Source organism: Hydractinia symbiolongicarpus, chromosome 4 (assembly GCF_029227915.1).
Source record: "Hydractinia symbiolongicarpus strain clone_291-10 chromosome 4, HSymV2.1, whole genome shotgun sequence".
Classification (NCBI taxonomy): Eukaryota; Metazoa; Cnidaria; class Hydrozoa; order Anthoathecata; family Hydractiniidae; genus Hydractinia; species Hydractinia symbiolongicarpus.
In genome coordinates this window covers 26,268,681-26,384,813 of record NC_079878.1, presented here as the reverse complement: position 1 = coordinate 26,384,813, position 116,133 = coordinate 26,268,681, and the positions used below count along the sequence as shown (strand labels likewise).

General features: G+C 33.6%; 11 protein-coding genes across 17 annotated transcripts; 6 read left to right on the top strand and 5 right to left on the bottom strand.

The window, feature by feature from the left end:
• Positions 1-1,800: 1,800 nt before the first annotated feature.
• LOC130642100 (F-actin-capping protein subunit beta-like) lies at positions 1,801-10,298 on the top strand. The gene is made up of 9 exons (XM_057449179.1): positions 1,801-1,996; positions 6,919-7,008; positions 7,443-7,678; positions 7,860-7,939; positions 8,095-8,219; positions 8,292-8,345; positions 8,843-8,908; positions 8,990-9,066; positions 9,669-10,298. Exons 1-9 carry the CDS (start codon positions 1,994-1,996, stop codon positions 9,754-9,756), a joined length of 819 nt encoding a protein of 272 aa, XP_057305162.1. The 5' UTR covers positions 1,801-1,993; the 3' UTR covers positions 9,757-10,298.
• Positions 10,299-12,402: 2,104 nt separating this feature from the next.
• On the bottom strand, positions 12,403-26,095 carry LOC130642097 (uncharacterized). Of its 4 annotated transcripts, XM_057449173.1 has the most exons (12): positions 26,028-26,081; positions 23,791-23,884; positions 21,957-22,898; positions 21,534-21,631; positions 21,186-21,248; positions 20,923-20,985; positions 19,911-20,174; positions 19,753-19,827; positions 19,579-19,650; positions 19,316-19,423; positions 18,959-19,123; positions 17,935-18,523 (listed from the first exon to the last, which is right to left on the bottom strand). In XM_057449173.1, the coding sequence occupies exons 3-11, from the start codon at positions 22,801-22,803 to the stop codon at positions 18,962-18,964; spliced, it is 1,752 nt and encodes a 583-aa protein (XP_057305156.1). In that variant the 5' UTR covers positions 22,804-22,898; positions 23,791-23,884; positions 26,028-26,081; the 3' UTR covers positions 17,935-18,523; positions 18,959-18,961. The 4 variants fall into 4 exon arrangements, with proteins under 4 accessions (XP_057305158.1, XP_057305159.1, XP_057305156.1 ...); XM_057449174.1 differs by lacking the exon at positions 23,791-23,884 and having other exon boundaries at positions 26,028-26,095; XM_057449175.1 differs by lacking the exons at positions 17,935-18,523; positions 18,959-19,123; positions 19,316-19,423; ... (3 more) ...; positions 23,791-23,884; positions 26,028-26,081 and adding exons at positions 12,403-12,942; positions 13,925-14,137 and having other exon boundaries at positions 21,957-23,172.
• A 2,444-nt stretch (positions 26,096-28,539) lies between these two features.
• On the bottom strand, positions 28,540-35,608 carry LOC130642090 (peroxisome assembly protein 10-A-like). The gene is made up of 9 exons (XM_057449165.1): positions 35,445-35,608; positions 34,735-34,815; positions 34,428-34,504; positions 33,646-33,739; positions 33,311-33,376; positions 32,476-32,558; positions 32,264-32,383; positions 30,810-30,980; positions 28,540-29,264 (listed from the first exon to the last, which is right to left on the bottom strand). The coding sequence occupies exons 1-9, from the start codon at positions 35,554-35,556 to the stop codon at positions 29,190-29,192; spliced, it is 879 nt and encodes a 292-aa protein (XP_057305148.1). The 5' UTR covers positions 35,557-35,608; the 3' UTR covers positions 28,540-29,189.
• Positions 35,609-36,026: 418 nt separating this feature from the next.
• LOC130642089 (integrin-linked kinase-associated serine/threonine phosphatase 2C-like) lies at positions 36,027-43,161 on the bottom strand. The gene is made up of 11 exons (XM_057449164.1): positions 43,003-43,161; positions 42,347-42,457; positions 42,139-42,268; positions 41,677-41,783; positions 41,504-41,597; positions 40,827-40,914; positions 38,665-38,736; positions 37,351-37,394; positions 37,039-37,155; positions 36,491-36,572; positions 36,027-36,201 (listed from the first exon to the last, which is right to left on the bottom strand). Exons 1-11 carry the CDS (start codon positions 43,037-43,039, stop codon positions 36,082-36,084), a joined length of 1,002 nt encoding a protein of 333 aa, XP_057305147.1. The 5' UTR covers positions 43,040-43,161; the 3' UTR covers positions 36,027-36,081.
• Positions 43,162-47,016: 3,855 nt separating this feature from the next.
• On the bottom strand, positions 47,017-78,139 carry LOC130642086 (uncharacterized). Of its 2 annotated transcripts, none has more exons than XM_057449162.1 (2): positions 77,743-78,139; positions 47,017-49,714 (listed from the first exon to the last, which is right to left on the bottom strand). In XM_057449162.1, exon 2 carries the CDS (start codon positions 48,866-48,868, stop codon positions 47,546-47,548), a length of 1,323 nt encoding a protein of 440 aa, XP_057305145.1. In that variant the 5' UTR covers positions 48,869-49,714; positions 77,743-78,139; the 3' UTR covers positions 47,017-47,545. The 2 variants fall into 2 exon arrangements, with proteins under 2 accessions (XP_057305145.1, XP_057305144.1); XM_057449161.1 differs by lacking the exon at positions 77,743-78,139 and adding an exon at positions 58,407-58,566.
• Positions 60,028-72,413, top strand: LOC130642095 (mitochondrial coenzyme A diphosphatase NUDT8-like). Its single transcript, XM_057449171.1, has 5 exons — positions 60,028-61,506; positions 65,380-65,655; positions 71,479-71,611; positions 71,677-71,757; positions 72,148-72,413. The coding sequence occupies exons 2-5, from the start codon at positions 65,381-65,383 to the stop codon at positions 72,373-72,375; spliced, it is 717 nt and encodes a 238-aa protein (XP_057305154.1). The 5' UTR covers positions 60,028-61,506; position 65,380; the 3' UTR covers positions 72,376-72,413.
• LOC130642093 (mitochondrial coenzyme A diphosphatase NUDT8-like) lies at positions 72,929-76,557 on the top strand. Of its 2 annotated transcripts, XR_008982539.1 has the most exons (5): positions 72,929-73,335; positions 74,394-74,530; positions 74,715-74,759; positions 75,317-75,397; positions 76,168-76,306. XR_008982539.1 is itself a non-coding variant. In XM_057449169.1 (4 exons), exons 1-4 carry the CDS (start codon positions 73,004-73,006, stop codon positions 76,411-76,413), a joined length of 792 nt encoding a protein of 263 aa, XP_057305152.1. In that variant the 5' UTR covers positions 72,932-73,003; the 3' UTR covers positions 76,414-76,557. The 2 variants fall into 2 exon arrangements, 1 of the variants encoding a protein (XP_057305152.1); XM_057449169.1 differs by lacking the exon at positions 74,715-74,759 and having other exon boundaries at positions 72,932-73,335; positions 74,394-74,526; positions 76,168-76,557.
• LOC130642094 (mitochondrial coenzyme A diphosphatase NUDT8-like) lies at positions 76,644-79,968 on the top strand. The gene is made up of 4 exons (XM_057449170.1): positions 76,644-77,084; positions 77,786-77,918; positions 78,755-78,835; positions 79,702-79,968. The coding sequence occupies exons 1-4, from the start codon at positions 76,753-76,755 to the stop codon at positions 79,930-79,932; spliced, it is 777 nt and encodes a 258-aa protein (XP_057305153.1). The 5' UTR covers positions 76,644-76,752; the 3' UTR covers positions 79,933-79,968.
• A 1,347-nt stretch (positions 79,969-81,315) lies between these two features.
• Positions 81,316-86,492, top strand: LOC130642092 (protein SCO1 homolog, mitochondrial-like). Of its 2 annotated transcripts, none has more exons than XM_057449168.1 (6): positions 81,316-81,467; positions 83,696-83,909; positions 84,826-85,023; positions 85,292-85,384; positions 85,477-85,592; positions 86,304-86,492. In XM_057449168.1, exons 1-6 carry the CDS (start codon positions 81,378-81,380, stop codon positions 86,436-86,438), a joined length of 846 nt encoding a protein of 281 aa, XP_057305151.1. In that variant the 5' UTR covers positions 81,316-81,377; the 3' UTR covers positions 86,439-86,492. The 2 variants fall into 2 exon arrangements, with proteins under 2 accessions (XP_057305151.1, XP_057305150.1); XM_057449167.1 differs by having other exon boundaries at positions 81,346-81,479.
• Positions 86,493-93,775: 7,283 nt separating this feature from the next.
• Positions 93,776-96,728, top strand: LOC130642088 (uncharacterized). Its single transcript, XM_057449163.1, has 5 exons — positions 93,776-94,349; positions 94,696-94,926; positions 95,499-95,772; positions 95,849-95,969; positions 96,380-96,728. Exons 1-5 carry the CDS (start codon positions 93,842-93,844, stop codon positions 96,431-96,433), a joined length of 1,188 nt encoding a protein of 395 aa, XP_057305146.1. The 5' UTR covers positions 93,776-93,841; the 3' UTR covers positions 96,434-96,728.
• A 2,655-nt stretch (positions 96,729-99,383) lies between these two features.
• On the bottom strand, positions 99,384-102,205 carry LOC130642096 (uncharacterized). The gene is made up of 2 exons (XM_057449172.1): positions 102,054-102,205; positions 99,384-101,876 (listed from the first exon to the last, which is right to left on the bottom strand). Exon 2 carries the CDS (start codon positions 100,110-100,112, stop codon positions 99,705-99,707), a length of 408 nt encoding a protein of 135 aa, XP_057305155.1. The 5' UTR covers positions 100,113-101,876; positions 102,054-102,205; the 3' UTR covers positions 99,384-99,704.
• Positions 102,206-116,133: the final 13,928 nt, after the last annotated feature.

Sequence of the window (116,133 nt, the reverse complement as noted above, 5' to 3'; positions counted from 1 at the left end):
TATCGATATTCGGTGGTTGCGTTAATTAGTTTTCCGTTGATTTCCAAGTTCAAGGTTGATCCGTTTTTATTCAAATTTTTGTGAGTATCGAATATCATCGATTCGGTTTTTCCAGCCTTCAGATTTAATACAAGTTCGTTTTCAATGAAGTACCTGTCTACGCTTTTCAATTCAGCGTTGAAGGCGATCTCAAGTTGCTGGCTTCTTTTTCGTCCAATGTATAACACGGTATCGTCCGCAAAGTTTACTCTGGAATGTTTCAAACAATTTTCGAAATCATTGAAGTAGATTAAAAAGAGACAGGATCCAAGAATGGACCCCTGTGGTACACCACAAACAATGGGGTTTGGCTTAGACCATTAACCATTTACTTCACAAATCTGGGCGCAGTTAAACAAGTAGTCTGCAAACCAGTTTAGTGACAAACCTTTGACTCCATAACTTCTTAGTTTTGACAGGAGAATGGAGTGGCCTAAAGTATCGAAAGCCTTTGACAGGTCAACGTAAAGCGCACCTTTTAAATTCCCTTTGTCCATCTCCTTCCTGATTTCCTCTGTCAGATAGAGTGTGGCTAATTCGGTAGATCGTTTTTTCCTGTATCCGTGTTTAACATTTCGTCCATTTTCTCACCCTTGTGGAGTGTGATGACTTTCGCCAACTTCCATTCAGTTGGTATGGCTGTTTTTAGCGACAAGTTGATGATGAACGATAAGGGACTTGATAACGCTGTGGCTCCGCTTTCAAAAGTCCTGATGGTATTTGGTCATAGCTTTCTTGCGCTGCAACTTCTTCAGCTGACTTTCAACAAGTACATTTGAAACGTAAGTGAACGCAAAAACAGAATTCATTCACTTCACTTGGCTTACCCCGTATAAATTCCTTTATTGGCAGTGCAACAGATTTAAGTTTATTTGCACTTGTGAAAAAATATGAACAAACACAAAAGCAGTGTGTAGCAATTTTGAAGATTTCTTCGAAATAAGATCGCACAGTAGAAATACCCGAAACAACAATTACTTACTAACAATACCTAAAGTGAGACTTGAAGTAAATAGATCTGGTTTTAAATTTATGGGATCAAAGATTTATAATGACTTGCCAATCGAAATTCGAAAATCGGATACTTTACCAGTTTCGTCAGAAACACTAAAAGCTATTTTTAACCTGTAATAAATTATTTTATGCCTTATTGTAAAGCTACTATTTTTAACTCGTGTTTTTAACTGTTATATAATAATAATATTTTATAATTTTATTTTTCACAGGACATATATTAAGAGCAGTTTTTTAAAAACTGAATTATATCCATCCTGTATAAACATTCATAATAATAATAATAATAATGGAGCCGACTTGTCAGCATAACATAGCAGGCCTAGGACAGTCCTTGAAAGGAGAGAAGAAAATATAGTTCTCTCAATTTTTTGATTTGTTAATATTATCGATAATTTCCTGAAAAAAAAAACGATTTGTCCACGAATTAACAATTTAATATTCTGACAAATTATACTGCCGCAAGAAGGAAGATGTATTAAAAAGTAGCAGGACAACAACATGAAAAAGAAAGTGCTGGCTAGAGCTTTTCAGGTAAACCTCGAATTTAATAATTATTTAGTAAATGAAGTTAAATCGCAGGAGAAATGGGAATTTACATTGAATCCTGAAAACTTACAGAGCTCTCAGGGAACAAAGGGAAGCGTTGTTGAGAAGTAAAAACTAAACGATAAACGCGCGCATCGTCGGCAGCGCGGCGCCGATTGACACAGAAATCAAATCAATAAATTAGAAGCTTGGGAACCATTGGGCGGCAGCCATTTTGATTCACTCGGAAAAGGAGGAATAACACAAATAGACATTTACATTGCTCAAGACAACAAAACATAAAGTTTCTAATGGAATAAGTCATATTTATTGTGAGATAAGTATAGCTAAGATCTCCAATATAGTACGTGACATTTTTACGTCTCATTTTTAGTCCATTCAAATACTCAAAATGGTAAATATATCTTTTTTTTTTTGTATTTACAAGTATAGTTGTGGGGTTAGATAGCTAACTATAAATAGTTATATTTTGTGGTTTGCCTCGCTAATTTTGAGACACATACCATGTTGATTGTTCAGGAGGGACTCCGAAGGTGGTTTTAGATTGTTTAAAGCTCCCAATTATATGCAGAAATCTCTGAAATACAACCTTCCTCAACCTGATCAGGGCGAAACCTGTTTATGTATGGCAGCTTGGCCCAGTTAAAAAAAAGCAAAAAATACTTAATCAGAGCTTATTATGTACAACAGTTAAAAGATATCATTTGGTGCAATCAGGGACAATCAGGGCAGGCCAGTTTATGTATGACAGCCTAATTATCATTTGTTGCTCTAAAAACAAACACGGTCAGGGCAGGCAGACTTGTGTACAACAGTCTAGTATTATTTAAGACTTGAACGAACATAATCAGGGCGGGCCAGCTTATGTCAACATTTTTATATTATTTCTCACTTATTATAGAATGACTGGCTTTTACATCATTCGTGACAAGCAAATAGCCCTGGTGGCAAAGTTGTTGTTATTCTTAAGTGAAACTAAATTTTGTGGAAACTAAATTTTGGGATTCGCAAGTTTAATAACTTTTCACCAAACTCAATTTCTGCAAAACGAATAATTTAGGTCATCCCCAGAATTCACTTTCTGCGGGAAAAGTAAAAATGAACACACCCATCCGCAAAATCTAGTTAGTTTTAAATGGTGTATGCAGAGAAAAATGACATGTGATAATAATTCATCAATGGTTTTAAGTTTGAAGAAAATGCCAATCACAGCCTGCCTGGCCGGGCATTATATATTAGCATTCATAATCCGATCACCACAACATAATCAGGGCAAAAAAAACATAACCAGGCTATGTGTACATAATCCAGTCATCCTGTTTATAAACAGACTGTTTTTGCAATCCGTGCAGAACAAAACCTCCCCTGCTAATTAGTGAAAAACCATTTCTTTGTAGTAGTTATTTATATTTTATGCAGTTTTCAGGAGGCAACACAAAGGTGGTTTCTTTGAGTGTTCTAGCTACAAAACTCAATATTGACCCATAATCAGAAAGAAATTAAGAAAAAAAATACAATTGCTTATCACTTTTTAATGACGATATGAGCACCCAATAGCCCTTGGTAAAAGAATCTGCCGAGTTCAACTTGTTGAGCTAAGTGAAATAACTAAATCACCAGGACGGCGTCAGGTAAATAACCAGGAGAGTGAGTTTACAAGCCTAATCAGGTGACACTTGCCTGGAATGAAGTTAATTATTTTTTTAAAAAGGAAACTGCTGGACAGTCCAATTATTGTCATGCAGTAATTTTCCTATGTATTATCAGCGTAATGTAACTTGCAAAATTTAAGAAATAAATTTCAAGCTGTTGTCATTTTTTGCTTTGTCTTTATATAATCGCATATTATCTTAAGCTTGATGCATTCAGGCGAAGTCTTGTGAATCTTTTTGATGGTTGTTTTTCTTAATTATTTTAATTACACAGTCTTGTGTTTTTTGCATTAGTGTGTATGGGTCGTTTCCAAGAATTTTGCCCAAATTTTTCAAAAAAAATAAAATAAAAAAAAAATGTTTTTTTTAAATCATTTCTATGGTGAAACCTTCTACAGATATACAGTTTTCAATATTTAAATGATCTATTCCAGAAATCAATATATTTTACTCTAGTCCTGCCAGGTAGTAATATTTTGTCCCATATGTAACAGCTTTTACTTTAAAAGTTTATCACTTTAAACATATGTTTTCATTCAAAAAATTAATTGAAAACACTTTCAGGGATCTTAGGACACATTTGGTAAAATAAATTTTGTTTACAAGAAAACCCAAGATAAAGAAAAATACAGTTTTCGACATTGTATGGGACAATTTTACTGCAAGGTGCTCCTGCTGATGCACCTAAAAACCAAAACAGATGGCCTACAGAAAATATAAACTTTCTAACTGAATATCACACATCTGAGATACTTTATGACTGAAAGACTTACATATTTGTCAAGGCAAGGTTTTGTTATCTCAGTTAAGAATAACTGAATTTATTAAACCAAAATTGTCCCATACGTAACATTTTTAATTTATTTTGCTTTCAAGGGCTTTTTTCAAAGCTATATTCAAAGAAAATCTAACTAGACATAATAAAAAGTAAATGTGCTGAACAAAGTACTGCATGTTGAAGGCTAAATCAAATTAATAGAATTAAAATTAAATTTAATCTTTGAAAAAGTTGAAGAATTGTTAAGGTTCGAATCATTTGTCAGACAAATAGCATTCTTTATTAATTTAGATAAAGCAATTTTAACAGTCAGGTTGTCACTGTGAAAAAGGGTGAAAAAGAACTCACTTTTTGTCTTTTTTTCAAAAAAAGCGTTACGTATGGGACATTTTGTTATGTATGGGACCTCAGTCTTTAGGGAAGGGTGATAAAGTACAGACAAAAGTATTTTTGACAGTAATAGGTTTTCCTTGTTTAATACCATGGGGCCAATAAATAACACATGGAATGTTACTCTTTCTGGCTTTCACATTTGAAAAGAAAATGCAAATATAGGTGTTACGTATGGGACAATTATGGTGGTTAAACTCCAATTCTCTTATTACTCTAATATTTCTTACAGAGTGTAAGTAAAATAGTTAAAAAAACCAAGAAATCTTCCCTAACAACTAATACAACTGGAAACATTAACTTTTCATTTATTCAAATTACCTGAAAAGAAAAAATAAGAAATGTTTGAATGCGATTCTCAATGGGACACGCTTTGTATGGAAAATTTTGGGGTATTTAGCTATATATATTTCCACCAATAATTGTTGTTTTTTTTTGTCAAAACTGCGATGGAACAGACTAGTATTTCAACAAAAACCACATTTAATGAGAATTGAAGCTGTTTGCTAAAATATAGAGGGATGGGACACTTTTTTTAAAGATTTGTGCAAAATTCTTGAAAACGACCTGTATCCAAATCTGATTTCCGATTTCACTTGCATTTTAAAAAAAAAATGTATTCTAACACAAAATGTGGAAGATGGAGCAGGGAAAAAATATGTTCATCATTTCTATCAGTATGAAACTATCAGCTTATTTAAGAATTGTAAGTCATCTTAATTTTCTAATTATGAAGTATATAAGATAAAAAATTTATGAAAAAAAATATCTAAATTTATACCATATTTCACAGGCTTTTATGTAGAAGAAGACTGCTAAAGTTGAAGTTTTTTATATGAGTAGTTCTAGGCAAATCATAAGATAGAAATTACTGTAATAGTTTTTAAAAATCGCAAAAATATTTTATGTCAGCATGATTTAACCCTATTCGGTCCGGGGTTTTTCGAACATACTATGACCGGGGGGCGGATTCCGCCCCCCCTCAATAACTTTTCATAGGGTTGTTCAAATTGAATCAAACTTGGCACACTTATAGTACGTCATAAAAGGAACAAAATGGCGCCAAAAAATTTTTGCTTGCGTCAGCACATTTTCTGTGACGTCATCAAAAGCTTGAAAATTGTTAAAAATGCCACTATGTGCTTAAAATATAATTACTTTTGTTCTAGAGCGAATTTTTACATTCTGTTTGAAGTTTCTGAAAGCTAAATAAAAGTTATTTAACATATCTTCCGGTTTTTACATGGATCGTATGAAAAATTGCCAAAAATTGCCCGAAAATCCGTTTTTTTCCGATTTTCGGGTAAAATCCGACAAAATCGAGAAATCGGATTAGTCACGTGTTCAAATTATTCCAAATGATTCTTCTTGATGAAACAAAGTTGTGTTGCAAGTTTCAAGTTCTAAGGATAATCCTAACAGGAGTTATTATATTTTCCCCATTATAAGGATTTCATAGAGATTTTTAGGGGTAGTTTCGAGTAATGGCCAATATCAAAGCCTCTGAAAGGTATGGGATCTAAAAAATTAGCATGCAGATGTCTAATAGATAAATGTTGAAACTCAGTAAGTATCATAGCCATATAACAAAGCAATCAGGAGTTATTAAAAAAAAAACATCAGGGGTGGCGGAGTCCGCCCCCCCCGGACCGAATAGGGTTAAGGCTCTCAGTTTTGCTTTGCAGTAAAATTTTATAAATTATATCAGTCCTCAATGAACAGTAGCAAATAGTTAAGATTACATAAAATTTTGTATCATTTTCGGAGATGGTTTCAGGTTCGAGTCCCCACTCCGGCGCACTTTAAATGCAGTGTTGTCAGCCCATTTGGTGCCATCTACTAACCGCTAACTGGCTTGTGTGACAGGCAAGCAAGTTAGAGCAATGCTGTACGTATCTCTGGCGGTAATGTAACATAGCTACAGTCGGAGGGGAGGAGAAGCCAACTGTTACAATGGAATCCCTAAGGATGTACTTACATACTTATTTTATGCGTTAACGTGATTAACTTGATCTGCTAATTGAATGAATCACATGTTGTTCTCAAAGACTAACATAAAACTGACTACAATAAAAATTTATTTCAATACCATGCTGTCTATCAAGATTATGTTGCCATCAATTGCACAGGATCAGTGTCAAAGTGGTGCAAGGTAGAAGTTCTTCTGGGAAGATTTACTGCCTATTTGGCACCAAAATACCCAGGATATTGCATTATAAGTTAGATTTGGCATGTTTGTGAAGTTTATTGTAATGCTAGGAAAGTGAGACTCTAAATCGGAGAATGACCTTGTAATAGAACTGTACCTGCTATCTCCGGGAACTCCCTCATATGGCTTTGGTTAACCAAGAGCTATGGTATTTCCACTTGCCCATTTTGGATCACTGCAAAGGAGTATCAAACCCCAGTCTGTCTGTCAGCAATATTACCATGCTTGTCTCAGCAATATCACCATGTTTAGATCTAAGTGACTGATATGTGTTCTTTTGTTATTAGACTGAAAGACAGCTTGATTGTGCATTGGATTTGATGCGAAGATTGCCTCCACAACAGATTGAGAAAAACTTGAGCGACCTGATAGATTTAGTAAGTTTATGTTAAACAACTTTTTGCTGAAATTTGTACTTTTTTCAGTATAAAATTCCTTCTCAATCTAAGCATTTTACAAGCTACATTACTTGTTTTTTATATTGTGTAGGGAAAAGGATGATATTAAGATATGCGAAATCCAGAAATGTTTGTAGGGGGCAAATTAGCTGTCTCAGTTTCATTAAACTTTCGAAAGTCGTAGTAAACATTTTCTTTTACATAGTAGTATATTATTAGTTATGTTTTGTATAAATGTTTCCTTTTTATACATATATAATCACAGTACCAAATGATATTTAGGATGTGGTATTAGGCCTAATAATCACGGGAAGAATTTTTTGTAGTTACAAAAATGAAAAAAAAAAATTGAAAAATAACTTTTTGACATTTTTTACAAAATATTTTATTAAAAAAAAAAAAAAACATTTTAGGTCCCAGAATTATGCGAAGATCTTCTCTCGTCCGTTGATCAGCCATTAAAAATTGCGAGAGACAAAGAGACTGGGAAAGATTATTTACTTTGTGATTACAACCGAGATGGCGACTCCTATCGTTCACCATGGAGCAATACATATGATCCGCCATTAGATGACGGCGCTCTTCCATCAGATAAATTACGTAAATTAGAAGTCGATGCCAATGGAGCTTTTGACCAATATAGAGAAATGTAAATTTGCATTTGTTTGCATCTTGTTTTGGTTTACACTCATCTATGCATCATTTATCATCATTTATGCAGTCATATATAAAGTATTTGGGAAGAAATTTACACAGTCACATTGTTGTGGCACTTTGTTGTTTCTTTGTCTAAATTTCAATTTGCAGAAGTTATATTTCCATGATTTTAGGTACTTTGAAGGCGGAGTATCTTCAGTGTATTTGTGGGATCTCGATCACGGTTTTGCAGGTGTTATTCTTATCAAGAAAGGTAATTTCATATATGCAGTTTAAATTGTAAAGTTTCCAGATTTTTCAGGGCTGCACCTGTAAGTCTTATTCACCTGCCACAATAGGTTTAATATTGTGTCTGTGTTATGAGATTGATAAAGTACGAAATTAATTTTACTGTGTCTATTGTTATAGCTGGTGACGGTTCCAAGAAAATTCGAGGTTGTTGGGATTCCATCCATGTAGTGGAAGTTAAAGAAAAGAGTGGAGGACGTAATGCGACGTATAAATTAACTTCAACTGCAATGTTGTGGCTTCAGGTAGGTGTTCTGCTACGTTTATACTGCGCTGACGACGTCAACAGCTTTTTACAAAAAGGTTTTTACTTTTAGACAAACAAAGAAAGTTCTGGTATGATGAATCTAGGGGGAAGTTTGACCAGACAGGTAGAATTTGTTTGTTGTTTGTCTGGGCACAGTACCACGCCTCCTTAAAACTCCTCAAAAATCCTCATATCTCCTCAATTTCCCTTTTTGCAAAGCGATATGGTTGTCACCAGATGTTTTTTTTATTTTCAAAATGCATAGAAATGCTACATGGGTCCAGAAATACTTTAAAACTTTCAAAATATACTCAAATTTTAAAAAATTATGAAGATGTTATCCAAGAAAAGACCGTCTTCTCTGAAAATTCTCACCAATAGTCTTATACTCCTCAAATTTAAGTATCAGCCCTGTTGAAAAAATATTGAAAGGCTATGAACGTTACCATTGAAGTATGTTGTTAAAGTTTGGCCATCTTTTCGGTCAGTTTTTATGTGGAAATAAAAAGAGCCGATCGCAGACATAAAACGAAACATATAATACATTCTACTGTTCGTTTGTTTGTTCAGCTGAATGTTGTTTGTTGTTTCATTTAAGCTCCTTTCTTGATTTTATTTTAGAAAGAAATGGATATTGCATTGAGCGATGCAAGCTCTCACATAGTTAACATAGGAAAAATGGTGGAAGTATGTCTTCTTAAAAAATTATGTCTTCTTCTTAGCTTGTTTTATTTTTGGGATTAATATTTTTATCTGTTTTTTTCTTAGGAAATGGAGAATAAAATTAGAAACACATTGGATGAGATTTACTTTGGAAAAACGAAACATATTGTTAATGACCTTAGGTAGCGAATATACGCTGATATTGCTGATGCTGCAACTTCAAATGTTTTAAACTGTTACTTTTCTGAAATTTAAAAACGTAAAGTTTTGCAAGTTAAACCTCTTTTCGAACCGGAATCAAGAATATCATGAATAAGAATAATTAAGGCTTTTCATGGCCGAAGCTGACAGCGTCTAGTATCTACACATGCACATTAGATATCTTTCTGACCGCAGGGTTTGTATTTTTGCCAGCTTTTGAAGTTAAATCAAATTCCAAAAGACTCAATCACAAGCGCTTGCAAACAAAAAATCTTTTTAGCAACCAATATAAATTTAGAAAACGCTACCATCTTTAATATAATAGAAATTTATCATATTGATCTCCAACATTAAAACGCTTTTTGTTGCAGCCATGGAGGCCGTAATGGAAAGCGATCTTTAGTGAGATAATAAGTTGCTATGGCAAAGAAAGAAGGGGTTAACCTAGATTTAAACTAGCTGCGTAAAATGAACTAGCATCACTGCGACGTTCTACTTGGGAATAGGTCTGTCGGGGGCCGCAAGCCATACTGATGGCTTGCTATGGACAGTGTATGATTTTTCATTTTATTATTTTTTTTAGGAGTGTGAATGATTTGGGTGATGAACGAAAACAAAAAAGCGTACAAGCTGAACTCTTCAAGAACTTGAAAGCAAGACAAGAAAAATAAGCGCAGTTTTTTTGCAATCACAAGTTTCAAAACACTCGCAGAGATATTTTTTATACATATTACGAACGTTTATTCACGGTTTAATTTATAAAGAATATAATAAGGGGAGCGCGCATGCGTATAGCTGATTATTTTTGTTTTGTTTTTTACGTGTGTAGAAACTGTGAAGTGGAGTATCGCCATCATATAGTTGATTAATTTTATAGTACGAAAGCCTTTCAAAATTTTATCTATTTTAAGTTAATATGTTTTTGCGTGTCGAAATTTTTGTAATGTGCACCAGGTATAACGTTCGATCTGCATTTTGTAATCCTTCACTTCCCTGTTTCATTTTGATGCGACAGATACTACATCTGTGGATTTTGTAAGAATATTTTAAACTAGTGGCACTTACTCGATAGAAGTACAAGTTGGTCGTTGCTGTAGTTTTTTCAAAAAATGAGTTTTGATTTTCTTAATGTTATAATTCTTTTCTGCTTATAATTTTCGTGGACCATCTATCTACCAAAATGTCGAATAAACAGATTAAAAAAAACATCCTATATTTTGTGTTTTATTTTTTCGTTACGAAAAAACCGTTTCTAAATTTCATGCCACTCCCGCCTTATGTTTTTTGTCTACACAATAGTGCAACACGTGACGGGTTTTAGTTCTTTTGACTAACAAAAAAGAATTTGTTGGCCCAAGCAGGTGAAAAGAAAGTCGATGTGAAGTTTGCAGACATCTTAATGTCACGTATGGTAGCTGCAATGTCTCCTTAACGAACCATTTTCCTTAACAACTTTTCTTCTTTGATTCCATTTGGGTTTTTTTTTTTATCAATTAAAGAACGCAAATGCTGACATCAGCTATTCAAATTTAGGATATTATCTTAGCACTTATGCCTCTCTTTGCCTAGACTTTTAATGCGAAAAAGTTTCAAAATTAAATTTTCGCCAAAGCAAAGCCATTTTCTCGTGTCCTGCTATAATAAGTACATACAGTGGACTCTCCATAACTTGAAACCCTTTAACTCAAACCGCTCCTTCTCGAACGAATTCGTAGACTTGAATCTCCATTACTCGAAAATCTCCTTAAGTTGAACATTTTTTTTGTCCCTTTGAAGCATATTAGGTTTTTTTCGCTCTTCATAACTCGAAAAATTTAAAAAATTGAAGAATTTCAGAGTTTTTTCTGATTCGAATATTTTCTACGTGTGTTCGGCCCCTTAGATCATTCGAACGAAGTCATTCGAACGCGCCGTTCTAATGTCAAGTGGTGTGTTTACAAATATTCTTGTTTTGAAGTTCTCATGAATAAAATGGCGTCTGTGGTAGCAGGGAAAAAATGTCCAATAGATAACAAGTCGTGTATAATAAAGTACAATGCTCTTAAAGAACTGAAATAAACTGTTTACGACATACTTCTCATCCGTAAGGTAGATAATTACTCAAATACATCGTTTTCTTTCAAGGGGCTTATGTACAAAGGATAAACTTAGCAAAATTTCCAAACTCTCCATTACTCGAACCGCTCCATAACTCGAACGATTTCTGATTCCTCGTGAGACTTCGAGTTATGGAGAGTCCGCTGTAGCTTATAATCATATTCAGCCTCTGATATAAGCATATGCTTCTTCTTTTTGCTTTTACACAAGATTTAATTAATACAACTTTACTGGCTGAGACTTCCTTGTGTAATTATACCTTTAATTTCTGAATTCGTGTTTATCACTTGCTTATCCAAAAAATAATTTAGGATTATTTGGTTCTCTGGACCATAAATTATATTTCTTGGAAGACGTTATATCAACCTTGTCCCCAGGGTCTTGTGGCCCCTGAGCCGTTATAACGGAGTGGCCAACTTCATAAATAAGGCATAATGCCCTGAAAACGAGGTTGGACGTAATATGACATCGGTAAACAGAATATTTTTTTTTATTCTGCGGTAGCGTACTATAAAAAAAATTTAGCAAAAACCATTAGTGAGAAACCTTTTACCTCTGTATACCTCTAATCACGGGAGACAAATGTTATCGGTGTAAAAAAAATATGACAGTGATCAAAAACATACTACTTAGTAGTGAGTGGTATTCGGCATTCAAAAGAGAATGGTCACACGGATGTGCCATGATTAATCTACATATACCTGGCATCTTTATGGCATCTTTATAAACTATCCGTGTGTCGATAACATACTGTCGCCCTGCGTTTGAGGCTCCCTGTTCCCACTAACCTATCAGAAATTAACCTACTTAAGGCGGACACGACAAGTATGTTTTCTGCTGAGAGAGGTGCGCTAGGTTCAACCTATATTGCATAGCAACGAAACGTAAACAAGATGTATTGCCCAGGAGAGAAAGCAAATATGCCGGCGGGGCACGCTAGGTAAATGAAATGTCAGTACGGTGCGAATAATCGGAAGTCCGAATTCTTAAATGACTTTTTTTTCTTTGAAATGTTGCCATGTAACAACCACGGGGTTTTGTGTACGACAACGTCGCCTGTTGTGCACACATGTGGGAGAAGCTCAGTGGTGTTTGCATTAAGTAAAAAAGGAGTAAAGAAGGCTTCCAACGACTTCTTTTGTCTGCAAATGTTGATGTAGATTTAAGATTTAAAAAATGCGTTTTTTTAATGCTGCTGGAAAGTTAAAAATAGAGCAATGTTCCTCAAGGTAAAAGAGTATAAAATATATATTTGACAACTTAATATATACAAAATGAATAAATTAAAAATGAATTCGGAGAAAAAAATGTCCAACTTTGCTTTCAATACCTCTATACAGGAAATTCTTACATGAGTGCTACTTTCGCGCTATTTTTCGCCTGTGCGATTTTATTAATAAGAACATCTTTAAAAACAGATACGCGTCTTTATCCACTCGTCGAAATTGAGTTTAAGCAACATATAATTCGAGTAAAAAATCCACATCTAACTTCAGAAATTACCCTTGGTACAAATAAGGCTTGTTTCGTACAGCATAACAATATTTCCGCATTGCTCTTACACAGAAAAAAACCAAACGCAAAAGATTTCATGAGTTCTACGGTACATTGCACATGAACACGTGGGTGGTACAGTCTAAGAACTTCACTGATGACGATCTCACTCCGCTGCAAGTACATCTATAAGTAACTGTATCGAAGTTCAATTGGCGATGTAAGCCCACGTTAGATGAACAGTACGCTCCAATGGCGATCTCTGTCTAAACCCAAATCAAAGCACAAAGTTAAGGCTTGATAGTAATAACAGAGCAAACGTTGAAACGATAAAAAGCGTTTGATATAAACTTGGTGAATAATTTACATTAGGCAGCGATTGTCAATTATTTTTTTGTTCTGGTGAGAACTGAAATAGGTATCTGAAATTTTAAGCAACTGATTACGCAACATCTTTGATATGAATGCAGAGCACCCCGCAGTACTTTCTTTAAAACATTTCTGATATACTCCTAAAACTTTTTGACTAAAATTTCTGAGGTTTCCCTAATTTCTATATTTATTGTTCCAGATATTTATCGAGAAAAAGCAAAGCTTACTTACTAGAAACTACGCAAAAAGAGACATGTTTCATACAGGTATATTACCAAAACGGACTGTAAAAAAGAATGATTCCAATTCTTTAGAACTCAAATTTAAACCTTGCCAATATTTTACAAACATATGATTAATCACATTAATCTAAAATTCCTGGAATATTCCTGCCATATCAAAGAAATTGTCGCTATTCCCAATTTTTCTCGAAATTTTGATAAAATTTCGATAATTTTTGTCATTTTATGACATTCATAGCAAAGTGGATACTCTCACATCATAACCTAACCACTGTATTCTTTTAACTTTATGCTACTTGAAAGCTCTGTTAATATTATTTATTATGTGAATTTACACAAATCCCAAAGAACACCAAAATCTGAAATTAGAAAAGGTTTTTTAAGCAACAGTAAGATTGTGTAGGTAGTGTTGTGTAGCTTTTACATCTAAGTGACCCACAAGTCGAAATGTGTACAAATTGGAAGTCAAAATTAAGAAATGCATATATTTAATATCGTTAATCCCAGATTCAAAGCAGTCACAATTACCCTCCTGCTGAGCGCGCAGATCAGGATTTAGCCCGGCCTCCCCTTCCTCTGTAACGTTGGATAGATATTTAGCATTTCAATTTGTGAGTCGCGCCCGAAAACATACCTTCTGTACTGTGACAGAGCTAATAGTTGTCGCTTTGTCGATATTGATTCCAGTGACATTATTCTGTTCCGGAAAGGGTCTGTAAAAACAGTCTTTAAATTCGCCTCCTAATGCGGCTGGTCCACGACGTCCTTGCGGTCCTTCTGCTCCAGGTGGGCCTTGGAAACCTTGCCTGCCGCGTAGAGATTCTTTAATAACTGTAAAGTTGTTTATCTAAACAAGTGATTCAAGAAAGAACATGCAAAGCTAAAGTACCTTGTTTTCACAATATTGTGCAACCTCTCACAATTAACTTGTCATGCAAATGACAGGTATAGCTAAAAATCTTATCTAGGAAGTTCAATTCAAACGCAGAACGGTGTATAACCTATATTATACACGCTTTTTTATAAGAATATTAAAATTCTAACCATAGGCTTTTCATTATTCTTATCTCTGTATTGTTCTAAACAACAGACCCATTGTTTGTAATCTTAAATCCCAGCCTTGTGTTCTTACAAAGCATATTCTTATCAAAAAGACAGCGTGTACAATACGAAAACTTTGATTGTGGTTTCAAGATCATCTGATTATTCTAAACACTTTTAAAGCCACATTGTAAATAAAATAAAGGGAATGAAAAAAAAAACAAGAAAACTGATTAAACAATTTTATTATAAATATAAAAATATATACATCTCCTGTTACTACTCTTAGATATGCTGACGTGTGCAAAATATCTTGTCCTTGCAAACTTCGGTATACTCTTAACAACAAAGCTATGTTCAACAAGCTTCATGCAGTTAAATTACTTTTTTAATTTAACGGACACTCCCACCAGTGCACAAAGCAAATCACAGAAGTTTTTTGCTCTACTAGTAGGCCTTTGCATTTACACTTGTAACCGTCATCAATGTTTTGTAGAGATGTAAACAGAGCATTCTTAGTCGTACAAACAGCGCTAACGATAACGTAATCCTAGAAAAAAATAGATATGAAAAATTCATACTGTTTTGAACATTTTATCATACATTTTTGTTTAATTTTGCATAATTAGTTTTAGGGGATCTGGCTCGGTTTACTAGGCTGAAATCAGCCCGCTTATGATGTTGGGACTCGGAACCAATTTTTATAAAAATCAACAACTTATACAATAACCACTTCTGTAAATTAATAACAAAAATATTAACACTTAAAGAAATTAATTTTACTTTTTGCTTAAAATTATTAAGTTTTTTATATAAAATAATTTATGCCTTAGAAACAATAATATACAGTTATCTCCGGGTAAACACCAAATAACTCGAACTGTCACTATCTCGAAGCATTTTCTTGGGTTTCTTGAGCTTTCGTTAATATTTTCTTATAAAAAAACTCCGGTAAACTCGAACCTCGGATAACTCAACCCCTTTTTTTGGCAGAATTTTTCTGAAATGTATATCCTGTAAAAATATTAATGCCCTTTTTATCGCCAAGATTGCACCTTTTTTCGGTAACTATTGCTTCTCCTCTTGGAAAAATCGCTTTAACTCGAACTATAATCTCATTTTTGACTAAATTCGAATTAACAGCGCTTCGTTTAACTCGAACTTTCGTGAAGTCGAACTATTTTCTTCTGTTCTTTGGAGGTTCGAGTTAATAGGAGTTAACCGTATATAGAAAAGCTTAATTGAGAAATGCATACTTTTCATGTAACTATTTTTAGCTCGGGCCGAGAGAACTCAGCCTGGCGCCAACTGAGCCAGCCTTACCTGTTTCTTGCTGCGTGCGATCACATCCAAAACATCGGCAGATGAGGCAGGGGTACCCGAGGCGCTAGCCATTTCGTAAGAACACAGACTAAAGTTACTGCCAGCCGATCCTGGTGGTCCTTCCGGTCCTTGTGCACCAATAACGCCCATTGTGCCGTTATACCCTGGTGGGCCTTCAATGAATGTGATATTTGCCACCTAAAAGTTATGTCGTTATTTCAAAGTACAGCCTTTTTATGTCCACACATGCAACGTGGTAACACGACCAGAAATTTTCACAATATTTTGTTCTATGCGTGTAACCCGCTATTTTTCTCAACATTGCGCCAGCGTGATAAAAACTTCTGCACGCATCACGCTCCTATCAAGTTTTTATCACGTGTTTATCACGTTTTTATCACGCATTTATCGCATCTGCGCAGATCCTGTAAAGTTATCAGGAACGCGTAAAAAAATGGAAAAAATAATAACGGTAGGACGACAAATATGTTAAGAAGTCATTACGGCAGCCTTGTGGTTTTTAGTAAATTTGTGTGGGACATTACAAAATCTCAACGAGAGCGATTTTAAACCAGAGATCCAACGAGAACGGTAATGATTAGACAGCAGCATTGTAATAGAATTATTGGATTAAAGAAGAAGATAAAAACAAAGTTCTAGTTGAGTTTTTAGGTCAGAAAACAAAAAAAGAACGAGAACGATATTAAATAAACGTATAGAATCTCAGAAGAATGTTTCCCAGAAAAGTACGTCTGATAGTTTTTAACGCCATTTGCGATAATTTTTGTGTCTATAAGTACAGAGGTACAAGGAAAGTCCGTGCATATACAATTGAAGTGTGTGGGAAAAATATTTGGAAATATTTATCTTTAGGTGTCTCAAGGTCTTTTTCTAGAGAATATTCAATGTTTATAATTCACCTTGTCTGATTTTAAAGCTTCTAAGGTTTTTGAGGTCCAGTATCCACCCTACTTATTGCACTGTTGAAACTGAATGAAAAGCGCGGTAAATTAAAATTAACGAAAGTTCCTAGTGGGTCAGGGTAAAACGAGGCAACAACAAATTGTCTCGTTTATTTTGTACGTTAGTATGAAGAGCTGTAGTGTACACGTTATGATTGCGGCTTGATACATAAACAATCCTCTTGAGGTGATAAGGACCAGCACGCCTTTGACCAACTAGCGATATTTGTAAACAGTAAGCTATAGAAAGGGCGTGATTTGGAAATTTATCGATCGTGATTAGCTACAGTTTTCAATAATGAATCTAGCAGGATGTTTGGGTTCAAGTTCCTTGGCCTTTTTATCTTTTTTTAAATAAAATCAAAATGTTGATGAGAAAAGCAATCAATTTAGGCTTAATGTGATAAAAATATCAAGTTACTGCTTTTTACTTTATTTTGAAACAAAATTGATAATTTTTTCTGTTTCTAGGAGCTTCTCTAATTTTGGTTGGTCTGCAGTTTCTAAGATAGTTAGAAGAAAAAACATCCTCCGAGTGAAACATCTTTGTTTTGTTAATTGTCACAAAAAACAGACTAGCTTGGACTTTGACCACAGACTGGAATTTGAACTTTACAACTATGTCACATGAGCAACAAATGTGTCAACATCAGAAGACTATTAACAGACATTTTGTCTTGCTTGACGCAAATTAAAAAGAAAAACGTTTGCGTTTTTACTTGCACGAAACAATAACATATGGATTGTAGGCTCTTCTACTCTTAAGGCCGGTAAAACAAGCTAAAAAGACGAATAACGAATCATCGTAGGTCATTGAGTAGGAACTGCCTGTGTATCCTGCAGGGTTTAGCCCATATTTGTCAGGGGGAGGGCAGGGGGCTCTCCCTTTGAACACAAAAAGTCCAGTTTAGACATAATTACTTCATCCGAAATGTATCAGCAATTAATTTTTTGATTTTTTAGATGCAATTTCACATTCTTAACTTCAAAGTCCAATCATGATGGGACTTCTTTAATCACTTGATATAAAACAAAGTCCATGTATTTACAACTAGGTTTGTCTAACGTTTGCATCTCACCGCACGCTGCCGCTTTATCGCGTTATTTCAAGATGAACCGGTTTTTTATTTAGGTTCTATTCTTCATTTTATGGATTTGGTTTTACAATATACAAAGTCCATTCAAATTAGTGTAGAAATTGTAATAGTTGGTTGATGTTTGGCGGTTTTCTATACTTTTTCAAAACACGCTACACGTCACCCAGAATAAAATTGGGAAAGAGCATACGGATACGACACTACAAAAATAACACAGAAAAAAAAGAATTGCCATTATCTCTTCTCATAAATCATCTAAGGAGGAGATAGGGTCCCTAAGGAGGAGACAGGACAGACAGCCAAACCAGCAAGCTGGGTGGTAATAAAGTTAAGAATTTTCTACAAATATTTACAATATAGTAAGTGTGAACATATTTGTTATTGTTATATACATTATAAACAAAGCGAAGATATAAACAAGATAAGAACTGTGGACTCACTTACGAGAAGAATATGATAAAATTTTTACATACACATTTTCTATTCACATGTGATATTTGTTATGACCACACAAAAAAGCAAATATGACATTCTCTGTTTGTTCTGAAGTGCAACTGAATAAAAGCGGAAATTGTCAATGCCGCAAAACGACATAGAACTTGACAGAACTCGAATTATTTCGCTCTCCTACACAGAAAAAATCACACGCTTTCTTTAAATCCGAATAAATATGCCCAGCATACCAACATAAAATTTGTAGTGTGATAGTCAACATGGCGAAGTAAAGCAATTCTTTGCTCAGCAAAGCTTTGTCGATTCTGATGTCATCTTAAAATTATAGTCTATGTACCAGACATAGAAAGTTTAAATCTGTAAGAGAAGTAAAGTATTTGGTTAAGAAAAGCAGTTGTCACTTAATACACGTAAATAACACTACTAAATTTCGTTAACGTAAATGCTCCAATAAAAAAACCCAGCCGTGTATATAATTTTTAAGATTTTAAGGAGACTACTTGGAGACGTTAAATAGAGATTGAGCGTTTTAATTAAAGAAAAAATATAAAATGTACATATATAAACTTTTTGAATAAAGAGAGTTCTAAAATACGCTCCTCCTCAACTAAAAAAGGGGCGTTTATTAGAGACAGGCGTTTATTAGAGACTAATGCGTTTATTAGATATCTCAATATTAAGGGGGCGTTTATTAGAGCCGGGCGTGTAATAGAATCTATTTAGTAGAACATTCATGATATGGACCCGTTATTATTGGTGTTATTAGAGCTGAAAAATCAATTAAAAATTTACCATTTATTTAGGACACACCCAATAATCAATGATGCAATCCTGAGAGCTGTTATCTTTGTACACTCCAATGCATTGGCAATAAAACCTTTTATTGACGTCATCTTTCATTAGTATGGCAGAAACAGCGTTACCACTACAACTTGCGCTTGTAATAGTGTTCCAATCCTGTACGGAAGAAAACATAATAATTACACCTTGCACGGAAAATAGCAAAAGAAAGGCAGAAATCCATGCTTGGAATTTTAAACATTTTTTTACAGAAAGCCAGCGGCCAACAAGGTATGCGAATTCAGCTTGCTTATAACGGCTACTTAAATATAGCTAACCTTTAGTGACAATATATTAAAAAAAACATACAAAATTTAGAGGTGTGTAGGCATTTGCTACAGTTGAACTGACTGCATTTGACGAATGACTTTTGCCAGATTTACGTGTGCACGACCCCTTGCCACCACCAGCTGAAACCTGAAATAAAAAAAAGATGTAAATATTAGCGCTGACTAAGATTTACTCGTTAAAACATTTACATGTTGATACATATACTTGTTAAACAATTTAGCGACAGGAACGATCAAGAAAGATCTTTGGCACTTAATATATAGTAAAAACAGGCGACCAACCTTGTTTACGACGGCCGTTAAATTGTCATGAAGACGGTCGGTGTAATTAGTTAACGCAGCAACTTCGTTATTCTAAAGAAACATCATTAATTAACATAAATGGAGATGCAATGAATAATATGATATAGGACATAAGTTGTTGTGAATTATATCAATAATGCGGTCATGACTTACTGTATCATTTAATGATGCATCCAGTGTTTTGATGTTGCTACTTATCATGTGATAATTCATCATGTTTACAGTAACCTGTAAGAAGAGAAAATCAAGATAAGCGAGACAATCATTCAGATTTGAAGACCTAAAAAAAAGCGCGAAAAATAACAACCCACCTTTAAGGTGATATTCTGAAGAGATTTCAAGGTAGCCTCCTTGAATGTTGAATAATTCGATAAAGATACTTTTTCTTTCATTATATTTGTAAAATAACTTGTCTGGTTCTTGATCGCCTCCATTGCTTGCGATTTAGTCTTGTGAAGTGAATTTTTAAAAGTTGATACATTTTTCTCGGTCTTTTGAAGCTTTACTTGAAGTTCGTGTGTTTTAAGGTTTACAGTTTCGTTTAGTTTTTTAACTTTAAACTGGAGTGATCGAGTCTAGAATGTATTTAGCTTACTATGATACAACTATTTGGTGTATTATTTCGTGGTTAGTTATGAGTAATCGAGTTAGATAGTTAATTAAAAATCAACGTGGGGTCGAGATGAGTTTTCTAATAGCTATTAATACCGTAAATGACCGATTATGACTCTCAGTTCAGGACTGAAACGGGAGGCATTAAGTGAAAATGATTTTGCATGATTCCGACAAGAAGGAAATGGAACCATGAGAGACTGTCAAAATGTGGATTGCTTGCCGCATTTTCCGAATTTTTAAAGCAAACGAATGATTAAAGTTAAATCAAAATAAAATCAAATAATTAAAATTAAAGGTAATGAAAGTTAATTTTGTCGTAAGATGAATTAGTATTTAATTAATAATGGTATACCAGAACATAGATTAGTTGATGCTGCGTGATGTTAGTAACATATTCACTGTACGCACTAAAAGCGTTAGCTACTTCGAACGACAAAAACAACAACAACAACAACAACGGCGCGCCATGCTTCACGTTAGTCAACAAAAGTTAGCATCCGACGTCATAATAAAAGCACGCGCTACAAGCGTTATTAACACGTACGTCAACATGTATTAATATGCATTAATGACCCTAACAGAGACAGGAAAAACAGAAGTCATTATTAGAAATATAAATAAGTTAAAAACCGGAATTAGTTAATGATGAGAAAGCAAATTATTAAATTTGGTATATTTTTCAACATGAAATTGTAATAATGTACTTACATGCTGGTTAAGCGAGGCTGTAAGCTGTTTTTGTTTATTTAGTTGTGTAGTAAGCGAGGCAACCTTAATAAGAATCGTACTATTCTATTAGAACTACTAAACGGATAGGTTATAAAAAGATAAGACAGCTTCACAAATATATAAAAAGATATGTATAACACATATTCTATGGCGCTCTCGTTTCCCAGAATTTTTGCCTTTTGTGATATGAGATAGCAAATTGGAGAAAATTCCTGGGAACGAATGTATTCAAGGATACCTACCAAGGATTTTTGAGCATCTAAGTCGCGCTGCAACGTTGCTATGGTAACAGATGAGTTTGCATGCTAAATAGATTATTAGAAATTGTCAGAATATACATAAAACAAAAAGCAGGAAGAAAAACATTAAATTTATTTTCTTCTTTCTTATTTCAACTTTACAACACCTATTTCGTGTCTTGTTTACATGGTATAGATCACGTATAAGCAGAAATATAAGTATAATGGAAGTACCATAATTGCAACCTCGTCCCCAGGGCATCTTGTATCTTGCCGTCCCGGGTTCGGAAAAGATACAAGTTGCCCTGGGGACGAGGTTGCCATAATTGCAATATCTCGTAGAGAACTTACCAAAACATTTTGAAGCAGCGTAAGATTCCCTTTGATATAAGCGAGTTGTAAATCCAACTCTTTTTGGTCAATACCACCCGTAGCCGCGCCTGTGGAGACTACAACATAAAAGATGGGCATTAAATTGTTCGATATTATTTAAGAGTGCTCGAAATAAAATGGGTGATCACAAAAAGTCTTTGACATTTTTCTCACATAGATGCGTTAATAAAATAATAAACATTTTTGACAAGTTGACAGGTTTCAAATATTTTTTTTATTCAGAAAATCTCACTGAAATGATGGGGCAGTATAACAAGAAAAAATGATTTTTTTCAAAATTTGACTTATTATCCATGTGGTGTTAGAACAATGTAACACCAAGTGAGATTAACAAAACCTACTGGAAAAATGGCGGTATTTAAAAAAAACAAACAAAATTACCTGTAGTGACGTCACATTCTTTACATTTCTTCGCGCTGACGACACCAAAAACAACCAAAAAGGCGATCAACAAAGCCACAATGGCTAAAATACCAATCAAGATTGTAAACATGAGATGACAGTAACTCGAATTATCCGAGTAACTGCCTTCCTCACTCACTGAAGTTTTTTTTCGATATGTTTCGCTATGACGCGAAATAACTGCTGGTTCATATATCATATTCATTTTTTTGCTTGAACTTGGGATAATTTGTTTATTGTTGGTGTGATTATTTCGAATACCAGCTAGATCTTCGTATTGTGGGCTCTTTTCCGTCGGTGTCATGTACGGATTTACATCGCTTATTGAACTGTAGTCTGATTTTTTAGTGATGGAGTTTTGCCTGTGTGTCGGTGGGGACTCCGACATTTCCATGCCAACACTTGGGTGACGTGCGTTAACTGGTTCTCCAATCGGCGTATCAATAGCATAGGGATTGAACGCCGACAAAGTGCTATCCCATGACGCGGGACGAGATGAGTTTTCATTCATGTACCCGTAATTCTTTACACCCATTTCAATTTGTTCTGGTTTCTTCTTTACTGTTTGAATAGGCGAGTCCTTAGGTGTATTTGTTGCTGAATTCTGAAAAGCTAATTTCGAATAATCTTCGTCGTCTATTTTGTCAATAGTACTGTTAAATAATCGAGGCTTTTGTTTAAATAATGGATTCACAAATTCTAAGTCTTCTTCTCGTTCTCTTTCTTCTCCAGGAAGATTCTCGTTCTCAAAATTTTGATAATCCACAGAAGCGTCTGTGTCGTCAAGTTGTTCTGCCGTTTCTGATTTCGATCGTGGCTGTTTCATTCTTTCAACGTGTTTGTTTACATTCAAAGAATCTCAAATTACATGAATGAATCCCCTCTTCTATAGTGTCACAAAGACTTCAAGTTGTGCGGTTACTACAGAATAACAACAAAAAGAAAAAAACAATATCAACATCCCCTACTATATTTTTTCCTTCTACTTTATACTAGCGATAGTAATCTTTCAAATCAAACTTTGTTGATGCGTTTTAAACAAATTATAAAATTATTCTTAGAGAATTTCTCGCTTGATTGACTTAATTTAATCGCTTGTTAGCATCGTCAAATAATTAACATTGTATTGTGTTCATAAAATAGCCGTGGGCTGCTAATTAACGACCATTTTATAATGCAAAGCGAAAATAGATCCGTTAACTCATCTCAATACCATATATTTATTCTTAAGATACAAGTTTAATAATTAGACCGATATAAGAAATTATTAAATGCGAAGTCATTGAAAATTCCCCAGCTGCCACATTTTAATAGTGGCGCACAATAAAGGCTATAACTTTGACGCCGCTGTATCACCGCACGACTATAGTGAAAGAATAGGCTATATCTGCACGATAAGTGCGAAATATTCCACTAATTTATGCGAAATATTTCACCACTTTATTGACAGTGTTTCGCCCACTCTTATAAAAACATAAGGCTGACAACATGATAGTGTTTTGTGAATGGATTGATCGGAGAGGTAGAATTACAATACCCAATGTTCTCACTCTCTGTATGGTTGTCGACAGTACTGTCCTTTGTTGAAGAAGCACAATCGGAAAAAGACAAATAGGCAGGTTAGAGTGTTAGTAAATTTGAAGCATCTCTTATCAGAGTCGAACTCTTGTTTTACAAAATGAAAATTGATTTCCAATGAGTCAGACCATGTCAGACTAAAATATTACTTCTTAATTTTCTATAATATGTAAATCGTCTATAGCACCAAATATTATCAGGGAGTGTTCTTTAGCTACATAAATTATCACCTAACCTTTAGCTAACTCTGGAAAGTGAGGCCGTGGTATCTTGGGCCGTGGTATCTTTGTCAACGACGATGGCGACAAAAACAACGGAAAGGAAAATAACTAAACAACAAATTAAACAAGCAAATAAACAACAACAAAAAACACCAAAAAATAACAATATAACAACGAGAAGCTGAGTATAGACAATTTTGGGCCTACGTTCACAGTCATTGTGAAGACAGACTGTCAATAACACACTAATACAACAACAAATGCATTCAAGTCGATGTGTGGTAAATCGCAGCATCAAACGATTTTAATAAACACGATTGTTTACCTAAAAGGTCATATTATTTGTTTGTGTAATCAAGCAACCCTTATATTGTCAACATGATCTGTTTTTTCGACACGCTCAAAATAAGTTTTTGACACATTCATTGAAAAAAATAATCGTTCCATCTCAAAAAATAAAAAAAATAATAAAAAAAATAAGACAATATTTTTATTGTTGTTTTTTTTTGCTGGTGAGTCAGTTGGAGGATGTATGTTAAGAAGTATTCTATATAAATGGCTTCGTTACGGCGAATATATTGTATCAGAAGAATTAACAGAATATTTGTTGCTTTGTAGGGAATTTAGTGCGTTCACAAAAAAAGTTAAAAAAGCTCTGATTTAGAAAATGAAGCATTGTTTCCAGGGAAAAACATTGCCTTGAACTAATATCGAAAGTAAAAAAAAAATAACAAAAGAAAAAATAATAATAATTATACAATGTAATAAATGAATCTTATTGCCAATAAAATTGCTGACTGGACGATCCAAATGTTAAGTTTGGCTTTTTGTCCATGCCCCTTCCTTTAACTACTGTTTAATACATTGTTTGTCAAACAGACATAGATGTTGTGACCTTTTAAAAGAAGACCAGTAACTGGATGTCGATATTATATTAGTCGAAATTTCACAAGCAAAAATCATGTCCAGTTTTTGACGTAAGAACAAATATTCTTTTGTCTGTGTTACAAAATATATTTTTATGTTTTTTATATCTAGCTCACTATTAAATTACTTAAAAAGGTGTTAATACACACGGCGCATGCGCAGGTCATTATCGTGCGAAAAAATACCATCACACTAAGTTACCAGGAAAAATGTAGAATGGACCAAAAAGCAGGAAATAGACAAACGTTTCGTTTTAAAAACCAACAACAATTCCACCGCGAAGGAAATGCTTAGACAGAAATAAAAATAAAGTAGCGACACCTTACTAACACGTATAGAAATAACGAATCACGTTTTTTACACATTTTAAGTCACAAACTTTCATTTATATTGAGCGATATTATGTGAGCATTGACTGTGTGACAAGATGAATTGTTTCAGGGAGTTTTTTGTTGTTAGTACTTGGTCTAAAACAGAAAACAACAACAACAACAACAATAACACCTTCACTCAACTATGTTTGTTTTTATGGATATATGAAGAAAGGAGTGGTTCATATATATAACAAGTGGGTGGGAGGGCTCTTACGTTCTATAAATAATGACTTAACCACCATTGTACAAAATGCTATCCGAGCTTGTTTTGTTGCTGCAAAAGCAGAAGATTCTAACCTCGTTCCAGGCCTCTTCTTCGTCAATGATAACCTGATGGGACAGTTCTGAAGTAAAGCCACCCATAATTATATCATAGGCGAAAAAAAGTCCTTAGGGCGAGTTTAAGAAATACCCTCTCACTGTTTAGTACGCATGTCTGTATCTATTTGAAGAAATGCCCAATTTCACCCATAACCCATAACCAACCGCTTCCCCAGGTCTTGTGTCCCCTAAGCCGATATTACGGAGTGGCCAACTATGAACAACATCAACAAGGCAAAATGCTCCGGGAACGAGGCTGTACACCTGCAAGCAATGATTTACCGCCTTTTCATAATAGACCTTGTCAAACTTCACATCGGACTTCTAGGTTATTTGGTTAGATCCAAAACCGCAAACTGTGATAGATCTTGCTGACGTCGCATTATTTGTTTCATAATGTGGGCATCGCAGAAACTACAACTATAGCGTTTTCAATGTTGCTCCCCCGTCTACACATCTTCCCGAGTTAAACTTTCGCATGCATCGCGTCTGCGGACCACTCATTAGGACCATTTCGAGAAAAGCCAAAAAAAATGAACAAGATTATAGAAAGAAAATATTTTGATGTTAACATACATTTAAGCATACATTCACTACTAAAAATGTAACACAATGCTAACGTGTCTTACCTGCTGGACTAGATATCGCAAAAGGAATAAAAGTTAAATAAAAATATAGTTCAAACATTAAAACTAAAAAAAATTAAACTTGTCATCACAAGCAAATGTCAACAGATTGAAGTGACATAAAAAAGATTTGCTCATGATTATTGACTCAAGATGACAGTGTGGTACAAAAGTAAACTGAAAAAAATGAGACACGCTAAACCGTGATATCACTTGCAACAATTAATTGCATCAGATATTTTTCAGAATGAAAGTCCAAAAGATGATACGTGTTTCGCAGAACCGTTGTTTGTTTTCTAAAAATATTGACTCGATTCAACACGCAAGTTCTACGTACCTTAAAGATCACCAATTGTACTAGCATGCTCGAGATTGGTGTAACAGTGTGACCAACATTTTAGGCCAACACCTAAAATGTCGGTCACGCAAAGTGGGACCCACAAAAGGGGCAAAATAAGTCCACTTTGGAGGTTCACACAATTCTCGATTACCGGGATTTAAGTAAAGGTTTCAGCGTTTTCTTTCCTGGAAATACACGTTAAATCATTAAAACCCTTCCTACGCTGCTAGGGGGTGGGACATCACAGAGTCAGTAAAAAGTTGTACCTTTCGTTTCATAGAATTTTAGAGAGGAAAGGAAGGGGTGAAAGAAATGTTTATTTAAATAAAATGATTATAAATTGTTAAGTGACGACACACAAACATAGATACACAGGACCCCCAGATAAGTAGACTCTTATACTCAGAAATTTAATTCTACTTTCGGTTATTTCGAAGAAATTACCTGACTGTAAACTTGTATCGTGTTTTATAAGATTTGAACAAAAACTGGAGTAACTTCTGTCAACAATTCAGAACTCTTTCTTGATTTTACAACTTAAAAAATTTTCCATGAAGAGTTTGTTCCGTGAAAAGAAAATATGTAGCAACAAAGATTGGGAAAAGTAGTTGTCGAACCTGTCACCAACAAACAGGTCACTACACAACTATCGATAATATATCGTGATGCAACAAACACAAAATCTGCGTACACATAGCAGTAAAGTTATACATGGCAATTCAATATTAGCAACATGGCAGCAATAGATAATCAAAAAGGCGAAACAAAGCATAAGTTATACTGTTTGTTTATGCCTGCATGTTGCCATGTCAACAAGACAAAACACAATATTAGCACTTGAACGCTATTTCCGCATTGTGCGGTTAACCAAACGCTTCGTAGTAAGCGCAAGTAAACACTGTAACATCACGAGAATCTTTTCTCGGACTACAATGACGAATTTCCATATTTGATAATTAAATGTACCGTCGGTGCACTTAGGCATCGTTAATCACTCTCTTCTGCTTATTGCTCCATACCAGAACAGAATTGACTAGTTAAGTGATAACTTACTTGGCTGTATCTTGTCGTACAAGAGCGTTGTATACAATTTAACCACATTTGGAGAAATCTCATTAATGAAAGGACGGGTAGAAGCTGAAAAGGTTGCCTTGGGTAACAATAAATACTCAGGCCATTTGTTATTCCCATTTGTAAATAAAGAAATTTGCTCCCTATTCTGAGGACGTACTTATTTATTAATAATTCAGCTATAGCTATATTGTTTATGGTTTAAATAAGGTGTGTCCACCCATGTGACAAATAATTTAACAGTGTTACACACTTTAAACCAAGTATCAACAAAAACAAACTTTTATATACGCCCCACAGTCAAATCCAATTATTCAGTTAGAATGCACTTTTCACACTCGCCCCCTCGGCTGCTTTTTTCCCATTTTCTTTTTGTAACTCAAGAAACGGTCTCTTATTTTGTTCTCTAAAACCCACATTTTGTGGAAAGCAATGCGCTGCGTTAGCGCATTTTTTTGAGTTAACTTTTAAAATCACAACAAACAGGTATTACACGTGTTTCTCAAGTTGTTGTCTCACATTGTTGTCTGTTATTTTGACAGAAACTAAAACTAATCCTAGATAGAAGAAAATTTCAAAACAACAACATTCTACTTAAATAGATAATACCCTCACTGACGTCACATTATTAGTTGAAGGAGAACTTTAAAATATGTCACGACAGGTAAGTAACGGGAAGTTTTAACGTCCTTGGGGATTTAATCCTAACGACTGGCTCTTTCTTGGTCCCCGACTGTAACTATGTTTTATTACCGCCAGAAATACGTGTAGCATTGCTCTAACTCCTGCCACACAAGCCGATTAGCGACACTACATATGACAACACTACATATAAAGTGCCCTACCGCCTCCGCCTTTGGAAAAATATTGGAATGGTTTAAAATATAAGATACAATTCTCCGAATTTAATGTTTCAACCTCCCTTCTGATAAAACTTATTTTTTAAGGCTGTCTTAGAAGGACTTTTCATATAAACTTGATTCCGGTCGATTCTTTTGTATTTAATGTACTAGAATTCTGCTGATTCCAAGAGCATGTATTTCGAATTAAAAAAAATTAAGTTTAATGTCTGGAGGGTTTGAAGTAACAACAACAACAACAACAACAAAAATATTTTCACTGGTTTATATAAGAAAGCTTCTGCGCATGCCTGAATATTACAATCGATTGCAAAAAATAAATAAATAAAAAAAAATTGTAAGTTGAATGAGAAAGGGAAACAAAAGAACTGTTAAACCGTTGCCAAGTTTCTCTAACGGTTTTCAAACGCCACGAAACCACACAAAACTTCCTAAAACTGTTCATTCAAAGATAAACTTTGTTGTTTTTGATAAAACATTAGAGTTCAATAGAAACGCAGATACCCTCTTATACCTTTCTCTTCTTCTTTCCCGCCCTAGTATTTCGTTAAATTTCTCGATTTTACTATATTGTACCGTGTTGGACGTGATCAGGTACAAAAAAAATTGAAAAATAAAACTAGACATGAAAGTTAAAAACGAACTTTTCATTTGAATTAATGACATATACAGATAGTCGAATGGAATAAACGAGACAATCGATTTGCTTCGCTTAATCTTAACCTTTTATAAGAATATACTCCAGAGGCTTTGATGACTCCGAATTTTTACATGAACTATATGGTGGTTAGTCTGAAATGATTCGGCGGCATGAACACGATTCAATCACGCTTTCGTTTGACCAAAACACGCCTTGCTATCGTGACTTTATCTTCAATGATTGTAAACTTGAGGTTATGTCGGATAATAGTGATGTAACCGCACCACTCGGGATGGCGGACAGATCTCTCGACATGCCGGACATTCAGACTATAAAGAAGAAAAACGTTTGTTTAAATAACGAATTTCAATAATCGGAAACGGCGAGAACTTCTAAATATGGAATTAAATAAAAAATCAGGTTTTTAGGCACAAAAACAACTTTGAATAAAACAACGATTATATAAATTGACATGCAGCAGTATATCTCATTAATGACAACGTCACTTCACCAGAATCAAACGATGGAGAGTGAACACGGCATGTGAGTTCGCATCACGTGGGGTGTGGTAAAAAATCACGTTTAAAGAACTGCAACAACAAATAGCGGTACAAACGATTTGGACAGTCATACCTATCCTTAATTCTTAACAAGCATTACATGCGCATTTAAAACTGTCTTCAGATTTGAATAAAATGTAAAAAAATAAATTATTTTAAATGGTTTGGCAAATAAAATTAAAAATTAACATTTTTTAGTAAATTTCACAAAATTAAGTTCCAATTATAATCAAATGAGATCAATTCCCATCTAAATACGGAATATATATTTAATAAAAATAATACATTAATGTAGGCAATATTTTGTTTCAAAAGATATTGTGCAGAAATTTCACGAGTATATAACCTGCATAACCGCCTAACTTTTCAGGGAGGGACGGTGAATTACTGCTCCTGGGCTTACAACGTCAAAACGACTTGAATAATAATTATGGTAATGGATGGTGGACGCAGGGTCGACTACTAAACTATCATGTTCAAGAAATAAGAAACCGTAAACAATAATAATGCCAGATAAAAGGGTTGAGTTAGTTTTGTTCTTCTAAATATTAATTCTGGAAGGTTTTATTTACACATATAAATTCTCAACGATCATTAAATTCTTAACTTGGGGTTTGTGAGTATACGAAGATAAATTATTTTTTTTAAAAAGAATTTAACGTGAAATGACAGCGAATAAAGAAACTCTCCTTGAGAGCCATGCCGACACCTACTCTGGTAGTAGTGGTGGAGTGACAATGAAATGTCACAAATCATGGTAAAATATGACAACCACGTTGGTTTTTGTATTATGATAGCGGCGATCGTTAGTGACTTAAGGGTCTCAATTTCTAATGCCTTAAAGAAGCGATACACTCTAAAACATATACACAATTAGTTCCTTCTTTTTTCATCTTCCCCCCTTTAAGTTCCATCCCCGTGAAGTTTATCAGCTTTTTCTGTCTTTAGTGAAGATTTCTCAACCAACACGTTGACAACGATTATTCTTTATTATTTAAGTGTGTTGAGATGTTATGTACTTGTTATAACAAGATTGTTGTTTCGAGGCTTGTACCAATGTTGAAGCATTTAAATTGCGTTTCACAAATAAAATGGAGCTGACCAACGTCTATCATTTGGAGGCAAAAAGTTAGACCCAATTTTTGGGGTGGTTTAGAGACTGGATTTTAAATTTGTTGACAGTACAACATTCACTTGAGCAACATTTTGCGTAAAAATAAAAATAAAATTCATAAAAGGCAATGTGAAAGAAATTTCAAATGTTTAGTCATGTGAAATAAAAATAAAAAAAACATAAATAAAAATTAAAGCTACCTTGACAGAGCACCAATCAATAAGGCACTTCCAACAAAACATGTGACCACACACGGTCGTTGTAATATCCCGAACAACATCCAAGCAAAGCATACATTTGTTTGTTTCCGTCGCTTCTACTGCGGATGAATCAACAATACTTAGTTCCGTTTCTGTTTTATTCAGCATTTCCTGCAAAGAAAAATAAATAAATAATAATACAACGTATCAAGAAAAACATTTGTCTATAAATAACCTGAACAAACTAGTCGCAAACAATCAACTATAGCTGCAGATCAGAAAAATAAACCATAACTTTGAGAAGTGTATGAGTAGTGGATAAATCATCTCTATAATTATGGCCGTATTTTGTCTGACTGTCCGCGAGAAAATCGTCGTGTTACGGAAACACGCAATGCGATATACAAAAAGGACGGGCGAACCCGTGGATTCTTCTATGGGCCACCGACTAGTCTCTTAAGTAATAGCCCTCGTCTGTCTGTTTGTTTGTCTGTTACGGAAACACGAAATGCGATTTATAAAAAAGAGTGACCCCGTGGATTTGTCTCTTTAATAATAGCCCTATTTTCTCTGTCTCTGCGCGAACCCCTCGCTGAGTTAGAAAATCATGCTACGGAAACAGAAATATCAAATGCGATACATTTTTATCCACTTTGTTGTGACGGGTAAATTTACAGGATTTTTCCACGGGCTAACGATTAGTCTCTATAATAATAGCAGTCGCCTGTCTGTCTGTCTGTCTGCAAGAAAAGTGTCGTGCAATTGGCACACAAAGAAGCGTTTAACTTAAAAACGGACGACGCTGTGGATTTTTCCACGGGTAACGACTAGTCTATATTTTAATACCCGTTTATGTCTGTCTGTCTGTCACGCAAAAATGGTACCGCAAGTTGCGAGAAGCACTCAATGCGGTATGAAAAGAACGGACGAACCCGTGGATTTTTCCACTGGCCATCGACTAGTCTCTTTAATAATAGCCGTCTTCTGTCTGTGTGCCCGCGAATGCGGCGTCCCGTAACGAAAACACGAAATTTTTAAAATGCGCACGAATATCAAATATATTTATTTAATAACAAATATATATCAGATATATTTCAGATAAATTTTTATCCGCTTTGTTGCAACGGGTAAATATAAAGGACGGGTGAACCCGTGGATTTTTCCACGGGCAACGACTATATGTCTGGCTGTTTCTGCGCAAGATGGCACCTCAAGTAGCGAGACATACGAAATGCGGTATATATAAAGGACGGGCATCCCGTGGATTTTTCCACGGGTTAACGACACTAGTCTCTTTAATAACAGCCGTATTTTGTCAGTGTGTCCGCGAAAGCCGTGTCCCGTAACGGAAACACAAAAATTTTAAAATGCGCATCAAAACAAATGCGATATATTTTTGTCCACTTTGTTGCGACGGGTAAATTTAAAGGATTAAAGGATTAATTTATTCACACCTTTCTCGCTTCCAGAATAAGTGATATTAGCTTGCAGAAAATTTGGGTTCCACCTAGTATCGCTAACCAACGAAATGTTCCTGCGTCATGCTCTGTGTCATCGCGAGGACGAATTATGATCTAACAAAAACAAAAAACACTGCAAATTCACATTGTAGGTTAACACTGTCATTGTGGGTTATGGTGAGGATATAACATAGTAATAACTATACATGTTTTACTCCAGCAATTCTTTTTGATAGATTTACATAAACACCTTGTATGTAGAAGAGAATAAGATGTGCGTGATGAAATACTAAAATAAACAAACAAACAAACAAAAATAGTTTCACCATTTGACAGGCAAATAATCATCTCAAACTAAGTATACAAATAGGGCCCTTTCGTATATTCACCCCAATAACAAACAACATAAAAAAAACTGAAAACAGCATTTACATCCAAGCTATCTCCCTCAAGAATAATCACTATTAGTTTCTATAAATATTTTTTCATATTAAATAAGATGAAGTTTAATCTTAGTTAGCCAAAACAAACTAATCTTAAAATTTAGTCTTGGTTAGTCACAACAAACTAATCTTAAAATTTAGTCTTGGTTAGCCACAACAAACTAATCTTAAAATTTAGTCTTGGTTAGCCACAACAAACTAATCTTAAAATTTAGTCTTGGTTAGCCACAACACACTAATCTTAAAATTTAGTCTTGGTTAGCCACAACAAACTAATCTTAAAATTTAGTCTTGGTTGGCCACAACAAACTAATCTTAAAATTTAGTCTTGTTTAGCCACAACAAACTAATCTTAAAATTTAGTCTTGGTTAGCCACAACACACTTATATTAAAATTTAGCCTTGGTTAGCCACAACAAACTAATCTTAAAATTTAGTCTTGGTTAGCCACAACACACTAATCTTAAAATTTAGCCTTGGTTAGTCACAACACACTTATCTTAAACCTGAAAATAAATACTTCATTCAAACAAACACATATAAAGTTGGTATGGAACGGTGATGAACACTATTCAACAGAGAAGAATAGAAGTTATACCTGGAATAATCTTGAAAAGAAAACGAAATAAAACAACCAGTTTAATTTTATGTGAAGATGCAAGACCTAAAATAAATAAAGAGATGTATAAAAAAGAGTATTTTTTCTTTCCTTCCTCCATTGCCATTGTCACACTACCAGTCTAATTAAAAAATAAACACAAGGAATTGTCTCAGACACACAAGCACCTGATACAAAATTTAAAGATTGTTTTTGTACACCATAATAAAATTACGTTGGAAACACGAATTTAGTTTACAGAATCATGTTTTTTGAAGAAAAATTGAACCCTAGCGTCGCAAGAGCATTCTAAACTGATAAAAAAAAATAACAACCTTCTAGTTGCAAAGTGTTGTGTTCAAAATGTTGGAGCAACTTCTCAATACAGTATGGTGACGTGCAATGCAGTAAAACTTGAAGTAGGCGTTGCTATGAATTAAAAAAAAAAATAGAATAATAAAAACCAGGAAATAAAAGTGGTAGTGCTGTCAACTTGTAATCATAAGGTTTCAGGTTAGAGTGCCTACTTCAATGCACTTTAAATGTGATATTGTCAGCCCATTTGGTGCCATCTACTGACCGCTAATCGGTTTGTGTGACAGGCTATCAAGCTAGAACAATGCTATACGTATCTCTAGCTGGTAATGTGACTTATTTATCGTCGGAGGGAAAGAAGAGTCAGCTGTTAGGATGGAATCCTCAAGGTCGTAATAACTTCGTGTTACTTATTTACTTAAAATTAATAAATAAATAGATATAGATAGATAGAATAAAAATGACAAAATGAAAGTGTAACGATTTTCCACACTGCGACCGAGATGCAGGTATGAGTTCAAAAAGTACAAAAACGTCATGGCGTTACATTTGCAACTAAAAACAACGAAACAAGTATCTTTTCTTGCGGATTACAACAGGAATAAATTAAATGTGAAAAACTGCACAGAAAGTAGCACAAGCCGCAGAATTTGTTATGTTATTTCTATTTTTAAGAAATGTATGTAAACAATACTCTGGCCTTCAGATTTTTTTAACATAATACTCAAGAGACCATATGAAACAACAAAATCTTTTTTGTTGGAATCTTTCAATCCCTTTATCTTTCATAAGACATACATACCAATTTAGAAGGTATTTTTCTTTTTGTCGCATCTACTTGTATAGTGCAGACATATTCCTCACCAAGTGTTTGTGAACCTAAAAGTGAAAAAAAGTTTTAAAATTCAGTCTTATCACCAACACGTTTGACTAACGTGCAGTAAGACTCTGTGAAATTTAAAGCAGGAAAATTTCTTATTCACTATTTTAGATAAATCATGTACAAAATTTTTTAAAAATGCACAAGCGTTTTAGTCAATATTTATTTTTGAGTGTGAACAAAGTTGCTTTTACATGACTGGGACATTTATTTCTAACTCCATCTGTACCTCTGACAGTTGTCAAGAAGAAGTAAACAAAATCAGCGATTACTTCAATTTCCTTTTGCCATAGAATCCAGATTTGGTCGCCTAGAAAAAAAGAAAAGAAAAAATTAAAAGGAATGTGTTGTTTTACCAATAACACTGTAGAATTATTGTATCAGGCCCAATTTGATTGGATACTTGGATGTCGGGCAGATGAAACATGTTTACAGAAACAGGAAAGAAACGGCACCAGCTCCTGATGACGACCGTTTTTGCCAACTGATCATACTCGTTGTTTTAATTGACTACATCTATCGTTTTTCTTTCGTTCTGTTTCATTTCATTTTAAGTTAAAATACTCTTTCTTTAATCACGTATTGTAAGGCGCGCTAATTTTTATCAATTTCCGAGCGTTGATAAGTTGCATTTTTTAAACAAATGGGTTGCTGGACGTAAAGAAACACAATAACTCGTTTACCCACATGCACTATTTCCGCACCCACTATGAGACAATATAAATAGAATAATGTCTAAGTGAAAATCATGCAAAACATGTCCATGTTATTACAGATGGTTTGTCTATTTGCAAAAAACAAATGGATAGGACAATCACAGTAACGTACGTAATCACAGAAACTTTTACATCAGTTGCTTGATTCTGAACTTTAATTGAATTAGACAAAAAACAATTTTATTTGAAGCAGACACCTTTTAAAAAATAACAGCAAACCTACCTAAAATATTCTGACACAAGCCATGAACTTGATTTCTTAAGATATTGATGTAAAATGAATCTTTGGTACATGTTTTTAACAGAGCTTGTTGACTTGCATCATTTAACACCATGTTTTAATAATGTCTTTTTTTTATATTCATTATTCTGTAAATGAAAATATTAGATTAAAGTTTATGAAAGCAGATAAAGGAGAAAAGATTTTAAAATACCAAAAGGATGTGTCCAAGCCCAGGCAATACTCAATTACTATAAAATTTTATTCGGTTTCAGTACGGTAACTTCATAGAATAAATTTCTTCCTCAACATTTTCAATTTCTAAACCAGTGACTTTTAATAATAATTGACAATTAAAATAATTTTGAAAAAGCATTTCACTTCAGTTTAAATTCCTTTCGAAACAAAAGTGATGTTCGTGATTATAACTTATTACCCAAATTTACGCCTAACAAAAAAACACAGCCACAAAAACACAACTTTACATTAAACAAAAATTTGCCTAATAAATTCCACAACTATTTCTCTGTGACAGTTTTAAACAAAGTGATAAAGACAGGGGGATTGGAGTAAACGAAACATAAATAATAAACATGGCAGAAGTTATATTTTCTGACACACAATAACGAGTAGTGATGTATCAACATATACGAATTAACACCACAGTTACGTTATCAGAACTACCACGTCGTATTGCTTCGTTAGCCACCTCTTTACATGCATTTTCATATCTCACATCTACATCATCTATCGAGTCGTCCTGGAATAAAAAAATAAATAAAGGTAGAAACAGTTTTTATATATCATGAAACAACCATTTTTTGGTACTGACAAAAAATATAAAACAGGTACTCAAAGATTTTACAGGACATTTTGTTTTATAAAATAACCTTTCAGTATCATGTTGGTTCTTATGCCACCATAACGTTCACTGTTTCCTGTCTTTTTTTGGTAACAAAAACAAAACTCTTTTCTCGCTAATACATTTATTTGTGAGATTACAATTTAGCCAATCACGAATGGCAAAGACTCGATGGAACCAAGCTTACATTAAGAATGTTATCGATAAACTTTACAGCTTCGTTAACGGTAAATCCTTTCCACAAGCCATCACATGCAATGATTAGATACCTAGAAGTGAAATTTTACAACAGTTATATATTTTACATTATTTAGTAATATTCACAGAACTAGGAGTTATGTACTCAGTGTAATTTATACCAACTAAAGTTTTTGTAACAATATATATTTTCAAATAATGGTAATTCATAGCACTCCAAAAACGGTAACAACGACAACAACAACTAAAGCATAAAAATAAACAAATAGAAATGTAGTTAATAAAAAACAAATAAATACTAGTCACCAGCCCATAGAAAAATACTTGAAATTGGCCAATAGTCAAAAAATATATATCGCATTTGTTGTTTTGTTTGTCTGTAATACAACTTTGCAGCCACACAGAGACAAACAGACAACGAACATTAATAAAGAGACATGAAGAGCAGAGTTAAAGATAGTGGATAACTGACTGCATCAAACAATAGTTTTCACTACACGCAGACGAGGTTAACTAACAAATTGAAAATCACTAGACCTATCCTTTTCTGTAATGGTTGATTTGAAGATATCAGGGGTGGAAATGACGTATTTTTTAAATCGTGCATCCCCAAATGATCGTGACACCTCCAATACACCTTGTACTCTACCATCTCTGAAATAAACAAAATTGACTTAGTGAGTATATATGATAAATATTTTCACATGGATCAACATTTGCTCTTATTTATAAAAGCTTTTCATGATTTACGTGCTCTTGTGACAGAAATATTACAGGGATTCAAATTTCTATGCATGCTGTGCATTACAACTCTTGTTAAAATGAAACAAATGATACAAAAAAACTCACTTAACAAAACCACCAGCGTTTTGAACTCGTTGTCTTTCTTCGTACTAAAAAGAAAAAAGATTATTCCAAACTGAGACTGGCGACCAGTTTTCTAGAAAAAACCCTTCTCAGATTGTCAATATGACTGCCATGACAAAAACCTAAAATAACTGCAGACGGTCATTAGCAGAAACTAGACATCCCTATCTTCCTGAAGTAAAATTTAATTGCTTTCTGTTCAACTGTGTTACTATTTGTTTTTAACTCAGGTAATAAGTGGAGTCTTTACTCTCCAAAGACAAGAGCATGTGTGATCAAACCCCCTGCTACCCTGCTAATATCTTTTTTAACTGGGGTAATAAGTGCAGTCGTCACTCTCCAAAGACAAGACCTAGTATGATCAAACCCACTTGCTAACTTAATTTTTATTTGATCTTGTTATTTTTGACTGGGGTAATAAGTGGAGTCGTCACTCTCCAAAGACAAGACTGAGTGTAGTCAAGCCCCCTTGCTGACTCATTCTGGTGAAAATATTCTTACCTCAGCTCTTCTAAAAAGAAAACATATGACTCGTAACTGTTAATAAGGCGGTCATCACAGAAAATTACTGCTCTATTGTTGCAATGTATCCACCTGTGAACCCTTTGGTCGAAGGCTATGGTTGTGTAGTGACCATAATTTAAGTTGCTGCAATGGTTGATAATGCCCTTAATTGAAAATTTGTACGAAATTTTACTTCTCCATCTATGGTAAAAGGTACGGAAATGGTACCAGGGTAAGCAGTAATACGAGAGCCGTAAAATGAGATGGGAACCGCACGACACTACCTCTTTTTCAACTAGAGCAGTTTGATGAGCGTTGCAAACATGGCAGAAGTAGGCATTAGTGCTGACAACTCCTTGCTTTCAAAGAAATTATCTAAGGAAGATTGCAACGTAGGGTGCAGAAAAATTTGGATGCACTTCTGAGGAGCTGGTAATACGACATAAATTGCAAGTGGTGGATGCCTTGATGGTTACTCAAAAGCAAATTCCTTAACCTCTCTGACTAATTTACCTTAAAAAGTACAATTTTCCTGACCGGTTAAAATATAGCTATTTTTCATAAAATATATCTAAAAAATAACATTTATTCATTTCCTGAGTGACCTTCATCATCATCATCATCATCATCATTCTTGGCTTAACGTCCGTTTTCCATGCTAGCATGGGTTGGACGGGGTATATTAATGACCCTCTTCACCTTACAGTGAAAAAAATCACGGACTCTCCCAGACTTTCCAAACACTATTAACTTTGACTTACTCCTTGCAACACATAAACAAAAGAAGCTTACCAATGTTGGTGAGTGATCTTTTGATAGAGATACTACAGAACATTTTTCTTCATTTGTTCTAACAAGTAATGTCTAAAAGCAATTTACATAATATGATAGGGCTTAGCAAAACATGTTTCCAGGTCTTCGTTGTGTAATTTACCATACTTGTGAAAGGGCGTGATGAGCAATGTAATGTTCAATGAAACTAACAACAGTTCCTAATGCGCAAGTCATGAAATATCAGCAATGTCAAAAATGGTGTTTTCATAGAAAATATTTAAGTTTTTATGAAAATATATAAAGTGCTGTTTTTGCTTGTTTTTTAAAAACATTTGCTACCATTATCTAAATTCTCATTAATATCATTCAATCAACACATACACACAACTGCATTGCTGTAAGTCATAGATATATTTTTTCAATGAATGTTGAGTTCTGTCTGTTTACACGGAGCATCATTCAAACTAATAATTTTATAATAACTGTTTTAGCGGGGGCAATACCAAAATGTATTGACCAACATTGCATTATTGCCCAATCTTGCAATACGTTACAGATGTCATTATTTAGAGGTATGGCCTGAAATAAAGTTTCTATGGATGGCCTTCCAAAGGAAATATAATAGAAATAGAATAGAATAAAGACAAAATATAGAAGCCATGAATTAATAGAAACTATGCACTTTATGGAACTACAGTGATTTAAATCAACCAAATAGAATATTATGTCAACATTATCATGTTATCTTTCACGGACAGTTACAAATTCTGTTTACTTCTTTTTTGTATTTGTGACGGTTTTGGGGAAAACGGTAACAACCTATAATATCGGTAATTATTTTATCGGTAGTATTGATAATAAAACAAAAGAAATAACGATAGTATTGGTAATCAAAAATTACAAGTATCGTTACATTTTTAGCAAGTATCGGTAGTGCTAATAATATTATCGATACTTCTCTTATGATTGTATTGGTATTATCAATACCAATCTATTATCGATACCAAAGGTATCGGTAATTATTTCCAATATTACCGATACCAAAGGTATCGGTAATTATTTCCAATACTACCGATACCAATTTATTAGCAATACTAGTGCTCATGATAGTGGCCTTAGACTGATGGCTACCTGACAATCAAAATATTACTGATGCATGTGCGTTTATGAATGAAATAAGCAGGACCGTTTAAGACGACTTGCCTTTTAATAAAATTTATGAGGTTTTAAAAAAGATACCATGCAAAGAACCCTAAAATGCTTCTGTAACCACGCTTTTCTTTTTGAGAATAAATAGTTTAACCAACTTTAGCAAACACTTTATGGTTTAGCTTTTAGTATTTTATTAAGGTGGTCTGTTAAAATAATCAACCTCGTTTCCATCGCATATTTGTTAACAAAATTGATTTGTAACAATCACCAAGATTAAAAGGATAAGATTATCATACGCCACGTGAAATAAACTATTACTTTAATACCACTTCTCCTCGTTCTCAGAGATTCTTGCCTTTCCTCGAATTTATCGCTTGAATATTTAAATAGCGGGAATAAGGTAGCCAGGAGACCCGGCGTAATTTTTCTTACCACCGGGAAATCGGAGTAGTTAAGGTGGGAAAAATTACGCTGGGTCTCAAACGATTTTTCTGATAAAAAATGTGATTATGTTAAAAGTTATAGGTGGTGTTATTAATATTAATATCGGTAAAAGTGTATCGATAATTGGTATCGTTATTATAGGTGGTATTGATAATACGGTATCGGTAATTGGTAATGGTACAATGTATCGGTAATGGGAATGGAGTTGTATTGGTAATATCGGTAAAATGAACAAAAGGTATCGATACTAATCTAGAATGTATCGGTAAATTATACAGTTATCAATACTTTGTATCGGTAATTTTATGGGTAGTATCAATACAGTATTATTACCGATATTATAGGTTGTTACCGTTTTCCCTAAAACCGTCACATTTGTGAACATTTATGTTACCCACATATAAACTTTAAACACGGTTGCTATGGTAGCAGGCAATACTAGAGAATTTACATGCCATCAACACGTTACGCTATTTTTAAAAATACCAATGCAACAATCTAAATGGCTTATAACACTGGATATTACCAGGCAGTATAAGAAATTTCTAACAAAAAATACATAAAATATGACTCTGCGCAATTACCTTACTGTCACCAATGCTAGCTACGTAAAAAATATTGTTTATCGTAAGAACACACGAAGCTGTGGAACCATCTCTCCAAGCTGGATTTCTAGATCACAAAAAAGGTGCATTTAAAGTTACTGCAAAAAGCAAAAAACGCTAAAAATAGCTTTGGAAAAACTGTTTGTGTAATACCCTATTTTTTAAAAATTACTTTACACTTATGAATAATAATGACAAAACTTCAGTTTGGAAAATTTTGGTTTAGATGTTCAAAAGAACTAATGGAAAGTTGCTGTTATAAATGACCTTTAATTTCAATTTATTAGTGCAAGTTTTAATTTTATCTCTATCGGTGTATCTTAAAAACTTTTGTTCCTTAAGGAATCAAAATAATTTTTATTCAAATTTCACCAATACTCTACCTTAATATATAAAAGAATCTGTACCAAAAGCAATAAAAGGGTTAGTTTACTAGTTAAATTATTCATGTTTCTAAGAACATGGCGTGTAAGTCATCATTTTGCTGTTTCTTTTAGTATATCTTTTAACTAGAGTAAAAACTATTTGTCTCATAACAAGAAAAAGAAAATATCTGTCACCATATTGTTTTAGCTGAATACTGATGCCATTTATTTAAATATTACTTAGTTTATAAGAGTAGTACTAAATGATGTTTAAAATGAGCTGGCACTAACTCTCTGCTTGCCTGTCTAATAAACTCATCATCCATTTCTTTAAAAGCTGTAACAAGTCTTCGTTTTAATTCTTTGTCGAAATTTTCAACAGGTTCTAAAAAACCAAACCTACAAAGTTAATCTCAAGACACAGGCAAAATAGAACCAAAATGCTTACTGCGGGTAATGTTTACCTTTTGGAAAGTGTGTCTTGATATAACGATGTAAGTTGTCCTTTGCAAAATGCGATGCTCTCTTGCCACCATGGCCATCAAATACAGCATGAAATGATGCTCTTTGGCTAAAAAAAATTAGCAATGCTATAATGCTATGTATAGCAACTCAAAACAATAAATGAAAAATAAAAATATTTTAAAAAAGATGATTAATTATGACTAAGGTTGAAGCTTTTCACACTACAATTGTAACCAGTATTCATTAGGTAATTATTGAAAACTACTACTATCGTGAGTAGTGCCATATAATACCACATAATTTCCACATTCTTCTTCTTACATATGGATATTTTGACAAAGAGCTACTGAGAATACTTGGGAATAAAGTGTCTATTTCATATTTATCAAAGTTCTCTCAAAAGGAATGAAGATTGATATTTAACTTTAAACTTACTTCGTTCAAGCCAAAATTTTACTTACATTTTGAAACCGCAATTGCACAAATGGTAATCAGTGGTACAATCATCCAATAACATGGCAGCATCTTGCATTTCATCTCGCTCACCTTTTCTCTCAGCTATAAATGACTTTAACTTGTAACTTTTAGCTTCTGAAATTTAAATAAACAAAAATCTTAAAATATGGACAGCTTTATGGTGCTAAAAGAATTTTTTTTTTTGCTACATACCTTTTTCAGATTTTTTTCTTTTAACTTCGTGAACTTCTATGGAATCTGTTGAAGTTCTTTTTAAACATTTCTCCTGCACTGCTAAAACTTTTTTGGTTGGTTCAGTGTTTTCTAAAGAAAATATTTGATTTATATTAATACAATGTTATAGTATTGCTATACTGCGACTTCTCAATATAAGTTGTTATATTAGTTATTATTATTAAAAGTTTACTTATAGCGAGTGACCAACCTGTTCTAAATAATACAAGTCTATGCCTTTGGAATTATTTAAAAGTGTATGACGCTTCACGTTTACAGAATATTTACATTGTTTTGTGGTTTTAATGCTTTACTTATGTAGTTACAGCTACGCTTTGAACAGTATTTTAAAAAATCGTAAACAAAATCAATTGAGAATGATGTTTCTATATAGCTCACACGAACTTTGAACTTGTGAAAGTACACAGATAGCAAAATGGATGTAATTTATCAATAAATCATTGTATCTAAAAAATTTCATTGCAAAATCTAAAAGGTTGCTTCAGAAAATTCAAACATTGTAAATCCTTTTTTACAGCAGAAACAGTAGGTTCCTGTTACTTTATTTATTATACAAAGGCTACATTAGAAAATAAAAAAGTAAACGCAGAAGATTAAAAAGCATAAAAATATACCTGATGGAGGGGGTAGGTCACCAAAGAGATCATCCATATTCTTTCTTTTCTAACACATGAAAAAAAATCTGTTTATTAAAAAATATTATAATAATTATTTGCTAAATTGATATGAAAATGAATTAAACACAATTTTTTTTATACGTTGCGCTTTTACTATTCATTGTAGTCTTGCTGTTTCGTACTTAAGGCTCATAAATATGAACTTTGTCTCTAATAAGAAATTAAAGGGTTAATAATTTTTTTTAAACATTCAGTAAAATGCTAATTACAAAAAAATAAATATATATATAAAAAAATTATTACAAAAAAAAATCTGTAAATAATTTACTTTACCTAACCTTAATAACGTGTCCAAATAATAAATAAACAATAATTCTCAGAGAACTCAGAGGTTAGTAGTTGTCAATTCAACTACTTTAGCACATATTTTGTACATTAATAGTGAGCCCTGTGAATTCACGTCAGCATTCCGCATTGCCGACCTGAGGGTCGAGCTACATTGATTCAAAGACACCTTGTGTGCCAAGGTTAGGATGCCGAGAAAAGTTGTTCATAGCATCGGTAGAAACTACGTTGTTTTAAAAGATGTAGAACAAAGAAATAGGAAAAAAATTAATGTTTGGTTTATAATACATCATTTGTTGTAGACAAAGGAAAACCACTTTACTCCATTTTAATCTTACGTAGAGTCCGCATTTTAAGTTATTACAGACCTTAAAAATTAGGGAAACAAAGTCAAAGCTGTCAATGAATAGGAAGAATAAAAAGTCTGCAAAAGATTTTGATCAAGGTAAATTTTGTAATTTAAATCCCCAGGGTAAGGAAGAATATAACGCGCTGACCTGTGAAGTGCCTACAAATTGGTTTTGCCGACCTCATTTTTACTGTAGGTATGCAAAATTTTGCCTGCTTTTGGCTGTCAAACGTTGATAATATTGTGCCAACATTCGGTACTTTGGATTCACAGGGCTGATTAGTGCTTAGAAGCACCACAGCTTTCGTGAACAGCATTATATTACTATAATACTTATAAATAAAATCAGCAGAGTTGTACAATGGATTAAGTGTGTAGTGCACTTTGCTGATTGTGCAGGTGGTTTTATGCAAAGGTCTTGCTAATTCATTTGGTTCAAATATGGGGGCATTTGCAGAGATATATTGTGATTTCGCAAGGTTTTACTTGATATTCCATGGTCTCAAATGAAGATTTTTACTCTTAAAAAAAGGACATAAATGCCTTTAATGAATTGTCATCATAACAAAGTAATTTTTCTATGAAATATCTCACTAAAATGTGTTAAAAAATGATATTTTGTACACCTTAAAAGTATAAATAGTCTATTCCAATAGCTTTGGCAAACTGTTTAATACAAAATTTTCAGGGTTTTTTTTCAAAATTTATATCTAAACTTCAGGGTTTTTAAGGCCAATTGTTGGGTTTTCAGAGTCTCCTAGACACCCTGTTTTGCCATCATGACACATTAAGTAGAAAGGATAATATGACAAGCTCACTAATGCAAGTTAGTGCCATTAGGATGAAAGGAGTTTTATGCAGCTTGTTTTAGAAGCTGCAAGTTGTATGGAAATATAATAATGTAATACATTCTTTCACCATTTCCATACCATAATTTGAGTATAAAAAAAAATGTCATTAATTATTTCTCTACCATGCATTCCTCATCATCGCTTTCTGGTTTTACAGTATGGTACTTATGTTGAGTTTCTATATTGGGAATTTCAGTATACGAGTGAGAAGGAAGGATTATATTTTCATCAGTTTCTTCTACAACATCATTATTTTGTTGAAATCGCTTTCTGCACCACAAGATACACCCAATTGATAAAAACATAGCAAATATTAAACCACAAGAAATTAGCACAATTACTGCAATATTGTCTTTTGATTGACTTGTCACTGGATTAGATACAGAACACACATCGGTAAGAGCAACACAGTAGCAAGACATACAAGCCTTCAAATTCACATAAACAACATTGTCACTTCTAACATCAACAAAACTAGTCGTTTTAGTTGTGTTGTAAGAGCTTATTAAATTATCTTTTCTATCGTAAATATAATATCTAAAAGACTGAAACGATTTGGGTGTCAAATTTAGCAAAACATTTTTGTTGACATTGTCAAAAATGCATGTAAACACAGGTTTAGGTAATTTTGTGTACGGCAATTCCATTGAGACATTGCGACAGTCTGACTGATGAAAAATCTCTTCTGTGTCATCAAATAGGCATGCTTTCCATTGTGTCGTAACACAAACATTATAAAATCCACACTTGTCTTCTAACATGTATACGCTATGTAAAGATTTGTTAAATATTTCTGTTTTGTTACTGCCAAACTTTCTGGCTGATACAAAGGTTTTTTTATTATACAAATTATTGGCTTCAATTTTCCATTCCAGGCGTAAATTTCCCTTTAATTCTGGCTTGGTAAATGATATTTGTGCCACATTGATAACATTAGCACAGCTTGCTAGATGGCAATAATCGAACAAGTATGTAAAGTTTGATAAAATGTACGAAATAGTGTGATTATTAGAAGTGCTAGAGTTTTCAAAACCAACAATTTCAACATATCTTCTCTTTCCTCCATACTTTCTCATTAATTGTTGTTCATGAAAATTCAAAATTCTGCATGAAATTTGCTCTTTTTTTCTAATTGTACAACTTTTTACATCTGGATCGCCTAACAAGAAACTGCTGTGATACATATTCATTTCATACTTTTCAAACACACTTTTAGTTTTAAAAGTCCAAAAAATGCTATGTGTAAAATAACATTTAATTTCTGTCACTTGTTCAGTTCGTGAACCCATAATATAAAGGAAAGCCACAATAAGTATGACTCGAAACATTTTCAATAATATTTATCTTTTCTCGGAAGATACTCAATCCAGCATCACATGCACAGATTGGCTAAACAATAAAAACTTCAATGGAGATTTGCATCAAGACTTTATTAAAAATGTTACTGTCATCACTTTATGCACAAACCAGTAAATAATTTTGTCATCTAAAATAATAACAGCGTCCAAAGATAAAACATTAAAAACTAACATAAATGGTGTGAAAATAATTCAAAACATTTTGATTATAAAAATTTGCATGGTTCAAAGAGATAAAAAATCTTTGCAAACAGTAAAAAGTTTAAAATATTGAAATTTTGTAAAAGTAGAACTTTTATAAAGTATTGCTCTTGTGGCTGTTGTGAAACAAACAAAACAAAAATATTCCAAATTTTTTGGTTTTGGAATAGTTGTAAAAACAAGTACAGATTTAATTTTTATTTTTAGCTAGTGGATTGACAAGTGGAAACATCCACTTTTTGGTTAGACCAGGTTGGCCCTAGTACCCATGTGGGACTTTATATGTTACTTATTTTCATCTGTTTAAAGTTACTCTGCCTCAAACTAAGAAGTAAAATAGAATGGTTTCAAAAAAATTTAAAAAGTCTTTTGACTGGCGTAACGCGAAAAAGTTAACAAAATTGGATATTTAAACATCAAATTTGTGTGTTCCATTCATAATGCATCACAAAGCTCGAAACAAACATCACAAAAATTCAGTGACAGAAAATACAGCAGAGTTCAATTAGGAAAAGTCTTAAATACAACTTTAAACGTTTTTAGGCAAACAGACAAAAAACAAAATATAAAGAATATCAAAGTTTAGAAAAAAATACACATTTATAAACAAAATAACTATATATATATATATATTTATACAATAATTTTTATGAGCGTGAAATCAGCATTTTAATACATAAGGTTTTTACAACTGTTATAGAACAACTACTAATAATATCAAACAAAGAAAAAATATTTTTTAAATACTGAAAAAATAAACATAGGCGAAATTCAAAACTATGAATAACAACTGTCTCTTTAAAACAACTTTATAGTACTAACCAATCTGCAATGAAGGATTTCTTAAGAGATTAAACTTTTAATTTGAAACTCACAAAGTTGACATTAATAAGAATGACTTTAATAATCATGAAAAATTATAACTATATACCTCTATTTGCTTATAATACAAAGTAAAATGTTTTAACTAAAATACAGATATTATACTGTTGTGTTACATTATTATTATACTAACCTAATATTAAAATATTTGGATAAGGTGAAAAAAAACCTACCTCGGTTCATGAAATTTCAGTCCAGCTTTAAGTTCAGATTTGGAACATTTTTTGTTAACGTATATAATTCTTATGAATTGGTAATTTCTGTGCATTTTTTATAACAAATTATCAAAACATTTTAAATTAAGACTTTGTTTATTATTTTGTTTTCTCTAAACAAATAATTTTCCATGGTTAATTGGCTAACACTTTTACTTGTGGTTGATCGTTAATTCTATGAATAATTGTGCATGAAAAAATGGTCGTTTTGTACAATATAATTTTTTTAAAAAGTTTGTATTTTTTCTCAACCAAATTGTCCGTGCAGCAGCTTTGAAAAAATATTGCAAAACATTTCATGAATAAGATATACCTCTGGCCTTTTTTTCATTATTAATCTTAGGAAAATTCTTTGTCATCAGTGATAGTTTTGTCTATACCTACGTCAGGAATTTCACAATATTCAGGAAATGGCTTATTGTATTCATGACCTAAATACGAAATTTCATGGTACTTAGGAACAGGATAAATAATGTCTCCTTCAGTTAATTCTCTATCTTCATGTCTTTCGCTAAATCTTTTTCGGTAATATATCACAAGAACAGGAAGTAGCACTAATACAGATAAACACCCAATCACAACTACAATAATTAATACTTCATTGCCATATGAACTGTTTTCATTGATGTCCACATAACTGTGACAAGCACTTGTACTAATATTTGCAAAACAATCACATTCATTACAAACAGATAACAAAACTGAAATGCTGCCACTAACTTCAGGGAGAGGCACTGAAACTTTTGACGCATTCGTTTTGTGTAGTTTTATTATTTTTCTGTTTTGCAGGACAGTATATTGGTATAAATCAAATTTATTAGATCTTAAACTAAGCACAATATTTTTATTTTGGCTGTTGAAGGTACATGTAAACACAGGTTTTGATAATTCGGAGTGTGGTGATTTCATTGAGACATTGCGACAGTCTGAATGACGAAAAACCTTTTCTGTGTTATTAAATAAGCATGCTTTCCATTGTGTCGTAACGCAAACATTATAAAATCCACACAAATCTTCCAATTGGTATTCATTATGCAAAGATTTTTTGTATCTTACTGTCTTGTTACCATTAAGTTCTCTTGTTGACACGAAAGTTGTGACATTAAAACTTGGATTTACTACTTTATTCCATTTGAAAACAATCCTTCCGTTATTCCTTTTCTCTACAGATGAAACTTTAGCTGTGTGTAAAACATTTTCACAAGCTGCTAGAAAACATTTATTAATTGTTAAAGTAAAGTTAGCAAGAAGAGAAGCCTTCAATAATTGTTTGTCTTCTCCAAAGATACAAAATACAACACGAACAGTATTCTGATCATGTTTCACCTGGATGTAGTTTGAATAACTTAACAAAGGACATAAAAATTTGGTTGGGTCTTTACTTTTAACACAAGACGACGATGAGCTGTTTAAGACAAAGGAATCTTTATTTTGATTTTCAGAAATAACGATTTGATATTTATCATAATCAGCGTGAGTTTGAAATTTCAACTTCAGCCCACGCACACCGTCATATATACAGTTATATTTCAAAACAGGATCAATCTGGGCACATAATGACTGGAAGATCAAAAGAAAAAGCAGGAAGGCTTGGTATATTTTGTTCATGTTAATATTTTCATCTAAAAGTTTATAGTCATGATACATACTACAAATACACATCCTACAATGTCGGAGAACATTTCACAGCAACGATTTACTACTTTCTTAATAATTGTAGTGATTACTTTGGTTTTTAAATGCAAACAGCAACCACAGAAAAATTAACACAATATTTTGAATTTCAAAGAGCTACTTAATTCTAGAGATTAATTTTTACTATGTTCTTGAGTCAAAACCCTTAAATATAATTTTTTAACGTTTGTTCGCCTGTAAAGACCTTTTGGATGTTAAAAATTTTGAACAGTAATATTTTTAGACATTTTTTTGTGATGAAAAGCCAATATGGAGATTAAAAAATAGAAAAAATTATATAAGTTTTGCAATACATTTTTGACATAGCTCCGTCTGCTTCAAGACCTTAAACCAGTAGATACTTTACTTAGATACTGCAGAATAAAAAAAAGTAGCAAGAGTTAATCATATTTTTTTCCTTTACATATCTTTTATACATATTTTTTATTGTTGTATGTTTTTTAATGGTATTAAATATTCAAAAATACACAGGATGTAATCCAGAGTTTTCAGTAACTATATTTCCACATTAAACTTTATTCTGAATTTCCCATTTCATTAAAATCTAACCAATAACACCTAAAGGATAGAAAATCTGTTTTAAAAACCATGGTAGCCTGTGTTTTTGTTCCTTTCTCTTAATTAGGAATTTGGATACTTGTTATCAAATATTTAGTTATATGTATAGGAAACCTGGACAGGCTATCTGCTTTGGATGTATTGAAAATACCACGTTGGATACAATGGCAAACTTCTGCTATTACTTTGGTGGCCATTGACAGCAATATTCTGTTTAAATACGCTCACATCATTGAGTGTTTTGTCACTTCGATTCTAAAAATTTAAGAAAGAACTATTTTAGGTTGGTTTTCATCAATATAAAAGAGTGTATGAGTGTACAACAGTTGCATAACAGCTGCTGTTACTTCTTTTCTGGGAACACATGTTGTAGAACAAAGCAAAGCAAGAGATGTTGCACAGCAAATGTTGCGGATATACACAACAATTACAAACTGTAATGAAAACCAAGCTTTAGCTGCTGATTTTAAGATTTGTTTTCTTCTTTAAAGTTGGCCTATCTTTTTCCGGAGTTTAGGTGCTTGTTAAGTTGTCTTTTTTAGAATAAATTTTGTATAGTTTGCTTTGCGGGACTAAACCTTATAGTCAAAAGTCTTCAGATTGGCTTATTAGGCAAGGAAGAGGCTATTTAGGCTATACACAGTCCTGCTGAAAATATCTGCAGGAAATTTAGCCTTTATACAGAAGCAACAATGGCCATATAACAATGGAGTCGTAACACAAAACGTGTTTGTAAATCAAAACAAGATGGATGCTATATCTTCTGACCAAGCAAATAACAAAAAAATAATGGGCTATCAAAAGGTTTCATGGAATGATTTTAGCTAATAAAATTGTTGTGATTACCATATTTTCTGGTATATAACCCGCGGGTTATAAGTTGATTCTTACAACTTCCACTATTAGTGTGGGTTATGTGGTGCGGGTTAGGCGACTCCAATTGAATTAGTTGTTCTGCGGGCAAAGTTGATAGTAGCTTACAGTCGGTCGGCAAAATAAAAATAATTTTATCGAGAATGCATGGTCGGAACAACAACAAATAAAAATAACAACGGAGGAGGGTGTTACGATAACCGTTTTTTATGTATTTTTGCATAAATGCACGCAGTTTATATTTTTCAGTTGCAAAAGAAAAATAATAATAATTTGTCTCACTGAAAAAAATGGAACTAGTTCTGAAGGTGAAAAGATAAAAATACTTGTATGCTCAAAAACTTGTTTTTAAAAATTATGCATCAAGAATTTTTCTTGTGTTGTTTTGAAAGTTATACAGCAAGAATTATTGTTGTGCTGTTTCGAAAGTTGTACAGAATATACTTGTATTATTTTGAAAGTCTTACAGCAAGTTATGCTTGCGCTGTTTCAAAACTTATACACCAAGTTATTCTTCTTCTACTTAAAATAAAAAACAAACAATTTTAGTGTTCTTTTAATGTTTTTGCACAGTTTTATATAAATTTAATTTTCTTTTTCGAAGTATGGTTGTTTAGTTGAGAATATTTAAAGTCTTTTGCAGTGTTAAAATCATTAACGGAGGAGGGTGTTACAACAAGTGTATTCTATCTTGTTTTAATTATTCTTCCTAATTGGTATCAACTGTATTAGCGTAATTTTAAACATATATAATAATCATAACGAAGGGGGGGTGTTATAACAATAATCTGTCTTGTTTTTTGCTTGTATTATAACTATTTTAGCGAAAGTAGCTAATTTTTGTGATAAATCACATAAAAATTTAAACTTTTGTTTAACTATGTAACTATTTTTGTGATTACAAAATTAGCGCATCACGCATTTCAGATTTATCGCAACAAATTACTATGAATAAAAAATCAACTTCCAGTGGCCTTAACAACAGTGGTCCTTAATAACGTTATTGATTCACCTTGTTTAGTGTAATTGTAGATTGACATTCAACCAATAAAAAATAACATCATTGATTATCTTCTATATGCTCATGGTATTTTCAGGAATAAATTGCTTTATATTTTTATTGCTTGCCAGTAATCCTATTATGAGCTTTCTCTAAAACATAATTCTAAAGATCTCTAATTCAGTACTGTCAGCATTAGGAGAAGATCAACTTGTTCAAATTAATTTCTATTAATTATTAATTCAGCAATCTGAGACAAGGAAGTTAAGACTGAGAGAGTCACTAGTCCGGCCACTCGGTTCTCGGCTATCTGATAGCATCTGGTTTGTAACTTCCTAAAAAAACTTAGCTGCAGGTTATCATAGGTTTATATAGACTGTAATTAGACTATCATCTAATTTGCGGTTATCCCTGACTGCATATAATAGTTTAGAAACAAATTTCATTGGATTTTCAATCTTACAATTCTGAAAATCTATAAATCAGAATAAATAGCCAACTTGTCCTCTGTGGTCCTTCTTTTTCTTACCTGTCAAGAAGTGCACACATACAGAACTTTGTAAACATTCGCAACTTCTCATTATCTGCTATCTAATTATCATATGAGGGTGCTGACTTGGTGTAAAATGGAAAAATGCTTGGTTTAAAAAACATTTTGCCCTAAAAAAGCCTGCATCCATTTTATAAATTAAAAAAACACATACATTTTGGTTGTAGGAAAGCATCAATGCTTTATCTTAAAGGAACCCTAGATTCTGCACACAACTTTGATAAAATGCATAATGGCAGATATATCACAAGCAAACTTTGTCAAGAAAGTTTGTTGGCTTGGCATTTTTAAAAAGTGGAGCTAAACTGCAAGTTTTGCTCATGTTAATAGTGGGAGGGGGAGGGGGAGGGGGGTTGGTTTCCACCTATAGACCTGATCTTAAAGGTTGCCAGGATAGTAGTCTTACTTGCCTGTAAAGGAATTGGACCCTACCAAGGTCTTGATTATTAATGGCTGCATATAAAACTCCAACACCCCACACTGCTAGTTCTCCAGATGTACCTTACAGCTTACAGTTAACCACCCTCCTTTTCTATATATTGATTTTTTTCACCAATTTTTCTTTATTTCATGTCATCAACACACCTGCAAGTGGTGGATGGGAGATACCAATTCAATTTATCAACGTGGTGCAATGGAATCGAATCGAAATATCATGGATGTCTCTAATGCAACTAAAGACAACTACATCACAGGTGTTATGGGAGCGCGCAGCACAACACCACCAGACAGTTGCTTCTGCCTCAAGGTTTCCCTGTCATTTCTTTTGGCTCATGTTATGTCAGGGTTTTAGTCCAGAGGTAGAATCAAGTCTGTAGGTAGCCTCTAATTTAATTGGTGGGTGTGTTGGGCCTCCTTCAACAGCCGTTTAGGCAGGTAATGTGTTGATACAAGTCATTGAAAAAGTACCTGACACTCAGGGCGTGTATACAGTACCGCTTGAATGTAACTTTACATGTACGCGATAGTTATCACCTTTACATGAGCTTTCGGTAGCGTCAGAACTTTCGTTGTTATTGTTAACCAAATACATGAGCTATTTCTGCATGTTGAAAACAATAGAGTTCATGTCTTTTTCGCGAAATTTAATTAGCTCATGTGAACTGCGAGTCTCCCATTGTTGTATTTTATTGCTATAGTCGTCAAGAGATCAACGAAAAAAAATAAAATTTAACAAAGATTTAACTTTCGTTAGATTGCATTTTAAAAGTTTAAGAACGAAAAGCGGCAATAGAAATGCTTTGTTAGATCATGTTTTAAAAGTTTAAGAACGAAAAATGGCGATAAAAATGCTTCGTTAGATCATGTTTTAAAAGCTTAAGAACGAAAAACGGCGATAAAAATGCTTCGTTAGATCATGTTTTAAAAGCTTAAGAACGAAAAACGGCGATAAAAATGTTTTGTTAGATTGCATTATAAAAGTTTAAGAACGAAAAACAGCGATATAAATGCTTTTTAGATCGCATTTTAAAAGTTTAAGAACAAAAAACAGCAATAGAAATGCATTTTAGATCGCATTTTTAAAGTTTAAGAACATAAAACGGCGATAGAAAAGCTTCGTTAGATTGTGTTTTAAAAGTTTAAGAACGAAAAACGGCGATAGAGATGCTTTGTTAGATTGTGTTTTAAAAATGTAAGAACGAAAAGCAGCAATAGAAATGCTTTTAACGTGTTATGTTCGTTCTAAAATAATATATTTCAATATCTTTTGTGATCTTTAACACTTTTAAACAATAACATGCATGTTACATGTGACAACAAAAAAATTCATCAAATATTATTGTTCTAACTCGCGCACGACAATAACAATAAAAAGCAATTAAGTTCATGTGTAAACAAATGATATGTGAAGGTTCTTTATGTAGACATGAGATCGTTACATGAGGTCGTAAAACGTACATGCAAAGTTACATTAAAGCGGTACTGTACATGCGTTAACCATATTTGCTGACGCTCATTGAGGTGTGCCTCACGCTCAGGGCATCTCAATCAGTAGCACTTGAATAGAAAACTTGCGCCTGACGCTCAGGGCATGTTGATGCTCCTGACGCTCGGGTATTTCTCGTACACCCGACGCTCAGGGTATGAATAAAAACACTAGTAATTAGCATGTGCCTGACGCTCAGAACATTTCGATGCGCCTGACGCTTTAGGGCATCTTAATTCTCTCATACACCTGATGCTCAGGGTATGAAAGAAAACACTCAGAGCATGAAGACACCTACAGTATAGTCTGAATGTACTCTACCGCGTACACGCTAATATCACACCCTTGCGTAGAGGACGGCAGTCGTTTGTCTTTTGTTATAATTAAATCCCTTGAGCGTTTTGCGAGTTTATATTTGCGTGTTAAAAAACAATGCACTTGCGAAGAAATATTGGAGCAATTATATTTTATTGTAATAACGAGATGCATTGTGTAAATGTATTGATAAGCTATTCCCGTAAGTATTAGCGTGAAGTAATTAAATAATAAAAATCTTTCGCGAAGTTTTATAATACATTGTGAGAGAATGTATTGTTGATTTAACTACTTAAAAAATTTCAGCGCGTTTAATATATATAAGAAACATACGAGAAGCATTGTTCACAACTATTAAATGCCGCTTTTTGTTTTGAAACTTTTAAAATGCGATCTAAAAAACATATCTATCGTCACTATTCGTTTTTGAACTTTTATAATGCGACTTAAAAAAACATATCTATCGCCGCTATTCGTTTTTAAACTTTTAAAATGCGATCTAAAAAAACATTTCTATCGCCGCTTTTCGTTTTTAAACTTTTAAAAAACGATCTAAAAAAACATTTCTATCGCCGCTTTCGTTTTTAAAGTTGTAAAATGCGACTTAAAAAAACATTTCTATCGCTGCTATTCGTTTTTAAAGTTGTAAAATGCGACTTAAAAAAACATTTCTATCGCTGCTATTCGTTTTTAAACTTTTAAAAAGCGATCTAAAAAAACATTTCTATCGCCGTTTTTCGTTTTTAAACTTTTAAAAAGCGATCTAAAAAAACATTTCTATCGCCGCTTTCGTTTTTAAACTTGTAAAATGCGATCTAAAAAAACATATCTATCGCCGCTATTCGTTTTTAAACTTTTAAAATGCGATCTAAAAAAACATTTCTATCGCCGCTATTCGTTTTTAAACTTTTAAAATGCGATCTAAAAAAACGCTTAATTACTGCAATTAACATTTTCAAAAGAGTTCGCGCAAAATAGATTGCTAAAATTGATCTTGCAACCTATTGTGATTAAACAATTAATCGCGTGGGGCCATTGTTTATCAGCGAGGCAATTATTTTCTTAAAAAAACAAAAAACAAAAGCTATTCATGCGAGTTTCGCGTCCGCAGTAGATTACATTCAGACTGTACTGTATAATGCATATCCTGACGCTCAGATATATTTTTACAAATGACAAATCACGAAGGAGGCACCTGCATTCCCACCCATTCCCCAAAAAATTCTATAAATAGTCCATGCATACTGAAAATGTTATAATTACTCATTCCAAGAGAATATTGATGACAGAGTACATTGCTAATAGAGACAATATACGTGTTAGCCAAATAGAGTTTGACGAGCTTTATCAAAAGCTGCACCCTAAAACCATCAGAGAAGACGCACTGACACCGCACGAATGGTTAACCCAATACCTTATCGGGCTGATTACATATAGTTTAGGTATTTTCTAGAAATTTTTTTATAAATTTTTTAAAGGAAAAAAGCATAAAAAGGTTTTGTTGGTCAAAAAACATTTTCTCACCACTGAGGGATATTTTGTTTAAAAACATCTTTAACCTATTTTTTCTGAATTTAATTTTAATACTTTAGAAAAGCTGCTATTGATTATGGTATCTTTCATCAAGACGTATGGATTGTGGGAAAGAGTTTTTTTTTTAATTCTCGTAATCCAGAAACATTTTCAACATCTTCGCGGTCGATCAGATATTTTGCAATACATGCAAACCCAATCAAAGAGGGTGACTTTGATAAATACTTTTTTTCGTCAATTTAAATCAAAACTGTAGCAATTTATAATTAACTCAAAAATCAAAAATTTAATTTGATTTTCAATTTTCTTTTTAAACCAAAATTAACAATTGAACTTGAATTTCAATTTTTGATTCAAATCAAAAATTAAAAATTGAACTTGAAATTCAATTTTTGATTTAAACGAAATTTGATTTAATTTTCAATTTTGAAATTCTATTAAAAATCAAAATTTGGAAATTGAAATTACATTTTGTGATTTTTAGCACCAAATGACCCAAAGTAAACCTTGGGATTGTGGAGGAAAAACGTCTGCGAAGGAGAGCGTACTTTTTTGCCAAAATATGAAGTTCCTCTTTTGGTTTTTGATTTGAAAACGAAAAACGAAAATTGAGTTGAAATTTTCTTTTTGTATTGAATTAAAAAAGAAAAATTGATAAAAAAATTGAAATTTGTTTTTATTTTAAAATGAAAATTAAATGTCCCTTTTAGGTCACGAATTTTTTTCCGTTTGCGTTGCTAAACGTTACTTTTTTTTATAAAAATAACTTTTAAAAGTTTCGCATGTTAAAAAATATATTTCGACGATAAAGAAATATTACTAAAAGTTTTAAAAGTTAGTTTTTTTTAAAAATATTTAGATCCTTGGATTTGTTGTTTTTTAAAAGAGCTTGTGTTTTTTTAATATATCGAGATTAAAATCGCGTTACTATAATTAGTTTCGTTGTTAAAAAAATAAAAATTCAATGGCCTTCGTGTTTAATTTTTTCTCGCGCATAGTATTGTTTTTAAACAATGTTTCTTGCTATGCTTTTGTTTTTAACATGAGGCAATTATTTTCACGCAATTTGAAAGGAACTCGTTATCCTATTGTTTTTTGAATGAAAGCAATTATTTTTGCAAGTTGAGCGTACGCGTACGCTTACATCTGGACTGTACTGTAGCTTTACTTTAATTCAAATACTTGTAGTTCTTGTTTAATAAAGCTTCTGCTATGATAGTTTAACCATAAAAACCTGTGTTTTTTCCCAACCAAAAGTGGTACTAAGTGATATTCTCACTGGGAAAACTTTGTAAACATTCGCAACTCATCTATAAAGCTTGGTTCTCACCATGGGCTAACGATGAGGTAACCATAGTGCATATGACGCGCTAAGACCTCAGCCCATAGTGTGAATGTAAAAGTACCTGCTTAGCTCACAACTGAACTCACCGTTAGCTCATCATTAGCCAGTTTTTTTAAATCAAAAGAAAAGCTTAATTTCAGCTATCTCCAAAGGAAGATGACATAAATCGTGCTCAGAGCAATTTATGTTTTTAAAAAAAGTAGTAGGTTTCTCTGTGAAAGGTCATTTTAAAATTAAAATGGCTGCGAAATTTAAAAAAAATGACGTTTGAAAAAGAAGGAGAAGAGTTGGCGTTCAGGGTGAAAGATTTTCCCTGTCTTTCTGACCCAAAGTTATTTTTCGTAATTTTTTAAATTCCTTTCTTTTAAGGCTCAAAGTCTTCTCCGAAGTAGTAATAATAACAAGATTTTCTTTCTATTTTTTTTTTCATCAACCTTTTTTATTGTTTACATTTTCCGTGGTAAGCCCTAGATAGAGTGCATATTTTACATGGCTAGCCTTACAAATATTGAGGAATATACCCTGTCTATTATTTCCAGAAGGGGCGATGGCCTAGATAGTCCTAGAGTATTTAATGCTCTTTTTGAGCTATGCAGACCTAATTAGGGCCCACGCTCTACTAGACAACTTCCGGCAACATCCAACGGCCCATATAATGTGCCACCTCCCCAATTTCCCTCACATAGCCTGGGTTAACCTGGGGCTACGGTAGCATTCAATCGCGCATGTTGAATCGCTGTCAAGAGAAATCGAACCCCGGTCTCCCGCACAGAGTACGGGAGCTATAACCACTAATCTACGGCGCCACAATTTCCGTTTTAACAATTGCGTGGCAGGCAAAAAGATGCGGGCGCTAGGTGAAGTGAGGTCCTTTTTAGTCTGTTTCTTTGCACGAAGGTGTCATCACGACTTTATATAAATATATATCAATCAGAAGTTATCCATCTACACTGGATAATAGTTTAAAGCCTCTAAAATGTTTCCGTAGAAAAAAATGGGCTGAAAAAGACCTTTCTTCAGCAAGCTTCTGCATCTTTCTGCCTGCCGCGCAGTTGTCAAAGCCAGAAGGGCTTACCGCTTCAAAAAGGTCTATTTTTCTCGCATTAGATTCAGCTAGCTAAAAGAGCTAACAATGATGCGCGCTGTGTGTGTGAACTTGAAACGAATATAGCTATACATCAGGTACCCGCAGCTCAACAGTTAAAATCGGCTAACACATTATGCGCACTATGGTTAACTCATCGTTAGCCCAAGTTTAATTATTTCCTACTTTTCTTGAGAATAAAGATTACACGTCAGAGTAAACATGGGGATAAATTTCCGCTTGTAATATAGCTAGCTATATCTACGATAATAACTGATCTTTACCATAGCTATATACATATATAATGTTATAATACTCACTCGTAGTACTAGTGGTCGATGAAAAGGTAATATCTCTTCATATATACAATATATCTGCATCAATGCTGACTGGGGGACTGGCAAACGTTCGACCTACAGATAATGGCGGGACGGAAAGTGAAAGTACATCGCCGTTCTTCGCCGCAGGAGCTTTTTCGGATAAAATAAATTCAGGACCATGTTAAGACAGACAGCTGTAGCTATATTTAAAGAAAAATGGATGTTTCCATTATTTCGCACTCATAGTATATGTTCATTTTTACGAAAAATAACAGTAATTTTTCAGAACAATAAAATAATAAGTATAAAACTTTAACCAGTGCGGAAAATGACGGACAGTAGTTTAGTTTGTGGCGCCGTAGATTAGTGGTTATAGCTTTCGTACTCTGTGCGGGAGACCGGGGTTCGATTCCTCTTGACGGCGATTCAACATGGGCGAGTGAATGTTACCATAGCCCCGGGTTAACCCAAGCCATGTGAGGGAAATTGGGAAGATGGCACACTGTGTGGGCCGTTGGATGTTGCCGGGAGTTGTCTAGTAGAGCGCGGGCTCTAATTGGGTCTGCGTAGCTCAAAATGAGCATTAAATACTCTAGGACTCTCCATCTACGCCATGGCCCCTCCTGGAAATAATAGACAGGGTATATCCCTCGATATTTGTGAGGCTAGCCATGTAAAATATGCACATCTATCTAGTAAAATATGTCCCGTTACGTTCCGTATACCTTCCGACTTTGGGTTCCGAATTTGGGTTGCAAGAGGGCAAAGGTGTCTTACCTTTGCTTTTTTTTCCAACGTCTATGATTTTGCATCAAGTCATTGTTTGGTACTAATATATACCATACACGAGTTCACAGTTTTAGTCAAGCAGTACTTAACTAATACTTAAACTTAAAAGTAATCACATAAGAGCCTGAGAGTGAGCTAAAGTAGTTTGGTTTGCAGAGATCTCACTGTTGGCTATCGATTTTTTTATTTTTATACCTCACTTGTATGCTAAGAAATTGACAATAATAATAATAATAATAATAATAATAATAATAATAATAATAATAATAATAATAATAATAATAATAATAATAAATATTTAAAGTGGCCAGCTAGTGGCTGACCCACCTATCTCATTGAAACATCAAACAGTCTGGGGAAACTTTTAAATATGCTGCAAATATTATAATATTGAGGGGTACCCTGTTATTATTTCCAGGCAGGAGGGGAATTGTTTTGCCTAGATCGCGAAAACAGCCTGTTTGTAAACAGGACGGACGGTTTATGTACACATGGCCCGAATATGTTTTTTTTGCCCTGATTATGTTGTGGTGACCAAATTATGAGCGCTAATCCTGTGATTGGTATTTGAAACATTGACTAGGCATGGCGAAAGAAAAAGTCTCAACATAATTTTTCTCTGCAGGATAAAACACCATTGAAAACTAGGCATTGCGAAAAAAAGTATCGACGTAATTCTTAGTATAAACTCCTCTTGTGAGTACATTTGACCATAATATACTTCAAAGTTTTTGCGGATGGGCGATATCATTTTTATTTTTCGTGGGAATTAAATTCTGTGGATAACCTAAATTATTTGTTTTCAGGAATTAAGTTTGGTAAAAAGTTATTAAACTTGCGAATCCAAAAATTTAGCTTTCATGAAATTTTGTTTCGAGAACAATAACAACTTTGCCACCAGCCTGCCCCCATTATGTTAGTTCTATAAGTGCCAAATAATATTTTTAACTGTCGTACAGTACCGCTTAAATGTAACTTTACATGTATGCGAGTTTTACGACCTCATATAACGATCTCATGTCTACATAAAGCACGTTCACATATCTTTTGTTTATACACGAACTTAATTGCTTATCTAACTTAATATGCTTATTCTTATCGTCGTGCGCGAGTCAGAACAATAAGATTTGATGAATCCTTTTGTTGTAACATGTAACATGCATGTTATAGTTTAAAAGTGTTAAAGATCACGAAGGCTATTCAAATATTATTTTACAAAAATGAATGAACATAACACGTTAAAAGCATTTCTATCGCCGCTTTTCATTCTTACATTTTTAAAACACGATATAAAAAGCATTTCTATCTCCGTTTTTCGTTCCTAAACTTTTAAAATGCGATCTAATAAAGCTTTTCTATCGCCTTTTTTTGTTCTTAAATTTTTAAAAGACAATCTAACAAAGCATATCTATCACTGTTTTTTGTTCTTAAACTTTATAATGCGATCTAACGAAGCTTTTCTATCGTCCTTTTTCGTTCTTAAATTTTTAAAACATGATCTAACGAAGCTTTTCTATCGCCGTTTTTCGTTTAAACTTTTAAAATGCAATCTAACGAAACTTAAATCTTTGTTAAATTTTACTTTCTTCCGTTGATCTCTTGACGACTATAGCAATTAAGTACAACGATGGGACACACACAGTTCACACGAGCTAATTAAATTAATTAAGGTCTGACGCTACCGAAAGCTCATGCGAAGGTGATAACTATCGCGTACATGTAAAGTTACATTCAAGTGGTACTGTACATTAGTGCCAAATAATATAAAGTGTCGTACAAAAGCTGTTGCCCCAATTATATATTTTCTGCCCTGTTTATAAACGGGACAAGATGCTGACATTTTTCAGGCAGCGTTCAAAATCCGGGGAGGACAGCATAACTTATATGGGGAGTCCTAGAGTATTTAATGCTCCTTTTCATCTACGCAGACCCAATTAGGGTCCGTGCTCTTCCAGACAACTCCCTGCAACATACAACAGCGCACACACGGTGCCATCTCCCCAATTTTTCACACATGGCTTGGATTATCCCAAAGCTATGGATACCATTCACTCGCTCATATTGATCACAATCTAGGGGAATCGAGCAGTGGTCCCACTAAGAAAGTGAGAGTTATAACCACTAAGCTACATTGCCACAACATTATCAAAGCTTTGGACGTGGGATTTACCGCATAGGTGCCTTATTGATAGGCCTGATGATTTGTATTATTATAAAGATAATGTCTGAACATACCTAAATATTTGTGATGGTTTTGGACAATTTAACAACCTATATTATTAGTAATACCATTACACTGTTAAAATTGCCAGTATGTATTATTGTTTAACTTTCATACTTTCACGGGAAAAATCAAAATAATTATCATTAAAATGGTTACCGGTACATGTAATAATGTTATTCAACGGCAAATAACATTAATGTCTATTTTTGTTATTACTGCTTTGAATTTGACACTCGAGGTTAATAGACATTTTTTAACAAGCGTCGGGTTTTTTAAGCCACCAATCAGTTTTGATAATGGTTATATTGTTCCAGTGTGGCTTGGATAATAAACAAAACAACAACATAAACTTTTTGTCAATGACTCAATAACTCGGAATCTGCAACTTGGTTTGCAAAAGAGTTTTTTGGGTATGCTTGTATAGACCCTATATTTATTTCATCATCATCATCATCATCATCATCATCATTCTCGGCTTAGCGTTCGTTTTCCATGCTAGCATGGGTTGGACGGGGTATATTAATGACCCTCTTCCAATCTAATCTAGACTGTGTTAGATCTAAACTCAACTTCCTCTGTATCAAGTCTGTCCTTATAACCTCCTGCCAAGTCTTTCTCGGTCTACTATCAAGTCTCTACACTAGAGATGTGCATATTTTACATGGCTAGCCTCACAAATATCGAGGGATATACCCTGTCTATTATTTCCAGGAGGGGCCATGGCTTAGATGGAGAGTCCTAGAGTATTTAATGCTCATTTTGAGCTACGCAGACCCAATTAGGACCCGCGCTCTACTAGACAACTCCCGGCAACATCCAACGGCCCACATAGTGTGCCATCTCCCCAATTTCCCTCACATGGCTTGGGTTAACCCGGGGCTATGGTAACATTCACTCGCCCATGTTGAATCGCCGTCAAGAGGAACTTCCTTACCCAATTATCCTTCTCCATTCTTTCCAAGTGCCCCAGCCAATTCAATCTTCTTATCTGAATAACATCTTTAATTCTACAGAGACTTAGCCTGCTTCTTAGCTCATCTGAACTCTTTCTGTCTCTCAGACTGGCGTTACACATCCACCTAACCATTCTCATATCATTCCTTTCTAAACGGTCAAGATCTTCCTGCTTCACTCCCATGTCTTACTGCCGTACAACATAACACTTCTTACACAGGCCTCATACAACCTACCTTTTACCTCAATTGACAGGACTCTACTAGTCAACACAGGAAGTAACTCTGAACTTTTTCCAAGCAAAACCTATCCTGCAAGTAACACTTCTTCCAACACCCCCTTCACTGCCCAACATATCACCTAAGTAACTGAAGTTCTCAACTATTTCTAACGAGCCACTGTTGTACATCATTAAAGCTTGAAATACTTCATTCTCTATAATTTCACCTTTGCAACGCTTGCATACAAACTGAATGTCAGCTCTTAACCTTCCACTAATACTACTGCACTTCTTATGTACCCAATGCTTGCAAGTCTGACAAAAAATTGACTTACTACCAACCCCTTTCCTGCAAACTCCACAAGGCCACTTTCCAACTACAAGGTCACACTTGGCTGCAATGCTACTATCATGACTTTAGACTTTGCTGTGTTCACCCTTCGCCCTTAGCTTTCTCAAATCTACAAAGGCAAAATAGAGATTCTTTCTCTTTCCTAAATACTTTTCCTGAAGCTGTCTGAGTGAAAATATTGCATCTGTAGTGCCACGCCCTGGAACAAAACCAAATTGCATCTTATCTATATCAATTCTTTCTCTGGGTAACTTATCAATCACTCTTTCAATAACTTTCATTACTTGATCAACCAACTTCAAACCTCTGTAGTTACCTCTTTTTAATGCATCACCCTTGCCCTTGAAACAATTCACTATTACACTTGATTGTCACTCACTCGGAATAGCACCATCCTTTACAATCTGATTAGCAAGACTTGTAATAAGCTCAACTCTAATATATCCAAAAGCTTTTACCATCTCAACAATACCTGACACTCCTGCAGCCTTGCCAATCTTCAATTTCCTAATAGCCTCCACTACCCATTCTGTCTTGCTCTGCATAGCTGGCCCTTCTACAACATCATCATCAGACAAATTATCCTCATCCCAATCAAACTCAGTGTTAAGCAACCTCTGATAATAATTCTTCCAAGCTATCATTTTCTCCTCCTCTGTGCTAGCCAAAACACCTTCATCATTACATATACACTTCTCACCTACAACATTTGATTAGTCTTCTTCATTTGCTTTGCTATCTTGAATACCTCATAGCGCTGGTCTTCCTTTCTTAACACATCTCCAATTCTGTTTCTCTCTGCTTCTGATTTAGCCTTATACACTGCTGTAAGAGCATGACGCTTAGCTTTTAAGTAAATATTTTTACTACCACCTGACTTATACTCTTTCCAAAGTTTCCTCTTTTCCTTTATACACTGGTCAACCTCATTATTCCACCACCAGGTCTGTCTATGTCCAGCTGATCCTTTCGTCCACCCACAGATATCATCAGAAGCTTCTAGAAGACAATTCTTCAAAGTAGTCCAAGTGCTTTCAACATTGTCACTATCACATTGACCATTGTGGGCTAACTGCTGAACTTTTGCACTAAATTGTCTTGCTACAATCTCTTCATTCAGCTTCCAGACTTTTCTATGGGGCCTGTACTTTCCCTTGGCTTCTTTAACACTCTTCAAGATAATATCACAAACCAGCAACCTATGCTAGGAAACACACTCTTCCCCCGATATAACTTTCACGTCCTTCACCACCTTCTTGTCTGACTTTCTAACCAGGAAGTAATCTATCTGTGTCTTACAACCACCTGACTCATATGTTATCAGCCTACTCTGTCTCTTGCTGAATGATGTGTTGCAAACCACCATGTCCATTGCCATTCCAAACTCAGGCAATCTCTCCCCTTCCTTATTTCTGCTCCCAAATCCATAGCTTCCATGCACACCTCTATAACCTTCAGATGACTTCCCAACATGACCATTAAAGTCGCCGCCTACCATGACAAGTTCAGTGTCTCCAAACTTTGATGTGACTGCTATTAACTCATCATAAAACTTATCTTTATCTTCCTCACTGAGTCCACACTGTGGAGCATAAACCGACAGAAAAGTGACAATCCTATTACCTATCAAAAACTTTATCACTATAATACGGCTATTAACACACATAACATCTATTACTTTTTCTACCCACTTCTCTGCAACCTGACTTCCTGAACACAACACATATCAACAGATCTACGTTCTAACATTTCCCTTTAATCCCTTTAAACTTTAAAATTTTTCGTTTATGTAACATCGTGAAACAAAATGGTAACTGATGAAGAATTAAGAGGTCTGTCATGATCTTTCACTGGGTCAATGATTCTGCTACACTGTTATACTAAGCACGTAAAGGCGAAGACCATTTGTGTAGAATATTGAGAACTAAAATGCTATAAGAGTAAAAAGTAAAACCAAAAATGTTTTGTTCCTGAGGTTACTCTTAAATAATGATGACAGGAATGACAAAATTTTGTATTATTGCAGAGAAATTGTACTCATCCCTTACATCCTTTATGTGTACTACGTGTGAGTGTGATTGTTACTTTCAGTAAACTTCTATTGGCTGCAGAAATAACAATGTGGTTCTCAATAATTAGTATTATAATCTCTTCTCTGATTTTTTTTTCCTCTAGAACATTTAACATTAAAAATCTAATATATTTCGTAAAGCAAAAATTACCAATTTTTTTTAAAGCTGAAAATATAGCGATTTATAATGATAAACTCTTTTTGCTGTTTGGTTCTTTCACAAAAAAATATTTTTTCTATGTGAAAATCAACCTCTTGCAACCCATTTGGCTGCTATTTGCCAAAAAAGGGTTGGTGTTATATGCACTAGTCTTTTCGATGAGAACTTTATTTGTTTTTTATAAAGCAAATTTTTACTTTTAGAATGCTCAGAAGATGTTTCCTTTATAAAATTATTACCAGGACTTATGCTGGAAATTCAAGACGAATAACTGAAGATATTGTTAGAGATCGTATTTTAGATCCAGATAATAAACAGAAGCTGTTAAAACGTCTTAGCAAAGTAAAGCATGGACTTAAACTCCAACCTAATGCTAAAGATGCTGGTGTGTTAGTACCTTTATGTATTACCAATGGGCAGTTGTCACTTTTATACACACAACGAACACCCTGGTTGTCTACCCACGCTGGTCAAGTCAGGTAGATGTTTTATTCTAACATATACATCGTTAATGCATACCTATCTACAGGTGGATCAAATTTTTGAGTTTTTAAGATTTTGGCCAAATTCACAAACTTAAAATTAAACATCAAGTTGTAACATTTCACAAAATTTAATTCATGATAAAAATAAGAAATATATAGAGAGCTCGTAATATTAGCAATAGAAAGTTAAAGCAATTTCACTGTGTGAAAAAAATTAAATCACGTAGTTGAAGTAAGATTACGTAGTTATAGGATCACGCATGCAGTTATATAATGTACGCATTTCATCTCGTTGGTACTATTTTCTTCAGGTAATGTATAAATTTTAAATTTCACAATAAATGACTGAAAATATAAAACTCATAAATCACATAACCCGCACCACATTATAACCCGCACCAACGGTGGAAGTTGTAAAAATCAACTTAAAACCTGCGACTGGGAAATACGGTACACTTTTATATTAATGAACATTCTTCTTGCTCAATGATTGTGATAGTGTACCTGACCCTTATATTATCCCGGCTATTTTGAGCAAAAAATATATTTTATGTGGTCAAGGGCAATATGGACATACAGTCTATATCGGGTATAATTTAGTGCATGTGCTTCCATTCGCTATGATAAGCGATTTTTTACTGTTGTATACAGTGAGAGTGAAGTTTTATTGATGATAAGTTATTTATCATGTGCATGATACTCAACAAGTTTGCTTATGTTCTGAAGAGAGAAGTTTGAGGAATATATCATCCTGGACTTCAGGCTCGTGTTTTGAGTCTCCGCTTAAAAACCTATACGATATATGAAAGTAATGTGATAAACCATTTATTTTCAAATAAATATATACCCCCGTTTAAAATAGTCGATGTATTGGTATTATGAACTACTGCTTCGTCTATGTATTAAATAGAACAGGGGGTTCATCTTTTTTCGTATTCAAAGATATCTCAATCTACTTTAGATTAGTAATAGTGGCCCGACATGACCAAAGTAACTTCTGTGTATAAATTTTCAGTTGAACTTAGTCAGTGCAACAAAAACAACAAAATAAGAAATGATTTACAATAGGGTTATGTTGTCAATTTGTATGTGTGAAGAAATACATGATTTTATTATAGATTGAAGGTGTTAATCTCTTGATAGTAATGGTGTAATACATACCTAGTTTCTACTACCATTTTTTTGGAAATAAACTTTTTAATGGATCTCATATTATTCTTTGTGATATTCACATCAAAGTTTGGAGACACTGAACTTGTCATGGTGGGCGGCAACTTTAATTGTTATGTTGGGAAGTCATCTGAAGGTTATAGAGGTGTGCATGGAGGCTATGGATTTGGCAGCAGAAATAAGGAAGGGGAGATATTGCTTGAGTTTGGAATGGCAACAGACATTGTGGTTTGCAACACATGATTTAGTAAGAGACAGAGTAGGCTGATAACATATGAGTCAGGTGGTTGTAAGACACAGATAGATTACTTCCTGGTTAGAAAGTCAAACAAGAAAGTGGTGAAGGACGTGAAAGTTATATCGGCGGAAAAGTGTGTTTCCCAGCATAGGTTGCTGGTTTGTGATATTATCTTAAAGAGTGTGAAAGAAGCCAAGGGAAAGTACAGGCCTTGTCATAAAGTCTGGAAGCTGAAGGAAGAGATTGTAGCAAGACAATTTAGTGCAAAAGTTTAGCAATTAGCCCACAATGGTCAATGTGATATTGACAATGTTGAAAGTGCTTAGACTACTTTGAAGAATTGTCTTCTAGAAGCTTCCAATGATACCTGGGGGTGGACGAAAGGACCAGCTAGACATAGACAGATCTGGTGGTGGAATAATGAGGTTGACCAGTGTATAAAGGAAAAGAGGAAACTTTGGAAAGAGTGGAAGTCAGGTGGTAGTAAAAATATTTACTTAGAAGCTAAGCGTCATGCTCGTACAGCAGTGTATAAGGCAAAATCAGAAGCAGAGAGAAACAGAATTGGAGATGTGTTAAGAAGGGAAGACCAGCGCTATGAGGTATTCAAGATAGCAAAGCAAATGAAGAAGACTAATCAAGATGTTGTAGGTGAGAAGTGTATACGTAATGATGAAGGTGTTTTCGCTAGCATGGAGGAGGAGAAAAGGGTAGCTTGGAAGAATTATTATCAGAGGTTGCTTAACACTGAGTTTGATTGGGATGAGGATAATTTGTCTGATGATGATGTTGTAGAAGGGCAAGCTATGCAGAGCAAGACAGAATGGGTAGTGGAGGCTATTAGGAAATTGAAGATTAGCAAGGCTGCAGGAGTGTCAGGTGATATGTTGGGCAGTAAAGGGGGTGTTGGAAGAAGTGTTACTTGCAGGATAGGTTTTGCTTGGAAAAAGTTCAGAGAGTTACTTCCTTTGTTGACTAGCAGAGTCTTGTCAATTGAAGTAAAAGGTAGGTTGTATGAGGCCTGTGTAAGAAGTGTTATGTTGTACGGTGGTGAGACATGGGCGGTGAAGCAGGAAGATCTTGACCGTTTAGAAAGGAATGATATGAGAATGGTTAGGTGGATGTGTAACGCCAGTCTGAGAGACAGAAAGAGTTCAGATGAGCTAAGAAGCAGGTTAAGTATCCATAGAATTAAAGATGTTATCTAGATAAGAAGATTGAATTGGCTGGGCACTTGGAAAGAATGGAGGAGGATAATTGGGTAAGAAAGTGTAGAGACTTGATAGTTCCTGGGGCAAAGCCCAGAGGCAGACCAAGAAAGACTTGGCAGGAGGTTATAAGGACACACTTAATACAGAGGAAGTTGAGTTCAGATCTAACACAGTCTACATCAGATTGGAAGAGGGTCATTAATATACCCCATCCAACCCATGCTAGCATAGAAAACGGATTAAGATAATTAAAGTCTTTGGTGTATTTTTATATTGCATTTTCTCTGGCGAAATATGAAAACTGGCATACATTTTCTTGAGTTCCTTATCCTAAAAGAAATCAGGTCTTCACATTGGAATGCACACAGTATTCAAGGGGTGATTTATTTCATTCGAAAATGTGGATCGAATAATTTCCTGAATTCAACTAAAATAAGAAAGAAAACATTATGAAAAATTATGTATCGTATTAGAAGTCTGGAAGTTCTCTCTCTCTCACAAGACAACGCAGGCAAGAAGTCAGCCCTGTCCTCGGTTTTGTGAGGAGGGATGTCTGCCTCATCTTGAACTGTGAACTATCAAGTCTCTACAATTTCTTATGTGACAAGCATTTTCGAAGCATGTCATTGGCGACTTCTGCGATATACAACTTAATGATGCCCTGCCCTTCAGTTCGTAAATAGGACGTGCACAACATACTTCCTAATGATTTCATCTCGAAACACAGAAAGCCAGTTAGCAGTGAACTATTAACTTAACGAAGTACACCATCGGGAAGATAAGTCAATATGACTTGTACTCCATTTCCATTTGTCATCATCTTAGGAGATCAATACATCGAATTTATGACAGGTCTAGCCCCAATACAAGGTGAAAAATCATACTAAGTAACGATTTGCACATGTGATATATCGCTTGTCTAAACAATTTTGCATGTGTGCCTGCACGTGCACGTGAGATCACACGTGTCTCCCGACATTGACTGGACATATTTTCCACATATAGATAGATTAAAAATTCTTTTCCACAATCAAATTTCTTGAGAAAAACAAAATTTGTGTCTATTAAATTGCACAAAATATTTTGCAAAAATTGTTAACATATCACAATTATTTGTTTTTTTTTCTTACCTAAAACTTTCCATTTAGTTTTCCATTCCATTTAGTTGACTTTGAAGAATTGTCTTCTAGAAGCTTCCAATGATACCTGGGGGTGGACGAAAGGACCAGCTAGACATAGACAGATCTGGTGGTGGAATAATGAGGTTGACCAGTGTATAAAGGAAAAGAGGAAACTTTGGAAAGAGTGGAAGTCAGGTGGTAGTAAAAATATTTACTTAGAAGCTAAGCGTCATGCTCGTACAGCAGTGTATAAGGCAAAATCAGAAGCAGAGAGAAACAGAATTGGAGATGTGTTAAGAAGGGAAGACCAGCGCTATGAGGTATTCAAGATAGCAAAGCAAATGAAGAAGACTAATCAAGATGTTGTAGGTGAGAAGTGTATACGTAATGATGAAGGTGTTTTCGCTAGCATGGAGGAGGAGAAAAGGGTAGCTTGGAAGAATTATTATCAGAGGTTGCTTAACACTGAGTTTGATTGGGATGAGGATAATTTGTCTGATGATGATGTTGTAGAAGGGCAAGCTATGCAGAGCAAGACAGAATGGGTAGTGGAGGCTATTAGGAAATTGAAGATTAGCAAGGCTGCAGGAGTGTCAGGTGATATGTTGGGCAGTAAAGGGGGTGTTGGAAGAAGTGTTACTTGCAGGATAGGTTTTGCTTGGAAAAAGTTCAGAGAGTTACTTCCTTTGTTGACTAGCAGAGTCTTGTCAATTGAAGTAAAAGGTAGGTTGTATGAGGCCTGTGTAAGAAGTGTTATGTTGTACGGTGGTGAGACATGGGCGGTGAAGCAGGAAGATCTTGACCGTTTAGAAAGGAATGATATGAGAATGGTTAGGTGGATGTGTAACGCCAGTCTGAGAGACAGAAAGAGTTCAGATGAGCTAAGAAGCAGGTTAAGTATCCATAGAATTAAAGATGTTATCTAGATAAGAAGATTGAATTGGCTGGGCACTTGGAAAGAATGGAGGAGGATAATTGGGTAAGAAAGTGTAGAGACTTGATAGTTCCTGGGGCAAAGCCCAGAGGCAGACCAAGAAAGACTTGGCAGGAGGTTATAAGGACACACTTAATACAGAGGAAGTTGAGTTCAGATCTAACACAGTCTACATCAGATTGGAAGAGGGTCATTTATATACCCCATCCAACCCATGCTAGCATAGAAAACGGATTAAGATAATTAAAGTCTTTGGTGTATTTTTATATTGCATTTTCTCTGGCGAAATATGAAAACTGGCATACATTTTCTTGAGTTCCTTATCCTAAAAGAAATCAGGTCTTCACATTGGAATGCACACAGTATTCAAGGGGTGATTTATTTCATTCGAAAATGTGGATCGATTAATTTCCTGAATTCAACTAAAATAAGAAAGAAAACATTATGAAAAATTATGTATCGTATTAGAAGTCTGGAAGTTCTCTCTCTCTCACAAGACAAAGCAGGCAAGAAGTCAGCCCTGTCCTCGGTTTTGTGAGGAGGGATGTCTGCCTCATCTTGAACTGTGAACTATCAAGTCTCTACAATTTCTTATGTGACAAGAATTTTCGAAGCATGTCATTGGCGACTTCTGCGATATACAACTTAATGATGCCCTGCCCTTCAGTTCGTAAATAGGACGTGCACAACATACTTCCTAATGATTTCATCTCGAAACACAGAAAGCCAGTTAGCAGTGAACTATTAACTTAACGAAGTACACCATCGGGAAGATAAGTCAATATGACTTGTACTCCATTTCCATTTGTCATCATCTTAGGAGATCAATACATCGAATTTATGACAGGTCTAGCCCCAATACAAGGTGAAAAATCATACTAAGTAACGATTTGCACATGTGATATATCGCTTGTCTAAACAATTTTGCATGTGTGCCTGCACGTGCACGTGAGATCACACGTGTCTCCCGACATTGACTGGACATATTTTCCACATATAGATAGATTAAAAATTCTTTTCCACAATCAAATTTCTTGAGAAAAACAAAATTTGTGTCTATTAAATTGCACAAAATATTTTGCAAAAATTGTTAACATATCACAATTATTTGTTTTTTTTTCTTACCTAAAACTTTCCATTTAGTTTTCCAGGTGGTTTAATTGATGAGAACGACAATACTCCAATTGATGCAGCGATCAGAGAAACAGAAGAAGAATTAGGACTGGATGGCCGCATGATAGATGTGTGGATAAATATGGGTGTAGTCCCAGATAGGGTAAGTGATGTATAACTAAAACCTAATAACCTGTGTTGGGCTGCATCTTTCTATCTCTCTTTTAGCGTGGGAAGTTCAAAGTGAATGCTGTATTAGGTTACCTGGGAAATGTGAATGTTAAGAAGTTGAAGATAAATAAACAGGAGGTAAACTACTGCTCTTCTTGATTAAATTTATTTCCATTGGCACTAAAATTCCCAAACAAAACGTGTTCACCTGCTTTATGTTGGCGTGTTCACCTGCTTTATGTTGGCAAAGATCTTTGTTGTAATTGCATGTTACACTTTTACCTGCATGTATACCCAGGCAAGGTTTCTATTTCTAATTTTATTTAAAATTAAATGAGAAAGGGAAAGGAAAACCTTTTTAAGTTCAGGTTAAGGTGAATAAAATTTATGATGGCAAAAATTTGCAAACTTTGCCAAGGAGAAGCTGAAGTTAATTATAAAAATTATAAAAATGTTTTCTTTAATATCTCCAGTATAGTGTTTTGAATTCTGTTGTCTTTATTATGTAATTTTGTACTGGACGCATAGGTTCAAGAAGTCTTTACAGTTCCATTAACACAACTTTTGATGCCAGAAAATCAACGGTACACAATGTTTCGCAACGGTTGGAAAATGCCAGTGATTACAAATTCTGGTCATAATATTTGGGGAATGACTGCTATATTTACAGACGTTTTTCTAGCAAATGCTTTTCCGGATTTTTATCAGTTAATTGTATCACGATATGATGGTGACTTGGCACAGAAATATTTATAAACGTTTTATGTTCGAAATATATTGATTATTTTAGTTAATACATCTCACAAAAACTATTTTAAGACTTCGGAGAACGGGAAACTGTGCTGGGGAAACTGAATGAATTGTTGTGTACGACTTCATGTTTTTTCTCAATGAATTTCATTTTTTTTATCCAGATTGCCCCTTAGAGAAGGTTATAAAACTCCTGGAATACTTTTGAAAAAACTCTTGCGCTTTACTTTTTTAAAAAATGTGTAACCACCGTGTTTCTCAATGAATTTCTTTTTTTTCGATCCAGATCGAACCACAATTTTTAATTTACTTTGTCAAGAGGCATTGTTGAAGTTTTAGATTTATTATTTAGATTTTAGTAGATTGCTTTTCTTGTTATTATATTATACCTATCTATACATACATGATACATAATTTTATATTTCATAAAATTGTTGGCATGGATAGTTTTCCAAAGTTATAATCTTACAAAATACACAATGTTTAATAAATTAAACCCATCTCAAATTTAAAAAAATAGTCAGAAAGTTCCTTAAAAATGCAACTGTGAATTGGATGTAATAATAGTTCTAACTAAATTCACATCTAAACCTGAATATTGATTTTCAAATTTTTTGACAAAATATTAGTTATTATGAAAAAATATTTATATGCTGCTTTACATAAATCCATGCTGCGTCAAGTGGTTAAATGTGTTAGACAGAGATCTTCAACTTGTTATAATGGGTTTTGTACCAGCTGCGTTCCACCACATCTATCCGAAGAGTTGATAAGAAAGCAGTTTTTTGAGAATAAGAACAAGATGAAATTATTACAAGATTTTCAAGTGGTCAATTCTAAAATAAAAATGAAACCTAAAGAAACCACTGCTAGTGTTCTCATGCCACTATGCATTGTAGATAATCAAATATCACTTCTGTATACTATTTGTTCATCAAACTTACCAACACAAAAAGGACAAGTATGGTAAGTTTCCGTTTTTTATTTGTTAGTATTGTGCTAAGCCTCCATTATTGTAGTTTTCACATGTAGCTTTATCTTAAATTCTTGCAAAATTTAATATCTGTAAATTTCTCATCAAGTTGCAACCGCATTTAAAACCTGTATCACTGCAAATGTCTTATGATCCACTTTCAATTGCAAAATATTACCCTAAAAATAATTTTTTTAAATTATTTAAAATAATAACAAGCCAGGTTTCAAATGTTTATTATAGTGTGTATTTTTTTACTTAATTAACTTTTGGTTTTTGGTTTTTAAGATCAAAGGTCAAAGGTACCATTGTTGCCACCATGACAAATATTATAGATCAGGATATCCTGTTTAGTAAATTACAAGGACTGATTTGTCTGTGCATGAACAGTTTTGTTTGTTTTGATTGTGCTTCTAAAGATTTGCTTTGCCATAAAGTAGAAACAGCTTCTGCTTAGTACCCCAAAGAGTGCTTACCTTCACTTTTTATTGCCCATCCAAATCCAAAAGATAATTTGCAACTAATTCACTGCCAAATTCGCCATTCACAATTCGCTTTGTGAAAATTAACATGTATGACATACTTTGATTAGGATGTATACAATCGCATACTTAATGAGTGAACAAAAAAAATATATGTCATTTTTAAGAATAAGTGCAAATGTACTGATATCTTTTAGGCATAAAGCAGTAAAAATGTTTTTATTTCCAAAAAAAAGATGCAAAAAGGATAAAAATTATTCTATATTTTCGGAAACAAGATTTCTTATTATTTCTAATTTGAAAGTTAATGGCACTAACATCCTCAAACAGCATTAATGCTGTTTGAGGATGAAATTTAGTCTTTAAAAATTCCAAATAATAAAAATTTTAATTTCATGTTGTTTTTTTGATGCAAAAAAAGGTTTAATAAAGAAAAGATATTTTCTAGTTATTTTCTAATTTGTGAAAATAATTTGTGAACATTGTAAATATTAGTCCTCTTAAGGTATTCTTAATTTTAGATTTGTGTAAAAAAAAAGATATTAAGTATTATTTTGTTTATTTTCCAGTTTTCCTGGTGGTATGGTGAGCTCAGTTGATTCGTCCTTACTTGATGCTGCACTCAGAGAAACAGAGGAAGAATTAGGCATCAATATGCGGGATGTTAGTGTTTGGGGATTCTCTGCTGATTACCCAGAACAAGTTGGTATTGTTGTTATTTTACTCCAAATATCTTTGTTATGTTAAAGAGCAAGCTAAAAAATTGCAGTTAAGAGGTTGTAAAACATTTTTTGCCAGTTTAAAAAAAAACAAATTACATTTTTAAGAACTAACATTTTGGCGGAAAATGTTTCAGTGGAAAAACTTTTGGACACAATTTTTTATTTCAGGGAAAAAATTTCGGACAAGATTTATAAAGTCAAAAAAATGCATGGGTAAGTCTTTTGAACGAATTTTAACCAAATTTCAAGAGTAATAATTACGGGAAATGACACAAAAAAGGCTAGAAGCATTTAAAGTGTACATATGTTCAATCAAGATCTAGAAAAAGGTTCTCAGGATCCAACTTTATAGATAGAGCCTCAGCCAAATGTGAAAATAACGAAAATAGTAAGTTTAGAAATTGCAGTTTTTATTGATTTTCTGATTACCATATATATATATGTATATATAAAAATATGTATATATATATAATTTTTATGGACTAGTTCTTATTTAAAAAATTAGAAAAACCAAAATTTCCGGCTAAAAAAACTTTCAGCAGATACAAATTTCGGACTGAAAAATTTTAATGTTTTTCCGTCATAATATTTTCGTTTTAATGTAATTAATTTAATTTAAAGGTAGATTCAAATTTTTCATGGCTGGTTTGTAGCAAATTTTATATGTGAAAAACTGATCCAAATAGGCACAAGTTACAGCTGTTTAATTTTTAGTAATGGTATAAGTGCTGCAGTGATATGCATTCCTTGTAATCTCCTTTTTTCCACAGTTACTGAGGTACAATGTTAGAGCATATCTTGGATATTTGGGAATGGTAGATTTCAACACACTGAATATCAATAAAACAGAGGTATCAGGTTATATATGCTACTAAACGTTTGTAACATGTGAAAAAAAAATCAAGACAAATTTTTTTTGTGTGGCGACATAGCTTAAAACTCCTTAATAAACTAAAATGCCAAATTTTAAAAAGTCATCTTATTTGTAAACTTTGCTCCTTAAAAGCTGATTGATTGAGACGGTGATAATTTATTGTAAACTTTGCTCCTTAAAAGCTGATTGGTTGAGACGGTGATAATTTATTGTAAACTTTGCTCCTTAAAAGCTGATTGGTTGAGACGGTGATAATTTATTGTAAACTTTGCTCCTTAAAAGCTGATTGGTTGAGACGGTGATAATTTATTGTAAACTTTGCTCCTTAAAAACTGATTGGTTGAGACGGTGATAATTTATTGTAAACTTTGCTCCTTAAAAGCTGATTGGTTGAGACGGTGATAATTTATTGTAAACTATTTTTTATGTTTAACCTTTTTTTATTTAAGAAACAAAGCGATGCGAAATTGATCTAAAAAAAACTACCTATTAAGTTTAAAATGTCATCAGCTTTCTAAAATTTTAGCCATATTTATCATTGTTTTTTTGCCTTGCCTTTTTAATACATGTGTTTTACTATACCCTACTACACTTCATCGTATGTACACATAGCATTTCCAACCTTTCCTAGTTGTTCATAATTGTGAGAGCTTGTTTTAGCTGATATCTTAATCTTTGTATGTCTGAATTTATAGATATATAAAGTTAAAATGAAAATATATAGTTGACTATTTCTTGTGTATTTAGGTTAATGAAGTTTTTGCTTTACCAATACAGCATCTGATGAACGCAAAAAATCAACGATATACAATATACCGATTTGGTATAAAAATGCCGGTACTTCTTAATTCACATAAGAACATTTGGGGTTTAACAGCTGTTTTTACAGATGCCTTACTTACTGCTGCGTTTCCTCATCATCATGATAAGATATTTCAGCAGTTTGATGTGGAAGCCTTTTTAAATGCTTCACATTCATTTTTCATTCATTAAAAAACAACAAAGGTTACTATTTTTATAAAAATATTATGGAACGTTAAATTATTTTTATATATAAATGTTTTTTTTGAACACGATTGAGAAACTATGCTCTGTTTTGTTTCCTTGTTGAGTTATTTTTATTTACTTTCACAATATTAAAAAAAAAATTATTTATTTATATATTTATATATTTTTTGCTATTGTTTTTTATTTTCAATTTTAAAATATACTTGTTTTTGAATTAGAGAATAGATCTCACATCGAATAAAAAATATTAGTCAAAATTTCCATTCTCTGAATTAAAGTTTTGAAAAAGAATTTTGGCATTTTTGACAAAATATTACAGTTATCATGAGGAGAGGTTTATATGGTGCTTTTCATAAATCCATGGTGAATAAAGTAGTTGAGTGTGTTACACTAAAATCTTTAACTTGTCATAATGGGTTTTATACTGGCTGTGTTCCACCACATCTATCCGAAGAGTTGATAAGAGAGCAGTTTTTTGAGAATGAAAACAAACTGAAATTATTTCAGCGTTTTCTGGAGGTCAATTCAGATATAAAAATACCAGCAAAAGAAGCCGCTGCTAGTGTTTTCATGCCACTATGCATTGTAGATAATCATTTATCACTTCTTTATACCATTCGTACATCAAACTTGCCTACACACAAAGGAAAAGTATGGTTAGTTTCATTTTGTTTTTTCATAAGAAGAGTTGTATCTTTTTAAATTTTATAATTTGTCTTAAAAATCAGTAATTGCTCTTTTACAATGGTGAAAGTTGTGTTTAACCATGAGTAGTGTAATGGCTCAAATGCACCATTGTTTTAAATCTTTAATTGAAAAAAAGTACACATCATATTTAAAAATCTTCAAACATGTTGTCATTTACAAATAACCATTTCTTTCTTTTAAATCTACTTCCTTACTTACTGAAGCGCAATCACACAATTGAATTCATCGTGGAGCATTTGGAAATTTAGTGCATAACATACGTATGATTTCTATGTTATTATTTAAAAAATGGTTGTGTGTCAGGAATATGTATATAAAAATATATATGATCCTATTACATGATTGTGTATTTTAGTATTACTTATTAGAGGACGATTAATTGTTTTATTTTTTTGTGATTGTTTCTATATATATATATATATATATTTAAATTTTTTTAAATAAACCACTGTGCATTAAAGTATGCTCGTACAGTCTGTGAAATTAATTGCCAAGGATTGGTGAGGCAAATTACTAGTTAACAATTTTTTGCTTCACATTCGTAGACTAATTTGGAGGGCTTAGGGCTGTTGACTGTAAATTTAAAAAATAAAAATAAAATCTAACCTCTGAAATGCTGTTTAAAGATTTTTTGTTTATATTATTTCAGTTTTCCAGGTGGCTTGGCCAGCTCAGCTGATACATCCTTAGTTGATGCTGCCCTTCGAGAAGCATATGAAGAATTAGGCATCAGTAAACACCAGATTGATATCTGGGGATTATCTGCTGAATACCCAGACCAAGTTGGTATTATTGTTTTTGTTGCTCTTCTTCTTGCTGCTGTTTTACTGTTTTACTGTTGTTGTTGTCGTAGTTGTTGATTTTGTTGTTGTTTTTGTTATTTTTGTTGCTGGTGTTGTTGTTGTCGTTGTACTTATTTCTTCTGTCCTATTTGTTTGTAATGAGCTTCCCCTTTATTCCTTGTGTTTTTTTTACATATTCAAGGTGCTAAATATTTAATAGAGAAACTAAGCTGTCCTAAAACAATTAATAGTCTTAGCAGGATTATGACCTAACTTTTCGCTTGGCACAAGTAACACATTGTTTTATGAACAAAATTGAATTTTTGGCTTGGCACAAGTAACACATTGTTTATAAACAAAATTGAATTTTTGGCTTGGCACAAGTAACACATTGTTTTATGAACAAAATTGAATTTTTGGCTTGGCACAAGTAACACATTGCTTTATGAACAAAATTGAATTTTTGGCTTGGCACAAGTAAAACATTGCTTTATGAATAAAATTCACACAAGTAAAACATTGTTTTAGGAATAAAATTAAATTTTTGGCTTGGCACAAGTAACACATTGTTTTAGGAACAAAATTAAATTTTTGGCTTGGCACAAGTAACACATTGTTTTAGGAACAAAATTAAATTTTTGGCTTGGCACAGGCTATTTTCAAACAATGCAACACAGGATGACATCACAATGTGTGTTATTTGTAAAAAAATATTTATAGCTAATAATATTCTATTACTGTTTTTATTTAAGACTAGGAATGTAATTTTTAAATAAGAATAAAATATTTATTGAAAAATTACTTCTCGTATTGATTTACTTCAAACTTTTTTTTAGTCACTTAGATATAATGTTAAAGCAGTCCTTGGAAATCTGGGAAAGTTAGATCTAAAAACATTAAATATTAATAAAAAAGAGGTATCTAATTATATATTACTCTTGTATATCTTTTTTCAACCTCGTGTTTATTTTATATCTGGCCCAATACCCTGTTGCCTGTAATCAAGTTAAAACAACATGTCACCATGTGTAGTTCTACAGAAGAGAATTAAGTTGCACTAGTCGATAAGGCCTTCATATTCAGTGCTAAATAATTATTATCACGCTTCTCCCAATTTTTTTTTGTCGTTTTTTTCATCCCCAATCCCCTCCTTTTATTCATTAATTTTTTAAGATGAGCAATAATTTTAAGCTGCAGTAACACGTCATTTACTAACTGGATAAAGTTTTAAAGAATCCATGTTTTATATTTCCGACCCCTCACAGATGTTTTAATAATTAATTTCCAATTGCATTCCTGTTTATTGTTGTTAACATTTGACATTATGGTGTAGTTTCTGGAAACACAATTCCAGAGACTGGATAAAGCATTTTTAGTTTGATTGCACAGGTTACACTCCTCTGTTATGATCATGTAGAGCAGACCCAGTAGAGAATGAGCGCACAGATGTTCTATAATAATTATTGGACATATGTAATGGAGGAACATGCTCAATTGGAATTTCATTTAGCTCTTGGTTCTTAGCCAGAATGTTTCTATTAAGTCAAACATTAGTGTTGAAAGTCGACTTAAAATTATTTTAACTATCTAGTTCGTCACAATTAGATTTGCGTTCTAATGCACCCTATAACAAGTCTGGCCAGTCCTGTCTAGTTTTATATTGTCCACTTTTTTGTTCGTTTAAAGCTCATAAGCTCGCTAAAAAGCTGCAGCCTGATCTTCTGACTTCCATGCTAACAAATGAGAACAATCAGTTATCTTTTCTTTTTTACGTGTCTTTTAGGTTAACGAAGTTTTCACTTTGCCAATACATCATCTATTGAATGTGAGAAACCATGGTTACACAACATACAAATTCGGTGTAACAATGCCAGTGTTTTTAAACTCACATCAGAACATTTGGGGATTAACAGCTATTCTGACTGATTCACTGCTTACTGCTGCATTTCCTCATCTTCATAAAAAAATATTCGAGCAGTTCGATGCTGAACTTGTTTTAAATCCCTCACATTAATTTTTCTTTGATTAAATAAAAATATAATATTTTTAATATCTTGTTATCAAATGACTTCTATTTATATATATATTTTTTGACTTTCGCTATCATTTTTACCAATTTGAAGATTTGGAAGTTCGGTACCTCATTACATATGTGTGTACGGAAAAAAGAAACACAACATAATTTTTTGTTGGTGCGAATATATGACATTATGTACAGCTGTATATAAAGTAAATGATTCGTTGCTTTGGTTACCAATCCATACCGAAAAAGGTTTTAGTCATACCTAACACTCCTTTGAAGCCCTGTATAACTTGCATTCTAGTGTGTTTTGTAAACAACCACGAAATTTGTTGGAAAAACATTGAGTTGCAGCAAATTTGTTGGAAAAACATTGAGTTGCAGCAAATTTGTTGGAAAAACATTGAGTTGCAGCAAATTTGTTGAAAAAACATTGAGTTGCAGCAAATTTGTTGAAAAAACATTGAGTTGCAGCAAATTTGTTGAAAAAAACATCGAGTTGTAGCAAATTTGTTGAAAAAAACATTGAGTTGCAGCAAATTTGTTGGAAAAACATTGAGTTGCTGCAAATTTGTTGAAAAAACATTGAGTTGCAACAAATTTGTTGAAAAAACATTGAGTTGCAACAAATTTGTTGAAAAAACATTGAGTTGCAACAAATTTGTTGAAAAACATTGAGTTGCAACAAATTTGTTGAAAAAAACATTGAGTTGCAGCAAATTTGTTGGAAAAACATTGAGTTGCTGCAAATTTGTTGAAAAAACATTGAGTTGCAGCAAATTTGTTGAAAAAAACATTGAGTTGCAACAAATTTGTTGAAAAAACATCGAGTTGTAGCAAATTTGTTGAAAAAAACATTGAGTTGCAGCAAATTTGTTGGAAAAACATTGAGTTGCTGCAAATTTGCCTGCTTTTTTTTAGCATCCATCTCTATTACTGTAGGTTGACAATTTATTCGAATTTCTGAATTTTTGAATTTCTTAAAATTCTTGAAATTTCTGAAATTTTTAAAAACATTGAAGTTGACTAGTCTTAGACCGTGGAAAAATCCACGGGTTCGCCCGTTCTTTTTATACCGCATTGCATGCGTCTCGCTACTTTCGTAGCTAAGCTACCATTTTGCGTGACGGACAGACGGATACGGGTATTATAATATAGATTCAATAACTTCCACCATTGTATATGTGTTTTCCCTGCCTTTTTCGCTTAATTTAATGCATGAAATTGTTTAGTTTTATTTATACTACGAATACAATCTAAACTTCATTTATTATATATTTCTGTTATATATATTTTTTCTCTGTTATATATTTTATGTAATCTCTTCAAGGAAATGATTCCAGATAATACAATTGCTTGAACTTTAACTCCTTTTTTGTTTTGAGTTTGTATAATATTTTATGTTTATATTATACTAAAATTATAGATATAGAAAAAAAATGTCGTTGTTTGTGAGGAGAAGAGCTTTTCAAGTACTGATATCTCGACCATGTCAACACATATCTCAAAGCAAACTTTTCTCTGAACAGGTTAGAGGACAGGTTAGTTTTAGATTAGTTGTAGGGTATTTACCAAAAAATGTTGTAAATTGTGGACAAGTTTCAGAGTATGTCAGGCAATATTAATAACAATTACATTTCTCAGGAGAATAATAAAATCAATGTTAAGACTTTTAAGTCATTGTTTCTCTATTGTCACCCTGCCCTAAGTATTTGTTTCTCTTTTGTAGCCCTGCCCTAAGTATTTGTTTCTCTATTGTAGCCCTGCCCTAAGTATTTGTTTCTCTTTTGTAGCCCTGCCCTAAGTAATTGTTTCTCTATTGTAACCCTGCCCTAAGTATTTGTTTCTCTATTGTAGCCCTGCCCTAAGTATTTGTTTTTCTATTGTAGCCCTGCCCTAAGTATTTGTTTTTCTATTGTAGCCCTGCCCTAAGTATTTGTTTTTCTATTGTAGCCCTGCCCTATTGTTTCTCTATTGTAACCCTGCCCTGAGTAATTGTTTCTCTAAGCCCTGTCCTGACTAATTGTTTCTCTAAGCCCTGTCTCTAAGCCATGTCCTGAGTAATTGTTTCTCTATTGTAATTATTTTTAATTTCAAAGTCAAATTTAGCTGTTTCTGTGCATGATATGTGCAGGTTGTTTGTTTGTTTGTTTATTTTTTTTTTGTTTAATCTTTTTTTTAAATGGTAGATTTAACGAGTCAAGCACGTTTCGGGGTAAACTCCTATGTAATTGTAAATAATATTTTTAATTTAAAAAATATTTTTAAAAAAGTCACGTTTCCAAAATTTTCACGTTTTCCAGTATTTTCACGTTTTCCAGTATTAAAGCTGTTTTAAACTAGCCAGGTGTTAAAATATGGGAGGTTATTATTTTAAATACTCTATTTTCCATTTTCATTTTGCCATAAATCAAAACAAGGCCGTATTTTTTATAAAGAGGCAAGTGTTGATCATTTTATTCCTGATGCATGGAAATAAAGAAGGATAGGTTGTTTACAACGTTTAAAGCTTTATTATTAACTTCCTACCTTTTCAATTAATTGCATTGAGCGAAAAGGGTAGTACAAGTTTTATTGATCCTTATAGTAGTGATATTAAAGAAGGTACTGACATTTATGGTCAAGAAAATATATCTACAGTGGCATATTTGTTTATGTAGTTTCAAAAGGAGACGTGCAGTTTGAAACCCTGAGAAACGCACATCAGTACTAGACAATTGTTGAGGGGAATGCAAACGTTTTTACAAAGCCTTTTAATTCACTGATGTTGTTTTTTTACTTGGATGTTTTTTTTGCTGACGAGGTTTTTTGAATAACCCCCTAAATGTTTTTTTGAGGATTGGAACTTATTGAAAAGAAGGACTTTTTTGAAGGAGGGAGCTTAATCGAGTATTTTGGCAACGCACTTTTTTATACTTAAGGATGTGATCAACTTTTTTTAGGGGATATTATTCTCTGTAATTTTCTCACTGAACTAGACTGACACATTTGACTATGCTTACAACTATCCTTATCCTTATCCTTCTACAGTGTCCTTTGGACATCGTTCAGCTTTAATTAAAACCAATATTCAAAATTTTAAAGTACATAACCGAATAATCTGGATCAACTAGCCACACAAAATATAACAAAGGTTTGGGATTTTAAATCTACGCTAAAGCAAATTTAAAAGACTATCCATAAATAATTCCAAATTCAACTTAAATATGACTGATAGCCTTGTGGTAGAGCGTTCGCTTCCAGTACGGGAGGTAATGGGTTCAAACCCCGACTGAGTCATGCCAGAGACTATAAAAGTGTGAATCTATCCTTTCTGCTTAGCGCTCAGCATGAGAATAGGATTGATATCTTAGGCGGTTGTCCAGTTGAGCGATTACTGTGTTTGCACGACTTTCGTAGCTTAAATGGGAGCTTTAAATGCACTAGGACCTCCTTCGCAGGACCCTCGTTGATAGCAGTACCTGGGTAAATAATTTCAATAATAATAATAATAATAATAATAATAATAATAATAATAATAAAAACAGGAGATACTGTATAACTGAGCGCCTGTTTTTTACAAAATGCTTAACACTTGCCTTGTTTTCAAAAGTACAGCTTCGCTTTTATTACGGCAAAATAGATATGAAAATAGGTGTTTTGAGTGTGTGTGATTTAGGTTGGCCATCTTTACAAGTAATTACGAAATTCTGCTCTTGAAACATCATTTTCCGTTTTCAGTAACATTTGGCATATTTCTCACATTTATATCTTTTAGTTATCCTGTCAATGCAGATCATATGTCACATCGCCTCGATTTGCCACACTACAGAAATATGTATCAGTGCATCAGCTTTTTACTAAACGAGCACTAGCCTCTAAAGCCTCGTCCAAACGAGGTCCAGTCACGTGGGCTTCTTTAGTTGCGTTTTTATTGACTGGTGGAAGTATCGTTTGGTATGTGCGGCGTTTAAAAGAAGAGAAAGAAATAGGTATCAACTTTTTGTTAAATGTTCTCGTCCGTACTTTAAAGTAAAGCTGCTAAGTGTTTTGCTAACATACTGCCTGGTAGTGACCAGGATTCGATTCGTGGTCCCCAGAACTTGAAGACTAATCCATTGCACTACTTGCGGCAGTTGCTCGACTACAATTTAACAACACCGATTATATTTGATCGTAATGAGCGGAGGTCCCATCGGTGTGAACTATTCTCAGTACAGGATGGACAAACAGATGTGCCATCATAAACTTTTATCAACATTTCTCGTTCTTGTTTATACTTTTAAGATTCATCTTCCAATATTAAAAGATTTTTTAAGTATAAGTAAGAGAAAATTTGAATTTCGTGACAAATTCTTTCATATGTAAGTTGCCATCAATTTTCTGGATACTCATTTTAAATTAAAAGCTTTCTTCATATTTGTAAACATATTAACTTTTCATGAACCTACCACACTGCGTGCGACGATAGCTCTACTTTAATTGAATTATACCGCTCGTCTTGATCGGCTGTTCAATCAGGTGTGTCATGATAAACTTTCATCTACATTTCTCGTCTTTGTTTCTACTTACAAAAATTAATATTTGAGTGTCGTCAATCCCTTCAGTCAAAAGTACTGGCGCATAGGCTTTCCTGAAATGTGCAGACTATGAAATATTTAAAGGTTTTAACCATTTAGCATCATCCCTTAAAAACCTAACTCTTTTAAAAAGACTATAAAATGAAATCTCGTAAAACTTACAGAACGGGTATTTTTAAATCCCGGCAGTCAAACATTTATTTTCACTAGCCTTATTAATTTTCAGCCTAAACTTGTTCAGCTGATGCAAACAATCTTTCTTCCTCAAATATCCTAATTTCGCATTTTTAACTCCTGTAAAATGCATCAATGTTTTCTTGTTTTTTAGCAAAAGAAAAAGAGCGTACTAAATCCATCGGTATGGCTTCAATTGGTGGACCTTTTGAACTTGTTGACACGAATGGAAAAACCGTGACAGATAAAGATATTTTTGGGAAATGGGTTTTACTCTACTTTGGATTTTGTCATTGTCCTGACATATGTCCAGATCAGTTAGAAAAGATGACGGAGATAGTCAGTCGAATCAGTAAGAACGGTTTAGTGAACTTTATCTCCTCAAATAATAATTTATATTTAAAAGTTCTTTTATCTTCATTTCATTGCTTCAAAGGCAGAAAATTTTATCTAAGAAATAACTGACACTGGCGAATTCTGAATCACGTCGCTGGAAAATGAACAAACTTTAAAATATAGATGGAGTTGCTGCTGTGTGTCAAAACACACTGTTCATTCCTTATACGTTCTCTGTGTTCATCTTTCCTGTCATGTTAAGTAAAATACGCCATCTTTTATAGATAATATGCCAGGATTACCCGATATTCAACCGATATTTATCACAGTTGATCCATATCGAGACACTGCCGAGCACATAAAAGAATACATTAAAGGTGTGTCCTCCAGATATGGATTTGAGCTTGTTCTTTCCATGTGATGGTTTTGTTTGTGTCAGGTACATAACTTGTTAGTTATTTTTTAATAGATTTCCATCCGTCCATGATTGGTTTAACCGGTACCGAAGAACAAGTAAAGAAGGTTTGCAAAGCATATCGGGTATATTATTCTTCTGGCCCAAAAGACGAAGATGAGGATTACATTGTAAGTTTTAAGTGAAAGTTTTTTAATTTTTCTTGTTTTTTTCTGTTGTAAAGAATTCTTTTGTTTGCACTTTAAACAATTTTTTTCAGAACGTTTTTTTAACTATGTCTTATTTTATATCATTTAATATTATGACCTTATCAATAAGCCAGATAAAATAATGGTTACTAAAAGTGTAAAATGAGATGAATACGCAGCTACTTGCACTAGCTGTTCGCCCTCTTTTCTTTTAGTAAAAGCTTTCTTACCTCTAACAGAGTGTTTTATAAGTCATAGTCCTTAAGTTATAAGCTCGAGCAGAAGCAGGAGTGCCTTATTTATTGGATATTAATGTTTTGGATTAACACTTTGCTAAATTAAATTTAACGCGGTTTGTCAACTTCAAGAACCAACACCATGTTAGTTACATCAGTGGTTAGTAATTTAAAAAGGGATTATATCAAAATATCATATAAATAAAGTGAGAGTATAATAAAACATAAAAGGCAACAAAACTTTTTATAGCAATGTAAAAATAAAATGTAAGAAAGAAGAACAAAAAAGTTTTTAGTCCTTCTTATGTCTGCTTGTCAACCAGCACAGTCCACATAAACATTAAACATAGGGTTTGGTGTTGCTATTATCCCAGCATGACCGTTTTTTATGACCTTGTACTTCGTAGAATTTAATGTACTCATGTCTTTATGGAACAATTTTAAATTATTTTTTTAGGTCGATCATACTATTATTATGTACTTGTTAACTCCTGAAGGTAATTTCACAGAATATTTCGGACAAAATCGTACAATTGAAGAAGTTGTAGGCGCTATCAGCACGAAGATGGTGTTATCAAGAAAGAAAAACTAATTATATTATTATTAAATGTAATGTAATTGTGAAAATAAACAGTTTTTTTACCAATGTTTTGCTTTTTTTGTGGATGACTACAATCATGTTCATAAATTATTGGGAAAACGGCTTTTAAGGGTTGTTTGAGAGTTTGCCCCCTCTCCCCCTACAGTCAGTGTTGATTTTGTGTTGATTTGTGCCCCAAAATTCTGCCAGTGACTCTGGAAAAGACCTCCAACCAACACTGAAGATTTGGATGACGGGGAAAAAAACTATTATGAACATGATTGTAGTTCCCGTGCAATAAAATAGGTTTTCAAAATATTTGCAGCACAGTAGAGTTATCCCATGCTGCGTAAAATGACAGTTTTATGACGAAACGCATCAAACCATGTTTTAGTTAATTATGTTAATGTTCATGTTTCTGGTGAATAATTAGTCCGACACGGTTTAATTATGAAGAGATTAGTGTGATGAACTAAGTACAGTAGAATATCTTATGTTTCAAAAGATTAAAAGAAATATAGAGAGCACGCTTTGTTGTGATTTTCATTAAGGTTTTCTGCTTCAATATTTTAAAACTTGCAGTAAAATATTAGGTTCACTCAAAGTTTCAAATGTTCTTTAAAAATTCAAGTACGCGTACCTAGAATTTGTGCGTTCAAAATGGTCTCGCACAACTCTATTTTAAACCTACAGAAATTCACTATTTTATGCTGACGGGGAAACCGTGGACCACGGGTTAACGACTAGTGTCTTACCTCTTTTTTTATCTGCGTGTTTGCACTGCATGCTGCCTGTTTGAAATAGTCGTCCTATCCTATGAAAGTGAAGTTTAAGCTACCGTTTTGAAGTTAGCAAAGTTCCGGAGTATAACCCAGTCAACCCTTTTGCGCCGGACTTTAATTTCATTAACCAATCAGAAACCTTTTAGTTTTACGCAACCTGGCCTTTAGTTTTAGGCCGGGGCGTCCACGAGATCACCAGGATATACATACGCAACCACGAGGCCACGAGGACGGATTGGTTTCACATTGCTTTTACACACTTAATCTTTTCCCAATCTCTTTCCATTTTCTTCGAAGCACTTATCTACACCTTAACGTTTCACCCCTTTTTAAATCCTTGCAAAAGAATGCAAGGGTCAACACATTCTCATGATAGCTGCTTATCACATAGCTCTACAGGAGTATGCTAAATATATTATCAAGTTATCTAGCCATGTATAAATCTTAAAGAAACCAATTTTAAAAATTTGGCTTTGAACATAGATTTCGAGGCAGCATTCTGCTTAAGCTAGCTAACTATACCTAGCCATAATTATTCCCATTCTTTTACTAAGTTTGGTATAGCTATCAATATTTATTTTATGTTGGGGTTGTGGCTATCTAGCTATAGCTCTTGAGCTACCTCTGGCTAAAAAGGGCAATAAGATAATATTGACTAATTGTTTTTGCAAGCTAGGTAACAACGGGTTGTAAACTGTGCTAAAAGGGTATTGAGCATAAACACATGTGAAACAGAATTTACCTGTACTAAGCTCAGTCCAGTGTTAACGGCGGGCTGTTTTCTGTGTTTCTGTTTAACTGAAGTTGCGTTAAAGGTTTTTCGGGAAAAGGTATATATTACATTTATATGGATGTCCATTGTTTACTTGTACTAAGCTCTCAGCTTGAAGTAAAATTCAATTTTGAAATTTTAGCGGGAACATTATCCGAAAATAAAAAGGATTGGTCGCCTGCTTCTCCCATGACGGGATAGCAACAAGTTGTAAACTGCGTTTTTATTTCAGCTAAAGTTGTACTTAAAAAAAGTACATATCAACCGTAGCACTTGAATGTTGTTGTCGCTTTGCTAGATTTACGACATACTGCATACATGAACTAAAACGCTCTACTTGAATGTGTGACACTGTTTGTGGTCCTTATTAGGCGCTCCACTGGGCATTCAACGCCGGGCTGCACAGTTGCTTGTTGCTTAACCCGGCGTTTCGACGTCGGGTCTCTGCGCTAGTTGAGAAAAACTACCAAACTGTTGTGAAATAGACTTGCACGATAATGTTAGTTGTACTGAGTCTTGTGACTTGTTTTGGTGTCTGTTGTTATCACTAATAGCGCGGAATCCCTTTGAGCGAAAATAATTGAGCGGTAAAACGGTTTTTAAGAGTTTTTGCAGGTTGCACCGAGTCTACCGATGGTGTAACATTGTTCGTGGTCCCTTTCTACGATTCACAAAGATACGCGATGGAATAGTGTATTTGTTTTTAGCCTACCTGTAGACCAAACGCGCTTGGCATCTTTTATAGATTTTAATACACTGGGGTTTACAATTTTCTAAAAATAGTACGCATACGCATTAACGACTTGCCTTCCAGAAGATGCTAACGATGTTATGGTTCCCAGTCCCCTCTTTTCATTGAAGTTGAACGACTAAGGCGAAGTATAGCCTTGTTCTTTATCCTTATCCAGCCATCATTCTCAAAAATTAATCTCGGTTTAGCCAAGAAGACTGATTTCATCCATTTTATCCTACGTATGTTCATAAAATAATGTGCACCCTAAATGCAAAACGGTCTTTATGTATCATAAATGCTTTATATGCATTACATAATAAATTTTATATTACATGACGAACGCTCTCGACACAGCAAATTGCCGTACGTAGCTAATACCATTTGATTTCTCTCGCAGAGATGATGTTGAAGACGCATGTCTTCTTGCTTTTAAAATAAAACGCTGCTAAAATACAACTTAGTGTTAAAATGCACGAAATATCGATGACTGCACCACCTCATCGGCAAAAAAAAATCAGAAAGTGTGAATTTTCAAGTTCTTTTTTTCAATAGAAACTTGAACAAGAGAATAATGGCCAGAAAAAATATTGGCAAAATTGTTGGTCACTTAGCACAATTTATAAAAATGCACACGAAGTAGAAATAATGTTTTTTTTCTCAATACATCCTTTTACGTTTTTTATGTCTTCTAATTAGGGATATTGATATTATTTAATTAAACAATATGTGCACCACATATGTAGAACGTGACGAAATAAAATACGTGACAAATTAACAAAAATAAAACTTACACGAAACTTCCTTTTCTATTCACAAGTAAAATAGGGTACTTCACATTCTCGACCCCAGTTCTCTCTAAAATAAACATTGGTGTTTATTCAAAAAAGCTCTGGGGACTAGAATGAGGGCTTGAAGATGTTCGAAAAAATGCTGCATAAATTAGAAAGAAACTAGTCGTTAACCCGTGGAAAATCCATGGAATCACCTGTCCTTTATATATCGCATTTCGTGTTTCTGCCACGGGACTCCCCAATCGCGGACAGACAGACAGACAAAATACAGCTATTATTAAAGAGATAATTAAATAAAATATTTCTCTGTGTGTGCATAACTTTCCTGCGCGCGTGTAAAAACTAAATGCGGGCAAAACGTATCTCTGCGCACGCACCATCGCGGATAATTTATTAACACCTTTTGTGCGCGCGTTCACGAAGACACTTTTTTCGCGTGCGTAGCGATGAACTTTCTTTGTCATCAAAGTAGCTGTGACTGCAAAAGCGCACGGTATTTCTTTAAGCGTGTTTGGTCTATTGTTTACATAAGAATAATATCTTACTCATTACCCGGACACTGCGGAGGAGAAATATACACAGAGTAAAGGAGAGTGCCAAAATAAATATAGACAATGTCAGAATACCGACAGCTACTTCAAATTCAAGGGTGAGGAAATATCAAAATACCGCTTATAACATACGTAAATTTGTTATTCAAAGACCCCCTGTAGAGGAATTAAAATATAACCGTTCATGAGATGTGATAAAATTTTTGCGTGAAGTGCACTAGATCTTAATTTTATTTCTGAAACATCTGATTGGTGTTTCCATGGTAACATGAGTAAGATAAACAAAAAATTGTCTTCGCACAAAGACAATAGTTGACACAGTGGATAGCACTGTTGTCGGCCTTTGACGTTTGTTGGTGTGAATAGAATTGACAATGGTGGATGAACGAATTTTCTTGATCTTGTTTTCAAAATAATATATGAAAATCAGAGCGAGGAGAGGATTTTAAGTTGTTTATAGTGTTAAAGTAAGAACAATTGAAGCGAACTGGTATATTTATGTTATTTCTGGAAATATTTCAGTTGGAACGAAATAAACTGAAATAAATGACAAAAAAAAAAATGCGTTAAGGTATTTGAAGACAGGGGTAGTCTTGAAATTTGCTAGTTTTAAATTTATACACATACGTGAAGCAGTAAAGATGTTTCTGTTTTACAAATGTTTTATATTATATTTCCTTCTATTTCTCTTCTGACTTTCTTTCTTACCTTTCAATCCCATATTGTAGATTCTTATCTCGATATAATATTTTGATGTGGAAATATTAAGTTCAGTGCAAGAAATGCGCGAGGATTGATTTTTACTACATTGTAGTATAATGTTCATAAGCAACTTAGTTCAAAAATTTTTTTAAATTAGACAGAAAATATAATTTTTTTATATAAAGAAGCTGTTCTTATCGGAAAAGAATGATCACAGACCTTTGAAATTAAAATAGCGGTAAAGGGTAAAAGAACTATAGAAGTATAAATTTTTGTTCAACTAAGTTTCTTGTAACATAACACAACTGCGTAAAATTAAGTGATTCATTTTGCAAGCCTGTACTGTTTTAGGTTAGACGATTTTGCTCGATATAGCTGAACCTCGTCCCCAGGGGAGGATGGATATCCCTCTTTCGTACACATAACAATCCCTATTTACAATAGAAACGTGTCTAGTACCTTTACGGTAAAAGAATGAGAATATTCTGTATTCACGCTGCCGCGCACTCTTGTTTCCAGAATGTCTTTCCCTTATCAAGTTAGCGATAGCGGCTTTAATATCAAGCAACAACTCTTGGGACAAAAATGGCCTTAGCGAAATGTGTTTGAAGTATGGGGTAAACATTGTGTACATTTTAACGAATTTTACAAAAAAATTTGTAGTTTTTTTGTTATGTTTGATATTTTAGTTTAGTAAGTTTGAAAATTTACGAACAAGTAAAAAAAAAACAGGGAAAAGAATTGATATATTTTGTCTATAGTGTTTACTGTGTTGTTATCATTTTTATATAGACTGAAGGCAGAAGAAAATATGGAAAAATTCATAAACAGGTCATTCTTTTATAGCAGTGTTTATTTCTTGACCTGAACAACTTAGTTTCTAGGACTTGTTATTGCAGCATAAGACGAGGTTGCTTTTTTAAATTCAAACTGTGCAATGACGTGCACGTCCTTTTGAAGATGACAATTTTTAAGTGTCATTACGGATCACATTTCGCAAACAATAATATTTTTTTATATGACTGAGATATAGATATGAGATATAGATATGAGTAGAGATCTGGGGAGGGGATACAAGATTAGAATGTCTGAGAATACGTTTTGTGAATTGAAAATTTGACACTTCACAATTTGTTTTATGATTTACTTATTTATTTTTTATTTGTCTACCAGATGATCTGTTTGTTTTTTAAAACATTTTTAATTGTTGTATTTCACGAGTGAGTAAAAAATCACGATGAAAGCGAGACTTACTCGAGTGTAAGGCTACTTCATCATCATCATCATTCTCGGCTTAACGTCCATTTTCCATGCTAGCATGGGTTGGACGGGGTATAATAATGACCCTCTTCCAATCTGATCTAGACTGTGTTAGATCTAAACTCAACTTCCTTTCTATCAAGTCTGTCCTTATAACCTCCTGCCAAGTCTTTCTCGGTCTGCCTCTGGGCTTTGCCCCAGGAACTATCAAGTCTCTACACTTTCTTACCCAATTATCCTCCTCCATTCTTTCCAAGTGCACCAGCCAATTCAATTTTCTTATCTGAAAAACATCTTTAATTCTACGGAGACTTAGCCTGCTTCTTAGCTCATCTGAACTCTTTCTGTCTCTCAGACTGGCATTACACATCCACCTAACTATTCTCATATCATTCCTTTTTAAACGGTCAAGATCTTCTTGCTTCACTGCCCATGTCTCACTACCGTACAACATAACACTTCTTACACAGGCCTCATACAACCTACCTTTTACCTCAATTGACAGGACTCTGCTAGTCAATAAAGGAAGTAACTCTCTAAACTTTTTCCAAGCAGAACCTATCCTGCAAGTAACACTTCTTCCATCACCCCCTTCACTGCCCAACATATCACCTAAGTAACAGAAGTTCTTAACTATCTCTAACGAGCCACTGTTGTACATCATAAAAGCTGGAAATACTTCATTCTCTATAATCTCACCCTTGCAACGCTTGCATACAAACTGTATGCCAGCTCTTAACCTTCCACTAATACTACTGCACTTCTTATATACCCAATGCTTGCAAGTCTGACAAAAAATTGAGTTACTACCAACCCCTTTCCTGCAAACTCCACAAGGCCACTTTCCAACTACAAGGTCACACTTGGCTGCAATGCTACTTATCATGACTTTAGACTTTGCTGTGTTTACCTTCAGCCCTTTCTCTTCTAGTCCTTTCTTCCACTTCTCAAACTTTTCAACTAATTCTTCCATCGACTATGCTATGAGAACCAAATCATCTGCATACAGAAACTCCCATGGACAACTTGTTCTGAACTCCATCGACAGCGCTTCTAAGACTAGAATAAAAAACAAAGGACTAAGTACAGAACCCTGATGTACACCAACATTTACACTAAATTCATCACTAAGTGAATCGTTAATCCTGACACGACTTCTAGCATTGCTGTACATAGACTGAACCATCGTAACAAGCCACTCATCCACACCTAATTTTCTCATAGCCCACCAAATAACTTTACGTGGCACTCTATCAAAAGCTTTCTCTAAATCTACAAAGGCAAAATAGAGATTCTTTCTCTTTCCTAAATACTTTTCCTGAAGCTGTCTGAGTAAAAATATTGCATCTGTAGTGCCACGCCCTGGAACAAAACCAAATTGCATCTTATCTATATCAATTCTTTCTCTAAGTAACTTATCAATCACTCTTTCAATAACTTTCATTACTTGATCAACCAACTTCAAACCTCTATAGTTACCCCTTTCTAATGCATCACCCTTGCCCTTGAAACAATTCACTATTACACTCGACTGCCACTCACTCGGAATAGCACCATCCTTTATAATCTGGTTAGCAAGACTTGTAATAAGCTCAACTCCAATATATCCAGATGCTTTTACCATCTCTGCAACAATACCTGATACTCCTGCAGCCTTGCCAATCTTCAATTTCCTAATAGCCTCCACTACCCATTCTGTCTTGATCTGCATAGCTGGGAAAAAAAGTGATATTCTGTTTATTGCTGCAAACTTGATCTAACAACCAACTATTTTCATTATAGCTCTTAAAAGAAAAAGAAAATTAAAATTTAACTGCATGAAATATGGCCATCATCGACACTATAAAATCTATTTTGTCGGTAAAACTCAAACCGAGGCACGACACTTATACAGATCAATTTTCCCGAATATTTCTCGTTAAAGTCTTAATGATCAGTGCTTTGCTCGTCGGTTTAAATTGGTACAACGAAAAAGCAGATTGTATCATTCCAGCTAAATTAGGTCTAGATGGCAAATTCGCAGCTCAAGCATGTTGGATCAACGGATTTTACGTTTACGAAGAAATCAGATCGCATGCAAACGAGGTGGGATTTTATGGTATACCCAGAAATGCAAGGTTTGATGGCAGGTATCAGGAAGGAGAACTTTGTGAAGTTGGGGGTGACCAGGCTAATCGTAACAGAGCCTGTATGCCTATGAAGAAAACTTTTTTTCTGCAATATCAGTACATGACGTTTGTAATGGCAATACTTGCAATGTTCTACTACATGCCATACGCCATTTTCAGATTGGTTAATCAAGACATTGCCTCGCTCAAAGGATCACTTAAAGGTAAGCTACGATTAGGAACTAGGAAAATAATTGAAATACATTCTCGTATCCATTTTTAGCGCTTAATTTAAGTCTAAGTTATCAGTACAACTACCACTGTATAACAAAAAGGTCTACTGATGTTGGCTAAAGTTGGTCAAAAAATGGACGTCGAATACACTGGTAATATAAACGATAAGCAGTTTATACCTCTATTATCTCTTTTAAAAAAATGCCCAGAGAGCGTAAACAGCTTGTGGCTAATCTTACTGCTATTCAAGTTTTTTAACCCGCATAAAGTGTGTTTGTTAATTGTTAAATGAGATATTACCATCCCGTTTAACAATTATCAAAAAAATTAATTTAGATTCAACTGCTGACGTCATTGTCAACACTTACTTTAACTATCAAGTCAACACAGTATCTAAACTTCGAGGACGTATCCTTGGTAACCTTGGCGTCAAAGTTATCTACATCGTCGTCAACGTTGCAGCTTTTATAATCCTTGACGGAATTCTTAATGGCGTATTTCGATCTTATGGGCCTGCATGGATGAACTGGTCGAAGTTAAATAATACGATGGCGTATGATTACATGGGTGGGTGTATACGTCACTTTGTAGCCAATATTGTAGCTAAACTTCAACACCAACCCAGAAAACACAGCTACTTTTCTTGCAGTATTAAACACTGCGTTGAAGAAAACAAAAAATTATAAAATTTCTATTCGGTAAATGTACATATTTTCCCACCTCAAAAAATGTATTGTAAAGATCATTAAAAAAGCAAAGAAAATTTCATCTTTTTGTCTACAAGAACGTTAAGTTGTCAATTCTTTTTCTTTGCGTTTTTAATGATATTAAGCACAAATTTTCGAAGGTAGGAAAAAATATACATTTGCCAAACAGAAATTTTATAATTTTTATTTGTCTTCATTTTAGTGCTTTAACTTTATTACGTCAAAGATGCTACAATGTTACGATATTTTGAGATAAACAAAACGCACTGCGAAATCCCCCATTTTAAAATTTTAACCATTTTGCAATTTTAGCCATAGCTGGCATTTGACTGAAGAAGAGTTTTTTCTGTTACTAAGACTCATGGAGATTGATACCTTGAATTAGTTTTGTTATATCCTTATTTTTTATTTATTTATTCGTTTATTCTCCAGGTAAGAGAAACTACCCAAAGCCTGGAAACGAGCTGCTTCCAACATTTGGCTTCTGTGAGGTCTTCGAAATTGCTAAAGATGTCCTTCACACAAAAATTAACAGACACAAAATCGTGTGCGAGCTGAGTCAACATATTTTGTACCAATACGTGTTCATCATTTTGTGGTTTGCAATGGTGTTTGGGATTGTGGTTTCTGTGATTGGATTATTGGTACAAATTGTTGGTCACTTAGTCACTGTTCTCTGCTTCCAGAAGGCTGGAAACCATGCTAGGTAAGTTTCCTGCACGTGCCAGGTAAGGTTTTCTTTATTTATTGTAATGACAATAAAATGTTCCATTTTTGTTTAGACAAATGTACAATGCATTGACTCTACGTGAATGCGAATATCTAGAGTTCATACGTCGAAAGAACGTTCCAGTTTATGGTCAAGTCATTGAAAAACTGAAGAAGGACCGTTTAGGCGGCTTGGTAAATGATCATCCTGCTCCCTACAAAAATCCTGATCAGTACAGTATATAAAACTGTCTTCACTTTCGTGAAAAGTTGAACTATTTTTGCTGACTTTTTAAAAAAATTTTTACACATGTCAAAATATTAAACGTTACATGCAATTCGGGTCGAGTCGAGTTATTGCGGCAAGGCAGAATTCTTATTCGTTGATAAAAATAACTTCTTATATGGATAGTAATATCTTTCTTAATCTCTATACCATGTCTAATTTAAAAAACTACGTACGCCGAATCCGGCATAAATATTTTTCGCCGTTGTACTTGTGAGAAGATTTTTATAACAAGAGAGTTGAGAAGTAGCTTTAAACCAGCAGTTTTGTTACCAGACTCCTCCTTATTCAAAATGATGGGAGTCTATATTTACTTTAGACAACAAAACAATCCTCATTCGTTGATGACAACCACAATGGTAAAAACGCATAGCAATCCGTTTTACGAGTCAAGTTGCCATTCGTGTCACTGCAACATGAAACCACAGAATTTGCAGGAATAAGTGTTTTGGAGAGTACGCACCATATTTTTAACAGATTTTTTAGGTGTAGATAGTTTGTCGCAGCTTTACTCGTATTGATAATGATCACTTAGTGTGTAACAAGCCTTAGAAGCGTGTATAATTTTTGTCATATAGTATTTTTACTATTTGAAAAGATACTTTTTGTATATTGCTGTATTACGATATATTTTTTACTATATCATATAATATATGTTTTGTCAGTGATGTGGATTTGTTATTTCGGATTGGGTGAAAAGGGTGGGATTTTTTGTAGCTCTTGAAATCACGGCTGTCGTATTATCGGATTCAAAATTTAAGGTATTTCCTTAGATTCAAGAAAGAAAGACCTATTGAAGTATTTCATTCGACCGTTGTGATAGAGTAAATAATAAAGCTACTTGACGGTGACGTTTTCAGGTGACTTCAACGCTATTCTTATTCTGCGTTTTTCTGTTCGGTAGATTTTATACTTAATTAAACCCTTCTTCTTTTTCATCAAACTTCCATATCTTTTAAAACGAATAGATTCTGTGTACGCAAGCATGATTATCTAAATTCATCGCCAAGAATTTTGAAACACAGGAAATGCAGTTACCATATTTCCTCGAACTTTGGTCGAACTTTGAAAATAATAAATTTTAGAAAAAACTAAAAAATTGTCAACCTCGAAAATAACCCGAGGCACCGTACACTAAATTATTGTATTGCGAAGTTATTTAAGGCAGTAAAAGCATAGAAATGTTTAAGCCCTGATGTGATCAGAAATTTGTTTCGTGTGTGGGAGAAAAGAAGAAGTGAAAGAAGTCGACATTGACAAAATATTTTGCATAAAAGAAGATCTTTGCGATTGATGAAGTTAAGCCCTGATAAAATCGATTATGAAAAATTAAAGAGAAAAGAAAAAACTACCGACAACATGGGGAAACAAAGCGGACATGTGATAAGAAAACCGCAACAAAATTCTCATCATAGACTTGTTAGAAAATTTTTTTAAATAACATTGGTATTTTGCCACAAAAATTATAATTTTCTAAAGATTTTAAAAAAAAGATTTTGTTGTTCAAATTTTATTTTGTTTTTTTTAAATATGTCGAAAAATTTCAGTTCTAAAATTTTGGAAAATTTTTTTAGAATAAGTGCATGGGCAAAGTCACAGTCCATTAAGTTTATTATTGTCTATATTCGCGCCTTTTGAATGAAAATAACAACAAGTTGCTTTGTGATGAGCAACATATTTTTACAAAGACGCGTTGTTCTTCGAATAAAAGGTATGTTTTCTCTCTAAATGCTTTGATAACTTTATATCGGTGCCTTCTATGTGGAAACGGATTTTGTTTTAACTCGAGAGTTATGACTGTTTTCATTTTTATAAATGGTCTTAAACAAAAAGTTCTTGAATATTCTAATTAGTTGTGATTTGCTCTTTATTACGCGTGGCTACATATATTCCTGTTCAAGGTTAGTCTCTACTAACGCTTGTCATTTTTAAAACGGATATTTCCACGTTCTTTCAAAAAATAAAATTAAATAACATTGCGCCGTTTAGAAAATTAATTCCTCTGAGGGTAGATGTATTACAAAGGGGGCTTTTTGTAAAAGGAAGGTAGGATAACGAAATTCTTATTATATTTTGCACTTCTCAGCTGTTAACGTCTTTTGTGGCTTATTCATATGCATATGAAAATAAATTGTAATTTATATGATACACTTTATGGTTTCTTTAAAACATCTAGTAAAAATTAATTTAGATTGATTAGTTTGCCTGTCATCAGTTGGTGATTAAAAAGATCGTAACATGTTATTGTTTTTGAAAGTAGTAGGAAAGAATAGCTTAGTATCAACAAGGTATCACTTATCTTTATTTGAAGCCTTAATTTGTGTATTTTTTTGTCTCGAGCAAGATTTTCTGCACATTCTCCTGTTCTTAGTATTTTTAATTAATACAGTTGACTCTCTCTAATTCGTTCCTAAATTCGAACACCTCTATATTTAGAACAAATACAAATTAACTGCAAAGCTCTTGTATTTTTTTCTGTAATTCGAATATCTCTAATTCGATAATTTTCATAACAACAACAATAACAATATTTCAATTTCCTACGGAAAAATTATCTTCATAATACAAATCCGATACGCATTTATACCTTAAATCATGTAAACCGGCTTTTATATTATCTCCAATTTTAAAATTTTTGATAATTTGGTTTGTTTTATTTGTAATTTGTTCTCAACAAGACTCAAAAGAATCATTCTACAAAGACGGAAAGCATAGTAAAGTTGGTTTAACTGGGATGGCTGCAAGTATTGTAAATGGAGAACTGGTTGCTTTCTTTTATTTAATTTTTGCAGGTAGACCAAATTGCTTTTAACAAACTTTATTTTTATAAATCGAATTTCTCTCTTGTTCGTATTTAATTTTCTCCATTATATTCGAATTAGAAAAAAGTCAACTTCACGGTCTTTCGCTTGATTTTCTGTCTCAAAGTTTTAAAAAAACTGTACTCTTATAAAAAGTTAGTGCGCATCACTTTTTTTAGAACGTCAAAGTTTTGGTCAGACTGAACGTTCTTATTTCTTAAATCTTGCATTTTAACCACTTTTTATGTAGCGCGTTGTACGAAAGCAAATTTAACGTCAAAATTATTTTAATAAACCAATCGATAATTATGGACACGAGTAAAGATAAGATATTAAAACCTTTTTTTGTATCATTTTAGCATAAAACATCCTCATGAATCAATGTATTCAAATGTAACTAAACATTTTGGACAAAACTATCTTCAGAAAAAGGCTTTTCGCACTTCTGCCAATAATTTAATTTTAGGATTAATTTTTTAGGATAAATATGTATTGAAGGAACATTACAAAAGAAAATTTAAAATCTGTAATCATTTATTAACAAGAAAACAAACACCTTTTTTTACATATATAAATTGTCATTTTTTACAGTTTAATGTGACTTGTATGGGACAACTTTTCCATAGTAACACTTGTACTTATGGATGTTGTAGATGATCGAACCACAATAGGAGTAGTGTGATTTCTTGTAAAGATATTTGCCCTGATGACAGTGATAGAGATTTCTCACGTAGACTTTAGTTCCACATAGGGCGTGCGTAGAATTGTTGTAACAAACTTTGTGGTAGCAGAAGCTATGATGAAGGTTGCATACTTTGTGTCCACAGATCTTGAACCATTTTGTTAGATAGCAGACATTTTTGAAGCAGAAGCTGTTGTGTAAGTTGCAGATTTTCTTTCCACAGATTTGGAACCATTTTTTGCTATAGCACTGTCCATGGTAGCAGAAGCTGTGATGAAGGTTGCATACTTTGTGTCCACAGATCTTAAACCATTTTGTAAGATAGCAGACGTTTTTGAAGCAGAAGCTGTTATGTAAGTTGCAGATTTTCTTTCCACAGATTTGGAACCATTTTTTGCTATAGCACTGTCCATGGTAGCAGAAACTATGATGAAGGTTGCATACTTTGTGTCCACAGATCTTGAACCATTTTGTAAGATAGCAGATGTTTTTGAAGCAGAAGCTGTTGTGTAAGTTGCAGATTTTCTTTCCACAGATTTGGAACCATTTTTTGCTATAGCATTTTCCATGGTAGCAGAAGCTGTGATGAAGGTTACATACTTTGTATCCACAGATCTTGAACCATTTTGTAAGATAACAGACGTTTTTGAAGCAGAAGCTGTTGTGTAAGTTGCAGATTTTCTTTCCACAGACTTTAAACCATTTTATGCTATAGCACTGTCCATGGTAGCAGAAGCTATGATGAAGGTTGCATACTTTGTGTCCACAGATCTTGAACCATTTTGTAAGATAGCAGACATTTTTGAAGCAAAAGCTGTTGTGTAAGTTGCAGATTTTCTTTCCACAGATTTGGAACCATTTTTTGCTATAGCATTTTCCATGATAGCAGAAGCTGTGATGAAGGTTACATACTTTGTATCCACAGATCTTGAACCATTTTGTAAGATAACAGACGTTTTTGAAGCAGAAGCTGTTGTGTAAGTTGCAGATTTTCTTTCCACAGACTTTAAACCATTTTATGCTATAGCACTGTCCATGGTAGCAGAAGCTATGATGAAGGTTGCATACTTTGTGTCCACAGATCTTGAACCATTTTGTAAGATAGCAGACGTTTTTGAAGCAGAAGCTGTTGTGTAGGTTGCAGATTTTCTTTCCACAGATTTGGAACCATTTTTTGCTATAACATTTTCCATGGTAGCAGAAGCTATGATGAAGGTTGCATACTTTGTGTCCACAGATCTTGAACCATTTTGTAAGATAACAGACGTTTTTGAAGCAGAAGCTGTTGTGTAAGTTGCAGATTTTCTTTCCACAGACTTTAAACCATTTTATGCTATAGCACTGTCCATGGTAGCAGAAGCTATGATGAAGGTTGCATACTTTGTGTCCACAGATCTTGAACCATTTTGTAAGATAGCAGACGTTTTTGAAGCAGAAGCTGTTGTGTAGGTTGCAGATTTTCTTTCCACAGATTTGGAACCATTTTTTGCTATAACATTTTCCATGGTAGCAGAAGCTATGATGAAGGTTACATACTTTGTATCCACAGATCTTGAACCATTTTGTAAGATAGCAGACGTTTTTGAAGCAGAAGCTGTTGTGTAGGTTGCAGATTTTCTTTCCACAGACTTTAAACCATTTCATGCTATAGCACTGTCCATGGTAGCAGAAGCTATGATGAAGGTTGCATACTTTGTGTCCACAGATCTTGAACCATTTTGTTAGATAGCAGACGTTTTTGAAGCAGAAGCTGTTGTGTAGGTTGCAGATTTTCTTTCCACAGATTTGGAACCATTTTTTGCTATAGCATTTTCCATGGTAGCAGAAGCTGTGATGAAGGTTGCATACTTTGTGTCCACAGATCTTGAACCATTTTGTAAGATAGCAGATATTTTTGAAGCAGAAGCTGTTGTGTAAGTTGCAGATTTTCTTTCCACATACTTTAAACCATTTTTTATCATAACAGGTTCCATGGTGGCATAAATGAATACTTTTTGTGCAAACACTGTGTCCACAAATAGTGTATTTTTTTTTGTAGTAGCATTTTCCTTTGAAGCAGAAATAATGGTGTGTATTACAGGCACTATCTCCACAAATCTTGTACCATTTTGAAAGGTAACATCTTCCCTTGAAGCAGAAGTGTCTTCCCTTGTCACAAACGTTATGATGACTACAGACAAAGTGTTTGGTCCTTAGGTAGCATTTTCCTTTGTGGCAGAATTGGTTATGTTTAAAGCACACAACGAATCCACATAAGACATGTTTACTTTTGTGGTAGACTTTGTTCTTGTAGCAGAACTGGGAAAGAGGGTTGTATCGATGATATAGTCCACCTACAAAAAATTCAATTTATTTAGAGCACGCACAATTAACAATTAATTTGCCATGGCTACAGACTTTAAGTTGATTGCCTTTTGGTGGCAATGTTTCGCTTGACATAGTTGTTAAGAAAACTAATAGAAACCTGGGGATAATTTCATGGAACCAGCATATGAAGCATAAGAACTTACATAAAGGTTGATAGTGAGAAGGATCGTTTTGAATATTTGATTGGTCGGCAATAGCATTTTCCGTTTTTGTTTCGTCAGCCAGAACTGCTTGTTGTTCTTCAGCAAATGCAAAAGCACACGCCGCAATTAACAACAGGAACGCAAAACACTTCATTTTCTAAACAGGATGTATAACAAAGGTAAATAGCTGTTAAAGAATTACTACTGTATGATTCTTCTTAATTTTGCTGTTACAGAAAAAGCTGAAGAAATATGTAAAGTAGTAAATATGTAAAGTAAATGATTGTTGAACGGTATGAACTGTATGTATGTTTTCCTTACCGTATTTGTATTCCTTTGAAAGTGAAGATGTCCTGAGTTTCAACACCAATTCGACCTTCTTTTATACTATTTCTATTAATTGATATAGCGTGCCTAATTGGAGATATAATTAATTTATGAGCACCAGTAATCACACCACGTGTATTCTTTCACAACCCACCTTTGATGTTATGTGACGCAGATGAATTTGACTTAATGACAACTAATGACATTCATTACAGAAGCTGACTGAATAGACTCAGAATTATTTGGCAGTAAAACAACACCTATGCTTCAAGTACATTCTAAAACAATGGATTGATAAAAAGTAGCGTTTTATGCATTGGTAAACTTGTTTCATATTTATGTACTTATAGAAAAAAGTCAAAAAAAGCAAGTTCCATAATTTTATCTTTAATTAATTTATTGCTCATTTATATTAAATAAAATGCAATTAATGATTAACCCCTTAAAAGGTTAGCTACATCATTAAGGTATTTTAATAAATTTATCTTGCTTGAGTGACTTTTTCGGTTTCGGTAATTTTCAGTTATTGTTAGGCATTGTTTGCCAAACATTGATAAATTACTTCTAAATTTATGGTGACATGAAAACACATATGCAATTTTTAGAAAAGATCTTACATAACACTATGGAATGCTAACAAGCATTTTTATCACCTCATGCTAGGAAAGTCCGCAAATAGGATGTATTAACTTAAACGGTTGATAATAACGATGCGTGTTTGATTGTTATGCTAGCTGTAAGTTTCCGTCTTTTCACAGTACCAACAGCGGCAAATCGAAAAAATTTTTGTACACATACAGCTACTGGAAAAAAAATGTTTAAACACTTAATCACTAATATTTTTATTATAGTCCCTGTATTTAAGAAGACGACATTGTACCGCTATGTCGTTTAATTCTGTTGCTAAATACAAATTTTGCGTTGAAATGAAAGTGAAACAAAAAATGTAACTTGTGCAAATTGCCTGAAGGGTAAGCTATCTTAGAAAAATGTTTAAGGCAAACAAAATACGTGTGTCTGTCACGCAAAATGATAACTGCAGCAGAGAGACACCAAATCCGGTATATAAAGCCCGGATTTTTTCACGGACACCGACGAGTACTTAACAATTTTCATTCGGAATGGTAAACTAAAGTATTTCGGAAGAGGAGTGTAGATGGAGGGTACAAGTAAGTTTATAGTAGAATAGCTAGTATTCTGGTTTGCTGAATTATTTATCTCACTATATGTGTTAAATGATGCAGTCTGTGGCATGGAATGCAAAGGTTTTTCTTTATTACTTTTGCGCAGAAATCGTTTTGTAATATTGGCAAAATCAGTTTTTGTGGATGTGAAGGAAAAGTTTAAAATTAATCTTCGGGCAGTGCTTTCTATCTACAAATAAACTGAAAACTGTTAGTAGCAGAAGGAAATGTATTCTCTAATATACCCCAATCAATGCGCTTAGCACTAAAAAATTTCATTTCTTATCTAAAGAGTGATTAATATAATATGCGTTAGCTAATATGCACATGCAATATGGGTTTTTATATTTTTATAGCAAAATAAAATCTCAATTAAAAGTTTTTGTTCATTCTTAACAAGGGGCATTGTTTTTTAGAGTTTAGCTAGTTACATAACTACACTCTTTAAATTTCCAGTATGTATATATATCGCAAAAGTGTTTTTTCTCAGTTGAGCGTTCCAACATTGTGATCAGGCATCCATAAACTACGCACGCATGCTTTTTGACCCTTCACTTGTACGCAACTGCTAGGTAAACCAAGTCCTACAAAAATTAAGGAGGGTCATCCTCGTAAAAACTTTGCCTCTTCTCAATGGTGGTAACGAACAATAACGAGGAGATAAGAACAAGAAAGGAAAGCCTTGTTTGCAGCCTTGTCGTTGTGTTTACAAAAATTGTAAGCAAAAAGAGCTTAAAGACGAAGTTGCCATGTTTTTGATCACACCCCCCCCTTCTTTTTTTACCTTAGACAGTCATTCTTTCTGCATCCTCCCCCTCCTGTACTTTATTTTGATATATTTTTAATTTTTATTATCACAAAATATTTTGTTCCTGTAGTTAAATGTGATTTTTCACACTTTTCAGTGTGGTAGCTCTTTTGATTTATTATTGCAGCATCATCATACTGCATACTCATCATCTTCATTAATTGATCATTAGATTTAATGTGCGTGCTTGTTTTGATTGACCACCACATGTGGGAGTGAGATGACGGACAATTACATGAAGAGTTAATGTGTTTAAAAATATGTGTTTCCATGAACAATTTATACAACTTCCTTGTAGAGATCTAACATACAGAAGCCCATTAGTACAGAAACCCGTTAGGAACATGTTATACTTCATATTTAGTTTACCCTACGATCTTAAGATAATATCTACAATCTGCAGATAATTCTACGATCTCAAGATGCTTCTACGATCTTACCATAATTCTACGATCTCATGATACTTCTATGATCTGCAGATAATTTGATCATAATTTTTCAATATTAAGATAATATTTCAAGAAAATATTTCGATCTTAAGATAATTCTTAGATCTTAAGGTAATTAATGATGATTTATCTGCAGACCTACAAATTGCGACAGGTTTGGATTTTAAAATGCGATGCGATTACAAAGTGATACGCAATACCGTGCCTAATCAAAAGCTACTTTAATTTTATTTCATAATTAATATTAAACCTTGAAAAAACGCTAATTTGATAACTCTCAGAAGACATATTAATATTCAATTTCCTTTTTCAAGACAAAATATGTAATAAAAGATTTCTCCGAAAAGAAGGAAATTAATCACACTATTCTTTGCGCCATATTTTACTAACCTTGAACTCTTCCTTTGATAGGTGGAAGAAGGTCTGATCTATCTACAATTAGTTGACGCCTAACTGACATATCACAATCTGCATGATGGCACTTCATCTCAAGTGTCACTTCGTCTCCAGCTCTACATTTATGTAACACGTAACAAACATTATGCTTAAAACTTACAAAAAAACATTAGATTTTTATCTTCATGTACAAGCTACATGTTTTAAAAAGACGGGTAATGGTATGAAAAATACGTTTCTTCAAGGATGAAAAAACAAGTTTAAATTTAAAAACATCAAGTAGGTCGTATGCATTGATAATTATCTTTGCTTTTCATAAGGAAAAAAAAGTTTTAACATATGCTGACTCATCACATTAGCCCTGCAAAATCAATCCACCAAATAACATTCAGTATTCTCAATAATATGATAAAATAGCGTTAGTTTACTATTTCCAAACAACAGAAAGGACTTTTTTTATTATATTATTTTATTAAATATGTTGACTTTTGACCTGGTACTTAAAAAATGCCTTTAAATTGATGGAAGAGATGCTTCGCAGTTGGTGGGAATTGAACTGTGTAGAGAGGTATCAAACCATTTACTAATTATTATGGGAATTTACTCGCCGTTGTTTTATTCAAAACATGAAAAGACAAGGAAGTGTAGCATAAGTGATATAAACGATTCTAACGGAAAACAGATTCCTATAATTTGGTAGAACCTCTCCTTAACACTTCGGCTCAAAGCATAAATTGTGGTATCCAATATTACTTGCACTAAACTTGTTGATCAATCGTGTTGATTAATTTCCGTGCAGCGAGTAATAAATACAGTTTCGCCCGTTTTTGTGGCAAAGATTTTAAATTAAATTTTCATGCAGTTTGTTTCTGATGGATAAAAAGATTACAATTTTAGCCCTTCAAGCACAAACCCGTTTTGAAAAAAAGACCCTTTGTTGGGGTGATACTCATACTCATTCAAACATACTCATCTTTTTTTAACTGCAATTGTCAGGGCTAGGAATAAAACCTAAACGACTCATGTTTAATACCGTTAAGTAGACCAATTTATTCTGTCTTTAAAACATGTGGAGCTTTAAAACAACCTTGTCATCGCGGGTTATGGCGGCCCAGCTTTAGGTTGTTTTTACTGCCCGTTTTTTATGACCAGTCGTCAAAATGTTAAATATTTCTTTTAAAACTTTTGCATGTGTTAATGTCCCACACACCTCTTTGCGTTTTTTTAGATATCTTACCGAATGCACTGAAAGTAACACATGCGTAAATATCTGCTTACTATATATGTTTACTAATATCCGGCGTATTGTAAGGAGGATACTGAAATACAGGAATTTTTGCAGAATAGTGACATCTTCACTGTCTAATAATTGATTTTTGACTGAATGCTAGTGTGCTATAAAACTTGGCTATAGTTTGAAAAACTTTCTTAAAAAAGCATGTTGACCGGATTCATCTATTGTTATTGTTTACTAGAAACTGTTGTCAGTGGAATTAATTACGGAAAATTTATTACCGCGTGCATAAGAGTCCGCCGTATACAAAAGTATTAAAAAACGTCTTTGTGGCTGGATGCCCTACTTAATCCAATATGCTAGGAAGCATTTTTATTACACGTTTCTATTTTGGTTAGCCATGATTATATGTTTCTTTGTTTCCTTATAAGAAAAGGAATGCCATAAAAACCTTAAATTAATATTAGACAGTAATTATACTCTTTCCGTCCTCTTGTTAGTGATGAAAAGAACATTGATTTGACGCCACGTTCATATCACGACTTTTCATTGGCGAACTAACACATTTTGTAGGGTTTTTTTTACCAGGATTGCCAATCTTTGTTTGTGTTAAGTCAACTTAACAGTTGAGCCTAAAACATTCTGAAATTGAAACTGTGATAAATGAAAAAAGACTGTTATATGGTGTTCAAGAGAACCGTACTGTATTTCAGTTCTATCCCTAATTTCTTTTTCGTTAAATTAATTTATTTTTATATCCTGAGACGTTAATCAAAACGATGATTTTATTTTGTATAATGACATCAGTATAAAACCTACTGTTACGAAAACCACATAAAACTTAGAACAATGGCCAACAATCAAGGCGCTAAGAGAAGATCAGGCACAAATGTATGGAGTTCTATGTGGGACAATATTCGTGTATGTTTTTCGTCGCGTCGCAATGCTTTTCGTCGTGTCGTATCTTTCTTCCTAGCGTGTTTTTTTTTTACTCGTAATAGTTTTCGTCGTGTCGCATCTTTCTTCGTCGTGTGGTTTTCTTCGTAGCGTAATGGTTTTTGTCGTGGCGTATCACTTATGTTGGTGTGACCTCATGTCACTTCGTGGGGCATTTCACTTTGAGGCGAAATAGTTATGCTTTTTTTACACGGAATTGCTAATTTCGTGAAGCTTTTACACAATATATTTTACTTTCTTTCTAGTGGCTTTGGTCTTTCCTTTCTACTGGGTAAACTAGCTATTATTTTTGTCATTTTCTTTTAATAAACGATACATTCTTAGCTATAGATTTAGCTAGCTATCTATACATTTTAAGCATGCTACACTGTATAATCTATTATCTATTTTGTAGTTTAAATGGATTCTGATGAAAATATCAAAAATCAAGTAAACCAACTACATAAACATAAATTATTACATAAAACTCTTACACAACACATAAAATCTCTTCATAATCACAAATGTAACACTAACTTAAAAATAGAATATAATTTTTAGCACTAAACTAAAAGTTTTGTTCATTTTACTGCAATTTATTCATGTGACTTGGATTTCTTGTAAGCGCTAAACAAATTTAGTAAATTCGTGTTAAAAAAGCATGAGAATTTTCGCTACGAAGTGAAATACGCCGCGAAGTGAAATACGCCACGAAGTGAAATACGCCGCAAAGTAAAATGCGCCACGAAGTGAAATCGCCGCAAAGTGAAATACACCGCGACGAACACAAATACGACTCGACGAAACGTTAAACCACTCCACAAAGAAAGATACGACGCGACAAAAACCACACCACGAAGAAAGATACGACACGACGAAAAGCATTTACGAGGCGACAATAACCATACACGAATATTGTTCCATATAAACTCCATACAAATGAAGCACTCGCTTCAAGTTAGATTTTGTATTTGTATTGTCAAAGGCTACGATATTACGATAATAACATATTTCAAGACCTACCTTATCAGTAAAAAAAGTCCGTAAAAGTGAGAAATTTGATTCGGTGACTAAGTTCTACGATTTTTTACCAAGCAAAGTTTTTTACTAACAATTTTTGCCAACTTCATTTTTATGTTTCCCGATTTTTACTTCACTACTTTTTATAGTACCTCAAAAAGGTAATAAAAGGTTGGGCATTTTCAGTAAATATTTTCAAGTGGAATTGTTGCATAAAACGAAGAAGTCTATTTGTGTACAAGTATAGGAAGGAAAATTTAATCTTTAATTCTTTAACTCCAACAAAAACCTATTTTTCAAAAACTAAAGTTACGAAATTATCAAAATCTGACCATACTGGTCAAATTCATTCGTTAAAAAAAGGACTAAATTTTGTTTAGATAAACAAAAATTTTATTGACAAAAGTTTTTTTTGCTGATCTTTTTCTTGTTCAATATTTTCTTACTGATAACACAGTATAAACTGTTTTGTCTATCTATACCGAGGTCAAAAGTATGGACCAAGCTTGCGAGCTCGATACGCTGACCTAGATAAAACAGTTTATATTTATTATTGGATTTATTATGTTTTATATTGTATTTATTAATTGATGGATATTTTGTTTGGGTTTGTAGAAACCTAAAGATTTACTTGTGAAAAATTTGTAAAAACCAGGTTTTGATAAAGAAAGAAAACGTTCGATTTGAATTTCATTACATCAATTTTTTAAATACGTGTACAAAAGAAAACAAAACATTCGAATATGCATATATAGAATTTTTTACACGTTTTTTGTGTATTCTTTGTTAAAAGGAGGGTTTAGCCGTATTGCTTCTTGCTCATAGTTGCGATGAATGATGATATTAAAAACGCGGTGAATTTAAAATTATCAACATTCCTTGCTATATTTCTGCCTGAGCGATTTTGAAATGGTTTTGGATTTACCTTAAGTTGATTTTTGAGTCTATAGGTAGCCAGCTATGTTACTAATTCAATGGCAAAGTTGTTTGTATACATTTTTAGCAACCATTTTGGTTGCTAGCTATGAGGTTAAAAGTTATACCGTGCTGTATAAAGCCCGTAGTGAAGACTTTTTAGCCAATCAGCGCAGCATATTTCCCTTATAAACTGATTGAGAATATTATGCTACTGTATCAAATGCTTAGCTACATTCTGTTATAATATAAAATGATCATTATAAAGACTAGGGTTAATCTGATAGAAATCGGAAAGAAAGAATTTCAACCAGGGATAATTAGCAATAAAAACAATAAAGTTAAAGCTAATTAAAATATAAAGAAACAAGACTAATTGCGATAAGCAAAGAAATAGATCAAATCAATTAACAGACATTTATTATATAACATTTGTTATTAGTGCGTTTGTCAAGGCTGATCCCATTATCTCTCTGTCGCTTTGCACTAGACGTCCATGTCAGCAGAAATAGAGAACGAAATTCGTACGCGTCTATGCCGATTCTAATCCCTTACCTCCTTAGAATCTTGGCACGTACTGTTAGTCTATATTACTATTTGGGTGAAAACTTACATTCATGCACAAGTATCTCTCTGATACCAATTTCAATTTTTTTAGCTTTTCGGTTGTCCAATCGATTATTCCAAGAGTTGCACTGATTGTAAATATATAAGAGTTTTATTGTATGCTTACATTTAAATATCTTTTTTTTTTCAACAACTGGTAAACATTCTTTTTTCACTCGCACCTTGTTTATTTTCCCTATTCACTAAATATTTTCGTCTTGATCTAATAAGAATAGGTTTTCCCCTTCTGTCACTGGTTTGATTATTAAGTCATTATTTGAGGGTGGTACTTTGCAGTTGACTTGTTTCCTAGTAACCACCCTAATGTACGCACATATTTCAACACTGAATTGCATATCTATGTGTTTAGAGAAAGTAGTTACAATATCTAGAATTTTTTTTGTTTCTCATGATTCCACTGCACAAATTCAGGTTGTCTATAAAGAATTTGTCTTTGATGTTCACTGATATGGTTTCACTTGTTCGCTTGCAGATGAGTTTAGTTGTACAAATTTTTGACGCTCACAAGTTTTTTCCCAACTTTTTGTTAATTTTAGAACATGTCCATTGGTAAGGTACAATGTTAAATTCTATTTTTCAATTCAACCAAATTGTAAGGGAAATACGTGTTCTTCATCTTACTTCTTTTCTTACTGTCTTGATTTGAAGTAATTGGCTTTGTTGTGCCTGAACGTTCTTTTCCTACCGTATGTTCATGTGTGATGATATTATTGGTTAGGCCATGGTAACGCAAGATAATGAATAAAAAATCTAATTTTTAAAAAGAATTTAAGAACCTTTTCTAAGGTAATTGATTGTTGCCAATAATATGCCCTTTTTCCACATATGATAGGCTTTTATCAGAAATATCAGGATGTTCAACAAAAAGTCGGTTGTTTTAATTTTGCGCTAATACAAGTGTTTCCTCTTGATCCTACATAAGAGGTTCACTCTTACTTGACTGCCCCCAATATTTTAATAAACATAATTTTTTGCATGCAACATAATTAAGTTACATACCTTAAATTTACTTAACTGGAATGTGTAAATAATGCTTTAATTTTCGAAAGCTGTCGACATCATCATGATGTAAAGACTGGATTTTTAAATGTTAGACACATGTTGGACTTATTTACGTCAGATAAAATTTCTCAGAAAAAAACAGTCATAATGGCCAATTACTAGGCTAAACAACTTCAGTTTTGGCCTTTTTTTCTGTCCCGTGAAGAAACACGAGAAATAGTAGTGTTGCATGCTTGTTCACCCAGTTTTTAAAAATATTTTTAGTGCAATGTTATGTAGCTAAACAGAAAAACACCTTCAATGGCCGCTTGAGAAAAAAAGCATGATTAATATTGGATTCTTATATTTATTTTTTTATTAACAAACACCTCTATATAATATATAATGTCAAGTTCTTAGTATTTTTTATTTGGAACAACTTTTCCGTAGTGGCATCGGTATTGGATTTTGTGGTAGATGACTTTTCCACAGTAATCATAGAGTGATTTCTTGTAAAGTAATCCTCCATGACACCAGTAGTACTTCTGGACATAGACTTGTTTTCCACAAACAGCATGCGTAGCTTTGTTGTAGCAGTTGTATTTATGACAAAACTGAGTGTATCGATCACATACGAGTTGGTTTCCACAAACGAAGTACTTGGATTTCAAGTAGCACGAACCTCGGAAACAAAATTGAGAGTGTAAGTTGCAAATATTGTGTCCGCAGATTCTGTACCATCTTTTGTTGTAGCATTGTCCTTTGAAGCATAAATCGGTGTGTCTGTTGCATACACGTCGGTTGTGGCAAATGAAATATTTGCTAGTTTGGTAGCATTTTCCCTTGAAGCAGAATTGGGAGTGAAGGTTGCATACATTATATCCACAGATCTTGTACCATCTTCGGTTGTAGCAGTTCCCCTTGAAGCAGAAGTCGGTGTGTCGGTTGCATACACGTTGATTGGCGCAGATGAAATACTTGGTTCTGAGATAACACTTGTTGCGGAAACAGAAATATTTGTGTTTGTTGCAAACATTGTATCCACAGATAGCGTAGTATTTTCTAAGGTAGCACTTTCCTTTGAAACAAAATTCGGATCTTTTGTGACAGACGTTCCAACCACAGATTGAAAAGGAAGATCTAAGGTAACATTTTCCTTTGAAGCAAAATTGCTCTTTTCTCTTGCAAAGGTTGTTTCCGCATGCTCTGTAGAGGCTTGATGGATGAGATTTTCCTTTGAAGCAGAAATGTGTTCGGATGTCATAAAGATATTTTCCACAATAGCGATAGTACGTCTTCAGGTAAATTTTTCCATGATAGCAGTGATGTGTGTTTGAATTGAAACTAGGGTAGGCTCCACCTGGAAGACAAAAAGTAGCATAAATAAATGGTCTTCGTTGTACCAAATGGATATACGTTTGTGTAGAAATTGTAGCAACGAGATTTGCTTACACTTTTACTCATTGTTATCTGAAAGCATCAGGTGTTTAAAGATGTAAAGTTTTAAATGAACGAGCATTTTGTAAGAGCTAAAAATACGTACATGAGTAACTTGGATCTTGGGTTTCAGCTACTTCAGTGTCTTCACTTTTGCTTGCATCTTCTTCAGCAAAAGCAAGTGCGATGGTAGCAAATAATGCTAACAGTATGTAAACCTTCATATCTGTAGATAATAGATTACAGAGAAAATCAATGGTTTTTGAAAATTAAAGTTTCGACCATGAATCTGATACTAGCCAAAAAGAAGAAGATTTTTAGACGATGGTAAAACATTTTGTTTTGTGATGCACTTTTAAAAATAACGTACATAAGTAATTACCAAGTTACTCACCGAAATCGTCTTCTCAGATGTCTTGCCTCTGTGTGTGTGTACAAGTCTGATGCAAACTGGATTAGATTCCTTCCTTTTATATGTTTTAAAACCATTAACAGCATGGATATTCTTGCAATATTAACAGTAATGTGGCCGCAGTGCTTAGAGCCTCGTGAAGATTGAGCAAAACAAATGCTACTCAGCTGTACTAATTGCTCCTTGTGGTAACACGAGAGTGGGTGGAGAAGTGTGTCAGTCCAGAAGAATATTAATAAGCCAGTTAGAAGACATGTTGTATTTGCTGAGAATACTACTAAAATGTTATGTAACTACATTGTTGCATTGAAAATTACATTACTGAAATAGTAATTTTGTAATAGCAACATTGCTATGTGGTAATAACAGTGAGATTATTTAGCTTTTTTATCTGACTTTTTTGTTCACAACTACAATGGTGGACAAAATGTGATAGAATGGTGGAAAAAAATTATGATATTTTGGCATTAATTGGGATATCACAACAGTATTTTAGTACCGGTATAGCACACTGGTATTTTAATAGAGTTATTGGGAAACTAGAGATGGGATTAAAGTAAGGGAAAGATTAATTTATGCAAACGTTTTATGGATTTTATCCCGGATTACCTCACTACTCTATCTTGTTTGGTTGAAATTTATGTGTTTTTCTAAATTGTTGACAGAATCAACGTTAAGCTGAAAAGTTAAAGAAGTCACACTCAGTTGAAGTCCAATGAAGTCCAATCTAAGGCAAGTGCAAACTCATCTCCTTAAAACCACAGAATGTATAGGTAAAATGATAAAGCTTTTTTATAACCCAAGACATTAATTCTACCATTTTCCACACTTTCATTAAACGCTTGCATGTGCAAGGACATAACAATATTTCGTCAAGACATCGTTAAAAGTGAATGGAAAATTAATCGTTAAAAAAAAGGACGTGTTTTCGAAATCTGCATTTGCTAATTCCACAGTTAAAAGGAAATTTTATGTTTTTCAACAAAATTATTTAAATTAATTAAGGTGAATCCGAAAATTTAAATTTATGGTTGAATGTAATAGCGAGTTAAAGATAGGTTAAAAAATACATTTAACTCCTGGTAACCTCCCAGGGACTAAGGAAGATAGTTCGACTTTACAAAATGTTCGATTCAAACGAAGCTCCCGTTGAGTCGAAGTAAGTCGAAAATAACATTATAGTTTGAGTTAAAGCGATTTTTTCAAGAGCTGGGGCAACAGTTACCGGGAAATGGTGCAATCTTGAGGATAAAAAAAGGCATACAAGTCTATTGTAAATTGAGTTTTCTTTGACAGACAACACCATCTGTCTATATTACATCAGTAATTAACAAAAACTAAAAAGGAAATCTGACATTTATTTAGTCTTTGATATTTTTTTCTCGAGTAAAAAGTTCGAGTTATTGAAAAAATTAGATTCAGGGGTGAGGGACAAAAAATCGGTCGAATTAAGGAATATTCGAGTTAGTCAAGGTTTGAGTTAACCGTAATTTAACTAAAATTCAAGGAACCCAAGAAAATGGTAGTTCGAGTTATCCAGTGTTCAAGTAACCGGGAGCTAACTGTATAATTTACGTGAGTCGATATCAATTATTTCAGACAATCCGCTGACTCCATCGTATACTTCTTGGATATCTTGGAAACTTTTTCTCCTTTTTTATTATATTATGCAGGCTGTAGCCTCCTTCTGTCAATTTAGCACTTCAATTGTGCTGTTTCGATCTATGGATTCGGTACTGGCTGTCAGTCACGCCGATATAGCATTGAATGACAATCTAGAAACGGCTTTTACGTTGAGAAATCCTAAATAGGTGATCGGACATTTTGAACACATGCCATACATATTTAAGAAAAAGGCAACATAATCAATGAGATGGTAATTTGAAAATAATTTTACTTAATTTTCAAGCCAGGATATGATATTAATTTCCCCCTCAGTTTTTCTTGTGGTAGGGTGTCCTATTCATATTATTTTTACAAAGTAATTTCACGTTCAGCTTGACAGAAATGCGTTTTTAATTAAATCGTTTAAATAGAGCATGTTATACATCTAGCTGCTGGCGCTGTCCACCACGTGCATCAGTGCTGTTTCATTTCCTTAACGAGCTATTAAATTCTATTCTCCTTTCATGTAATTCATTGCATGGTTCAACTGTCACGTCTTTTCTGCAATGAGAGCAGCTTTTATAATTGTTTGCATCATATGTGTATATAAAGAAGATTACTGCGAAAGCTATGATGAAGTAAATGAGGCGCGGAAAGAGCAAAAAAATGTGTTTAGATTGAATCATTTAACTGATGTGGGCTCAATTTAGTTTATCACGCATCATTTTTACCGCTGAAAGGTTTTTATGCTATTTTAACCAAATTATTGCCTTACTCTATTACCCTCGCATAGAAAAGAAAATTGCACATGCGTATTTATCGAATTATTTTTTTATGAAAAATAGTGATTTTGCTTCTGCAGATAATAGACATTCTTAAATTTTTTACTTTACCGACTTTTTTTTCGCCGACAACGTCCGGTTGTCTGGATGATATAATGTGGGCAACAAAAACTCTTGACTATCAAGAAAGATACTAACTTCTTTTTTCCCTCATCTTTTGCATGTTTGCTTGCTGACAAAAAGTTGCAACACTTTAAGGTGGTCAATTGTCATTATAGTTTTGCAGGAACTCATTTTTTGCGAAGACGGCTCTTTTTACCAAAAGATGTATATTATTTATTACGCCGAATGCATCTACATATTATCAGGGCAGAGTCTACCAAATCTAAAAAAAAAAATCGTTAAAATTAATCCCCCCCCCCTAATATAAATACTTGAAGGTAGATATTTCTTTTTAAAAGAGTAAGCCTGAATTCAGCTTTATTAACCTTTGACATTTACTTAAAGGCAGTTAAAAATGTTAAAAAGCACGCTTTATTAACAAACTAGTCGATAAAGACCCAGGGAAAAATCCACTTAGGCAATAAGACATTAAAAAAGTTAGTTGTTTAAGACGTCAGCATTGCAAATCCAAAAAAAAAATTTGGAGAAATTTAGTTAATTCGTTGCCTGTAACGTGTAGAGGTTGAAACGCTGATCAAAATAATGTATAGGATCATATCTTTTCTACGAACGACTAAGGACATATAAGGGTTTAAAAAAATTTATATTCCTGTTACCTTCATCGTATAGATCTTGAAACGGTCATCAAGAAAATGTATAGGATCATGTACTTTTGACAAACGGTAGCAGAGATATTAGGGTTTAAAGGTTTTTCAATGACGTCATCAACCCGTCCAATTCGAAACGGATTCGGGGACCTAGGTTTAGGAAACTTACCCAAATTGCTCCCAAGTGGTCCCTAGTT

Coding starts and splice junctions, on each gene's coding strand:
- LOC130642096 (XM_057449172.1), bottom strand. CDS start 100,112: ATGGAAAATGCTATAGCAAAAAATGGTTCCAAATCTGTGGAAAGAAAA.
- LOC130642086 (XM_057449162.1), bottom strand. CDS start 48,868: ATGTGTATTTGTAGTATGTATCATGACTATAAACTTTTAGATGAAAAT.
- LOC130642092 (XM_057449167.1), top strand. CDS start 81,378: ATGTCGTTGTTTGTGAGGAGAAGAGCTTTTCAAGTACTGATATCTCGA. Junction 83,910..84,825: donor AAAAGAAGAGAAAGAAATAG/GTATCAACTTTT, acceptor CTTGTTTTTTAG/CAAAAGAAAAAGAGCGTACT. Junction 85,385..85,476: donor CATAAAAGAATACATTAAAG/GTGTGTCCTCCA, acceptor ATTTTTTAATAG/ATTTCCATCCGTCCATGATT.
- LOC130642093 (XM_057449169.1), top strand. CDS start 73,004: ATGAAAAAATATTTATATGCTGCTTTACATAAATCCATGCTGCGTCAA. Junction 73,336..74,393: donor ACACAAAAAGGACAAGTATG/GTAAGTTTCCGT, acceptor TTTATTTTCCAG/TTTTCCTGGTGGTATGGTGA. Junction 75,398..76,167: donor TGAATATCAATAAAACAGAG/GTATCAGGTTAT, acceptor TTGTGTATTTAG/GTTAATGAAGTTTTTGCTTT.
- LOC130642089 (XM_057449164.1), bottom strand. CDS start 43,039: ATGGATGATCTCTTTGGTGACCTACCCCCTCCATCAG. Junction 42,458..43,002: donor TGACCTACCCCCTCCATCAG/GTATATTTTTAT, acceptor TATTTTCTTTAG/AAAACACTGAACCAACCAAA. Junction 37,156..37,350: donor AACGCTGGTGGTTTTGTTAA/GTGAGTTTTTTT, acceptor TGTTTATTTCAG/AGATGGTAGAGTACAAGGTG.
- LOC130642095 (XM_057449171.1), top strand. CDS start 65,381: ATGCTCAGAAGATGTTTCCTTTATAAAATTATTACCAGGACTTATGCT. Junction 65,656..71,478: donor ACCCACGCTGGTCAAGTCAG/GTAGATGTTTTA, acceptor CTTTCCATTTAG/TTTTCCAGGTGGTTTAATTG. Junction 71,612..71,676: donor TGGGTGTAGTCCCAGATAGG/GTAAGTGATGTA, acceptor TCTCTCTTTTAG/CGTGGGAAGTTCAAAGTGAA.
- LOC130642100 (XM_057449179.1), top strand. Junction 7,679..7,859: donor TTTGACCAATATAGAGAAAT/GTAAATTTGCAT, acceptor CCATGATTTTAG/GTACTTTGAAGGCGGAGTAT. Junction 8,220..8,291: donor CTGCAATGTTGTGGCTTCAG/GTAGGTGTTCTG, acceptor TTTTACTTTTAG/ACAAACAAAGAAAGTTCTGG.
- LOC130642097 (XM_057449174.1), bottom strand. CDS start 22,803: ATGAAACAGCCACGATCGAAATCAGAAACGGCAGAACAACTTGACGAC. Junction 21,632..21,956: donor AGAATGTGACGTCACTACAG/GTAATTTTGTTT, acceptor TTTATGTTGTAG/TCTCCACAGGCGCGGCTACG. Junction 19,424..19,578: donor TAACGGCCGTCGTAAACAAG/GTTGGTCGCCTG, acceptor TTTTTATTTCAG/GTTTCAGCTGGTGGTGGCAA.
- LOC130642088 (XM_057449163.1), top strand. CDS start 93,842: ATGGCCATCATCGACACTATAAAATCTATTTTGTCGGTAAAACTCAAA. Junction 94,927..95,498: donor GATGGCGTATGATTACATGG/GTGGGTGTATAC, acceptor TTTATTCTCCAG/GTAAGAGAAACTACCCAAAG. Junction 95,773..95,848: donor AAGGCTGGAAACCATGCTAG/GTAAGTTTCCTG, acceptor ATTTTTGTTTAG/ACAAATGTACAATGCATTGA.
- LOC130642090 (XM_057449165.1), bottom strand. CDS start 35,556: ATGGTGTTAAATGATGCAAGTCAACAAGCTCTGTTAAAAACATGTACC. Junction 33,740..34,427: donor GAAAAATACCTTCTAAATTG/GTATGTATGTCT, acceptor TTTAATTCATAG/CAACGCCTACTTCAAGTTTT. Junction 30,981..32,263: donor TTATTCTGGAAGCGAGAAAG/GTGTGAATAAAT, acceptor TTTTCTTTGCAG/GAAATGCTGAATAAAACAGA.
- LOC130642094 (XM_057449170.1), top strand. CDS start 76,753: ATGAGGAGAGGTTTATATGGTGCTTTTCATAAATCCATGGTGAATAAA. Junction 77,919..78,754: donor CTGCTGAATACCCAGACCAA/GTTGGTATTATT, acceptor ACTTTTTTTTAG/TCACTTAGATATAATGTTAA. Junction 78,836..79,701: donor TAAATATTAATAAAAAAGAG/GTATCTAATTAT, acceptor CGTGTCTTTTAG/GTTAACGAAGTTTTCACTTT.